At 39.5% G+C, this 144,179-nt stretch overlaps 1 protein-coding gene across 1 annotated transcript; it reads right to left on the bottom strand.

The window, feature by feature from the left end:
* Window positions 1-38,918: 38,918 nt before the first annotated feature.
* LOC136857911 (F-box/WD repeat-containing protein 4) lies at window positions 38,919-103,953 on the bottom strand. The gene is made up of 8 exons (XM_067136976.2): window positions 103,563-103,953; window positions 96,136-96,234; window positions 89,040-89,222; window positions 80,029-80,167; window positions 68,953-69,116; window positions 62,313-62,441; window positions 47,089-47,236; window positions 38,919-39,358 (listed from the first exon to the last, which is right to left on the bottom strand). Exons 1-8 carry the CDS (start codon window positions 103,790-103,792, stop codon window positions 39,218-39,220), a joined length of 1,233 nt encoding a protein of 410 aa, XP_066993077.2. The 5' UTR covers window positions 103,793-103,953; the 3' UTR covers window positions 38,919-39,217.
* Between the last annotated feature and the right edge of the window lie 40,226 nt (window positions 103,954-144,179).

The following is a 144,179-nucleotide window of genomic DNA, read 5'->3' as shown; positions in this document are numbered from 1 at the left end:
TAGAATCGTGTCTGTCCGTTCCAAAATTCTTACAAGCTTTGAGCGTATTTCGAATAGTAACAACCTCAATCGGGAATAACTAACAAAGCCAATGAGGTAACACAAATGTCCAATCTACAAAAGAAAGATTACACCAATACAGGTCAGGAAGTGAACATGAGAAGAAGGAACCCGATGAAAGTAAGTGGAAACAGTGCAGAATTAATTTCGGATAATAATAATAATAATAATAATAATAATAATAATAATAATAATAATAATAATAATAATAATAATTGTTATGGAGTTACCCGTGGACCAGCAGAGGTGAAAGAAGGTGCCGGGGTGAATGGCTCTAACTACAAATTCATGAAGTGATTTAAAACTTTAACAAAAGTTATATTTCTTTGTAATTTCAAAAATCAACAACAAAACTTTAACAGCATTTCACTTAGTGAGATAACAATGACATACCAGGTACCATGACAAAGTTTATACAAAACAAGAACATCCAAAATTTAGTGACTGTTTAGTAATCCGGGCTTCCAGCCCCTCGCTTCAAAATTCGTGAGCACTCAGCTAAAAATTTACAAAGGCACAAATTCAGACAAGGGCAGAAATCCCTCAATACAATGGAGGACTAGCTCCTTACTCACAATATCAAGCCTCCCAGAGGCACTTTTACAACACAAGAAAGACACTTTTTGGCCTTCCATGGCCCAACTTACAAACTGAAACAGGGGTATATCATACCCAACCTATAGGGCCTTCGTGTAAAAGCAATAACAGTTAAATAAATGGCCCGAACACAAAATGAAAGGAGACAAATGCTTGCGCTCCTAGATATGAACACTTAAAACCTAAAGGGCACTAGACCGATGAAACAGGGGCTATTCCAAAACTATGGAGGTGACTCGTATATAAAATAAATTTAAGACATTACGGAAAGGAAGAAAATCAGTTACAAAACGTAGTCACATCAAACACAATATGAAGGGGAGCTCGAGAGGGTAAATCACTCTCTATCCCCGAATTACAGTTAGAGATTTTATGAAATTATTACATTAGCCGGCAGAACTTACATTTTAGAGAAGTTGGTTACATCGTTAAAGTTTCGGACCTATCCCTCGGGTTAAACTGCGGAGCTAGCAAGAAATAAAGATGTTAAACGGCCATTACCTTGCTGAAGAACTGCTGCCTGACGAAAGAGGCGCCTCCCGCCTCCTGCTTGACGCACACACTTATATGACGATCAAATGGCCAAGAGACGTGAAAATCCGCAGTTTATAAACCCTCGGGGGAAGTTCGAGACCTTTCATGAATAATCAAGCCACACCCTCTCAATTTTATTGGACGATTCAAAATTTACACTCAAAGTCGAAGAATAAATCCAGGATTGGTTGGAAATTAATTACAAAAATTAGGGATTGGCTGGATTCAAAACTGGCGGAAAGAAAAGATAAATATTGCCAACCCAAAAATAAATGAATATCAATTAGTAAAAAACTTATGAATACAAAAATTCTTCAAAAAAGTTCTTTCACTTCGCACCAGGGTGCATGATTATAGTTTTCTAGCAGTGACATATATGAGAGAATGTCCAAACTTCTTGAGGAACGGAAAACAAAAACAAGTTGAAATTCACACAGTACTGGAAGCTTCACAATAACCAAATTACCTTCTGAGTAAAGGTTTAAATAGGTCTAGTTCCAAGTTCAGTGTTTCTCCTGCAGAGGGTTTTTTGGCGCAAGATTTAAATGCGCTGCCTAGGGGTGTACCTCCCGGTACAATAATAATAATAATAATAATAATAATAATAATAATAATAATAATAATAATAATAATAATAATAATAATAATAATAATAATCGTATGACCTCAGCTACTGTGTGCAGGTAGTTTGACTTGATACCAGGTAGGCTGCTAGAATGTCAATTTCGGCGTTCAGTTTTCCCCTACCAGATGATAGAGGAACTGATCTCCGTTGGGCGACCAATGGCTAAGTTTTAATTAATTTTGTTGGGTACATATCAAACGTGTCACCACAGATCCTTTACAAACCGACATCGTACGGCATGGACTTCCGAATGGACTTTTATCAGCCCTTGAAAAATCCGACAACTTCTGCCGGGTCTAAACCCGTGATCTTGGAATACGGAAACCGATACTCCACTTCTGATCCAGATCAGTGTGGTCGACATCCACATTCTACAGCAAACGATAGTAAGGCCATGTACCATACTGAGAGAGCGGTGATTATGTTATTCATGATGGTGATTCTCTTATTAGGAAAGCGTGGTCATCGATGCTTGATGCCCAAAAAAAAAAAACTGTAAAATGACCTATAAGTAATCGAAAAATTACTTAAAAACAGATATAAAAATTACCTCAGAATTCGAAAATATTCGTGTATGGTGAATTGTATTTCTATATATGTCTAAAAGAATCTAAATAATAATATTTTTTAAATTTCGTGTGGCTATTTCTAGCCTTGTAAGACAGACCCTTCCATGAGAGTGGACGGCATCTGCCATGTGTACGTAACTGCGTGTTATTGTGGTGGAGGATAGTGTTATGTATGGCGTGTGAGTTGCAGGGATGTTGGGGACAGCACAAACACCCAGCCCCCGGGTCATTGGATTAACCAATGAAGGTTAAAATCCCCGTCCCGGCCGAGATTAGAAACCGGGACCCTCTGAACCGAAGGCGGTTACGCTGACCATTCGGCCAACGAGTCGGACAATAATAATAACATAACATTATTATAAAGTTGGAGATCAAGGAAAGGAAAATACTACGAAAAATTATAGGCCCCAAATTTCATAATAACGAACTTTAACACATCAGCAATGAAACCCTGTATAGGAAAACAGAAAGGATTTCCGACACAATAAGGAAAAGGAGAATTGACTTCTATGGCCATATCCTAAGAATGGGCCCGAAAAGGATAACTACTTCGACTATTTTCGCAATAAGAAAACCAAGCTGAACTGTTTTAAGGAAACTGGGAAGAATCTACGAGAGTTCCTAATTACAGAAGAGATGCTTGTAGAGGGATCCGCGAAGAAAATAACCAAAGATAAAACAGAGACGTTTCAGAACAGGCTGAAGCCCAAACGACTATATAGAATTTATGACGAAGAGAGGAAGGCAACATCTGAAAGGATGAAAAAGTATAGGGAGGAGGGGAAAACACGAGTCACTAACTATTGATTGATCTATCGTACCTCAAAGTGGGTGAAACGGACAAGAAGAAGAAGATATCATTTTCTGTCTTTTAGGTTTCGCGTATGTATTTCATCCAGTAAAAAGTCACTGAATATTTGCATGCTATCTTTATATTCCATAAGAGAAATAGTCTGAAAACAATAACTCTCCACACTGTGCAACTGCAGTATTCAGTACTTAACATTACTCCGCGTTACAATAGATGACAGTTACCATATGCAGGTTTTTGAATATAAAAGACCGTCGACTGTATGCCAGCACGTTATTGTGCATACAGCTTTAGATGGTTCCACTCTTAGCATTCTCGACACAACGAAAAACGAATAAAGAACACACACATACATATTTACTTACATCTCCCTTTTTGTATTTCAAAAACCACGCTGAAATACTATTTTTAAATACTTCACTACACCTGAATCATCCCTAATGCCTACCCCTCGCCTTTCAATTTTTCAGTCACACAGACCACCTCCAGTCAAACCTCCAGCAACTCGTCACTTCAGGAATACGGGTTTTCCAAGAACGCGTAAAGTGTTGTATAAACATATTTTCTCCGTTCCCCAACTAAGTGTTGAGCCTTTCGACTCAGTTTAATTCAAAGCTGCAATGACATTGAAGTGAATCGATTGAAAAATCACTGTGGAAAATTGGAAATAAAGGCAAAATGACCTAAAAGCATCTTGTCAACAAAAAATAACCGAAAAAATAACGACAAAAATCTTTAAAATGACCTAGAAATTATATAAGAGAAAAAAATGACTTTTATAATTAAGCATTACAGTATTGCTTTACGTTGCACCGGTAAGAGGTCTTATGGAGGCGATGGGATAGGATGGGAAGGAAACGATCGTGGCTTTAATTAAGGTGCTGCCCCAGCATTTCTCTGGTGTGAAAATGGGCAACCACTAGAAAAACATATTCAGAGCTGCCGACAGTGGGGCTCGAACCCACTATCTCACGAACGGAAACTCACAGCTACGCGACACAATTAAGCATCTCCATAATCTAGAAATCGTAGCAGAGGTTCTATACAAGGAAGGCACCACACACCACGGAGAGTCACATCACTGTATCGGACTACAATCAACGTCCCCGCATCCCTGCGGTATTTTTTTTCAGCCGGGTGGCCATCATCTATAGCCTGCTACCCAGCCGACCTTCAAAAACAAAGGCTGACGCCTCGTTGGCAGTCGCCATGTACACATGCATAATATCCGACATTGCTCCTACCATCTCTGAAGATGACGTCTGTATCGCCATCCGCCCCGCCGGCTACCGTCTCCACGACGCCTATCGCCCGTTGGACGGCGCCAGCTCCACACCATCGCCAGTGATTCTCTTGTACCTGCTCACGTTAGTGGATCAGCAGCGACTCCTCGACTACGGCATGTCCATCCATGACCGTTTCTACCCCGTGGACCCCACTCCTCCATCTATCCTTACCCAGCTCTCTGCCGACCCCACCATCGTCCCTATGGTCCATATGCCGCTAATCATACCATCGCACCAACCCACATCGACTTCATCTCCCCTCTCCCCTACCACAACTTTCACCACCACAGCCTCTACCTCGACACTTTTGTCATCCACGCACATCCCGGTTACTTTCGTTACAACTTGCCATCCATCGCCCATTGTGACCTCCTCCCTTACACTTGCTACAACGGCTAATCCCTCTCCCCTTCCCAAGAACCCCTTGACATCCGCCGTCACAACGCCTCCGTCGCCTTCAGCATCGCCTCCAGACAACGTCGCAGCAACACCATCGTCGATATCGCCCACGCAGCAATCAACACCTCATCATGGTCTTCCCAGCTGTGTGATCCGCGGACTTGACCCTTCCATCTCCAGCGAGGACATCATCCTGGAACTTCACGCCGCCGGAATCCCAGCCTGTAGTGCGTTTCGCATCCAGACCAGTTCAGGTCCAACATACATGGTTCGTATCTTCCTCCCGACTGACGCCGACGTCCAGCATCTCATTGCCACCGGAGCCATCCAACATCGTCATCGCTATAGAGTGGAGCCTTCCCGTTCACCACATCCACCGGCACGCTCTCCATTCCGCACCACCTGTCGTCGCCCCCGGCCGCTTCCTCCACCTGTTCCACACCCACAAGCCGTTTGTCCGCCCCCTCCTCCAAACAGCTTCTTCCCTCAACCCATCTCAACACTTGAACTTTTCCGACTTCTCACCACCTCCATCTGGAATATCTCCACTACCCTTCATCTCCTCACCCTTCATCTACAACCTGGAACTCTTCACCCCTTATTCACATCCCATCAATAATCCCCTCGCGTAGCCCTCCTATTCTACTTCTACACTTCGCTTATCCTCCTTCGCTTCTTCCTATTTTCCCATTTCGCCCGGCCTGAGAGATGGCGTAACCCTCTGAGAGGCCCGCCCCGCCCTTTAGGCGGGGAATGAAAACTTCGGGGGAAAAAAGGTAAACTTCTAATAACAAGTTAATGTAACAGTCTGTACAAGTTAGCAATGTGGGTGATATATCATTTAAAAGATGATGTCAAAATTCGGGCCCTGATGATGAGGCTTATAATTTCACTGAAATGTAGAGGGGCTAAATCGATCGAATCCCTCAGACCAGGCTACAAGTTCGCGAATATCTCATGTGTTGGAAGTTAGATAAGTCTGTTTCAGCTCAGGATGCCATTTTAACCTTGAGCACTTTCGATAGTAGAATACATTTTCTGAGCTGATCCAATTGCAGTTTGTAACCCCCTACGTTTCAGTGGGTACTACGCCCCGCATTTTCAGGGGTTTACTCTCCTCTTCGTGACCTCCACCATGGAAGTCGAAGTTGCTGTACAGAATATTTCTTTTTACCGAGCAAGTGGCCCTGCGGTTTGGGTCACGTAGCTGTCAGCTTGCATTCGGGATATAGTGGGTTCGAACCCCATTGTCAGCAGCCCTGAAGATGGTTTTTCTTGGTGTCCAATGTCCACACCATGCAAATGCTGGGGGCTGTTTGTACCTTAAATAAGGCCGCGGCCGCTTCCTTCCAACTCCTAGCCCATCGTCGCCGTAAGACCCATCTATCAGAGCGACGTAAAACAAATTGTAATATATATATATAGTTCTTTCTCCAGTATTATTGCGCAATAGTGTCTGTATCTTCAAAAGTATTGTTTATACGTGATTTCTGCTTCTTGTTCAAGGTGCGAAGATGTCCGTCTTTTAAATTCAACATTGTTTAGAGTTTCCTTGCTGGCGTTAAATTACCGCCTTTTGGAACCAAGTGTTCTGTGTTCACATTAGGCTTATTTCACTTTTTATTAATTTTCACTTCGCTCTTAGTCTTTAAAATTTGTTCCCGTTGCATCAATACCAATCGTCCACGAAGTATTGTAAGGACATTCCATCGCACTTCAATCTAAATCGAATCTAGTTACCTCTGGTTCGTATCCGTTGTTTCCCATTTTCCCACCAGGCCCTTAATTAAGGCCACGGCCACTTCCTTCCCAATCCTAATCCTTTCCCATCCTTCCATCACCGAATGCTTTCAATATGTTAGTGCGAAGTTAAACCATTAGCAAAATAGAAAAGCAAATCTGCATATTAACAAATGTTTTCCTGTTTCAGCAACTGCAATCTGGCGTTGATCCGAGTGGCTGCTCAGAATTCGCTGCCCAGTCTTCCTAGACATCCAGCCTTGCGCTTCCTGATTGTCTCCTGGATAATATTCTGTATGCTTCTTGCTACATGTTACGCAGCAGGCTACACTATACTCTTGGTATCGCCACCGTATACACAACCTATAAATACGTTCCAAGATATTCTAAAAACGGAGGTTTACTGGGGTGAGACAGAGGTATTCTTAAACGACGCAATCCTTCAGACAGAGAATCGTGACTTAATAGAGTTTGGAAGGCGGTTTAAACTGGAGACGGATCCAAATGACCGAGAGATCCGGATCCAACGAGGTCACTACGCTGTGTTTGTTAAGGTCATGGACAATTATATAATGGGTGTTGAGCAGCTGTCAGAAGATTCTAGAAGGAGCCTGCGGCTTATGAAGGAGGATATGTTTATTTTCTTCGTCGGATTAGGACTTCAGAAGAGGTCGATTCTGAAAGACAGAGTCGATCGTGTACTGCGATATCTGTCCTATGGAGGGCTTATCCAGATGTGGAAGCGTGCTTTTACAAGCAAGCTGAAGCATAGACACATGGCGACCTTCTTCAATGATCGGGATGATAGTTCTGATGATCCTCAACCTCTCACACTTCAAGTAGTTCAGGGAGCATTCTACGTGTTATTGTTCGGCTTGAGTATAGCCCTAGTTGCTTTAATTATGGAAATGATATGCTACAAACGTTTCTTTCTCTCACGTACTTCAACCCACATTCAAAGAAACATGCACCAAGCAAAAAGATCAAAACATTAGTACAACTCACGGACCACCACACAAAATCATAAAAATAAACAATTTATACATATATATATACTGAACACGTTTTTGTAAACGTAACTGGTGTCATGCTGTCAGACCAGAGCTGTTTACTACTCAAACTGCTTTATTAATTCCTTTAAAATTATAAAGTTCCATTTTTCTCAAAAATTTAAAAAGAAAATTATGATCGTTTCTCTCTGCTGTCAGTCTTTCATAAAGAATCAAGAATCGATAAAATAAACAAAATTACTAGAATATTCAAAACATAAACTTATATTTCGTTGCCAAAAATCCATATGAGTTAGAGTGCACACTTTTCCTTCTCACAGAGTAGTGATGGGCAGTCTGAGACTAGGTCTCGAGATTTCTCGGGATTTCTCGGGATTTCTCGGGATTTCTCGAGACAAGCGCAGGCACTATTTCTCGCGAGAAATTTCGAGAGATCTCGAGAGCGTTGTCCCCGCATTGTGCGGCGAGCAGAGTGTCGTAGGCCTACTGTACAGGTAGTCGGAGCTGAATGTTGTTTGTGCCGAGTATGCCTTCTCCATTTCGTAAATACGTGTCAACAAGCGACTATGGCGTTCATTTTTACCGAGTTCTATTTTGACGCAGTATAACATAATTATAAAGGGTACGCATTCTGGCATTGTACGCAGTGGTAAGTACACGAATGAATAGGCTAAGTACAGAAACTGACGGCTACTGTAGGTACACCTACCTGGATACTAGAGGCGTGCATTATTCGAACTCGAGACGAGGCAAGATGCGCCTTGATACATATGCAACCACCATTACGCATAAGTTGAATGTGTAATCTAAATTGCTTCAGTTTGTTCCAATTCTTTCGACAGATAGGTGTACATCGATATCAGACCCCACATTCAATAACATACGACCACTGCTTGTGTTTACCGATATTTTGGTGACGAAGGATGTAATTCCTTACAATGTTATAGAGTATTCCCGGCATAATTAGGTACTTCGATATATGACGGTGCAATGTGAAATTGTACTAGGTGTACGCGACAACTTGAAGACGATGTCCGAAACGCGACGTAAGTCGTGGATGTCGGTTATTTTGAAGAGATGCCACATAGAACAGCCCGCTGTGTTGTTTATTCAAAAGAAGTAAAATACCGGTACATCGGCAGAAATACTTCTGGGATGATCCGACACTTAAGAACACATAATATAAATGGAGAGGAATAGTCACAGAACACCTCCGGCCCGGTCTGAATCACAAGAAGCTTCCCTGCCAACAACGATTGTGAGGCATCCAGGCAGGTTTACATCCTAATAACAGTTATTAACAAATTATACGGATTATTCAGCTAAGAATTCCACCTAAAGTAACTCGTGAACAGTTTAAGATACTGACATTCTGACTTCACTTTCGTAAATGGTATTAAGGAGCTCATAGTTCAACATGCAGAACTTTCCTAGGCTTTTGACAAAATTTATCGTCACACACGTTCCCATATGAGAACTGCTGATGATAACTGCTGAAAGAATTGGAGCAAAGTCGGGCATTTTAGATTACACGTTCCACTCATATGTAATGGGGGTTGCATATTTAGCAAAGCACAACTTCCCTGTCTCAAGTTCGAATAATGCACGCCTCTAGTATCCAAGTAGGTGTAGCCTACACTCTATCTACAGTTATTCACAAATTATGCAGGGTTATTCAGCTCAGATGTCCACCTCAAACGAGCCGTGAACAGTTTAAGATACTGACATTCCGTTATCTTTTTTTTTTTTTGCTATTTGTTTTACGTCGCACCGACACAGATAGGTCTTATGGCGACGATGGGGTAGGAAAGGCCTAGGAAGTGGAAGGAAGCGGCCGAGGCCTTAAGGTACAGCCCCGGCATTTGCCTGGTGTGAAAATGGAAAACCACGGAAAACCATCTTCAGGGTTGTAGGCAGTGGAGCTCGAACCCACTATCTCCCGATTACTGGATACTGGCCCCACTTAAGCGACAGCAGCTATCGAGCTCGGTCATTCCGTTATCACTTTCGTTAATGGTATTAAGGGGTTCATAGTTAAACATGCAGTACTTTGCCAGGCTTTTGATAAAGTGTATTGGCTCACACGTTTTCATATGAGAACGATAAATTTACAGTCGTAGTTACTGCTACGTCGCACGCTTGCACTACAGGAGGATCGGTCTCGAGATTCTCGCGAGAGTCTTGAGATCTGCGACGTCAGTCAAATAACTATAAATTCAGTAGAATCCCGGAGGAGAGGAGGGGGAAAGTTTGGTAATTGTCTCAACAGACCTATGATACCAATTAACTGTGACTGTCCGCTCCCTTTTAAAATCATTACGGCATTTGATGTTCGTAGGTCATTTCAAAAGTCATTTCAACGGTTTATATCATCCGAGCATGAGTCAGGTTGGTAAGGCTGGTATTACGTTATAAACTCTGCGACACACACGCTGCGGAAGACTACCAACAGATCACGTCTGCGGGTACGGGTGATGTGATATTGTGTTACCTCCGGAGAGGCCTGGTGCAGGTCTTTCTAGCTGACACTCATGAGCGACCGGCGCATCTGGGTGTGTGGTGATGATGATAATGATGATGTACGGAGAGAGTGAAATCCATTATCGGCATGTAGCATACTCCTGTTGAATAACACTAACGGGTCTGCTCAAGGCTTAACGTCCTGTTGGTACGGGTGATACCGTAGTAGGTACCAGCACCCGATATATTCAGAGTGCGTTCCAACCGTGTTCCAAGACGAATTTTTCTTAGAACACTCTCCCTATTATCCATATCTCAGTCCGTACGACAATGATATGATTTCAAAACTGAAGAAGCTGTTGCGTGGGATGCACATTGAAGACACTATGGCCATCGTAATGGAATAACGGTGACAGGTACCACACACTAACGAAACCAACACCACCGACTGTATTTAGTTCATGCATAATAAATACGCAGTAATGTGTTACATGTACATTTCTTTTAATTGCCACTTGCCGTTACCTCCTGTGCCCAAATCCCATTTGATGCTAGCATTAAGACGCACATTGCCTTCGTCCTCTCGTAGATTTCCCGCGCTGTACCGTTAATAGACGAAATAACATAGTTGCCAATATTATGAAACGACTTTCATAATAATACATTTTTACATCTGTAGCGTATGGTTTTCTATGCAGCTGACCATTCACATTTCCCTGTCCCAAACTTCTAATCACCCGCAACCTACCGGTACCGGTACGTCAATTCTAATGTTTGTCGCATTCATGTTTTGGCAGCTTTCTTCTATACATTACAGTTCGAAGCGTCTATAATTCTTTCAGTGCCAGTTGTACGTTTCACTCTGCAACAGAGTCAAGCTTCACAAAAATGCCTTCTGAAAATATATTTTCCTGCATATGCAGGAATGAAAGAATTTTCTTGGAATTCCATATTGTGGGTACATAACCGTAACAAAATATATCAAATACACAATCTCATCAAATGCATCCGGACACCTTCTCCCCTAACGTACTGCTCACTAGTGGACATTATGGGATGTATGTGTGTTCAGTCCGTCAGCGCTTCCGCTGGTGGGATCCTCAACAGCTCTGCCATCAGCTGTCATAGATGGCTTAGGCATCACTGAAGAGGCGTACTAGGGAAATGATGAGTGAGGTTGGTTCCCGTTGCTTTCCTCACCGAGCCAGAGTCGCTATTACATATCAGTCTGCCAAGCCTACTGAAATGCATCAACCGACCCTATGAGCAACATTTTCACACCATTCATAGCAGGGACTGGCTGCATAAGGAATTGGCATTACTACCATCGCTCATACCTCAGTCACTTTCATATTGTCAAAGCCAATGATAAGACAGGGACAGCTCTATGAAAGTAACAAAATTGCTCTAGCCTATACCAGAAGACATAATGCACTGTAAACACTACGTCCTGCCAGCAAAGGCATATTATGGGATGGGCCTAAGAAAAAGGCAGGCCATTCTTCCTGCAGCACTGTAGCAAGCGTAGTTAGCAGCAGCGGCTGCTGATGGGGACTGGTGGAGGGGCACTACTGTTTTACAAATTTACGTTCTTACTAAACACACACAAAAAATGCATACAATGTTAAATACTCGTACTTCATCATTACTCACCTACTTCACTGTCATCTTATTCGTTTTAAGAGAAAATGTGAAATGAAATATTGGTGTCCATTCGAAGGAGACGGCGTTCCAGACTTTTACCACACCCAAGGATCTTGAACTGTTTAAATGTACAGAAACTACTGTCACTAAAGTATCCTGAACTATTTAGATGTAGGTACCTACTGTCACTGAAGTCTATCTGGAATACGTTCACTGCGCTATACACATTATCGAACTACCGTTGGATGGCCGCGTAATCCTTAAGTCCATTCAAATTACTGTACCAACTGATAGGCCTACTACTGAGTCAACAGGACGAATGAAGTACTACTCGCCTGTGGCCATACAAATGAAATGAAATATCGTATGGCTTTTAGTGCCGGGATATCCCAGGACGGGTTCGGCTCGTCAGGTGCAGGTCTTTCTATTTGACGCCTGTAGATGACCTGCGCGTCATGATGAGGATGAAATGATGATGAAGGCAACAAATACACCCAGCCCCCGTGCCATTGGAATTAACCAATTAAGGTTAAAATCCCCGACCCGGCCGGGAATCGAACCCGGGACCCTCTGAACCGAAGGCCAGTACGCTGACCGTTCAGCCAACGAGTCGGACATACAAATGAAGAATATGGTAGGGCCTTGTTCGATGATGGCAGTGTTATTCCTTTAGTTAAACATGAATTCCATTCTTCTATGCTGTAAACCCACTAACTTAGAAATGACTTTATCGTCAAAGTTAGGCATATCGTAAATGAGGTCTTTCTCAATAGAAATCAATGCTAGAGCAGACAGTCGTTCTTCGGTCATTGTGTTGCATAGAAATGTCTTAATACGAGCCAGTGTCGAAAACCAGCGCTCTGTCACAATTATCCTGAGAAGCTTTAGCGTTTACTTGAACGTTGATTTGAGATTACTTTCTGAAATAAAAGCGAGGAGTGGTAGAGCTCCTTTGACTTGTCTGAAATCTGTCTGTTTATAAATCACTTCTAATTCCGTCTTTAGCTTTTCTTTCTGCAACATTGGATAATGTAACACAGTAGAATTTAATACATTTTCTGGAAAGTTTATAAAGAATTTGTCAAATGAATCGGAGTACAGTAGTCTTGCAGTTTTACTATTTCCAGTAAATGCAAACCTATCATGCACCTGGTTCTTTACAACGTCACCGACTTCTTTCGCTGCAATTGTCCTTGTGACACTCTACGTCTTTTATCGGAATTATTGTAGTCCGTGAGATCACATGCAATTGTATCTATTTCTTCACGTTGTTGCGTTACACACTTTGCGAAGTCAGAAATAGACCTAGCCTTTTTTTTTTATTTGGACGGAATCTGTTTCGCATTTTTGTAGCTGATTGTACAGTATGTCAACATGCGGCATTCATTTGTGAAAAACAGACAACAGAACATGAATATGGTATCCTCAAGTGCACGGCGCAGTCCACTGGCTTCATTTACGCTAATAGACGTCTTAACATCTTCTTCTATTTACGAAAGCACTCAGGCAATTTCTCTCTATTCTCGTAAACTTGTTGTAGTTCCAGCGAGTAGTGATTGTCCGAGGGAGTATAGTCTTCATTATTTCATTCAAAATGTCACTTCTGTGAGGCGAGTTGGAAAAAAGTTGGGATTGCGGACAGGTTACAGAAAAATAATTTGACTTGGCGATGGTATGAACAAGCCTTCTGCATTGTCAAATTTAGTTGGTGTCCATAGCAATGAATGAAATGTGCATTAGAGTAGTGTACTTTCAATTTCGCCTGCACGCCCCCTGTCCTTTCGTTCATTACGCTGGTTCCGTCATAACTCTGACAAATAAGTTTATGTAGTGTGTCCCCTTAATATGGGATTAATTTGCTCTAACAGACACTGACTCAATCCATCCGCTGTCCTATCGGCTGGATTCATGAACCCCCAAAACCTTTCATGGACGTGACCCTCTAATGCATATCGAAAAATAAATACCAACTGACATTTGTTTGAAACACGCGATGTTTCATCTGCTTCTATTGCAACTTATTGGGATTCCCCAATTTCTGAAGAAATTTGTTCCCTACACACATTCAACATACAGTCGAGAAGCTCCTCTGAATGGTCTTTGACGTGCCTTTAAACTCTTTGGCCAGGTGTTCTTTCAAAGCAACGTCTATTTCAGACGTAAAATTAATGAGACCTTTGAAAATTACAGGATTTAGAGAATTTTCTCTCATCATGGCTACGGAGTGCCACTTCAAATACGCCACAGAATTTTATGCACTGAATAATTCTGCGTAATGTGTGCCTATTTTTCCTAACTTGATCATTGTGTTTGTTAATGGATTGGCGATCAGCAGAATCCAGTTCAGTCACTATATTAACTTTCCCTAGCACAGCTAATTCCATATATGGATATGTTGGGAGGAACTTCTATGTCTTTTATTTTTTTTCTTTCAAGTGTTTGAGATCTGTTACTCCGGTTTTCGTACAAGTGAGGTCATGTCCGAATAGCATGCACACAGCCACTCGTATTCTGTATACACCCCTGGCTGCAATCTACGTCGATATTCGCGTCCTTTATATTGTCCGACTTGTTCTAGTTGTAAATGAGGTGTTGGTCGACCGAGTGTCTTTATTCCGTCCTTTCCGTTAGGGTCAGTTGAGAAAAAGGTCTCCTTAAAATATTACTCACATAATTCATTGTACGTAGCCTACAGGTTAATTATACCTGTGTGATATAACTTATGCGACTCTACATAGGGATTCTGTAGGCTACATCTGCACACAACACACGATAGATTTACTTTTAACGACACCACACTAAATATTACGAGATAGGATATTGACTAATTTCATTAGCTAGTACAACACGTTTATCATGCCGCAGATGACAGGCTTGGAACACAAATTTGAAACGGATGTTCTACTCGGTGAGATAAGCCTTCGCGTATTTTCGGAATCGTAGCGGGCTGGCTTCGGCAATGACCCAAAATCCCATTTGGTGTATGTTAAAAAATAGTTAGTTCTACGCATGCGCGAACGAAAATTACTAAGAAAGAGTCAACAGCTAAGGGCACAGGGCCATCATGACCAGCCAGCGAAGAGACCGCCTGAGGAAGCAAAGTACGTGTCTGATGAAAACATTTGACGCACTAGCTGCATGCGGCGCCTAATATCAAAACTGAACGTATCAACATTCAAATTGCCAGTACTTGTAAAACCATGCATTAACAGTTACTTAGCTGGAGGGGCACGTGCCCCTCTGCCCTTTAGAACGAGCGGCTACTGGTAGTTAGTGTCGTCATGTGGGTCGTTAGGATCTGGAGCGAAGTTGACGATCCAGTCTATCCCAGAGGTTTCAATAGGTGTGAGATCGGGACTCTGGGCTGGCATGTACCGCTCGCCTGACATTCGTACATCTAAATCCTCACATCTGACTGCCACGCCGATTAACGTTATTAGTCACTTCAAATCACGGGCCTCCACCCGGCTACGGCCCAGTGGTGGGCTTAGCGTTTACTGGCAAAATATGCAGTTTGTGAGCAGGTTCCTGAGGCTTGAATCTATATAGTCGTATATCCTGGTGCACAATCATGGTGCTAATTGCACCATTAGTGGCACTGCGGAAATCACAGGTCATGGCATTACACAATATCATGCGATTTTTGAAGACCACCTTCTTTGGTCCTTGTCAGTCAACGCACGTGGCCTACCTAAGACTCTATAATATGGGCATGTTTAGCCGCCATTTTCGTCATACATGCGCCATGGGCCATGTGATCAAACTCTAGTTTCTCCTACGTTCGTTCGCTTCGTCGCACTGAACGTATTGCTCACCGCATGCAGGGACGAACGAACGAACGAACGAACGAAAATAGTTATTTCATTCCCTCTCCTCATACGAGGAAGGGCGGGCCATCAGCTCAACAAAGGAGTTCTTTGGCCATATATAAAGGAGAAAAGCCAATGAAAAAGATTAAAGTGTAGGGGGTATGTATTGCACATACCAGAGGGTAAGACAGTTAGTGAAGTTGGCGTAAGGGCGCCGTCACAAGAAGCCGGGACCCAGGGAAGACCCGCAAAGCCCCCGCACAAGCAAACCCCCACAAACACCAAAGGGAGAGGGGACAGGAAATTTATTTATTTCGACGTATCTCGGGCGCGCACTTCGGACAAGTAGTTACATAGAGTGACATATAGTGACATAGAGTTACATAAGTGTATTGCATATATTGAGCTGGTATTAAGTTGGAGTAAGGAGTAGGGTAGTGTTGTGATAGAAGGTAGTAAAGGGTTGTGGTAATATTGGTGATAGAAGTGGCAAGTAGGCGAAGAAGGTCTAATGTCGGAAGGGGCGATAGGATGAAGTTCGGTTGTGGAGAGGGTAGGTTGACGGCTTGTGGTGGTGGGGTGGGTGGCGGGGTCGGTGGTGGGCTATGAGAAGGGGTTTGGGGAGGGGAACGGTCGGTACGGGGTGGGGAGCGAGAATGCTCCACTCGGTAGGTTCGCCTGCGGAAACGGACGCCGGTGGTGATGAGACAGTCTACGTCGGCGGCAGATGAGAGTTGTAGGCGAATCACGAAGGTCGGGCCGTTGGAGTTGAAGATACGGTATGCCCGACTGACGGGAACTCCTGCCATTTGCAGTTCATGCAGTATGTCCCGTTCGGTGATGGCAGGGTCAATGCCACGGATGACGCAACTCCGGGATGGAGACTGCTGTTGGGCGGTGGTAGAGGCGTCTTCTTGTCCTGGGGAGAGTGGCTGAGCTGCGATGGTGGCATCCATGAAGTTGGCAGGGAAATGCTGGGGACTGGTTAAAGTGGTAAATAGGGAGGTGATGGGTGCAGACATGATAGGGGAGGGATGGCTAGTCGTGGTAGTAAGGGTAGGAGTAGACGGGGGAGAATTGACAGAAGTGGTGATGGTGGTGGTGGTGGTGGTGGTGGTAGTAGTAGTAGTAGTGGTGATGAGTGAGGATGGGGATGTACTAGATGGAGGAAGGTAGTAAAGGAACAGGTCGCGTAAAGTGTTCTCAGTAGTGGGGACCACATTATAGAACCGGCCGTTGAGAGTTGCGCCTCTGTTGTGGCAAGCTATTTGGTCGGCAGCATCTCGGAAGGTGACTAGGACCACCCGTGCAGGCTCAGATGTGGAGTTGTCCCGGAGGCGGATGACATCGAGTACTGAAGGGCCGGTCTTGCGGAGTTCCGTGAGAATGTAGGATTCTTCGAGCGTAACGTCCACATTGGTGAGATAACTAGTGGGCATGGTGGATGGGGGAGGCGACAGCCAACTAGGCGTCTGCCTGTTTAATTATTCTTGGGCCGACTGAGTTGCAGCAGAGAAGAGGGCCACCCAGCCGAAAAAATCGTGGACATGCGACGTGCCCGTGCAGGAGTAGTGCTATATTTGTGTGAATATTTATTGCATAATGTTGGGTTGTTCTGCACCTAATTGCAGTAGGCTAATGTCTCTACTGCGGGATACAGGTTGTTTAGATTCCCTTCTGGTCTGCATTATGCCTCCACTGCCTCTGCTACACCTTCTACTTCAACTGCTGACTTAAAACTGCTCCCACTGACATTACTACACCCCTTAATTCAGTCATTAATCACTCGATATTCAGTTCTGCCCCCAAAGTCCGGCAACAGGAGTTCAACATCCAAACACCACAGTTAAAATATTTGTCAAAACTAACTTCATAAGACAGAAATAGTACAACAAATGCATTATTGAAAACCAAGATCTGTGGTAGGCCTATATGCAGACAGGTTTTTAACTATGAGCTTTCTGACTTAAGCTCTGAAACATTCGTATTTTCAACAAATTTGGATGGTCTAAAGGAAACAAATTGTGAAGTTATGAGATTAATTTGTAACTGTGAGGTCTTCGATAGGGACTACAAGCATTATACAGGGCTATTCACCTAACAGGTTACACGGAAATAACTTATAAATCATTAAAGATATCGGCATTCTGTTTTCGTATTCGTAAATTGTCCCCGGGGTCTTGTAAAATAACGTGCTACTTAGTTTCATGGGGAGATTAATAACCAAGATACTGATAATACTCCATATTTTTAAATGGAATGGCACAAATTCATACAGTTGGCCTAAAAGTTCAACTGCGTACAAGTTCAAATATGTATTTTCAAAATCGGACAATTACTTTTTGAGATATAAAAAAGAACAGCATGCGCGGTTTTGCATGCCGCATCAGACGACGTGAAGTCGTGCAAGGACATACTGACGCGCAAGCAGTTTCCTGGGAGTGAGTTCAGCCACCGAACGGATACCAGGTATGTACTGTAAACATAATGAGATGTACCGTAACGTACCCTGGGTGTGCAACGTTATTGTATGACTGGCAAACACACAATCGGGAAGGGAGATTAAAGTTGTTTTGTGTTGACATCCATGAGTAATAGGTTGCGCTCAGTTTAGCGTCTTTTCCCACGGATGAGAATGGGAAGAATTTGGAAAGGACGTCGGCCGTGGCCTATCCCAAAGGTACCTATCCGGCATTTGCCTGGTGTTGAACATGGAACACCATGAAAATCACTTTCAGGTGCCCGCTACTACTGTCGCGCTTGAGCTCCGCGGAGATTAATGCGTGTGAAATACATAAATAATAGTATTGCTGACATATCACCACGATCAGCTCTGAATATCCCACATAATAAGTCGAGCTGTTTGTCTCCTAATGTCTAACCTATCCCAACCTACATAATCCAGCATTGTTAACACTGCTCCTTCGCCTGAAATAACCCAGCACAAAACGAGGTGCGCTTTGTACCACACACACACACCCAAGCAAACGGGGCTACATGACCACGCTGTCAAAGTCCCGGAAATGAAATGACAAACAGCCACTCGTCTCCACAGCCTGTCGAGTTTCTTCATGTGTAGCGGCTAGCATTCGTAGCTGTCACCGCGATGGTCCGGGTTAAATTCCCGGCTCTGATAAGCAATTTAGTTCTGGTTGGAGGGCTGGAACGGGGTACACTCAGCCTCGTGAGGCAAAAAGGAAAAGAGATGGGATCGGTACCCATCTCAGCTATCCTAGAAGTGTTTCCGTGGTTTCCCACCGCTACTCCAGGCAAATGCCGGGATGGTTCCTTACTTACGACAACGGCCGCCTCCGTCCCAATTCCTTACCTGAATTACAAGTACAGTACACTACTACAGACGCCACAATAACACAGGTTATCAGACACATTCTAACAGACATACAGCACGCACGCGCGCGCACGCACACACACACACACACACACAAGCACTTGGGGCTACACGACCACGATGTCCAAACCCCGGAAATGAAAGAACAACTATTCTCTGTACCCCTTCGAGTGTCTTAATCACGCACGTCTGAAGAGGAACCCGAACAATAAAATGCATTACTGGAAGTGGGACCGTATAAGCATTACTGTTCTGGAGTAGACTCAGTGTTTGAAAATGTGGATGTTGTCAAGCAATCGCAGTGTGAATGACGCACGTCCTGCAAACAAATGGAAATAGTAAGGTAAGGTAGTGTAGCTGCTATTAGAGGGCGTAGAAGGGGAAGATCTTGTCCGCCCTGTGTCTCACGGGCCTCATGTTACGTACAGTACAGTTTTGGAGTACGTCTGGAGTACTTACGCAATGCCCTACACAAACCAAGAGAAACTGTACATGCTTCTCCTGTACGGAGAGTGTGGAAGGAATTCTAGGAGAGCTTCTCATCTGTATGCTGAGAGGTATCCCGCCCGGGATCATCCGTCACAATTAATATATCTTCGACACTGATTACCGCGTCAAATTCCACGATTTAAGAATGACAGTAGCCTATAGGAATACCACGGTGTCCCTCATTTCATTTGACGGTACCGCGGCGCATAGCTTACGAACAACATATTCTACTTATCAATTATAAACCGATTTATTAGTAAGTTTTTTTTTTATTCTATTATTTCTCCGGTGAGAGTACATGCCCAGTTAGTTTATTTAAAGGCACATTATCAAACCTTGCTTTTACAATCACCGCCTCAAGTAAAAATTACACAATAATGCACGAATATACTAATATTTATGTTGAGTAACCATTCGAGTACTATTGAGTATTTTTACAGTATGTTAGTTTAGCATTACTTTCTAGCGCGGAGAACAGTAAAAAAGAGGGATGTACAAGGCTGGGGCGGTCAACTGCCTTACAAACGCAGTGCAGGAATAAGCCATAATGGCGGGCGAGCATACCTAGTCTTTAGAGAGCCCTAGGTCTACCCAGTCGTGGTTTTGTTGTAGTAGGTGTTCCGTTTCCACTTAACAGTCATGTCCTCGACAGTCGACTTGGACACTTGAGAATGGCGGTAATGGCGCTTACTGATGTGGCAACCGATAACCATTCGACGTTTCAAGTCGTTAAAAGCTCTCTTCTTCCACCCATTCTGCAAGTATCTCGCAGCAACCACCAACATCGAGTATTCAGCAGCAGCGGCGGTCGTAGTTACTCTAGTGCACCTGTACATAGGTGTGTCGGTTACTTTTGGGCAGATAGTGTGTAATACTCATCTATATATATAAAATAAAAGAGTTTTGTCTGTACATTGCTCAGAACTTAAAAAGGATGGTATTTCTGTATCAGTCGTGTACACAGTAACAAGGAAATGCACTTTTTAATTTTCCGTAATTTTTGTCTGTCTGTCTATCTGTATGTACACGCATCGCGAGAAACGGCTGAAGGGAATTTAATGAAAATCGGTATGCAAAGTCGGGGAATAAGTCGCTACAATCTTGGCTATAAATACTTTTATTCGCGCTGAATGAAATGGTAGTTTAGGGGAAGACCTAAAATTTAATTCTCAAATATTTATGGAATTAGCGGTCGCATGTTAATGAAAATTGGTGCCCAAAGTCAGGGAATAGGTCGCTACAATCTAGGCTTTAAATAATTGTATTCACGTTGGGAAAAAATATTAGTTTAGGGGAAGGCCTAAAATTTAATTCTCAATTATTGATGTTATTAGTGGTCCTATCTTAATGAAAATCGGTATTCAAAGTCGAGGAATAAGTCGCTATAATCTAGACTATAAATAATTTTATTCACGCTGAATGATATGGTAGTTTAGGGGAGGCCTAAAATTTAACTCTCAAATACCGTATTTATATTAGTGGTCGTATCAATAAATACTACATAACTAAAGTTACATAGTATAACATTTCCTATCATTTATGTCTTATATATTGTTACCGACTATGATCACAGAGATATCCATGAATTTGGATTTTTGTTACTAAGTCCATACCAGCGCCGAGTCACGAGAACATGGGTAAGCAGAATTTAATGAGAATCGGTATTTAAAGTCGGAGGTTAAGGAGCTACACTCTACGTTATAAATAATTTTGTAAGACGTCCTAATATCACAGAGTCGAAAGAAAACTAAATGTGAAGGCCTACAATATAGAAATCTCATAAAATTGATCAACAATAATATTGCATTGACCATTGTTTGTTGTGATGAGCTTTGTGTCTTCTGTTTGCTTTCATCTCCGATAGATAGGATTACTGCTGCATACCGAGTATATTTTTTTATTCGCTTTACGTCGCACCGACGCAGATAGGTCTTACGGTGACGATGGGATAGGAAAGAGCTAGGAGTGTGAAAGAGGCGGCCTTGGCCTTAAATAAGGTACAGCCCCAGCATTTGCCTGGTGTGAAAATGGGAAACCAAGGAATACCATCTACAGGGCTGCCGACAGTGGAGTTCGAATCCACTACCTCCCGGAGGCAAGCTCACAGCTGCGTGCCCCTAACCATACGGACAACTCGCCCGGTCGTACCGAGTGTAACAGCCTGCCTGAATATTGGCGGGAAGTAGCTGAGGAGTTAGATAACTTTCTTCTTTAGCATGCCATTCCTCTGGTTCATAAATTTTCTTATACTATTGGTACGTAACACACTGGTTCATAATGGAATACGAGTTATTCAATCCCTACTCTGAGACACTGATTGGAATGAGCAGTTTGCATATTTCACGGAACAATAGCACAGGAGTGTTCACGGCAGTCTGCGGCCTGGTCATTCCAGCTCTGGAACGTTGGACTGTTAGATCGGCACCGTAGTAGGCTACTGTTCGTTGAAAGTGAGAACATGTGCTGTTTTTCATTTGATCCAGTATTTTATATGATAACATTGCTTTTAATCCCTACATTCCTACTGACCTTTTTGTAATGACCTAGGTTGACTTTAGTTAGGAAATCCACAAAGTCAGTCTTTCTGAGAATCCCGTAGCGAAGCACGGGTACATCAGCTAGTCAGGAAATAAAATCCTCAATAGCAATGCACCTAAGTATTTTGACAACAACGATGAGTACAGACGAAAATAATTTTGTCAAAAATATGTCTGAAACATAATTGCACTAGTACTTGGTTACTGTACACTCAGAACAACTGCAACAAGTATATCATTATTCAAATCCATCATTTAAGATATCTGTTTGGTGTATTCAATATCTCCTACAATTTAATTGCATCGTTTGTAATGTGAATCTACGTAGACGGCTCTGACACTGCTAAACAATAAAAATAAAAAAATCTGGCCACGTATTCCTACCTCCATGACACATACAAACTGAAATAAAAACAGATCTTCATTAAAGTAATTAAGATGATGGTGGTGATTATTGTTTTAAGAGGAAATACAACTTGGCAACCATCCTGTATATAACACGCACCAGAAAGAAAAAATGGAAGCGATCTGACATTTCGAAAAATGAAGTTATCGGCCAAAGAAAGCCAAGGTCAACGAAGGGCGTGAAAATGAAAGACCCCCTAGGCCTCCGTACGTAATACCGGTACCGTTGGGGTCAGAAAAGAACAAGAGTTGAACAAGGGGAGGTCGGATAGGACAGATGAAAGTGAGGAGCCTGGCACAAGTGGAAGTAATGCCACGACTCAGCTAAGGGCCCCATGGTGTCAACCCACGCTTACAAGAGCCCCTGGGGCCCATTTTAGATGCCTTTTACTGCTTTTCTAGCTTTCATCATTTGTATCTCTTCATAAATATATTTATTATCACCTGTAAATTTCAGTACTTTGCTTGCATTAGTCACAACCTCAACCTGGACATTATCCTCATGTCTACTATCTTAACATACTGCTGACTAAGTACTTCTGCCTTTTGTAAATCCTCACATATAAACTCTCCTTGGTCATTTATGATTCCTGGAATGCCCTTCCTAGAACCTGTTTCTGTCTTAAATTACCTATATACATCTTACATTTCTCACTAAAATTCAGATTACTGCCAACGTGCCAACATCTTCCATCATCAAGATTCTGCTCCCTTTGAAGAAGCAGGTATACGAGACTCCAACCTCTCCAGTCTCAGGTGCTGAGTCTTCTTCTCCTTTGGCAAGGTAAATAAACCTGCCTACCCTCAACGAGCAGGTTGACTTTGCTATAACCCCATGGCACTACAGCCCTTGAAGGGCCTTGGCCTACCAAGCGATCGCTGCTCAGCCCGAAGGCCTGCAGATTACGAGGTGTCGTGTGGTCAGCACGACGAAGCCTCTTGGCCGTTATTCTTGGCTTTCTAGACCGGGGTCGCTATCTCACCGTCAGATAGCTCCTCAATTCTAATCACTTAGGCTGAGTGGACCTCGAACCAGCCCTCAGGTTCAGGTAAAAATTCCTGACCTGGCCGGGAATCGAACCCGGGGCCTCCGGGTAAGGGACAGGCTTGTTACCCCTACACCACAGGGCCGGCTTTGACTTTGCTATATAACTCACAGTTATTTGATACCGCAACCATTCAAGTCTCAACGGCACACTGCTGTATCCCCTTATTTTAAGGCAGCTTAAGTGCAAGGTAATAAAAAATAAAGGATAACAGTAGTACAGTAAACAACAATGGGTCTTTTATAAGTTGGTGGACAGTGAGATAGTTTATTTATTTCAACAGAATCAGTATCAAAGGCTCCCTTGATGCTACGTCACCAGATATAATATTACGCATGCTGCAGATTCAATTCCTAATTTATTATAGACTATTAGCGAAGTTCAACTCAGAGATAATCTACGTTCCACTCAATGAAAAATTTAAAAAAAAATACTACTATGTAAAACAATACTGAAAGGCATTATCTGGGCCAGAGGTTAAATAAGATCAAAATACTGTAATCAAGAAAAAAGTTGCATATTTTTTATAGTTTCATAATAAAGGAGGCCATATACACCCACCCATACCTAGAAAAATGTACACACTTAAGAAAAAGAATTGAGATTTATCCATAGTCAAATGTCAACCATATATAGCAATGGGTTATGAGTAATGGTGTCATAATATTCCATGTTATGATACTGAATGAATCATCTTTAAAGAATACAATATGCTCTATTCTGCACAAAATGTATTTGTATACAAGAAACCTTCTACAGTATTTGGGAATTTTACATAGGGATACAAGACTCACGCAAATTCATTTACTTTGAAAGCAGGCAATATCTGACTTCGCATGCTTAGGATCATAAGGGCGTATCTACATTTCTGCCATTTTGAGAAAATCAGGAATATCACTACACAATTTATTTAAAAGTATATCACCAGTACAAGATAAGTACCAGCACATGATGATGCAATTAAATGGTTTCATTTAGGTTTGAATTAAGCAAAAAAGCAAGTAATTCAAAACAAGTTCGAATAATATTGATCCTAACTTTATTTTAAAATTCTTTTCCCTGACATACGCCCTTTTGTTATTCACAGTTTTCAATGAGTCAAGTGGCGTAAGTACTTGTCTGATACTTTAAAACTTAAAATAACAGCAAGGCATACGTAGAACTGTCCAAGATAAATGAGATAATAATAATAATAATAATAATAATAATAATAATAATAATAATAATAATAATAATAATAATAATAATAATAATAATAATATTTTTATTGTTACGATATAGTAACGTGATCATTACATTATTAACACAACCCTGACTGAAAACTTGCGTTTTACATGAAAAATGCCTAATAAACTCAATATGTTTGTGATACAGAACACCCCAAAGTTACAACAGAACATCCATACAATATTTTATCTAGACTATGCTAAATTCAGACTGATAATAAGACTAATAGTTACTACATTAAACTTTGATAAATATGTAGATCACTGCTGATTTAAAGCATAACACAACTACACTAAAGCAATATGCCTAATAAAGTAGAGCAATTATGATATTTTTCATATTGCTAATAAAAAACGGCACTGACGTAACATTGATGAAATCCGTAAGCAATAATTGCAAGAATCAATAAAGGAAAAGGATACTCATTAATTGCCAACATCATCCAGATCATTGTCACTGTCTTGGCTTGTGGTGATTGACTTCAGGGACATATAAAATTTATGATACTGGGATTTAATAATACCTTGTTTGCAAAGTTCTTGTAAATCTTTTAACTTTCCAACCGAAATTGAAAGAGGTTTTGAATAGATCCTCTCTAAGACTGTTACAGTTCTGTTTCCTCCTAGGTGCTGATCTCTTGTTTGCTACAATATGCATTTTGTTGAATTTTTCATGCATGTTGTACTTGAAGTAAACATGTTTGGGATCCTCTTTCAAGTACCGTACTTCAACCACACAATTTTCATCTATGTTACTTTTGACCACTAACATCTACTGTTGTACTGTTTATAGGGGCCTGCTTTACTTTTCTAAAATCAAAGAAATCATCTTGTGACGTAACTTATACTTCGTAAGGTGATTTTCTTGCTAGGCGGATGACTGTCTTCCAACCAGATGGCTCAAATATGTGAACACTCTTCTTCTTTTTTCGATCATAGAATGTACCGAATCAACCTCCATTTGTGTGTGGCCTGGAGTAAGATATTTGTGGTTGATTTCAGGTATATTTAATTGTTTTACAGCAAAGAGACACATTACACAGATATACGCATTCCTATTTTGGCCACTGCACATATCTGTATAAAAACAATCTGTTTGCCATTTGCATTTTGAGTAAGAATCTTATAAACACATGATACTATTTCAGATGACCCTCTCTTAGCTATAGTCTCATTCCACGTGTAACAGACAGCACTATTTGCAACTGCATTTAACACTGTTAGGTTGTAGAAAGCAAGTCTTCTTTTGTAAAACAATGCTTTGGCATTTGTATGTGGACAGTACAGCACAGCTTGTAAATCGAATTCAATGAGTAGCCACTCACCTTTGCATCATTACATTTTTTTAAATCACCCATATCTTCTTCAGTGCATGACAAAGCATTACGGCATTCCAAATGGGGTAACTTGGAACACAACCAGCCACACACATATGCATATGCATGTTCCTTAATTAAATCAAAACCCACAGATTACACCTACAACAACACATCAGTATTGAAGGTTAACTGCTGCACTAATACAATAAAATAAGCTTATTATAATATTTTTAGCCAGTTAAAATATGGGGCGCGCAGGTCAGAAGTTTAGGAAGTAGGCTTTCTATAAAAATATCTTTGTAACTGGAAGAATATATATGCAAACACAGTATTTACTTACATTTTCTTGTCACGAGGGAAGCGGAAGAAAGACCACGAATCCTTGTGCACTTCATAGTTATTGCAGCCAAACGCAGCACATATCTTTCCACTCATATTGACAGGAGATATAAAGGAATGACACACGCTACTATTTACTTATGTCAACTTAATACAAACGCACAAATAACCCCCAAAACTTCACAAACAAATACACGTGCTCTTATGATAGAATCAGTAACTCTCAGGTCACTCTGCTAGATTGAGACCTAATCGCTGTCCTTCGATATTTCGCAGAGTGTCGCGAATTGTCTCTACTGTATTTGGTAATATACTTTGCTAATTTGTGTGGCTCATATTTTACACTCACCTTCTTCATTGATAGTATCATTCTAGTTTTAAAACACTATCAAGTATTTCATTACTCTTATAGTGCTCGAAAATAGAGAAACTAATTCACCTCACAATACGGTGATATGTTTAACACACGCTAGTCACACAGGTTTCCATAGAGAATAAACGAAATAGTTAGAGTGAAAATGGCGTATCAGGTGTTATGCCATTTTGTTCCTAAAGTATGTGCCTCATATCTTACGTGTTTGTGAGTAACAAATGGGCGTATACTGATACGCCCTTTTGTTATTTACTAAAACAAATCTCTTAATGACTTACGCCATGCAAAATTTAAAAACTAGCATAGTTAGAGATACGCCGTTCTGTTACTCAAATACAGCACTCTTTTCGCATTGCAATTACAGTAGAGTCTCGATTATCCGACCTAAACGGGACCTGGAGTACGTCGGATCACCGAAAATGTCGGATAATACGGAATCACTTTGAAAATGAACTAAGACAAACAGGAAGGCTGTACTGTATTACGTACTATGTCTTACGGGACTCTATTTATTGACTTACTAATTCATTTGTACAGTAGATGTAATACTCTTTTCTTACTACGCCTGTAGCCAGGTGCAGACGTCTCGGCTTGGGCTGCAAGAGTTTTGATGTCAGCATCTTGAAATTCAGCCCAGTCTCATCACAATTAAAAATCTGATCACCGGTTAATTCTTCAGCAAGGATTATTTATTGAAATTGTGTTTTAAATTTCACAACCACATCGAATTTAGCTGACAGTTTTTCTCCACAGATATTAAGCTGCCCAATGCCGTACTGTTTTTCCCACCGATCAAGTCACCCAGCACTGGCAGTAAAATTAGGGTCCCTTTATTAAACTCCTTCCGGATATACACCGCCATTTCTTGCAGAATGGGGCTAGATATTGGCAGGCCCTTTTCCTGGTTTTTAGTGAACCAAAGAAATGGTGCTTCACTTACTTTTTCGTACTCACATTTTTCATTGTTTTTCTCTGCTCTGGTAGAGCACCACTTTTCAATTTATTCCCTCGTATGCTTCCAGTCTTCCACTGTAACACGTCCAACGCCATAATCTGCAGCCATTTTTTGAAGAGTTTCCCCTTTATCCAGTTTCCCCTTTATCCAGTCTCTTTAACCCACTCTACTTGTCTTCCACAGAAACAATCACTTTCTTACGTTTACTCGCCATACTCCAGAGGATATGAAAACTATGACATCCGCACCCAACCAATACTACATTGAACAATCCTACCGCATGACTGCCACAGTCGCACCCTCCACACCCCGCGTCCCAGAATTGCATCCACCTAAAGTTCAAATTAAGCCTACCAGTGTCGGATAACACGGAGTGTCGGATAAGCGAAGGTCGGTTGAGCGAGACTCTACTGTATATCATAACCTCAAAATGTCAAAAATTGTAGATACGCCCTTATGATCCTAAGCATGCGACTTGATCTTTGTCTGCCTCCCTGTTTTTTTACAATAATTTGCTTTTACGTTGCACTGACCACACAGCTAACTTGCCTGAAAGCCTCCCTGACTTCAAATCATTGTAAATATAGTCCGTCTCCATGGCTAAACAGTTAGCATGCTGTCCTTTGGTCATAGGGGTCCCGGGTTTGATTCCCGGCAGGTTCGTGAATTTTAACCATAACTGGTTAATTCCCCTGGCATGGGGACTGGGTGTATGTGTCGTCTTCGCCATAATTTCATCCTCATCACAACGCGCAGGTCGCCTACGGGATCAAATCAAAAGACTTGTACCTGGCGAGCTGAAGTCCTCGTACACATCCTGGCACTAAAAGCCATACACCATTTCATTGTAGATATAAGGAATACATATGACAACCCAGAAGCAAAAAGAGGATTAAATAAGGTATGTCACAACAAAACACTTATATCTAGCAAAAAAGGTTAGAAAAACTCTAAAACACAGTTTGACAGTTTCTTTTCCCCCTATGTCAAGTATTCTTTTCACAAAGTTTATATTAAATTAATAATAACAACAACAATAACAATAATAATAGTTTTATATCCACTAACTACTTTTACAGTTTTTGGAGATTCCGAGGCACCAGAATTTTATCATGCAAGAGTTATTTCATATGCCATTAAGTCTAACTACACAACACTGGCATATTTGAGCACCTGCAAATAGCAATGGACTGAGTCAGGATCGAACCTGCCAACTTGAACTCATATGGCCAGTGTTCTGTCATCTGAGCTACTCAGCCCAGTTTACACTACATTCACTATCCACGTAAATTTCGAACAACTTCCATTTTGAAAATTAGAATAAGCTGTTCGATAAGAATTTCCCTAGGGATGTTATAAATCCATGAGCTGTGTGGCCCGCATTTTGCTCATCACTCCAGATTATATTTTTACTCGACCATACAGAATCAAAATTTGCACATCCCTTAATAATAAAAATAATATTGCAAATTATTGTGCAGTCATACTTGCAAAAATGCAAGTCCTTGCCACAAGGCAACTTGTGTGTCAAGACACTCCATTCTTGCTAATATCACATCATCAGTGACACCAAACGCTCTTAGTACAGTGCAGACAGGTTTTACAGAGCTCTCAAAGCTGCGGTACTGCCTATGGCAATGCTGCCAACTATAGAACAAAAGATTTCACTGGAGAGAATTCATATTTCTACCTAGCAATGGAAACAAAACTAAGAAAACTAACTGGTGGAGAACAATTAAATTGAGCATTATCATTATGACTGTACCTGGCAAAATTATGGTGTGAAAAAAAATAAAAAAATTAAAACCTCACATTCCAGAACTTTATTTGCTAGCATCTGTAAGAGGCAAAACAATCTTCAGAATTGGAGGAATCAATCGTACAGACAATCAGATTATCAACTGCTACTTCCATGACTGAGATTTATCAAAGATGACACTGACTGTAGGTAACTATCTTCTTACGAGTCAAATTGAGTCGTGACTGATTATGGGATACCAATAATGTTTTGATGTCATTCTCCTTCTTTCAGCATGCTACAATTGCCTATTCACATTAATCTTTCTCTTATCCTTATAGAATACAAGGCCATTTCCTTTAGTTGTTGTTTTGGGGTCTTTGAAATGTCCTAGAACAGCCTGTGCCATTTCAGTATCAGTCTAATCAATGCAGTGAACAAACCTAAATTCTTGCAGGAATATCGTACTCAGTCATATTACACATGTGTGCACCAAGAAAGCAATAAAAGATTGAGTGTTGTGGAAGATGGATTGTCAGCACTGCTGTTGATCATGCTTTTTCAAGTTCCCTGATCAATCTCTTGTGAGTTGTACCAAGGACAGAACTATGGGGTGGAAAGCTTTTAGCAATGCGCATGTAAAGTTAAACCAGGAACTCAATGGAGATGGATTACAATGCCAAGAGATGTACTTTTGCTGAATGAACACCCATGTGTTCACCAGGACTCTTTTACATGCCATCATGAACGGAATGGTTCCCAATGATTTAGCCTGTGTTCAGCTGCGATCGCAACATAATCTTTTGTATAGTCACTTACACTTTGGACTTAAGAGTAATTCTAATTATTATCAAAATGTAATTGAATTCCCATGAAGAAATAAGCTCTGCAGATATCAGTAACAAACATTATATCTGTAGGTTCTGAGAAAAGTGAACATGTGACAAACTTACACAATACCATGCACTTCTTTCTTGTTTGAGCGACTGTACAAGAAGGTACCATTCTAACCATTTGGCAAATAATATTGGGCAATATTAAATTATACATTGTTATTTTCCCTTCAGATGAGGCTCACCATATTCTTCACATTGGAAAGCTGCATACATAAATAAAAAGCATAAGTTAGATCAATTTTAAACAGGAAAGAGTTTAACATTTTGGATGAAACAGAGACTTGAACACAAATTCTTAATGTTTCTAGATGGCAGCAATAATCATTTTATTAAAGCATCAAATGCACAACAGTTTTAAGCTTTCAACTCATAGTTAGATTTCTAATTAGGAAAAGTTAAGTAAACTATTCTTTTAACATAATTTCAAACATATCTACAATATTATAAATTCTTATTTGGCGTATATTCACCTCTGATACTGTTATGTAATGAGTAGTAAGAAATTTACCAACAGTCAATAATAATTCTGCTCATCACTTTGTCAGTTAATCATACCTTCTATGGTTTTGCCTGGAATGTTACCTTTTTTCCTCATTTTTTATTTTTTTTTCTATGTATGGCGCACCCTTTAAACCATACGCTGAATGTCCTGTTCATTTAAACATTCTCGATCAAACAAAGAGTGGAAAAGAGCGTGGTTATGTTCAAGAACAAAGTATTCTGTATTTTGAATATTGAATTTTTCACGACGACATTGTAATTCAAACCAACTTTCAACCTATTAGGTTGTGTTACATACATTTAGTACGTGTAGAAGAGATGTTAAGTACAGAACAAAAATGGTCAACCAATCATCAATGGGATCTGAACCCACAACCTCCCGATTTTCCAACCGACGCAAAATTTTGTTCCATTTTTGTTCTGTACTTAACATCTCTTCTACACATACTAAATGTATGTAACATGACCTAACAGGTTGAAAGTCGGTTTTGATTATTCTGTATTTTGTCCAAAGATTAGTCATCACAGTTGAGAACAGCACCACTGGCTGTGTGCTAATGGTACTAGTGCACATGCAGACCATGTAAAGAATGGGATAATCAGTATTTTGGTCACAAAGTAACTCGCACATTAAGTAAATTGAATGATTTGTTTACTTTGTTTACTGGAGAAGTTAAGGACTGTGAAAAAGATTTTCAACATGTCAATGAGGTTTGTGTTAATTATGTAAGTAAATGGCTTGATTTTAATGATTCTAGAACACTCACCTCAGTTCAGCTAATCTTTATGAACTGTTTGTATACTTCAACTATGACGAAAATTGTAAGGAATTTCACAACAAAGTTTTGTTGCATAAGAAATTGTTGTAAATTGCATCTTCAAATGATGAGTACTCGTGAAATAAAGACTAATGCATAGATAGTTTGTAATGAATTAATTATTTGACGCTGGTATATTATCACCGGTATTATTTAGTTAATATATATATCCCTGGTCTCTTCACTCATTTATTACACAGCTATGGTGTTTTATTTAAGCGCTAAATGACAAAGAAATTGAAGTGTTCCACATTTACCATCTGGCAACCCTACTTCTATGAGAGTTTCTCATTATGATTATTTAAATGCTTTAAGTGCTGCGAGAATGTTCTCAGACATGCTCGGCTCACCTGGCACAGTAAAATGAAAAAGTTTCTAACTTTCACCTGGCACAGGTCTTTCTATCTGACGCCCATGGGAGAATTGTACGTTTGGATGTGGGGATGATGATAAGGTAGGAAGAGTGTGAAACCTAGTGTCAACACACAGCCTACTGCTGTCAAATAACACCAAGGTGTGTGGACAAGACTCAACAGCCCCATCCAATGGACAAATCACTATCAACAGTGTCATATGCCCTCACTCCATATAAAAACTGTGGAGAAGTTTGGAACTGAACCTATGGAGTCTAGTGACATGCAATCTAGTGATTGGAAACTGTATACGACCACCTCCTACCTTAATATATAATACCAATATAAATGGTCCGTTATTGAACATTATAAATTTTCCAGCTAACTCATTCCTGGTTGCCAGCGTTTCGCCCTCGTGTGCTAGGCCAGGCTCATCACTTGGTACCTAGCACACCTACCAAGACGTTGGCTAGTGCATGCCGTGGAGGCCACTGCGTAAGCTAATTGTAGCCACCAGCAGTGCCAATGCACTATGAGACACTTTGTCCCATTATCAAAAATTGATGCCTGCTTGGCCATCAGATGATATAGATGTTGATTCCCATAGGGAATCTGAAATTGGTATTATAAATTTACTCATTCGGAACAAATATTTCAGATTCCCTATGGGAATCAACATCTATATCACCTCCTACCTTGCCGGCCAACATTCTAATGATGAAAGTTTTTTCCACCAACGGGACTCGAACTAGCAAACTACGGTGAAAGACCACAATAGACTTGACCACTTAATGATTGTGGGCACCAGGTTGTATACTGTATTTTGAACACAGTATACTCCAGACTTGAAAAGAGCAAGCCTTGTTACAATAGACAGTAAAATTTCAAATCAGCTCACTAATATCTTAAGACAATTCATGAATAAATTAAAGCAAAAAGCAAATAGTCTTCAAACATGCTAGTGAGTTAAGTACCAAGCGAGTTGCCCATGCAGTTAGGTTGTATACCTGTGAACTTGCATGTGGGACATGGTGGGTTCGAATTCTGTCATCAGCCCTGAAGATGGTTTTCCATGGATTCCCATTTCCACACCAGGCTGTGACTAAAAATTTAGAGGGTTATGAACGCACTTCTTGTGCGAATATTCTGTTTCATTCTTGGGTAGTGTTTTGTTTTCTTTCACAGTACCATAGGAGTCTCAGTTATTATTTCGTAGTAGGTCTGATAGCAGCGATCGAAAAAATAGAAGATTGATGGTATGAGATTAAAAGGAAAAGAGGTCACACAGGAAGAAAGTACAGGGGGAATTTAATAACACTGCCCACATGACAGTGCTAACCAACAAGAAATTTAAACAGTACTAGCTGCAGACACTTTTCAGAGATAATTCTGCCGATGACAGTGCTGGTACTCTATCCTACCATTATATGAAACATCCCTATGGCATAAAATCTTAATGCAATCAGTACCTCCAGTCTAGGTGAGAGATGCTTGTTTCTGTCTGTTGTGTATTCCAACCAGTCCAACCTTACTGACGACAGTTTCAGAAATGGTTCCTCGGATAGATTTTGAAAATAGTTCCTCCATATAGGCCTGTTACTGTTAGAAACACCATTTAACATATTTCAATAAAGCAACTCTGCATCCAACAGTTGATTTACAATGGCCATTTTGCTTTCAGCCTCAAGATAACAGTTTAACCCAGGTTAAAGTAGGGGTTAACTCCAACCTTAATCTAGACTTAAAACTAACCCTCCTTAATGAAATAGAATGAATAGTCGAGTTAAAACTGTGTATTACAGGTTAAGGTTAAATCCATGTTGACAAAACTGGGCCTAAGTGTCATCTGGTGTCATCTTGTTATTTTACTTCTTCCAATTCATAGTTTAATTCATAAGAGACAGGTGCCAAATTGATATTTACAGAAAAACAACTATTAATGTCCCACTCTTCTATTTCAAGACCCCCTCATTATTTAGGCACATTACCTACATTATTTTATGAAAATGGCTAGATATATGTATCCAACATCCTAAAGCATAGCTTTAAATATTGATTTAAATGAAAGCCTATTTTTTGATAGCTAAGCAGCCAACATGAAAGAAATTACTTTCTTTCTTTTACAAGATGCTTGGCTGGGTATTTTACATAAAATCTAGAACTCCATTCCTACCCTCACTAATACTTCCCAACATTCCTATAAATTCAAAATACAGTATAACATATTCCAAATGCACTTGATAGTTACCATTCAAAAATTGGTGGCAATACTTTTCCATGTGCCACATCCTTTTTTCTTTACCCTGCTTCACCTCCCTTGGTCAATTAGGTTCTCTTCTATACTCAATGATGTTAGATTTATGAGTCTTTTAATTTTCCTCTAGCATGGCCTTGCCTTTCCTCTATAAACACTGTTTCTTTCATGAAATAACTCCTAATCTTCAGTTAATGTTATAGTACACAGATAATCTTGTTATTTTACTTCTTAAGGGGGGACCAACACCTTTGACCGACCAAAAATGTGATTTTTCAATTTTTTCTTCACTTAAAATTGAACTTTTCTCTTTATAACAGTGCAAAATTTTTGTCAGTATTTCCAATACTTTTGGAGTTATGACTAGAAACGCGAAGCCCTCTCACCCAAGCAAGCCGCTTATTGGTAAGTTTGTTGCTCATTTTTGTTTTTCAGAACCGTTTCCCTGATAACTCTGAAAGGTTTTGAGATATTAAGATGAAATTTTGCATGCATGTACCTATATTTCATAGAGAAAAAGAAGATATACTGGAATCATTGAGCTATCTTCAATGGTTAAGTTTAAATAAATATATTTCCAAATGAAAATTACTGAAAAACTGACTACTTGTACCTCTATGAGAAAAACATTTATACTTTATGTACTTCACTGATTAGTATATGTTGTAGCTATAACATTACTAATCAAAATAAAAAGAGAATTATAGAAAAGTATTCATGTGTTTGGAAATTATCAGGGAAATGGAAAAATAGTGACCATGTTACACCTCCATTTTGAATAATTATATATAATGGTATTGTCTACAAGTCATAAAAGGAAAGAAAAATTCCACCTAATCAATACATTTATTTTCTTGTAAAGTATTACAGTAGAACCTCGATAATTCGAAATCGGTTAATTCAAAATCCCACGTAATACGAAGAAGTTCTCGTTCCCAGAAACATGAGATACAGTTTTGCATGTTATTTAAATTGTTTAATTCGAAATACGGATAATTCGTAATTCGAAGTACAATGTCGGCCCCATTACCGAAATTCAGACTTTTAATTCAAAACTGCCTTTACATTTTAAAACAATAGTATGTTACAGAGTAATTTCAACTCAAAATTTATCCGCGTCATAATAGAACGTGTGTTCCGGAACGTGGAGTGGTAGCTTTCCGCACTTACACTCACTTCGGTGGGTCTACAGTGCGCTTCATGGTTGCCAAGTTGAATGAAATCGGAATTCTTTTGTATTCAACCTTTTTAATGGAACACCGTAATATCACGCAACAGGCATTCTGCGAGAAAATAGAATGCGCGAACGCTGGCGATGCCGACAGTTGACGAAAAAGCATGGCTCATATAATAAATTCGTAGGCACCGAACAATACTGTAATTGCCGATGAAACTGCATTGCTTTATGTTAATGCGAGCCCAAATGGTCTTATGGTTTTGCAATTGCAATGCACATGGAAGCGAGAAACTTTATCCCCTCGTCATAGAAAAGTTCGATAAGCTACAATGTCTTAATGGCGTCGGGCACTTTCCATGCCAGTACAAAGCATCTAAAAATGCAAACAGTACAGATATCAAAAAAATAATGCATTTGCACAGGGGAACCAGCATAATTTATCATCGTCTTTGAATTGTGTGATTTTTTTTTCTTTCGTTGCGTGAGGTTATGTTCGTTAGTGATGTATCCAAGTGCATTATTTGAACATTGTAAATGCACCTTGTTGGATACATTTCGGAAATAGTTTTTCCATGGCATTGGAAAGGTTTAAACTGTGAATCGAGGTGATTGCATGTATTAATGGGTCTTAGAATACTTTGTGACGCGGCAAGTATTTACATTTCTGAAGTACGATAGAAGTGCCATGGCGGGAAATTGTACAAGGATAGTCTCATAGGAAAGTTTGATTTTAAGGGCATTGGGTACTTTCTGTGTAAATACAAGGCATCTAAAATGCATACAGTATAGTACTCCAATGAATAAAGCACTTGCACATGGGAGCCAGCATAGATTTCTCCTCGTCTTTGAATCGTGTTTCTTTTTTTTTTTTTTTTCTTTCGTTGCGTGAGGTTATATTTGCCTGTGAGATATGCAAGTGCATTATTTGAATACTGTAAATGCACCTTTTTGGATACATTTTGGAAAAAGTTCTTTTTTCATGGCATTTGAAAGGTATAAACTGTGAATCAAGGTTAACTGCATGCAGTAATGGGCCTTAGAATATTTCGTAACGTGGCAAGGGTTGGTACTTCTGAATTGCGAATTGGCGGTTAATTCGAAATCACGTAATTCGAAGTCCGATTTTTGAGTCCCAACGACTTTGAATTAACGAGGTTTTACTGTACAATCTAGGACCGGTTTCGACCCTTCATAGGTCGTCCTCAGCTATATCAGAATCACATTTGCATTTCTATCTTATACCTCTGAAAGACCTTCATGATATATTGTTTCATAATTTTCAGTGAAAACTTATCTTAAAAACTTACAAATTTACAAGCGTTGTGATAAGAATTAAAATTAAAATTACAAAACTTTGTCTATTATATACATGCACTTTGGCTGACAGAATGCATCCTTGGGTTGATTAAGCATCTATCATAGGTATTGTTGCTTATTCTGTTGAATCGATTCCTTTTATAGTTATTTACAATCAGTAAAATTTGATAAATAAAACTTACATGATAATTACAATAAAATATCATGTTACATCTTTACACCATATTGCTGGAGTGATATTATTTTAGGTAGAATATAAATGCGTGTTGAACTCTATAAAATATTTTTACATAAACACACTAATATATTTTAAAGTGTAATTATTGTACTTTAAAGTATAAAATACTTATTGCCTATTAAATATATTGTCTATTAATTATATTAAATATATTGTCTATTAATTATATTTAATAGACATTTATGTTTCACACAATACATAATCAACATAATATGAAACTTGTAATTTTATGCAAGAAGGAACTGACACTTAATCATTAGACTTAAAAGCCAACCATACACGGCATATTTAAATATTATCAATATCTGATGTTATATAAAGACAAACTGTTACAATATTATACCACATAACAATGCAAGATCCAAAGCAATAAGTATTTTAGACTTTAAAGTACAATAATTACACTTTAAAATATATTAGTGTGTTTATGTAAAAATATTTTATAGAGTTCAACATGCATTTATATTCTACCTAAAATAATATCACTCCAGCAATATGGTGTAAAGATGTAACATGATATTTTATTGTAATTATCACGCAAGTTTTATTTATCAAATTTTACTGATTGTAAATAACTATAAAAGGAATCGATCAACAGAATAAGCAACAATACCTATGATAGATGCTTAATCAACCCAAGGATGCATTCTGACAGCCAAAGTGCATGTATATAATAGACAAAGTTTTGTAATTTTAATTTTAATTCTTATCACAACACTTGTAAATTTGTAAGTTTTTAAGATAAGTTTTCACTGAAAATTATGAAACAATATATCAGAGGTATAAGATAGAAATGCAAATGTGATTCTGATATAGCTGAGGATGACCTATGAAGGGTCGAAACCAGTCCTAGATTGTAATACTTTACAAGAAAATAAATGTATTGATTAGGTGGAATTTTTCTTTCCTTTTATGACGATTGGTAAATGTCAATACGGAAAATGAAATTCATAAATCAAGAAATTCATAAATGAAGATTGTCTACAAGATTGAAAGGAAATACAAAACATACAAAACAGGGATTTGAGGAACAAGAAAGGAAACCCACAAGAACGGCATGTTCGGAGGACTGGAGACATGCACAATCATTGAAGATGAACTACTGAGCAAAAAGGAAGGCCGAAAAATGTTGATTCCGCGTGGTCCTAGGTGACCCATTCGCGAGGAAGAAGAAGAAGAAGAAGAAGAAGAAGAGAAAAAATTGGTTTATATGATTTCTAAATATGTAGGCATATTACTAGGGAATAATGTGTTTGACATGCTGCAAAGTTTCCTTTTAGTACTGTATTCATTTCCATTACTGCAGGAAAAAAATACACCCCATGTTTCTATGTTCAAAGGTGTAGGTCCCCCCTTAAAACAATTATTACCACCTCCACTATACACCATCTTTAAGACATCTAAGTGCAAGAGTTGGCTATGTAACACACAGAAAAGTAAGATTTAACTGCATTCCTAGGAGACTTTGCCTTTCAGCAAATTACAGCTGATACTTACTATGTGCATGGCCCACCTGGTGGCCATGTTCGTGAAGGTATGAAGTCTATATGGTCGGACACCGTGGTGAGCCAGTTCAAGTCCTAATGGTCAAAAATACTTTCACCATCAGAATATTGACCAGCAGAGTAGGAGAGGAGATGGAATACAAATTTTAATCACTACACTGTGAGCCAAAAGCCTGGATTCAATTCCAGACAGTGTTTATATGGAGTAAGGGCATATGGTGCTGTTGATGGTAATTCATCCATCAGATTGGGATGTTAAGCCTTGAATAGACCCCTTGGTGCTATTTGACAGGAGTAGGCTATGTGCGAGCACTGGGTTTCACCTTCTCTCTTCCTACTATCATGTATCACATCAATAATTTCATCTCATTAACTCCTCTGGCAAGGTGTACATCAGGAAGGGCATCCAGTCGTAAAAGTTTGCTGCAAAGATTCACCTCACTTCAAAAACAACCCAGTTGAGAAATGGGACAAGGGTTAAAGCAACAACTCTTAATATGTGCATGATGCTGAAAATATCAAAATTAAACAAATTTAAAAACCTTGAACTGGCAATATTTATTCTAGATATGAACATAACTTAAATCTCTGATACATGTCATAACAAATCAAACTTAAAATATTTCAGGAGTGGCAGTCACTGAAACATTATCGCACCCAGGAATTCATGATCCGTTCTTATAATGTTTCCACAAAGGGACACCAACTAGTCTTAAACACTTCATTTATACTGTAATAACAGAGGTAAAACAATATGGTGTTTATATGGTCAAAAACAACCATATGTCGATCAATTTCAGAATAACAAAGTGAGGGGGAAAAAATAGAGTTTAATGTATCACATGTAGCTAATGGCAGCATTTTTATATCCAGAGAAGTCCATGACATTCAAAGACTGGTCCAAAGCAGCAAACAGCTGACAAGGATCAAATGCCAGACTATAGACAGGACTGCTGTGGTTGGCAGACATGAAGTACATCTGTGAAAGGAAAAACAATAATGGATATAATAAATATAAATGGTAAGAAATTCACACTTTACACAACGATCAGAGAAACTATTAAAAGAGGGATAATAAAAATTGCTGATTTATACATATACAGAATCATCCAATTAATGCAGAACCTCAGCTGAGGTGAGGCTGAGGCCAGCAAGCCATTGCTACCTGCTGGCTGGACAATTAAAGAGCAAGTTAAGAGTGTCTGCCTGATAAATTCTAATGCATTTTCGATGTACTCACCCGTAACTTCACACCATGAAGAGGTTCCTCATGGAAGAGATTACGATTTTCAGCACATCAATATCGGCTGTTTTGAGAATTTATGTACTCAGGTAAGTGAAACCATGTTTCGTCTGAGAAGAGAATAAGATTGGGATAAATTTCTCCACCATCCAGTTTATTCAAAATCCATTCACTAAATCTAATCCTACACAAAGTATCATCCAGTTTAAGTTCTTGCATCACAGTACATTTACAGGGTTTCATAGCCCTTTGTATGGAACCATAAGAAATTCCCATTTACTGAAAAAGATGGCTAAGAGATTTCTAAGGAGAATTTTTCAGGCACTGTCCACTGTCTTCAAGATTATTTCTGTTAGCACTGTAGGTCGCCTTCTTCGCTTCTTATCATTAATATTTCCCGTTTCATGAAACTATGCTATGAACCATCCCATGATTTGGAACTGGAAAACCTAGGAATTTCTCTTGAAATAACCAAACAGTACAAGGGGATTCATACAGATCTTAAATAACACTCGATATGTAATAGAATAATTCGGTCCATTTTTATTATTTTACATTTATTCTCACTTCACTTCACTTCACGGGTACTGCTCTCAATGGAACACAAAACGAACAAGTGTTACAAGACAAAGCAAGAACTGGTAGACCTCGCAGGTTCCCCTCCGTCTTGCACAACTGTCGGCTTATCCACTCCCAGCTGCCGTTCTGTTTCCAAGATAACTGGATGACCCAGTAGTAACAGACTAAGTCTAATTACTTCTTTCATTCTTTGTTTCTTCACACTGATACTGATATTCCTTTTGAGTATTTAATTAATAGTTGTTCTGCATTACACTTAGTCAGAACAATACACTTACATTTGAAAACTTCCCCTGGTGACTGCTATCCACATTACACAGCTAAGTATAATCTTTCAAGTTCAATTTCTTAAAAACATGATAAATAAATCTTCCTTCTCCTCACTCTGCCCCTCTACAGCTATGAGGCATTATTCATGGCAGTAACGTGGCCATGGCTTGAAAAACATGCAAGGTTCTGTTCATAAGGAACAAGAAGACTAAAAATGACTGAGAACGTCTTCTACAACTTTTATTATTATTTGGGTCTACCTTATCTAAATATTTAAAAAATTTATGAAAACTAAAGTCAGTCAGTCCAGCCATTCTATCCGGTCGATTCCCTTCATTCTTTTTTTTTTTAACTTAAAGGTATTCATGCACAGATTTGTCATCGGGTACTATAAATCACTTAACTTCCACCTTCCTCAAATTATTTGATTTTTTCAATTTTTTTGTCTTTTTGAAGCAATCATATCTTTGGTTCTAATTGAGGTGTGGAGTTTGTTTTGGCCTAAGTACACTCACTGCATCAAACTCTTTCATTTTAGCTCTTAACTATTCAAATTGGTTGATTCTGAGGAAAGTGATGAGTGCACATTCAATTTAACAGCTCATTTCTTCAACATTTTTTTCACATGTAAGCAATCATATATTTCATTATATTTGAGGTACACAGTTTGTTTTGGTCTAAAAACACTCAGTGGATCAAGCAATTTCATTTGAGGTAATAACTACTTAGAGTGGTCGATTCTGAGAAAAGTTATGTGTACATTTGTCTCCATGATGAAAATCTTTGAAGGACTTTTTAACAGTTCAGCGCGTAGTGTTGTTCCAAGGAACGTTTAATTCAATTTCTTTGTATGATGTATTTTCAAGTGTTTCGTTGACATAATATTACATTCTATTACCACAACAGATCATGTGCTTTATTTCATTAACTCGAAACTTTGCAAATACATCCATGAGGATAGTAACGAACACCACCATACTTTGTACATTGCGGGTGGAGCCAGCAGGAAACTGCTAGTCTATATATTAAAACAATTTATGAAAACTAAAGTCAGTCAGTCCAGCCATTCTAACCAGTCGATTTCCTTCATTTTTTTTAACAGATTTGTCATCGAGTACTATAATTCACTTAACTTCCGCCTTCCTAAAATTATTTGATTTTTTCAATTTTTTCTCTTTTTGAAGCAATCATATCTTTGGTTCTAATCGAGGTACAGAGTTTGTTTTGGCCTAAGAACACTCAGTGGATCAAGCTCTTTCATTTCAGCTCTTAACTATTCAAATTGATTGATTCTGAGGAAAGTTATGAGTGCACATTCAATTTGACGTCTCATTTCTTCAACATTTTTTCTCTTTGAAGCAATCGTATCTTTCATTCTAATTGAGGTAAGTAGTTCGTTTTGGTCTGAAAACACTCAGTGGATCAAGCGATTTATTTTGAGGAAATAACTACTTAAATTGGTAGATTCTTAGAAAAGTTATGAGTACATTTGTCTCCATGACGATGATCTTTGAAATACTTTTTAACAGTTCGACGCATAGTGTTGTTCCAAGGAACGTTTAATTCAATTTCTTTGTGTGATGTACACTGACTGACAGAGCAAATGCAACACCAAGAAGGAGTGGTCAGAACTTTATGCCAATTGCAGGGTAGACTGACGTCACTGAGGTATGCTCATGATGTGAAATGCGCCGCTGTGCTGCGCACGTAGCGAATGATAAATGAGACACGGCGTTGGCGAATGGCCCACTTCGTACCGTGATTTCTCAGCCGACAGTCATTGTAGAACGTGTTGTCGTGTGCCACAGGACACGTGTATAGCTAAGAATGCCAGGCCGCCATCAACGGAGGCATTTCCAGCAGACAGACGACTTTACGAGGAGTATGGTGATCGGGCTGAGAAGGGCAGGTTGATCGCTTCGTCAAATCGCAGCCGATACCCATAGGGATGTGTCCACGGTGCAGCGCCTGTGGCGAAGATGGTTGGCGCAGGGACATGTGGCACGTGCGAGGGGTCCAGGCGCAGCCCGAGTGACGTCAGCACGCGAGGATCGGCGCATCCGCCGCCAAGCGGTGGCAGCCCCGCACTCCACGTCAACTGCCATTCTTCAGCATGTGCAAGACACCCTGGCTGTTCCAATATCGACCAGAACAATTTCCCGTCGATTGGTTGAAGGAGGCCTGCACTCCCGGCGTCCGCTCAGAAGACTACCATTGACTCCACAGCATAGACGTACACGCCTGGCATGGTGCCGGGCTAGAGCGACTTGGATGAGGGAATGGCGGAACGTTGTGTTCTCCGATGAGTCACGCTTCTGTTCTGTCAGTGATAGTCACCGCAGATGAGTGTGGCGTCGGCGTGGAGAAAGGTCAAATCCGGCAGTAACTGTGGAGCGCCCTACCGCTAGACAACGCGGCATCATGGTTTGGGGCGCTATTGTGTATGATTCCACGTCACCTCTAGTGCGTATTCAAGGCACGTTAAATGCCCACCACTACGTGCAGCATGTGCTGCGGCCGGTGGCACTCCCGTACCTTCAGGGGCTGCCCAATGCTCTGTTTCAGCAGGATAATGCCCGCCCACACACTGCTCGCATCTCCCAACAGGCTCTACGAGGTGTACAGATGCTTCCGTAGCCAGCGTACTCTCCGGATCTCTCACCAATAAAACACGTGTGGGATCTCATTGGACGCCGTTTGCAAACTCTGCCCCAGCCTCGTACGGACGACCAACTGTGGCAAATGGTTGACAGAGAATGGAGAACCATCCCTCAGGACACCATCCGCACTCTTATTGACTCTGTACCTCGACGTGTTTCTGCGTGCATCGCCGCTCGCGGTGGTCCTACATCCTACTGAGTCGATGCCGTGCGCATTGTGTAACCTGCATATCGGTTTGAAATAAACATCAATTATTCGTCCGTGCCGTCTCTGTTTTTTCCCCAACTTTCATCCCTTTCGAACCACTCCTTCTTGGTGTTGCATTTGCTCTGTCAGTCAGTGTATTTTCAAGTGTTTCATTGACATAATATTACATTCTGTTACCACAGCAGATCATGTGCTTTATTTCATTAACTCGAAACTTTGCAAATACATCCGACAGGACAGTAACGAACACCACCATACTTTGTACATTGCGGGCGGAGCCAGCAGGAAACTGCTAGTTCAATACATAAAAATTGTTGCGTAGATGTAATTACAACACATATTTCAATCAGTACTAGTTTCAACGCCTCACTGCATCACCATCAGCTGATAGAAGTTTGTAGAAAAATTGACAATCATATAAGTTTATCAACGTCAAATTCATCACAATTTAAAACCATAATAACAACATGAAAATGTGTTAAAAATATACTGTCTCTAAGTTCATATTTTCTACAAGTCCAAGACTTGCGCGAGTCTTATGCCTTTACCTGGTAAAAACATATGCAAACAGGTTTGTTCACTTATGATATAAAGTGGATTTAAAAGAACAACGAATTAAAAATAGAATAGTCTTGAAGCGTGTTAAATTTATTGCACTTCTTAAAACTTGATGCAGTATCGTAGTAGAAATAATTCAATAAAAACTACAGTGTCCCTTTAATGGAGCAATCCTAATGAGGTGGAAACGAGGAATAAGTCCTTTGAGATGTTATCAAGAACAACGTTCCCAGTTCAATGCTGACCTGTAGATGCGAATTTATGCTTTAGATCGTGCATATGCTGGCCCACCGTGGAAAACCTGTTATATTTTATGGCATTAGTATGTTCTGTATATCTAATTTTAAAGTTTCGTCCTGTTTGACCTAGATATGTGCACCCACAGTCGTTACATTTAAATCTATACACACCTGATTTGGAATATGGGTTCAATCTATTGACTGAGGCTGAATTATGCAATACATCTGTATTATTATTATCGGTACAAAATGAAACCCTGACATTATGCTTCTTGAAAACATTAGTAAACTTATATATATCCTTATGAAGTAAATATTGCGAACGATCTAAAGCATAAATTCATATCTATAGAACAGGACATTGAGGTCTTGGAGAACTTAGGAAAAGGAAGTTTGCTGGATGTTACGGAGTGTTGCTGTATACACCTGGAACAGTATTTTAATCCAAACCTTAACTTAAATGGGATTTCTGAAAAATCAAATATTCTATTTGATTTCCTTATTGTGTTTTTTAAAAACAACACTGCTTGCTGTGCTTCATGGCGCTTCGCATGGACAGCGACCTTTTGAGGTGAGTCATGTAAAAATAATTACCCCACAATTCCATATTTTGCCTCTTCGGTGAAGTGATAGTTTATTACATTCTTGTCATTACAGGTCCACATTGAGCTGGGAACGTTGTTCTTGATAACATCTCAAACGACTTATTCCTCGTTTCCACCTCATTAGGATTGCTCCATTACAGGGACACTGTAGTTTTTATTGAATTATTTCTACTACGATACTACATCAAGTTTTAAGAAGTGCGATAAATTAAGCACATACTGCTCAAGACTATTCTACTTTTAATTTGTTGTTCTTTTAAATCTACTTTATATCATGTGAGCAAACCGGTTTGCATATGTTTTTATCAGTTTAAGGCATAAGACTCGCGCAAGTCTTGGACTTGTAGAAAATATAAACTTATTTTTAACACAAATTCATGTTATTCTTATGGTTTTAAACTGTGATGAATTTGACGTTGATAAACTTCCGTGACTGTCATTTTTTCTACAAACTTTTATCAGTTGATGATGATGCAGTGGGGCGTCGAAACTAGTACTGATTGAAATATATGTTGTAATTACATTTATGCAACAATTTTTATGTATTGAAAAAGGTGGACCCAAATTATAATAAAAGTTGTAATCTTGGTTCAATACGGACAAACAAGGAAGTTTATTAATTTAATGTCTTCTAGGCAGACTACATTATTGCGAGTTTGTAGGTACCTATTTTTACTTGTGATATTTCTTTACTCCAGAATATTTTTGTAGTGGAAATGGAAATCTAATTTCATAAACACTAGGGCAGTTGATTTGTTTCTTTGTTTGCTATTTTGCTTTACGTCGCACCGACTTCATATGTCTTACGGCGACGATGGGATAGGAAAGGCCCCAGGAATTGGAAGGAAGCAGCCATGGCCTTAATTAAGGTACAGCCCCGGCATTTGCCTGGTGTGAAAATGGGAAACCACGGAAAACCATCTTCAGGGCTGCCGACAGTGGGGCTCGAACCCACTATCTCCCGATTACTGGATACTGGCCGCACTTAAGCGACTGCAATCTGTCTTATCAAAATCAGAGTATCTATCTGAAAATTAATAAGCACACATCAATGACTTCATCAAGCCCATCAATTCAAAAGGCAGGCACATATGAGGTATGTTAAAAAAATTTGAAATAGCATGTACTGTGGGTGCAAGAACTTAAACTGGATGATACTGTGTGTAGGATTAGATTTAGTGAATGGATTTTGAATAAACTGGATGGTGGAGAAATTTATCCCAATCTCATTCTCTTCTCAGACAAAACGTGGTTTCACTTACATGAGTACGTAAATTCTCAAAACAGCCAATATTGATGAGCTGAAAATCCTAATCTGTTCCATGAGGAATCTCTTCATGGTGTGAAGTTAGGAGCGAGTACTTTGAAAATGCATTAGAATGCATTTAGTTCAGTTTCTTTTTGAAGAACCTGTGGCTACAGAGCACACATAGTGGCAGGTTTAGAGTACAAATTGCAATTTGCCGCACTTCGCTCTGACCATTAGTTGACAAGCTACAGCAGCTGAACTGAGCACGTGCAGAAGCTGTTCGTCGGATTAAAGTCAAGATGACAATGAAAGAGCTTGAAGAATAATGTGTGTGTGAAATTTTGCTACAAACTTGGCAAAACTTTCATGGAGACATGATACCAAAACAAAGGTGCAGTCGTTGCACTCATGAGCTGGTCAAAGATCAAGGTGATGTTGATTGTGTTTGATGACTGCAAAGGCGTTCTCAATAAGGAATTTGTACCACATGGTCAGATGGTAAACAAGGAAGTCTACCAGAAATTTTAGCCCATTTGAGGGATGCTGTGCGCAGGAAGAGAATTGCGGGAAAACCAGAGTTGGATGTTGCATCGTGACAATGCGCCGGCTCACGCACGGCTCCTTGTCCGCAGCTATCTACTGAAACATCAGACTCCTGCTGTTCCCCATCCACCGTACTCTCCGAACTTAACCCTTGCAGACTTTTTCCTATTTTCAAAAATTAAAACCATGTTGAAAGGATTTCATTTCCAAACCAAAGATGAGATTCAAGACAATGCAACAAGAGACCTGTGTGGCTTCCCAGAAAGTGCATTCCAGGAGGCTTTCCAAAAATGGAAGAAAAATGGGAATGGCATATTACCAGTAGAGGGGCCTACTTCAAAGGGAACAGTGCTTAAAATGTTGTACAATAAGCGATAAAGACGTTATAGCAAAAGTTCGGTTTCTTTTTGAACAACCTTCACATGCACAGTATATTGTTCAAATTAGTCAACCAAAATACTAAACAAATTTGTAAAATCAAGTTAAGAATGCAATTATATATTATTACTGCCCATACAACAAGAAACAATTTCACACTCAGAAGAAAATACACACCTGCAGGCTATTGTGCTGCCGTTTGTCCCACAACTGTACCCGGCCATGCTGAGCCATTCCACAGAGAATTGTATGGAGATTATCTGAATCTATACAGTATATAGCTGAATCAAAAGGATCTTCCCATGAGTTAACATTTGATCCTGTTCTGTAATGAAGAGAAAAATGGCAGAAGTTTCAATGGTAGAAATTATATACTGGTAAAAAAGAAATAATAAAGTAGAAAAGTGGACCACTTTCAAGTCCTTTACAAAATCTCATCTTCCCATGCAAAACTAAATCTAAAGTAAAAGGAGTCCAGGAAGTGAAAGTACAGGCAAAAGTCAATCTTCCAATCTCCTCCAAATCTTATCACACCCACATGGAGACCTAAGGGAGAAACAACTCTAATCTGTTAGGACTGCTCTACAGTATTGTACCTATTGTAAAGCAGTATCAACAAACTGGGGTCACTGAAGTTGGGCCTATCGATCTTCTTGAAAACAGATTCCATGATTGTCCTTTCGCTAACACTTGCATTCATCACAGTTTCAAGGTGATGCTGGACCACAAGGAAGGTGACCACATGCCTGAACCTGTCTTGCTGGCCAACATAGACCTATACCTTGAACTGGGTCCCCTGTCACAATTTCTACTTTTATAATAATGTTTCACAATGACATGCTGGATACTTCTGTAAGAAGCTACAATAGCATTCGCCATACAATTAAAACTGTTCCCCTTCTCCACTAATGCAACTACTCTCATACCTTCTATGCAGCTTAAAGACACAAGAGATGAATTTTGTCATGATATTATGATTCTTTCGTAGTGATCCACATATCTTTTCGGTTAGTATATATGAGTCATGTAATTTCAAATTTCACAATTTTGACGAAAATGGAGCTTTCCACGCAACTCATTTATTCTCTAAAGAGCCATTACTGTTCACCTTAAATGTGTTCCAAAACCCCCTCTAACCACTTAAAAGGAGTAAATTTTGGGTTATATTTATATTCCACCACCTCCAGTGCCTTAGGCTCAGAAATGAGTTACAGAACCCGCCATCTACACCGTCCAATACAGAGACTGTATTAGAGTCAAACGATTGCCAAACAAGAGGACTGTCCTCACCTGTGTTTATTTAAGTGATACAATATTTGTTTTGGATGAGTAGTAGTTGTTGTCTGCTAAGCATGCAACTTGAAATGCAGTGGAACCTCAATTCTCCATTTTTGCAGGGACCATGAAAAAAAACATACAACACGGGAAAGCGGAAAATCTGGGAACGAATGAAACATCAACAATTTGGCTAAACATCACAAAAATGAAATATGTACAGTATAATTGTAATCTTACAAACACTCCTAAACCAAACCAAATTACAGCCCTAACGGACCTTCCACCTACCAAGCAACCGCTGCTCAGCCCGAAGGCCTGCATTACGAGGTGATGCATGGTCAGTGTGACGGATCCTCTCGGCCATTAATCCTGGCTCTCTAGATCGGGGTCCCCTTCTTACCACTCGATAGCTCCTCAATTAAAGGTAATCGTAGAATGAATGAACCTGGAACCAGCCCTCATATCCAGGTAAAAATGCCTGTCTCGGCCAGGAACTGAACCCGGGCCCTCCGGGTGAGAGGCAGGCAAGTTAGACCGCAGGGCTGGCTTCAAATATTAATTACCAGTACACGACCTAAAAATCTTGAAACTTAACAGTCAGTTTTACCAGGGAAACTTTGTCAGTTTCCCGTGAAAACTTCCTTCAGTTCAGCAACTTCGATCACCCAAACTCTTCAAAAAATTGAATACCAGTAACGCCAAGCCAAACAACAATCGACCACAAGTAGTTTTAATTCTCTAATCTAATAAATTAAAACACATTAGATACATAAGCAACCAACAAGATGGCAAAATCCCCCTTTTTTAATCTTCCATCATAATTTGGTCACCGGTATATTGTTTGTAGTCAGTTTATGGAAATCTAGTACAGCGCAAATTACGCCTAGGCCCACATCAACTTTTAAAGGTTATCTTGAATTCAAGAATATGGTTTTGAATGCAAGTATTGATTCTCAAAAGTTCTTTAATGCATTATATTCAATTCTGCTCATCACTAATCACAATCAAATTGGAAAAAGAAAAAATATCATCAAATCTTCAGAAATTATGGTTATTCACAACCTTGAGCTCAGCTGGAAAGCGTGCTTGCTGTACGAGTCGGTACAAGTGCGAAATGAAACAAACCTTTTAAATATAACGTATGCACATAAAACGACTGCGGTTTTTATAACACTTTAACAGAAAAACTTGAAATTTCCAGCCTTATATTAGGACCAAAACAGGAATAGGCAATCCCAAAACCTCCCATGGCGTTATGTATGTAAGATGCAAAATCTGTTCTGGTCTCGATAACATAATCGCATTATAGACTATGAATCTCATGTTAGATCTGTATTGACGGTTGAACTTCTTCCAAAATTGTATATAATTTTGCTATCCTCCTAGTCAATACTACAGGGTGCGCACAAATAGTTGACACATTTCATTTCAGAATAACAACTTTATTTTTCACAGAACACTAATGAAATTTTAGACACAGGCAGCTTGGACCCTGAAAATACATTTCACTATATCGCATGTTCAATGTGGCCTCCACTTCAGCAGATAACCTCTTCGAGACAAGTAGGCACGTTTCTGACGACCTTGCAGCACAGGTCTTCATGAATTTCACTGGGGAGCTGCACAAACCAAGCACGCATTTCCATGCGGCTTTGAAATCTTGAAGCGAAGAGCTTTTTGCAAATAGCCCCATAAAAAGAAATCACATGCATTTAAATCTGGGCTTTGAGGAGGCCATAAGAATCCACCACTGTGGGTAACGATGAGACATTACAGGATCAACACATACTCCCCTCAAAAACTCAAGAACATCGTTAGCTGTGTGAGGTGTTGCACCATCTTGCATAAACCACTGCGTATGAATAGGTATGTATGTTCAGTCCGTCAGCGGTTCCGTGGGTGGGATCCTCAACAGCTCTGCCATCAGATGTCATAGATGGCCTAGGCATCACTGGAGAGGCGTACTAGGGAAATGAGGAGTGGGGTAGTTTCCCGTTGCTTTCCTCACTGAGCCAGAGTTATTACATATCAGTCTGCCAAGCCCACTGAAATGCATGCACCAACCGACCCTATGAGCAACATTTTCACACCATTCATAGCAGGGACTGGCTGCATAAGCATTGGCATTACTAGCATCGCTCATACCTCAGTCACTTTCATATTGTCAAAGCCAAGGATAAGACAGAGACAGATCTATGAAAGTAACAAAATTACTCTAGCCTATACCAGAAGACATAGTGCACTGTAAGCACTAGGTCCTGCCAGCAAAGGATGTATGAATAGGTACAGCGAGAATATGAGGCATGAATTCATTCTCTAGCATGTCCTTGTATCACTGTGCATTAACTTTCAGACTGAAGAAAAATTGTCCAATTAACCCATGATTGACCGAGCTACCCACAGACTCACTTTTTCCCCATACGTGTTTTTTCCGTGAATAATGTCTGGTTTTCTGTAGCCCAAAACTGCTAATTTTTTTGTTTATTAACTGCCTTTTTGAGATGAAAATAGGCTTCCTCAGAGAACCAAGTGTTAAACAGTGCTTCATCTTTATCTTGACTCCATAAGGCGTACTGCAAACTTCTCTGCCTGTGAAGATCCTGTTAGCTTGTGTAGCACAGACATTTTGTACGGGTACAATTGAAAGTCACCGTGTAACATTTCTTGACCTGAATGGTGCGGTATTCCACTGTTTCTTGAAGCACCCCGTGTTGACTTGTGTGGGCTGCGCTGCATGGTGACCCTCAGGAGATTGAACTTCTGGTGCATGTGGTCGGTTTTCTTCTTTCACACTGCCTTGTCCTTCAAACTTTTTGTATAAGCAAAGGGTGGTGTTCCTTGCTGATGCCCACCTAGTATGAAATACAGCTCGAAATTTCTTTTGTGTCGCTGTAACACTTTTTGATTCACAATAAAAGATAACTGTTTTCGCCTGGTGGCCATGATCGTTAAGGCGCTGAAGTCTAAAAACGGTCTAACACCGAGGTTAGCCGGTTCGAGTCCCGTTGGTCGAAAAAATTTTCACCATCAGAATGTTGGCCGGCAGGGTAGGGGAGGTGGTGGTATACAATTTCTAATCACTAGATTGCGTGCCAAAAGCCTGGATTAAATTCCAAACCTCTCCGCAGTGCTCATATGGAGTGAGGGCATATGACGCTGTTGATGGTGATTCGTCCGTCGGATGGGGACGTTAAGCCTTGAGCAGACCCCTTGGTGCTATTCGACAGGAGTAGGCTATGTGCCGGCACCGGGTTTCACCCTCTCCCTACTATCATATATCACGTCATTCATTTCATCTCTCATTAACTCCTCTGATGAGGTTGACGTCAGGAAGGGCATCCGGTCATAAAAAAACCGCCAAGACAAATTCATCTCACCTCATACCCGACCCCGTAGGGAAACGGGACAAGGGTTGGACAAACAAACAATAAAAGATAACTGTTTTGGCGCGCTGCTGAATGGGGAGTTGGCGGTGGTGGGCCATGGCAGAAAGCTCACTGGAATGCAGGCATTTGGAGACAAAGGAGCAGTGTCACCCATACAGACATTTCCATGAAACAGGGAAGGTGTGCGCGAAATTTTAACAACGTAGTACATAAGTTGCATTTTATATTTGCTTTTCAAACGTGTCAACTATTTGTGCGCCACCCTGTATGATATTTTACGTCCAATTAAGACAAAACTTTACACAGACATACACATGTTATGACCCGGCATTTCAGTTGGAGATCTTTTTGTTACAATGTTTTTGTTGTCCCTTGGTGTGGTTCAACTAGTATCTGTAAACTGTTGGCTTAACTGTTATGTTCTGACATAGGCTGATATACATAAGCCTTACTGAAGTTGAACCGTCTGATTTTTAGTCTGTAAAAGAGATAATGCAAATCGAATTAAGAGTTGAAAAATGGTGACTATCAGGAAAACACTTAAAGTAAGTTATGAATAACGAAAATTAACTTAAGTTACGTGGCCCACTTGTATCACCCGTGTTCTCTGACTACGAGTCCAGCTCTCGACTGACTTGTTCCCACAATCGAGACGCAAGACATTTTGCTAGGAGGAGGTGGTGTGGGGACATGGGGCAGACTTGCGGGAGAGTGGGAGTATGCAGAATAATAGGGGCAGTGACTGAAACTGAGTGTAATAGTTGTGAGTTCTTCTGTTTCTGTTTTTTATTACAAATAATAGGAATGAAAGTTTTCCATATTACATTTTTATTTATTTATCTCTTATATTGATCAATAATAATGTAAAAGTTCTCTAAGCTGTTGAGTAGTGGACCTTTTCGTTAACGCTGTAGAATTTTTTGAACTTGATCTATTGCAGTATGATTATGATTCTAGTCTTTGTGATGGTTACTCATGGTACAGAAATAATTATTTTTAAGCATTGCAGTGTCTTGTATACCTAATGAGGAAATTCCTACTAGTTTGTTTGACATAACTTGACCTGCATCCCTGGCATTCCAGTTTATATATCCCAGAATTTATGTATTTTTTGCTAGTATTTACTGTGTGAGAGTTAAATACTATTCTTTCACTAGAGTTTCTGGTTTTGAAAGCAATTTTTAGGTTCTGCTTTCTTACAATGTTAGTGATTATATGTATATTATTATTGCTAAATGTGAATGTGGCATACTTTTCTTTGGTTTTTGACACATTCATCAAAGTAGTTGTGGGCTTGTTAGTATGTTTATTGATTAGCTTATTTCTAAATTTTGTGCTGGATCCGTTCTTCAAGGCTATTTTGAGGATGGTCCTGATTTCTTTCTTGAAATTTTTTTTGAGAGCGGGATATTTAAAGCTCTTTCCAACATGCTATTGTAGGCAGTTTTTTTATGAGCTTCAGGATGTATTGAACTTTGTTTAATGGTGTTAGCAGTATGCCACTGTATGGTTTATGACAGTGATACCACTAATGGTTCTTGTGGTAGAGTGTCGGCCTCCAGATCCCAAGATAGCGGGTTCAAATCCGGCAGAGGTAGTCGGATTTTTAAAGGGCGGAAAAAAGTCCATTCGACACTCCATGTCGTACGATGTCGGCATGTAAAAGATCTCTGGTGATACATTTGGTATTTACCCAACAAAATTAATTAAATCTCAGCCATAGACGCCCAAGAGAGATCCGGTTTACTCTAGGTCCGCTAGATGGCAGACAGAGTAAACCGGAACGTCAAAATTGACGAGCAGACAGCCAGATGGCGTCAAATCGAAATGTCTGTAAATGGTAGCTGAGGCCATACGATTATTATTATCATTATTATTATTATTATTTAATATGGCTACTGTATTTACTCATGTATTAGACCCCTATTTTCTCCCACTTTTAAAGCCAAAAAAAGTAAAGGGGTGTCCAATATGTGATAACCTCAAGTTTTGTGCAGAGAAGACATGACTTCTAGGCTATAAAGAGTTTTAAATTGTACATTCTACACGCTCTTTAATAAACTTATGAATTGTATGAATGTATTTGAGTAATACTGACTATTTTCATTGGAAGGCAGTATTTCTAAATGTAAAAAGTCAATAAATGGTGAACACGACTTTTAGGCCTACATATAAAGTAAATATAATCTGTTTCAGTTACTCATATCACGTCATTCATTTAATCTCATTAATTCCTCTGATGAGGTCAACGTGGGCTTACGGTCGTAAAAACTCGCTACAAAAATTTGTCTCACTTCATACTCGACCCCATAGAGAAAAAGGATCATACTATGCAATATTGATACAAAATAACTCGATGGCCGGCCATTTGTCAGTTAAGCAGTGCTGATCACTGCTTTCATTTTAATTGTTTCGCGTCATTCCAAGTGACGTCATCGTCATTGCCATCTCGTCAGCCATGCACTGCAATTGAGACTGAGAGCATTCAGGGTCCCGTCTTTCTTGTACCTTTTAAAAATAGTTTTGTTCCCAACTATGGAGTCCAAACTGTGTGAAGCTATTCCAAAAATGGTTTCTGGAGATGGTCTCTGATATTCCCAGCTGGTGTATGTGTAGCAGAAGCCACTCCTGAATAAAGCCATGTTGTTGAAAGCGTGCCAAACCACCAGTTGATAACTAGCATATGTTTCGAGTTGCATATCCGAATGTACCTGTAATACATAGTGACTGGAAGCATTCTTTTGATAACTGCAGCTTTTGAAAGCCAGACCTTTATTTTTAAGTATATTTCATGCTTGTTCTCTGCATTAATCACATAAGGATTGACCAAAACAGCTGTACATGAGATAAGAGAGACCACATTGTTTAGGTTAGGTATGCTATCACCCGGATAGTTCCAAGAGTTCCACAACGGAAAGAATAAAAATAAACAAATGATAATGTTTAATTTTGTACATTCGTTGACTCTCATTTTTTATTAATGCATACCCTAACATGCTTTGTTTGGCATCTCCGAGAATCGTTGAAAGTAAGTGGGGACATTAAAAAAAAAAATCAGTATTATTATTATTGTTATTATTATTATTTGTTAGGTACGTTGGCGAGTAAAACAATTGTGATTGGATGGTTTTTATCATGTTTTAAAGCTACTTCTCTCCCAAAAAATCCTATATTGGCCCAAGTTACGAGATATTAAACAACATTAAACTTTGTTAATGATCTCGCCTGCCTATATTAATAGGCCTAGCAACAACTGTGAATATTTCTTGTTTACTCATCCCGTGGTGGTGCAGCTCTTTATTAGACAGGCCCCCAGTGGAAGGTATTTGCATGTACCATTTTTACCACAAGTCAACCTTCCTGCCATTCGTAAATCTCTGACAATACAGTACCAGGAATCGAACTCAAGCTCCCGAGAATGGCAGCTAATTGTGTTAAGCATTACACTGGCGAACATTCTTAACTACAAAACACAGACATATATACATGAATGATGTGTGCTTGCAACGCGCAGGTCGGACACGAAACTATTTACCTATTTGTGCGACATCATCAGACATTAGAGCTGCAGTACGCCTATGCTACGGAGGCGGACTTTTCTTAACTATGACACTTAGATGAACTGCATAACTTCGATGTGTGTTTTCACTGTGTGGATTGTACGGACGAAACTATTCACAAATTTGTGTGATGTCATCAGAGCTGCATAAGGCTTGTACCCGCTTCGAAGTAGAATCATTGTTCTTCTCTAACTAATTACGTTGAGGGGTCTTGTATGCAAGATTTATTTTTTCATTTTCTTCGTGTTGAAAAGCTAAGGAGGGTCTAATACATGAGTAAATACAGTATTAAAGCCTGATGCAGCCCTTAGAAGGCAGACCCCCACTCTCATGAATATATGTGTCATCTGACATAAACTGGAAACTGTGTGATAGTGCGGCAGAGAGCACGTTGCATGTAGTGTGTGAGTTGCAGGAACATTGGAGACAGCACAAACACCCAGTTCCTAAGTCAAAGGAATTAAGTGTTAAATATTAAAATCCCAAGACCCAGCTGGGAATCAAACCCAGGGCACCATGCTCCAAAGACAAAGGTAACAGCAGTAACTAAGAAGCCCTATTAAAAGTGACAACAGAAGTATCCATGAGGCGAGAAAAGAACAGCCTTCCAATGCAATAATTTATTAAGCAGTAAGTACATAAAAACAAGTACAAGTACACAGAAACAAAAAAGACATCTGTGAAGAGGTATGTGCCTGGAACGTACTTATGTATGGATGTGAATGTGGAGAAGGACGACCCGTACAAGTTGGACAAAGAAGAAAAGTAATACCAACCTTCACCAAGAAATACATAATAAAGAGATTGACTGAATGAAGGAAAAAAATGTGTGTCACATTTTTAGACATGATTTCCTTTGCAACATCTTCAAAGGAAAAGTTGTTGGCAAGAGGAGAAGAGGACAATCAAGAGAGTCCTATTCCAAAATCTTGGTCACCAGAATGATCTGCAGCTCTTGTTTAGACCTAAAACTGCTCATGACAGTGTGATTACCATAGAACAGACTCTCTGGTTATACTGATTTCAACATATGAAAAAATCTTGAAATACAGTATAAGTCCGCTATAGAAAGTACGGCATACAACGAAAACTGCACTATTATGACAGTTTTTGTCTGTCCTGACGCATTCGTTATTACGAGCGATTAAGCGTGTGCGATTTTTTCATTACCGACATTTATGCACCCAGCGATTATGTGCATGCGATCAATCATCTTCGGTATATTTTCCTTACTATGTGCACTAGCGAGCTCTCTTGTCGACATTCGAAGGCAATGATGGAGTCGATTATTAATGCTCGTCGACTACTGTTCCGTAAAACAAAATTGAAATGAAAGAGAATGTGTTTTCGTAATAAGTGCGTAAATAATATGGTCAATAGCAGTTGTTGGTTCGGTCAGCTTCCGCTTCGAACACTAGCGTTGTGCCACGTCCTGGGAGCCATCTGGTAGCAAATGAGCGTACCATTTCCACTTCTATTATAACGTCTAAATTCAAAGAGTCATTGTTTCAGAAGCCTTTCTCGTCGACAGTCGAGATTTCTTCTGAGGACGCAGAGCACAGTTCTCTGCGCAACATAAAGAATTTCACCTTATTTTCTTGACACAGCATAAGCCCAAAAAGCCTATAGAGTATCATGTTGTTAAATTGTTAGAAATAATGGCTAAAGTAAATGATTGCATACTTTTAATACTGAAATTAAGTACGAATGAGATATACCTCAAGTATGGCAGAGCACATCACTGATTTCAGAGATCTGATTGTATTTTCTCGCGTCTGGTTACATTTTGGTAAGGCTATTCCCATGTAAATTTATAGTGAGAAGACTATCATTTCTCTCGAATAAGAAAACTGAAATGCTTGCCACAGAAGTCTCTGGAGTGATACAATAATTTTTTCAGAACGAAATTAAACATACACTTTCACGTAGTATCGGATTTTGAAAAATAACAAACCAGTAAACCGTAGCGTGGATATCATCCGCAAAAATGCAAATTTTGAACAAACTGATTGTCATTTCATACCGATTTTAATGTGTATGCTTTTTCCCTGACTTTAACAAAAAACCAGATACAATGACAATCAGCTATAGTGAGTAAATTTTTCACCGTTATGAATTCTCGCTAAAACGGACTTCTACTGTACTTTACTGTAATTGGTAATGGGCACCAGCTATTAACAAAAGTAACAATTACATCGAACAAGACTCGTATCTTTCTAAAAGGTGTGAGTAATGAACTTACTTTACAAGCATACTATCGATAGGTTTTGGAAAAGGATAGGGTGGTTTGATTCCAATCTTGAAAGAGCTATTACATGGACTTTACTTTCTGAAATAATTAAATTACTGTATTGGAAAAACAAACAAAATTCTATTCTTTAACTTCAAATCAGAGATTGTGAGATTTGCTGTTGATCTGTACCTGATTACAATTTAACTATGAACTCAAAAATAAAAGGAAGCTATTGACATTTATGTTAAACCCTTCCCGATGTTTCACATCTTGAAGTATGGTTGATTTGCACAGATTCAAAACATCTTGGACTGCTGGGAATGCTGTTTTGTACTTCCTTCCAGCTGATGTTATCAGCTATCTCCCTGGTCCCACACAAACAGTTGTTTCGCTTATGTGAGCTAGTCTGGGTGAATTCTGTCCTGGTGACCCACATTCATATTGGCAACTAACTACCATGAACGAAAAACTTTCCTATATTGCCTGGTACATTTAGGCGCTCTGTTCCTAGAAATAGTTTGTAGAATACTCGACGCTTAGACGACTAGATTAGCTTCTAGACATTAAACGTAAGACATAAGACATCAGACTCTTGAGAACAGACATAAAACCTAGACCAGCTACTAGAATCAGACCCAAAGTTAGTATTAAGACAGTTCTCCAAGGGATGCAAGCCCTATTAACACTTTACATGGTCACGTGGCTTCTCCTTCCCTCAATGATTAATAATAACAATGATTACGGTGTGGAAATTTTGACCCAAAGCAGCTTTTCATATCCTCTTCAGGCCCAATGCCCTCTTCAGACCCAATACCCGTATCTGGGGAGAAATACAAATATCATTGGCCATTTTAACCATCTATAGTATTAGCTCTCCCCTGCGAACCATGTGACCTTGTCGCGGTGGGGAGGCTTGCGTGTCCCAATGAAGCAGACAGCCGAGCCACAAGGTGCAACCATATCGGATGGGTATCTGTTGAGGGATCAGACTTTTTTTTTTTTTTTTGCTATTTTGCTTTACGTCGCACCAACACAGATAGGTCTTATGGCGACAATGGGATAGGAAAGGCCTAGGAACGGGAAGGAAGCGGCCGTGGCCGTAATTAAGATACAGCCCCAGCATTTGCCTGGTATAAAAATGGGAAACCACGGAAAACCATCTTCAGGGCTGTCGACAGTGGGATTCGAACCCACTATCTCCCGAATGCAAGCTCACAGCTGCGCACTCCTAACCGCACGGCCAACTCGCCTGGTAGAGCAGACTAAGGAATGGTTCATCGAAAGGGGGGTAGCAGCCTTTCGGAAGTTGCAAGGGCGGCAGTCTACATGATTGACTGATATGGCCTTGTAATAATACTCAACAGTAATAATACTCAACATTGCTTAGTTGTGTTGATACTGCTACATGGCTGAAAGCAATGGGAAACTACAGTCGTAATCAACTCCCGAGGACATGCAGCTCTCTCTGTATGAATGATGTACTGATGATGGCTTCCTCCAGGGTAAAATATTCCGGAGGTAAACTACTCCCCCGTTCGGATCTCCGGGTGGGGACTACACAAGAAAGGCAATCATCAGGAAGATGGATACTGACATTCTGCGAGTCGGAGCATGGAATGTTAGAAGTTTGAATCGTTGTGGTAGGTTAGAGAATCTGAAAAGGGAGATGGATAGACTAAAGTTAGATGTAGTTGGTATAAGTGAAGTACGTTAGCAGGAAGAAAAGGATTTTTAGTCAGGCGATTACAGAATTATCAACACAAAATCAAACAGGGGAAATGCAGGATTTGGTTTAATAATGAATAAGAAAATAGGGCAGCGGGTAAGCTACTACGACCAGCACAGTGAAAGAATTATTGTCGTCAAGATAGACACAAAACCAATGCCCACCACAATAGTGTAGGTCTATATGCCTACTAGTTCAGCGGATGATGAGGAAATCAAAAGAATATATGAAGAGATAGAAGATTTAATACAATATGTAAAAGGTGATGAGAATCTAACTGTGATGGGAGACTGGAATGTAGTGGTAGGCCAAGGAAGAAAAGGTAATACAGCAGGAGAATTCAGATTGGGACAAAGGAACGAAAGAGGAAGTCGGCTGGTTGAATTCTGCACTGATCATAATTTAGTCCTTGCCAATACTTGGTTCAAACACCACAAATGACGGCTTTATACGTGGACGAGACCTGGAGACACTGGAAGGTATCAAATAGACTTCATTATGATTAGGCAGAGATTCAGAAAACAGGTATTGGAATGCAAAACTATCCCAGGAGCAGACGTGGGCTTTGACCGCAACTTGTTGGTCATGAAATGCCATCTGAAATTGAAAAAACTGAAGAAAGGAAAGAATGCAAAAAGACGGGATTTAGACAAGTTAAAAGAAAAGAGTGTGAGGGATTGTTTCAAGGAACATGTTGCACAAGGGCTAAATGAAAAGGCTGAAGGAAACACAAAAGAGGAAGAGTTGATAGTCATGAAAAATAAAGTCAGTAGGGCTGCTGAAGAGATGTTAGGAAGGAAGAAAAGAGCAACTAAGAATCGTGGATAACTCAGGAGATACTAGACCTGATTGATGAATGACAAAAATACAAGAATGCTACAAATGAAGAGGGCAGAAAAGAATACAGGTGATTAAAGAATCAAGTGGATAGAAAGTGCAAGGTAGCTAAGGAAGATTGGCTGAAGGAGAAGTGCAAGGATGTCGAAGGTTGTATGGTCCTGGGAAAGGTAGATGCTGCATACAGGAAAATCAAGGAAACCTTTGGAGAAAGGAAATCTAGGTGTATGAATATTAAGAGCTCAGATGGAAAGCCACTTCTAGGGAAAGAAGGCAAAGCAGAAAGATGGCAAGAACATATCCAACAGTTGTATCAAGGTAAAGATGTAGATAATTTGGTTGAGGAACAAGAAGAGGCAGTTGATGCTGATGAAATGGGAGACTCAATTTTGATGTCAGGCTTTGACAGAGCTGTGAGAGACCTAAATAGGAACAAGGCACCTGGAATTGATGACATTTCCTCTGATATTACTGACTGCTTTAGGAGAAACCAGCATGGCATGGTTATTCCATTTAGTGTGTAAGATGTATGAGACAGGAGAAGTCCCATCCGATTTTCGGCAGAATGTTGTTATACCTATTCCCAAGAAAGCCGGTGCTGACAGGTGTGAAAACTACTGCACCTTTAGTTTAGTATCTCATGCCTGCAAAATTTTAACACGTATTATTTACAGAATGGAAAAACAAGTTGAAGCTGAGCTGAGAAAAGATCAATTTGGCTTCAGAAGAAATGTAGGAACACGTAACCTGACTTTACGTCAGATCTTAGAAGATCGAATCAAGAAGGACAAGCCCACATACATGGCATTTGTAGATCTAGAAAAGGCATTCGATAATGTTGACTGGACCAAGCTATTTATGATTATGAAGGTGATTGGCATCAGATACCAAGAACAAAGAATTATCAACAATCTGTATAAAAATCAGTCTGCAGTGATAAGAATCGAGGGCTTTGAAAAAGAAGCAGCAATCCAGAAAGGAGTGAGGCAAGACTGCAGTTTGTCCCCCCTCCTTTTTAATGTTTACATCGAACAGGCAGTAAAGGAAATCAAAGAGGAATTTGGAAAGGGAATCAAAATCCAAAGAGAGGAAATCAAAACCTTGAGATTTGCCGATGATATTGTTATTTTATCTGAGACTGCAGAAGAACTCGAGAAGCTGCTGAATGGTACGGACAAAGTCTTGGGTAAGGAGCACAAGATGAAAATAAATAAGTCCAAAACAAAAGTAATGGAGTGCAGTCGAACGAAGGCAGGTAATGCAGGAAATATTAGATTAGGAAATGAAGTCCTAAATGAAGTACATGAATATTGTTACTTGGGTAGTAAAATAACTAACGATGGCAGAAGTAAGGAGGACATAAAATGCAGACTAGCACAAGCAAGGAAGAGCTTTCTTAAGAAAAGAAATTTGCTCACTTCAAACATTGATATAGGAATTAGAAAGATGTTTTTGAAGACTTTCATGTGGAGCGTGGCATTGTATGAAAGTGAAACATGGACGATAACTAAAACAGAAAGAAAATAGAAGCTTTTGAAATGTGGTGTTACAAAAGTACGCTGAAGGTGAGATGGATAGATCGAATCACAAATGAAGAGATACTGAATCGAATTGGTGATAGATGGATTTGGCTGAATTTAATGAGAAGAAGAAATAGAATGATAGGACACATCTTAAGACACCCAGGACTTGTGCAGTTGGTATTTGAAGGAAATGTGGGTGGTAAGAACGATAGGGGTAGACCAAGGTATGAATATGACAAGCAGATTTGAACAGATGTAGGATGCAGTAGTTACGTAGAAATGAAAAGGTTAGCACAGGATAGGGGCATGGAGAGCTGCATCAAACCAGTCTATGGACTGATGACTCAAACAACAACATAGTATTAGCTTGCTTTTCTGAAACCAGAAGTGACAGGTATAAAATTTGTTCATATACATAGTCCTCAGGTTTGTGCTATTCCTGACCCAATGTCCACTTATACAAAGAGAGTAATAACTATATTCAGAATTATGCTCAGAGAGTTGTTGATCTTCCTCATCAGCAGATTCCAGGCCTGACCCTGAGTCTGATATAGCTTCAAACACAAACTCTACAGGACAGTGTTCCTCCTCTACCATCAACCCAGTTAAAAGGAGCTACAGAATATTCAGTCAGTGAGGTTATAAGAACAAGCTTTGGGAACACAGCCTAAATAAAATTATTGGAAAATTCAAATCTCTTTTATATTCAGAGATTAAAACATTTATGCTCACATGTGCACATTGAGTTTCAGGAGAATATGCCAGTAAATCTACTGACACAAGCCTGACGTAATTGAGCACCTTTAAAAATGCCAAATACAAGTGTTATGTATCTATCAAAATACAGAATACCATTACCGTATATCCCACAGACGTATGAATGCGTCATAGCCAGTAGACAGAAAAGTGTGTGGAGATTCCCAGTGGATATCAAGAATGCCTGCTCCTGGTCTGAAACTGCCATTGAGACCCACTATTTCCTTACCTCTGCAACAAGCCACAAGACAAGCATTTTTATTACTGCAAGAAGTTCATAAAAACAGAATACTTGTAACACAACAGGTTATAGGTCATAATAGTTCCCTATCTCTCACATGTAATCAATATCCAAAGCAATTGAATCTGAGTGTAGATTTAATATAATATATAATATTACTGTTTTTACGTCGCACTAACTACTTTTACAATTTTCGGAGATGCCAAGGTACCAGAATTTTGTCCTTTTATTTGCCAGTAAATTTACCGAATGAGCACCTTCAAATACCACCAGACTGAGCCAGGATTGAATCTGCCAACTTGGGCTCAGAAAGGCAGCGCCTTAACCATCCGAGCCACTCAGCCTGGCTGTAAATTTAAGAATCAGGAATATCTAAAATCCTTTTATGGTCTTAAATCTAAACTTCAATCAATACACTACAAAAGCAGCTTCCATGTAAACAATCATACATCCAAATAACAGCTACCTGGTGAGGAACATCCAAACTGATCATCATTTCAAATGGCTATACTCCATTTGATCATCTTTAATTTATTATTCATTATTTCAGGATTACAATGTTTCAGTTTCTGCTGAATATGCAAGGGGTATTTTATCTGCAAAAAAATCCACAAGTTTGTGTTTATTTTGGTTTAAAGAAAGGAGACTTAATAGATAGCAAAGAAAAAGACCTCTAAATATGCCAAATAAAACTTGTGATACTAGTGTTTAGATTCTAAATTCTCTACGTCTCTACGTCTAACACCCCTCTCATAATCCCCACTCCATCTCTAGCAGATCATTTCACCCTACCCAGCCAAACTAATTCCCAGTCTTCTCGAACATCTTCCACAATGGCCACTCATACAACCCTCAACATAAATCAGGTCTGATTCTGCAACCCATATTGTTTGAATCTCTCATACGACACTCTCACTGATCATCAATCATCAGTCTGTCCAGAGACCTATGTTTCTGCCCCTCTAAAAAATGTGCCCACCATTTCAAATTCTGGCCAATGCTTCAAGAGCCCATCTAGTATTAAACCTACACCCCTACCACCTGAACATCCCCTCCAAAAAGGCTCTAATATTCTAGCAAGTCTTTCTTCCTTTTTTTTTTTTTTTTTTTTTTTCAAGTTGCTTTACGATGCACCGATACAGATAGTTCTTATGGCAACGATGGGATTATGAAATGGTTAAGAGTGTGAATGAAATGGCTATGGCCTTAATTAACGTACAGCCCCAGCATCTGGCTGATGTGAAAATGGAAAACCACGGAAAACCATCTTCAGGGCTGCCAACAACAGTGGGGTTCGAACCCAGTATCTCCCAAATACAAGCTCACAGCTGCACACCCCTAACCCCATAGACAACTCACATGGTTCTAATAAGTCTATCTGACCCCAAAAACCTAACTTCTCTTCCTACCAAACACAACCTGACAAAGCATGAATTCCGTACTCTCAGGGGACTATGAGATAACTTGAACAACATAACGTTTACGTTTTATGTGCCAATGATAATGCGTCAATACTAACAATATGTAAAAAAAAAAAAAAAAAAAAAAACCTGCAGTGACTTAGCGAAAATGAACTCTCCTGGCATTCGCTCCTCACTCATGTATCTAAATGCTATGGTGACATTACACTATAAACTGAGGATAATTATGTCCACCTTCTCAATACAAATACAATGTGACGTCATTAACACATCATGAATTTATTACCTTTCAAGAAAAAGGGACCGGTTTCGGCATTATTTGTATGCCATCATCAGCCATAGGAAACTTTGTGACAAGGCTTAAGTACAATATTAACATGACATGCAACATAAATATATATAAAAATTGACCATATTCTTACATAACTATTAAAACTTTTTGGTGTACTCCTTAAAACTTAAGGTTAAAATTGGTAGCATATTATATGCAACATATTATGACTTATTACTTCTATACAATTTTTGACTAAAGTTAAAGCTTTTGTCAAGTTCTTTGAATATTACAAAATGCTGATTTAGCATCCAGTTAAAAAAAATATCAATCTTTGACATTTTTTTATAACTACTAGGCGTTTAAAGGCAATTGTGCATTTTGGTCAAAAATACCTAAAACTGACATGTATTAAAATGAGTTCACCTATTATCAAATTAGAAACAGTAACCTATTTGTACTATGTGTAGAGATATGTTACAGTATAAGTCTTTGGTAACTCAATGTCTTGCGTTAATGCAGTTTGGTTATTTAACAACAAATCGAGTAAAATTATAAGTTCGGCTGATATTATTTTAGACTTTAAAACATTATTTGTCCATTATAGAGGTCCCTTGCAGTAAAGATTTTTAGTGAGCAAAACAGTTCCTTTTAGAATTGATTACAGGTTCACTCTGTTTTGGGGTTTGAATAGAATGAAATTGCTGGCCCCGTGGTGTAGGGGTAGCGTCCCTGCCTCTTACCCGGAGGCCCCGGGTTCGATTCCCGGCCAGGTCAGGGATTTTTACCTGGACCTGAGGGCTGGTTCGAGGTCCACTCAGCCTACGTGATTAGAATTGAGAAGCTATCTGACGGTGAGATAGCGGCCCCGGTCTCGAAAACCAAGAATAACGGCCGAGAGGATTCGTCGTGTTGACCACACGACACCTCGTAATCTGCAGGCCTTCGGGCTGAGCAGCAGTCGCTTGGTAGGCCAAGGCCCTTCAAGGGCTGTAGTGCCATGGGGTTTCAATAGAATGAAATTCTTATTTCATTATATAATGTTGTTGAGAAATATTCATATACATAATGCTCCGTCTTTGCTAGTGTTCTTAAAATATAGATCGACTTAATAGGACTGGTCTGGTGAACCGGAATTTCTTGGAGCATTACATTCAAAGTCTTTGAGGTTCTAGAAATATCTCGATCCAAGACGGATCCCAGAACTTAAACACAATACAGTGGAACCTCGATTCGCCATTTTTGGAGGTACCACGGGAAAAAAAGTGCAACATGGGAAAACGGAAAATCCGGGAATGAATGAAACATCAACAATTTGGCTAAACATCACAAAAATGAAATATATATACTTATAATCTTACAAACTCCCCTAAACCAAACCAAACTACCGCCCTAATGTGCCTTCCACCTACCAAGCGACCGCCCTCGGTCCGAAGGTCTGCAGATTACGAGGTGACGCATGGGCAGTGTGACGAATCCTCTAGGCCGTTATTCCTGGCTCTCTAGACCGGGGTCGCCTTATCACCATTAAATAGCTCCTCAATTAAAGGTAATCGTAGAATGAGAGAACCTGGAACCAGCCCTCATATCCGGTAAAGATGCCTGACCTGGCCAGTAATCAAACCCAGGCCCTCCGGGTGAGAGGCAGGCAAGTTAGACCGCAGGGCTGGCTTCAAACGTTAATTACCAGTATGCGACTTTTAAAACAACGAAACTTTACATTCAGTTTTACTGGGGAAACTTCGTCAGTTTCCTCTGAAAATTTCGTCATATTCATTTGAAAACTTCTTTCAGTTCAGCAACTTTGATCAACCAAACTCTTCGAAAAATCTAATACCGTACCCGTAATGCCAAGCCAAACAATCAACCACAAGTAGTTTTTCATTCTCTAATCTAATAAAATAAAGCACATTAGATACAAAAGCATCCAACATAATGGCAAAATCCTTTTTTGTAATCTTCCATTGTAATTTGGTCACCGGTATAGTACGCGAACCTTTTCTTGAGCCCTGAGCTCCATAGTACTGAATGAGGTTCGCGTATTATATACTGTTCCTAGTCAGTTTATAAACGTCTTGTACTGCGTAAATTAGGCCTACATCGACTTTTAAAGGTTATGCTGAACTCGAGAACATGGTTTCGAAAGTATCAATCCTCAAGTTCTCAAATGCATTATATTTAGTTCTGTCCGTCACTAATCACAATCAAATTGGAAAGAGAAAAATATCATTAACACTTCCGAAATTACGATTATTCACGACCTTGAGCTCAACTGGAAAGCGCGCTTGTTGTACAAGTCGGTATGAGTGCGAAATTATGCAAAGTCTTTAAATGTAACATGCGCAAATAAAACGACTGTGGCTTTTATAACATTTAAACACAAAAACGTGAAATTCCCAGTTTTATATTAGGATGAAAACAGAAATAGGCAATCCCAAAACCTACCATGGCTTTTTATATGTAAGGTGCAACATCTGTTCTGGTCTCGATAACGTATCGTACACAATAATATTAAAATACTAAATTTGTGTTACTTAAGAAGGAGCAGAAGAAAAGAGAAGAGGATTTTGAAGAACAAACTAAAAACAGTTGAACGGAAACAATATACTATATCGGACATACAAAGGGCTTCCAGGTCGGAGAGGTTGAGAAAGTTCTGGGAGAAGAAAAAGAAGAAATTAACTCAAATGTATTGATTTAAGTGCTCCAATGTGGACGTAAAATATGTAAATAAATAAATAATAAGAAGGAGCAGTTTCGATTCTTGCCTGAAAGCCCAGTGACTATACAGTGCCCCCAGGGAAATGCCAAAATCCTATTCGGCAATACACTCGAAAAAAGTAAAAAAAAAAAAAAAAAAAAAATTAAACATCTAACCCTGGACATAATGTAGACGTTTTGCAAGTACGAACATTTGATGAAACTTGTTCCGTCTTCAAAATAGGGCTGTCGAAATATTCTCTATCTCCTCCCAATTGTCGTGGGCACTGTCTGCTTTATGATTTCCGAGGATTCTCTAAACAATACTACCCAAATACGATGCTAAGATCATCCCTTATGCAAGTTCACCGCCAATTGCTTTTCCAATACAGTACTTCAAATTACCGCAGTGAAGGGATGCCAACACCAAGATCCGTAAGTAGCCTATGCCGTAGCCGTCCTTTCGTAAGATACAGTTTCTTAAAAAACGCGTGATCGAGGATTTAGCGTTGAGGGGACAAATTTCTGGACGGTTCATCCGGGAAATCGTTTCTTCGAGGAACGGATAATGCGGGATTTTTACAACTTGATTTAACTAGGATGCTCAGGACCACGTAATTTGAACGAATAATACGGGAAAACGTAGTTTCTGGGAGCGTATAATCGAGGTTCTACTGTATACAAGCAGAACACAAAAATAAAAATTGTGGGATGCTTAAGTTAGAAATGTCTTGACATTGTGCCAGTTGAAGATCCCTTTGCAGGCAAAATAGAAGAACACAAATTGCATTTTATTCTAGTAAAAAGAAAAAGTCCTAAACAGAACTCCGATGTGACATTATGCAAAGTTTACCGTCTTTTGTACGGTTATATTACTGGGCTTCAATGAAAATACTCTTGCAAAACAGCTGAAAACGAAACAGAACACATTACATTATTCGCATGTACCGAAGGCCAGTTGCCGGTGCAATGGAACTCACAGAACAAAGAGGATATGACAGAACACAGAACACTCCAGCAAGTGGTGGCACACAGTTGGTGTCGACAGTCAGCTAGTAGGAGAAGGTCAGTGCATAGTGGCACTTCTGACAGGACAGCTAGTCACTGTCTCAGTCTCGCTTGAGAATGTTTCAGAACAATTGACACTCAGGCTTCTGGAACAGCGCAACATAATCATGCACTGGCAGTGTGTGCCAAAACAGGGACATAGTGCCCAGCCCAACTAGCCACATTGAACTCTGCGATACTGATGAAGCGCCAATTAAGGCTATAGACAGTATGTAGCAGTTCATTGTTAGTGTTTAGAAAACAAAAATATATACTGTACATTTCAAAGATGATGACCTGAAAATGATTGACTGAAATGGTCTAATGAGGCTGTACAAGAAGAAGAAGAAGAAGAAGAAGAAGAAGAAGAAGAAGAAGATCTCTCTTGTTCATTATTTTTTTTAAAGCAATAAGCCTAATATGTGACAAAAAGAACTACTGGACCATTAAACATATGCCTTTTTTTTAGTTACTGTATGAAGATATTTATTATTCTTGGTATTTCTGTTAAATATGTGTCTGGGTTTTTTAAGTTTGTTTTGTTATGCCATGTGTTTCTGATTGGACAGTGTTGTTGGCTCCCCTACACAACAGCTTTATTCATTAGATTACTCTACTTGTAGTGCATCATGCACAGATTTCTCCTTGTCCTTGAATTATGTTCTGTTTTCTTTCCTGGTCTGAGATTATGTTTGCCAGTGTATGGTGTTGTCTTCTGAGTTATCCAAGAGCATTATTTGAATAAATGCACCTTGTTGGAATTATTTTGGAAATAGCTTTTCCATCACATCTGGAAAGTTTAAACTGTGAGTCAATGTGATTGCATGCATTAATGGGTCTTAGAATATTTTGTGAGATGGTAAGTGTTGGTTGACATCTCTGAATTACGAGTTGGTGGTCGTTAAAACGAAATCACATACTTCGAAGTTTGATTTTTTGCATCCCAACGACTTCAAATTAACGAGGTTTTCCTGTATATCAAAACAACAACAAGTAATTATGTTTAAACACACAATGACATAGTATGAAAATAATGTGCCAAGAAACAAATGTTAAACTTACTGCTGTAAATCGTAAATATGAAGAGGTGGTATGTGATGATATCCTGCTGACCCAACAGCACACATTTCCCCTTGTGGTCTGCAGGACACTGACCAAACTCTATCATGCACATCCACTGTTTTTAGTAGATTACAACGATGTTCCGCATCAATGTACCACCATATCTAAAAGAAGAATACAATAAGCTTTTTATCTCACTGAATTCCAGATCAGCTTAAGTCTGTTGTTAATTCACTGCATGCAGAATCGCACTGGTTCAATGAAAGAATTAATTCATTAAATTCACAGCTCAATACAGAACAAACAAAGTGCTGCAAAGATAACAGGTAATTTCAAAGGGGAAAGAAGCTTTCATTTCATTCTTTAAAATGATGAGCTATGGAAAACAGTAATGTGAGCCAATGTTATTGAATTCACACCTTCTTGATAACAATTTTTGAAGAAAATCGATCCAAGATTTTGAGCAATGTGGTTGCGAGTATGAAGGGCAAATTGTACAGCTCTCCTCCTTGTTTATGTAAGCGACTGTGCATTTCTGAATGCACCCACACATGAACACAAGGAGAACAACCCAGTTACGACAACATGACTGTGTATGAAGAAATGACATTATGACTTTATGTAATAGAAGAATGGTTAAAGAAAACCAGTGTTTACTGGAGATTGTCAACCAGTGGAAGTATTAAAATATGAGAATACAGCAAAAAATAAAATCGTACATTTCCTGAATAAATATTACCTGAAAAATGTACATAACATTAATTGCAAGTTCCTGTTTCGTTGTTGATTTTGCCTGAAAGAAACAATTTCAAATGTATTTTCCTCAAAACATGCATTTTCTGAGATTATATTTACAACACCTCAAATTAACTATCACTACTTGCATGTCAAATGTGTTCCAACATAACGATCTTCGGATGTACTCACTTGTCAGATATCGTCTGATATCTGTTTACTAAGAATAGCATGTGTTAAATTAATGGTCATTGGAATATACCCCTAGAACAAATGGTGCAAGAACAGTGAAAAATAGCAGGCTATATCAACACATATGCTTGTATAGTTGATTACATTTTGGTGATAACTGATTGCATAGAGCAGTGGTTCCCAACTTGGAGGCGATTTGGGTTATCAGGGGGGCAATAAATAAGTGGAAGGCCATTTGGGGGATTTGAGTATTCAAAGGGGGGGAAAATTAAAATAATACTGTACAGTAGAAGTTGCCGGGTAGCACGAGTCACTGGCTATTCTCAGCCAGTGTGTTCACTGCACTCACCCCTCTCCACAGTCCCCATCTGTTGTTGCTCAGTGCGGCCAACTGGTGACTCAACCGCCTACTGCCATAACAACACACTTGCCATTGACTTACATTCGTCTTCAGTCTTAGCTAGCCTTTGTGTGCCTCACCATCAGTTTTTGTGCGTGCCTTTTCTGTTTTTGTGTATTTGTTTTCAAGTGTATAAGTTCATGCACAAGGATTCAAAAAAGAAGAAGTGTCGTCAATACCCAGCTGAGTATTTAAAATTTGGTTCTATCACATCCCCACAAAATGTGCAGTTTCCACATTGTCTTTTGTGTGATAAAACATTTACTAATTATGAAGCCATGAAGCCTTCGTGAATGAAAAATCATTTATCAGGAGTGCACAGTGATAAAGTGAGTAAAGAACTTACCTCAAAGCTAAAGCTGATGAACGGCCTAATGTGAGTGAATTATTTAAAAAATGAGCAACCAATCTTGACAAAGTGTCTTCTTGCTTCTTACGAGGTGTCTTTATCGCTAAATGTGGTGAACCTCACACAATTGGCAAAACTCTTTTTTACCGACTACCACAAAAGGGGTTGAAATCACGCTAGGCAAGGGTCCTAGTAATAAGATAAGTCAATCGGTTCCTTTGAGCAACAATACTGGTTCCAGGTGAACTGGCAAAATGGCCACGGACGTTGAATCCAAACTTGCCAATTTGTTGGAAAAAATTTGCATTGCAGATTGATAACTGTGAGTGATAACAGCGCAATTGTATCAGAATTCTCCCCATAAATTTTCGTCAGCTGGGTGGCAGGAATGAGTAGCCAAGAGGGGAATACTGACTTATGTAAAAAGAAAAGGTTAATAAGAAAAAAATTAATTTAGTTTGAATTTAATGCCAAAATTGAATGATTTTTTGTTGTCACAAACAAGACATAACAGAGTATTTTGAATGACTAGTGTTCTTCTCCTCGTTCACAATTGTGCACCGGGCCTTACCATTCGGTCGCTGTGGAGTGCCATACGGGTTAGTGACGTCGAGCGGAATCGAGTCCTCACATGCGATTCCACGCTAATATTGACAACTCTCGTGCATGATACTACGTGATAATCAAGGTAAACATTGAAACTTCGATGAAACTGATGCAATTATGCAAAGATTTATAATATAAATAAACAGTTTTACAGTATTTACATTTTAAAACCTAGCGACTCAAATATGTATTAATATTTTGTAACCAACACACAGGTTATGTTAGCTGGGTGGTCTGTAAAAACAGCAGGGCGGTGCACCCATTGAAAAGGTCCTAGGGAGGACACTGTATTATCTTACATGAGGTTTATCGAGGATCAAAAGGAAATTACCGAGGAAATGATGTTTGCTAGAACTCTGATCACTGATAAGAAGGGATCGTCGATTTTTAAAGTGGTGCAAGATTATTTGGAGGAAAAAGAGATTCCCCTAACAAACATGAGCGCTTGCACAACAGACGGTGCTCCTGCCATATCAGGTCATCATGCTGGGTTTCTAGCCCACCTTAAGAAAGAAGTGCCAGAGGTCATCACTATTCACTGTGTCATTCATCGTCAACACTTACCTGCGAAAAAATTGAGTGATGCCCTACATGAAACCCTACAACTGATTATTACTGGTGTCAACAATATCAAAGCTAGGCCTAATTCCCTCATCGACCGCCTGTTCCGACAACTTTGCCATGAAAATTACGAGGAATTCAAATGCTTTCTTCTACATATGGCTGTGAGGTGGCTTTCCAAAGGAAAGTGTTTGTGCCATTTCTTCGAATTATTTGACATGGTTACTGAGTTTCTTGACACGCCTGATCCTGTTTTAAGTGAGTCGATATAAGGCTTCAAGGAAACCAAGATGAACCTTATCAAGGCCAAAGGAATTATTTCATCTTTCATCGCCAAGTTTGATATTCACAAGGTAAATATTGGCCTAAAGAGCTGATTCAGTTTCTGACCCTTAAAAAGTGTTCAGTGTCAGATAACGAGACTCCAGAACTCCCAACAGACAAAATTCTAATTTTTACTGATCACCTTGACCAGTTAAAAACTGACATGGAATCAAGATTTGAAGATTTGACCAAGTTACAAATTCTGGATTGGATTCTAGATCCATTCTCGTTTGAAGCTTTGGATAAGCTTGATAAATCTTTTCAGACAGAGTTTCTAGTTCTGAAGTATGACTATGAGGCGAAAATCATTTTCAAGCAGACTGGTTACAAGTTAGATTGGGTGTAGTTTATGGATACTGAACCATTTCTCATCTCGTTCCTGTCAACATCTTTAGTTGAAAAAAGATTTAGTTCTGTTGTTCAGCTGCTCACAAAACAAAGAAATAAGTCGGACATTTGCCTCAAAGGAGACTTGCACCTGAACTTGGAAAACACAAAGCCAGATATTCAAGCTTTAACTGAAATCCACCAAGCACAAGGCAGCCATTAAAAAGGTAAAATAAAACAATAACAAAGTTTTCAAACTTCATTTACTTTTTCAACTTTCTCAATTTTACCAGATTCCAATTTAAAAATGAAAACATGTACCCCTGTTTTTTAAATGTGCACCAATGATCTTAGTAAATTATTTCACTTCTTTGTTCTTAAAAAAATCTGTAAAAAATGTACATTTTAATTGTTTCTATTAAAGAGGGACCAGATAAAACTGCTTTGGTTGTTTTTATATATGGTAGTAAAATTGTTTAAAATAATAAAACTGCTTTATTATTTTCACTTTACTTCAAATTAAAATTAGGCATGCAATGAAAATGAAAAGCGGGTGATAGGTGTTAGTCAACCTCCAGAAAGGGAAGATGGGCCACAAAAGGTTGGGAACCACGGCACAGCGACATTAGTGTTCTTCCACCATGAGTTATTAAAGCGACTGTGAGACATCACAGAAGGTGCTTGCTTGTTGTTTAAAGGGGCCTGTAACATCAAAGGTCATCAGCCCTTCACAGAAGGTAGTCGTATCAGTGTAATCATAAAGAGTGAAGAAGGGTAAGTATAAAACATGCCACAGAAGTGCATTCAAGAATGTTTTCAACAACTACTGGGGTTTGAAAGCGGCTGCATTTATCCATCTAAGGGAGGAAAGATGAACATTTCAATTAACTGGCCACCATTCAGGTCACTCTGTCTAAACTCCGCAACAGTGTTGAGAGCAGCAGGATCATAACAGAACATACGTGCACTGGGAAGGTTCTGGAAGACACCTGAAGACTACCAAATGAGAGAAAATGACCTCATCATCCAACGAGCAGTAACCAATCCAAGACATCATCAACAACATCCAGAGACAAGTCACACCATGTTGGAATCCTACGGTGACTGGTAAGATATTAAGTCGTCTTGCAGGACAGGACATCTTCTTAGCATTCCTTACATCATCTTCCATTATCACCTCAACAACGAAAGGTTAATTTATGCTCTGTTATGGGTGGGTGGCAGGCCATTAGCAAAATGGCAACAAGTGGTGTCTTGTAACAAATCCAGGTATTGTCTGGATATGGATGATGATTTAATCTAAGTATAGACGCATTCTGAGCAGTACACAAACCCGAATTTCATTGTGGAATGTTACACCATCAGAACAGGTGATGTCGTGGAGTGAGCTGCCAACATTTATGATTCCTGGACCCCTCATGTGGTGTCCATAAAACACTGACAATACAGTGGTCGTCTCGTCCTTCAATATCTGCGGAAATCTGCAACCATCTAAGCTTACCTTTTGGAAGAGCTCTACAAAATATTTTGACAAAATAATGCTTGTCCACCTACAGTATGACAAACCAAACCAAACCCTCTGGCACTACAGCCCTTGAAGGGCCTTGGCCTACCAAGCGACCGCTGCTCAGCCCGAAGGCCTACAGATTACGAGTGGCGTGTGGTCAGCATGACAAATCCTCTCAGCAGCTATTCTTGGCTTTCTAGACTGGGGCCGCTATCTTACCGTCAGACAGCTCCTCAATTTTAATCACGTAGGCTGAGTGGACCTTGAACCAGCCCTCAGGTCCAGGTAAAAATCCCTGACCTGGCCGGGAATCGAACCCGGGGCCTCCGGCTATGAGGCAGGCACGCTACCCCTACACCACAAGGCCAGCACCTACAACATGGAAGTCTCCCAAATCCCTTTGTGATGCCAAAGTGCTTCATTTTCTTTTAAATGAAAACTAATACAGATCTGGATGTCCAAATCTGGCTGACAGCAAGTTTGAGTCTTATGGTAGTGATCGCAATGATTCAATCAGATGCTGCCCTGGCAAAGAGAGCAGTAACCTGTGAACAAAGATAGTGCATGAGCTAGCATTGCCCACATGTGAGGAGCAGCAAAGTGAAGTGTGATTCTTGTGGGCAAAAGGTAAAACACCAAGTGAATCCACAGAGAAACATCAAAGTGTGTGGCGCTGATTGTCTGGATCACAGCAACATCTCCAGATGGTGCAGATTCTTTGAAGAGGGCCAAGTAACCCTTGTTGATGAACCATGCTCCTGCAACTGTTTCAATGCAACCCACTATAAGAAGCACCCTGGCACAGCACTTCAACATTTCATACAGTACAGTACAGGATACGAGGGGCTGCCTGGCCGAGGCGGTAAAGGCGTGCTCGGTTCGCCCGGAAGGACGTGGGTTCGAATCCCCATCAGGAAGTCGTAAAATTTAAGAAACGAGATTTCCACTTCTGGAGGTGTGTATGGCCCTGAGGTTCACTCAGCCTACACCAGAAATGAGTACCAGGTTAATTCCTGGGGGCAAAGGCGGCCGGGCGTAGAGCTAACCACTCTACCCCATCACGTGCCGAGGTTAACAATGGTGGAAGCCCTTACCTTCCACTCCTCCAAGGGCCTTCATGGCCTGTACGGAGGTGACTTTGCTTTTACAGTACAGGATACGGTGCAGAAACAAATTGGGATTTCAGAAAGTCAGAGCGTACATAGTGCCCCAGGACCTGTCAGAAGAGCCGGAGAATGCTAGAAGCACCTGATGTGTTACACTGAAGGAGTGGAACGTTTGATGACCGAAAATGAAACTTGGGTATACCCACATCACGTCCAAAATAAAGCAGGCCAGTATGGTATTGAAACATTCAGACTCCCAGCCACCAAGGAAATTCAAGGTCATCCGACTCGTAAGAAAGGTCCTAGTGATCATATTATCGCTCAAGCATAACATCTCTTCTAAATGGGACCACTGTGAATGCTGAAACCTTGCTACAACATTTGCAAAGTTGTATCGTACTCTTACAGATAAACACCCCAACAGAGATGCTAAGAATATCAAACTTCATGACAAAGTTCACCCCCATGCAGCAGCTTCTGTTCATGCAAAAACAGTGAAGTATAGCTGGGAGGTACTCAATCATTCACATACCATCCAGACTCCTATCTCTTTGGACCAGTGAAAAAATTCCTAGAAGGTCAATGCTTTGGTTCAGATGAAGGGAAATGCACAGGTGGCTGTACTCCCATGGAATGGAGTTCAATGAACTAGGCATATTCAACTTGGTGTCATGGTGGAAGAAATGTATCAAGAGACTTGGGTTCATATGATGGAAAAAAAAAAAAGTTAAAACCTGCAGTTTTCTGTGCATAACTTTTTGTATTTCTGACTCATTAAATATTGTGTTTTAAAAAAGTTGTGCATTTATGTTTAATCCATCATCGTACGTTGTACATTCAGCAAATTTGGGACCAGTTGAGAAGGAAAATTGGCAAGCAATGAATATGGATCTGTTGTGTCAATTCTAACAGCTGTGGCATGATCTTCATTATAAACACATCAAATGTCTCCACACGTTCTTGCCTGACCATGACACTGCATATCTATATAGCCTACTAGGGACAGTATGACACCTTACTAAGACCATCCTTAAATTATATATTTTCCTATAATACAGTATTACCCCTCTTTTACACTTTTCAAGGGACCAAGGAATACTGGTGTAAAAGGGGGGGGGGAAATATAAAAGGGGGGAAAGTGTAAATCATGGGAAACAACTTGTACAGATATATATAAAAATGCTCTAGAAAAGGAGGTAAATGTTACACAAATGCATATTATTAATTTATACATCCAAGCTTTATGGTTGGCATCGTAGGCCGTAGGTAATAATCGCACATTCTTGAAGCAACGAGGCTTTTTAGATTTCCCTATGACATAGGGGTGGAGCTTCTCACAGCCATCAGCAATGGCTCCCAACATCACTGTGAGCCTCATCTTGCTGTGTTTCCCAGCAAGGCATTTATCTCCTTTGAATGCCAAAGTCTTGCTGGGCCACACACTGAAAAACAGTCCAGTTTCATCTAGGTTAAAAATGCTCCTGGTTTCATAACCCTTAGTCAGCTCCTGCAATCTTCTATCAACCCATTCTTCCACAGTTTCATCACTAACTGCATTAGATTTCCCAAAAACAGTTTTATAGGTTACGTTATACATCTTCCTAAATCGGTCGATCCAACCAATGGACGTGCTGAAATTTTCAATGCCAAGAATGTTTGCCACTTTAGGCGCCTTTTCCCTTAGGAGCACACCATCAATTGGAATGCCTGCAGCTCTTGAAGTTTCAAACCAACTTTTTACAATTTTTTCCATTTTCTTGTATCTGCAGTATGACGCATACTTTCTTTTCTTGGAGTTTGGTTCGCATTCTGAAGCACTTGATGTAATGCTTCCTCTGTTTTTCACAATTGTACTCAGTGTAGAAACAGGAAGCTGCAATCTGCGTGCCAATGAAACGTGTTCCGCGGTACGAATCAACCTTTTCTAATATTCGAACTTTCTCATCCATAGTTAAAGTTTTTCTTTCCTTCTTTTTTTCGATTATTAGCAGGAAAACAATAAAGCCATAACAAAGGATTAACAAATACATATGACGGGAAAGGAAGATCGCGGCTATTCATATGAAATATTTTTTCAGAATGACATTATGATTATTATTATTCTTGACCACTTGACTCACATAACAAGAATAAAAAATGTAACAAATAACAAAAATACAGTAAATGTGACAAATCAGTGACAATAACTTTAACAACTCCAAATACAAAAGCAAGTGTACAAGGTTTATACGCCGTTTATGTGAAATTCATTACTAATAAACCGTGCAAGCCTCCGGTGCATTCATCTGTTAACAGTAGCGGAAAAAGAAATGAGTGAGCAGTTTATTTTCGTGGTATTTACTGTCTGCAGTAATACAATCGTGGTGAAATATTCGACTTATCCATTTAACATTGAACACGCACTCAAAGAATGGACGATAATGTTGATGATCTTCACGATATTTTAAACATAGAAGACATACACCATTTAGAGGTTATGGAGGCTAGACATCTTCATAAAGTAAAACACTTTAAAGAGACGGAATGACAATGAAAAACTATAAAAAGGAATGATGGTCGGGCGTATTTTCATGTAATAATGTGTTACTGCTTAAATGGACTTTTGAAATTGCAAGTTCATTGTACATTATCAGCATCTACAAAGATCTTTCTCAAATTTGAGTATAAAAAGGGACATACTCCTTCACATAAAAAATGGTATAACTTGAAAACCGTATGTGATATGATTTCCATACTTTGTAGCTGAATACACAGATATATGCTGGATAAATGCCTAATAGAAACTTTTTTGATCAAACTTTTCTTTTACCTACAAAACAGTTCTTCTTTTCTCCTGAAAAATAAGGATTTTGGAATGTGTACACTTTTCAACTCACCGATTCAATTACAATTGCTTACGTTTTCTGTACTATCCCAGTTAGGAGCTCTTGATCTTTTCTTAAGCTTTTCCATTTCTTTAGTGGCGTTCATTACACAAGTAAGCTGGAATTCAGGAGGATAAATTGGGGCAAATATTCCTTTATAGGTAGGATAGTTAGCAATTGGAATAACTTACCAAGGCAGATGTTCAATAAATTTCCAATTTCTTTGCAATCACTTATGAAAAGGCTAGGAAAACAACAGATAGAGAATCTGCCATCTGGGCGATTGCATTAAATGCAGATCAGGACTGATTGATTGATTGATTGATTGATTGAAATGTTAATATCAATATAAGCCAATTTCCAGCAGTCTCACTTTGTGTTGCCACTGCCTTTTCGATACGCCATGCTACTCCATGACTTTCCATAATGTTTTGCTCGTAGATAACCAGCAGAAGTGATCATGAAGGCAGTGAACGTGCAAAATACATCAGTGAACTGCAGGAAGAGATTTGTATGACTTGGAACGAGTGTATACGTGCTGTACAGTAATACAATGTGTATACGACGTTTATTAGTAGGGCCTAAGAAAAATATACAATGCTTATACAGGGTTTATTCACTGTACAACTATACATTAATTGAAAGTTCAATACTGACAGTTCTAATAGTTATTATAGACCATGGTTTTTTGATTTGGTCGTCATGCCATGGTTACTCAAAATGTTTTAGGTTAGTTGTGATTACATTTTACCTCAAATTTTTTTTCCTGTCGAACGGCATGTCGTCGCGTAAATGGCGGGAAGCATAAAATGTCACAAATGTAAATTTGAGGATTTTAATATATTGTGAGCATAGGAAATCTAAGGGGACCAACAAAAAATGTTGTAAAAGACGGGAAAACATAAAAGCCGGGAAAGTAAATGCGAGGTAATACTGTAACTGGCTGAACGAAGGAAGCACACCATTACTGACAACCATAGGGCAGCCAGGTCCAAGAGGATGAAAAAGTTTTGGGAGTGGAAGACGAAGCTGAAAAGCTAACTGAATTTAATAATATTAGACTTTAATGTATATGATCAATTAAAATGCTCCAATGGGGGGGGGGGGTAATCTATGTAAAAAAAAACTGGCTGTTGAGGTCTAACATTGTTCTTTATGTTATCATGCCACTGTGACACTTGCTTTAGAATGTACAATTTTCTTTGCAAGTGAGTGTACAATGAAGAAGCCATACAGTAAGAAAAATAGGAGGGAAAGATCATGAAAGTGACTATGAAATATCAATAATGAAGTGGAAGATTTGAGATTTTCTAGATCAAAGCAAAATAGAAAGAGGTTTTCAAGTAGCAATAAATGATGCTGAATATTTACCAAGAAGGAGAAAAAAAAAAACCTGTGATTAATACAGCAAGATATAAATCCTAAGGAAGAAAATACCAATAAAATGTAAGAGAGTCATATTATGAAACCTATTACAAACAGATCCTGACATATGGTTGCAAAACATGAACTATGAGAAGAAGTCAGCAAAATTCAGGCAACAGAAATGAGATTTGTCTGTAGCACGATCAGTAAGAAACAGAGGGATAGAGTCAGTAATGAAGAAATCTGAAAGCAGGCTCAAGATGTAAGATTACAAGACAGAATAACATCATAGTGGCTGTGAAGGTATCGACATATGCGATGCATGGATGTTAAGAGATAACCGGGGAAAAAAAAAAAAACATGTATGATTTAAAACTTGAAGACAAAGGACTAAGAGGGCGACCAAGACTCAGGTACAAGGACATGTTGAAAACTTACACTAAACAGTGAGGACATACCTTGGAAAGCATCGAAGATGAAGAGAGGTTCTCAGTGACCGGAAATGGTGGAGAAGCCTGATTCTCTGACCCATTGCTTAAGATGGTACAATATGGGATATGTATGTATGTATGTATGTATGTATGTATGTATGTATGTATGTATGTATGTATGTATGTACTAAGAAATGACCAGCCTCTGATAACCAATCAATAATGATGAACAATGAAATTCAAATACAAACAATAATTCTACAATTTCAAGTAATGTCTTAACTAAATAATTGACAGAAGGGTGTTTACCTTTACAGTTTTATCTCGTGATCCAGACACGAAGATATTTCCACTCACACTAACAGAATTAATGTCAGAAGAATGACTTGTACGACGACAAAACAGGAACTGTCCTGTTGCTTGACACCAACCGCAGAGAGTGCCATCCCTAGAGGCATAGAGTTGAGAAAAAATACAAGATAAATTATTTTCATCCACAATTATACTTTCTCAAAGTTATAATAATAATAATAATAATAATAATAATAATAATAATAATATTGATTTTAAGTCCCACTACCTACTTTTAGGGGTTTTCAGAGATGCCGAGGTGCTGAAATTTCATCCTGCATGAATTCTTTTACATTCCAATAAATATTCATTTATAGGACGAGGAGTAAGGGATTGGAATAAATTAACGGAAATGTTTGACAAATTTCAAAGTTCTTTGAAAATGTTAAAAGAAAGCTAGATAAACAACTGATAGGGAATCTGCCACCTGGGCAACAGCCCTAAATGCAGATCACTGATGACCGACTGATCTGCCAACACAATGCTGATGTAAGTGAGCACCTTCAAATACCACCGGAACTCAGCCAGGATCGAACTTGCCAAGCTGGACTTAAGTCAGCGCCCTATTATCTGAACTACTCAGCCTAGCAAATAGAATAGAAAAGTGAGCCCTACACCCACTATTTGGAATGCATCTATCAGCAATGAACTTCAAGAAAGCATTTAATTAGTAAAATTACTGACTAGCATTACTAATAAGAGCAAAAATGGTCGTTGGTGACACAGGTTAATTGAATAACATGATCTAGCTGCCTGGGTGAACTGTAGTCGAGTTTGACTTATCCGAAGTTCATGGGTTTGATCCCATCAAGTTTGCAGAGTTTTAAAGAGCAGGCAAAGGAAAGCCATCTCACCACAGGCCATGAAGACCTTCAGAAGACTGGAAGGTAAAGACTTTCACTATCCGTAACTTGGGCACTAAGTGGGTTAGAGTGTTTAGATCTATGACCAGGGACCTTCGATCCCAGAAATTAACTTGGTACTCGTTTTTGGTATAGGCTTAGAGAACCTCAGGGCCATATGCACCTCCAGAACTGAAAATCTTATTTCTTAAATTTTTTTACCTCCTGAGGGTGAATCAAACCCATGTCCTTCCAGTAGTATGAGCGCATACCTTTACCGCCTTAGCTAGGCAGCCCCACATGCGCTCCATGTTATTATTATTCCTATTATTATTATAATTATGACACTGTCCGCCATTTTAATGTGCGGCCTTGGGTGGAGAAAGTCAGTCTGGCTCCAACGGAGGACAACATCACCGAGTTAGGGCCCTGCCCTCTTGTTACTGCAGGCAACCAATCAGAGACAAATCAATCATGCGTACTGGTTGGCCCTTTGTCCCTATTACTGATGTTGCTACGTTATCTCAGCGCAGGACTCCCTCATACAGTGAGAGGAACCCATCATTATAACCAAATACAACGTCATCTCTGCTACAACCATTAAATATTTGAAGAACTCAGGTCTTTCTGATTCCAGAGATTTCTAGGGTTTTCTATTCTCACAAAATATGTGGAAGGGCTGGCCTCGCTATATAAGGCAGACCAAATGAGCTTGAGATGGTTCAGTTTGGGCTCAGTTCTGCTAGTGATCCAGCCAGCAAACCAGCATGTGAAGTGTGTGTACTGCTGTGAAATATTAGATCAGCGTGCTACAGTGTCGCCGGAGAGCTGTCTGTGAACTGGCTGTATAGGTGGAATAGTGCACCTGAGTGACATGGGACCATGAAGAATGAAAACTGCCATCTGTGTGAATGTAAGACTGAAATTGCACACGTACAAACTGCGTCAGCATTACACAATCTGGCTAGAAGGTCACAAATCTGCTTTACCAGTGGGCGTCACGGGAAAGAGGTATCAATAAACTGCAGAGAACTTAATGAGTTGGTACACATGAGAAAGTGGTCTCTTTTGTAACCCAACACAAATTGGAGAGCTTCTAAAATGGTGAAAGCCCTGCAATATAAATGCTACAGAGACTAGGAAGCAAAAACTTCACGCTAATATTATCGAAGACGAAAGAGCATCCCACATTTTCTGTGATCTTTGAACCATCCATAAAGACATGTCGTGCGGTTGGACATTGGTGAACGAAGTTTTGGAAATACTTCCGATGAACAGAGGCATCCTTGTTCACCTTGGATCCACGAAGTAGATCTAGTCGCATATCCGGTCACAGTGGAACCTCGCTAGGAGTCCAGTCAAGACAACCACCAATAGCCACATCTAACTCATGACACAAGCTATCAATCCGAATCCCAACCGGCCGTGTAGCATTCAGCTGGTTTTGATACTTCTAGAGGGAGACTAAGGTGACGATGGTTAGACTCAGCTTCTAACGATTTAAAGATAAGATGTATGGAACTAAATGAGGCCAAGAGCTTATTAGAAATGGAGAACTGTGGAGGTATTTAGTTAATTCACAGAGGCTTGGCAGACTAAATGCTGAAAAGTATAATAGCCTATAATGAATATGTATGTCTATGTAAGCAAATGCAATACAAACACTTCTCTGGGTGTGAGTGTGAGATTCTTTGTGGAGATGTTCCCAGCTTATTGACAATAATACTGACTATCAACAAGGATGAGATGGTCCACCTATTCAATAATGTATATAATGTGTTAATATTATTTATTACATATCGGGACTAGTTTCAGCCCTTGTATTGGGTCATCTTCAGCCATAAAATATAAATGGAAAAGAACATTACATGTAACTTACAAACACCAACACTTAATATAATACTATTGGCATGTCTTGAAACATAGATAAAATGTGTTATGGTTACATTTTAGTCCATAATTTATGTCTCTTGTACATGCGTCCAACACTTGTGTGTCACTTTTTCTTTTAAGAAAATCATAGTCTTAATATAAAACAGAACATTATGATGTAAATAACACACATCCAAAATAGCGGTTAAAATATATTGAAACGGGAATGCCCTGCGAGCATTCACGTTCATGTATTTCTTGAGAAGAACACGCTAACACCCGGCTGTGTGGATTCAAAACGAGCACTGAGCACGCAGGCATTATGGGGGACAGCATGCAAGCAAGTGCTGCTACAGAGTGCCAGCCAAGGCCAAGTGACGTCACACCGAAAGTTCCATTCGATTCTATGTCATTTCATCACGAACGGAAGGTTCTGAGAACGTCACCTTGTAGGCCTGGGCATCAAATGCTACTACCCAAAATTTCATTAAAATCGGAGGAAGGATGGCTGAGACATGAATTTTTTTGAAGCTCATATTTCCAGTCTCGCCGCCCGACCTTGAGCGATATAAGGGGGTCGCCAGCCTCGAAGAGATGAGTGTGCGTCAGTGTGTCACAGTACTTCGCCATGAACCAGTCGTCTCGCTGATGTGATACAATTCGTTACTCTGTCCGGCTAAGGACCGGGGTTTGAAAGTACGTAATACGAGTGTTGAAAGCCTTCTCTGTGGAATCTAACTATGCGTGTAAGTGAAAGCTTATTCACTGATAATATCAGTCTGTCGAGCCGAATAACATTATTTTGTTTCGTGAATTGTGCAATCGAAGAGACTGTAGGCTACAGTAATCACTTGATATTTCAAAACTGTGCTTAAAGGACTTAGGGCATAAAGCCTGTGCTTTAGTTGTTTCCTCTACAAGAAACTGTGTTAGACTATTTCGTAAAATTGTGCCCTAGTGAAAGTACAATTCTTTTTATGGACAGTGTCAATTTGTTTCATAAAGGACAGTGCCTATTTTTCTTTCAAAGACTGTGTCAATTACTCCTTGAGGAAACAGTGTTGACATTTTCTTTTCATAAAACTGTGCCAACCTTCATTTTTTTGAAAATGTCAATCCATTTCACAGAACTCTGCTAACATTTACTTTCATAAAACTGTGCCGATATTTCCTTTCAAGGACTGTGCTGATACGTGAAATACGGTACCTTTATCTCTTCTCAAGGGACTATGTTAAATCCCCTCATAAAGACTGTGTCTACATTTACGTGTAATACTGTGCCTCAGTGGAAAGTTTACCTCTGAGAAATTACGTGATTTTTGTTAAGACTGAGTCGTAACAGAACTTGGTTCTTTTTTACGAGACTGTGTCATAAACTATTTCTTTTCTGTCTTAACAGAAACTTTAATTTATTTCTACGTGTGTGTGTGTGTGTGTGTGTGTGTGTGTGTGTGTGTGTGTGTGTGTGCGTGCGCGCATGTGTGTGAGCATTGCATGTACTCATTACAAACAGTGCAGACTGTGTCCGAAGGACTTAATTTATTTTCTTTTGCACTGAGGTTAAGTGAAGTGGTAATCCGTCATATCTCAGAAAGTTCCAGATTATTTTCACTGCCTATCATTTCAAGTTCAATAGTGACTACTGCATGAACAATACTAATCATTCTCACAGAACTGTGATTTTGAATTCATCTCTTTTTCTTCAAATGTGCGTCCAACACCATTTATAGTGGAACTTATTCGGCCAATAAACAGTGTCTCGCCATAATTTGCAGTGCAGTGCAGTAGAGAAGAGTCGTATCAGATTCCATTGACATTCTGTGCGAAAGTTTTACATTTCTCTGCTCCTTTCATGGGACTTATTGGAATACAAAACTCAACAACTATTCCACGCTGCACTATCATCAGACGATCGCCCCAGGTTCAAGTCTTCTTCGACATCAAAGGCTAACAACCGCCGTGGGACGATGCCGACGACGTGGGACGACGCCGACATCGCAGAACGATGCCTTCTCCACATCTTCAAGGACATTCAAACTATTCGTCTGTAAAAGGTGATATAATTTCTATGCATTTTTTGAATAAACTGCAAATTCCACTTTAAATATGAACTCATTTCACTACCCTTCTCTCGTACTCTCTAAAGCATGAGCCGTACATGCCTTGGCGTTATCCATGCTCTCCACAAGACAGAAGTACGGGCGTTCCTGTTTCAATATACAGTATTGAATAGCTGATAGTGAAAAATCAATACGGACCAAAATGAAATTCATTTCATATGAACAATACTGACTTAAGTGTGTACGGAAGAGAATGGAAAAGGAAAGGAAATATTTCTTAGCCTTGACTGATGAGGAAGAAAGAGTCATTATTGATGTTGCGGATGACAAGGATTGCCATTATGATGTTAAATTAGTATTTATTACTGGTGTCATTCATGTCAAGGTTACAAGAGTTTTAAAGGGCAGACATGGAGCAGACCAATATGTGGTAAAACCTTGCTTAATGAAACTTTCTTAATGAAAGAATAAAAGGACTGTTACCAGTCACTTTGAAGATTTATTAAATAATTACCTTCACGACACATTTCGAAGACTGTGCTCCATCGTCAGGTGGTGAAATGGTGATAGACATTGTTATTCTACTCTATACACAATTGTGTCCAAAAAATATTATATATTATACTAGCTGATGTACCTGTGCTTCGCTAGCGAATTGTACATTGCATATAGAATTGTAGGTTAGGTAGAGTACATGTTGTGAGCAAGACTGTATTAAAGTCCACAGCTCTTAACATTACCCTAGAAATGCGACGGAGAAATCACCCAAGGTCTTTTCTCATATGAAGACTGCGTTAGGGAATTTTCATTGTAATGGTAGGCCTGCTTGCCTACCATCAGTCACAACTAGGTTGGGAAACTGCATTATAATGGCAGATACTCACTCTCGACCTGCCTTTTTATATCCTCAGAAAGACTGTCTTAGTGGTTTTCCCAACTGAAATGAACATAGGTCATTACAATGATGTCAGTGGGAACGGGGCAAGTAAAAGCAATGATTTCACATGAAATACTTGATCAAATGAAAAACCACACATTTTCTCACTTTTAATGAACAGTACTATGCTGCTGATCTAACAGTTCAAAGTTCCAGAGCTGGAATGACCAGGCCGCAGGCAGCCATTCACTACAATGGCGGTGGAAAAATCTATCTGACATGGAGCAATTTTTTCCTCCAAGCCAGAGGAGAAATCCCCTCTTCACTGCTAATTTTGAATAAAATGAATGTAGAATTTAATAAAAGTGAGGAGGAAGAAGCTCTTTTTAAGAAACGGCTCTTTTCAGGGTTGAATTTTGAGTTATTTAATGAATTGTGGTGCTATAATTTGGAATATGCCTAAATTGCAATTCTAGACCAAGTCATACTACTACGTGAGCCTCTGCCTTAAGAGTGCACACTGCTCATTCAAAACAGCACATCAGAGTAGGGATCGAATAGCTAGAATGCTATGATGAACCAGTAAGTTACGTACCAGCAGTACGGTATCAGAAAGTGTATGAACCAGAGGAATGACATGCTAAAGAAGAAAACTTTCTAACTCCCCAGCTATTTTCCGCCAATATTCAGTCAGGCTGTTATACTTGGTATGCATCAGTAATCTCATCTATCGGAGTTGTGCGGCAACATAAGACACAAAGAACATCACCACAAACAATGGTCAACGTAATGTTATTGTTGATCACTGTTAGGCGCTTTCAATATTGTAGGCCTTCACATACATTTAGTTTTCTTCCGACTCTGAAATACCACTCTCATCATAGTCGGTACGGTAAAATTGAATAAAACATGAAATTGTATTCTCTGTAACTTTTGTTATGTAGTACTTTTCGATAGGACCAATAACATAGGTACTTAAAAATTAAATTTTAGGCACCTTCCCCTAAACTACAATTTCATACAGGGCGAATAAAATTGTTTATAACTTAGACTGTAGTTTCTTACTCGCCAACTCTATATGCTGACTTTCAGCATTGATATGGACTTGGTAATAAAAATACAAATTCATGAATATCTGTGTTATCAAAGCCAGTACAGTAACAATGTACGACATAAATGATCGGAAATTTAATTATATATTACTTTAGATATGTAGTATATATCGATAGGACCACTAATAATATAAATATTTGAGGATTTAATTTTAGGCCTTCCCCTAAACTAACATTTCACTCAGCGTGAGTAAAATGATTTATAACTTAGATTGTAGTGGCTCATCCCCCAACTTCACAGACCGATTTTCATTAAATTCTCTTCAGCTGTTTTCTCGTGATGCATGTACATACATACAAACAGACAAACAAAAATTACGGAAAAGTAAAAGTGCATTTCCTTGTTACTATGGACATGACCGATACAGATATACCACTCTTTTCAAATTTTAAGCAATGTACAGACAAAACTCTTATTTTATATACCGCAACCTAACTTTAGGGAGACTCATTTTGAAAAAATTAAATGCCAACATTGACGCAAATAAAACCCGCACACCAATTTCGTGCCTGATATTTCTTTTAAAACTATGCCGGTATTATTCACGTAAATACGGTATATACAAGATTTAAGAATACATTTTAAATGTACTACATCTTTGCTGGAAAATAACTGGAAACAAGTAATTATCAGTTTTTGCATTTTTTAACATGTTTGTTTCAGACATTTTGCTTCAGACATCATGATCTAGAAGGACAGATTTATTGTAAGCTTCTGAATACTTTATACAGGGTGGTCGGAAAAAACGTGAACCGGGTATATGAACGTTAGAAGCGTAGTCACACTGATAAATAATTTGGTATCTCGTGCCGTTATAATTTTAATAATAATGTTATTTGCTTTATGTCCCACTAACTACTTTTTTAAGGTCTTCAGAGACGCCGAAGTGCCGGAATTTAGTCCCGCAGGAGTTCTTTTACGTGTCAGTAAATCTACCGACACGGGGCTGTCGTATTTGAGCACTTTCAAATACCAACATGACTGAGCCAGGATCGAACCTGCCAAGTTGGGGTTAGAAGGCCAGCACCTTAACCGTCTGAGCCACTCAGCCTGGCGCGTTATAATTTTATCAGCTGTTAAAGTTAGACAGTCAGAGCTCTTCGCTGGTAAATTCAAATGGGCATTGCGAGGCGGTGTTGCTAAATCTGCATGTGAATTATGACTGGCTTGAGAGCCATAACAAGAAATCAACATCAAACATAAACACACCATGTGTTTCAGCCAATGCCACCATAGCGTATTTGCTAAGGCGCGATCCTGTCAACTCTGAGATTCCTCAAATCTCTTTCCTGGCAAAGTTGCTTTTCTCTGATTGGAGCTCTCAAGCCGGTTTAAGTTATGTGCAGATTTAGCAACACCGCCTGGCAAAACAGATTTGAATTTGACAGTGTAGCAATCTTATTGGCAAACTTCAGCAGCTGATAAAATGACAAGGGCATGAGATGCCGAATTATTTCTTTAAAATTATTTATCAGCATGACCAACCCTCTAAACTCATTTACCCGGTTCATGTTGTTTCTGACCACCCAGTATAGAGCTCCTCTATTCAACTGCACATCATCACACTACCTTTACTGGTTTATGGAAGCTTATGGACCAGACATTTCTCCCACAGAAGTTCTTTTACATGTCAAAAAAATGTACCAAAATGATCCTGACCACATTTAAGCACCTTCAAATACCACCGGACAGAGCTGGGGTCGAATCTACCAACTGTGCTTCAGAAAACCAGAGTTTTACTGTCTCAGCTGCTCAGCCTGGTTCAATATTAAAAAATATTTTTTTTAAATTTAATATAGTTTTTCATCATTACTATTTAGCTACAATTACCCTGGGAATGAAACTCCTCTATATTCAAAACTATTCAAATGCACATTTTAGTGTTTACCAGTTCACACATCTTACTTCTAACTAACCTAACTCCATGGTACTACAGCCCTCAAGGGCCTTGGCCTACCAAGCGACCGCTGCTCAGCCCGAAAGCGTGCATCTTATTTCTGCTGTACACTATTTGATTTTTCACCACACTAACATAAACAGATTGTAATAATTACCACCAAATATCAAAAAACGTCTGAGTACAGACCATCATCATCTTTACTATCCAGCTGCAATCACCTGGGGCTGATACTAGTCCCAAGTATGTCAACTATGATTTTAATGAGTTCTCTCACTTGACAATGCATCAAAAGGAGCTCTTCTTACCTTCCACCACTGATAATCATGTCATTAGTTGCAACAAAGCGGCACACATCATCAGAATGCCCTTTCAGAGTGAAATGTGGTGCTTGTGCATAGAGGCCATCATGTCTTCGCCGATATCCAAGGATACAGGTTCCCTTGCTGAGCCACAGAATACCACTGCCAAGTGACAGCCAGGGCATATACCTGTCAAACAGTTGAAAATTCTTAATATCAGATTTAAGTGAACACCAACGCATACCAATGTTCAAGTAAATAAGTAGAGGGAGGTCAGTGCAATTAACAGTATATTATTACCCTCATTAGATAGTGAACAAGTCAAGAACAACATGCTAGTGTAGTGATAGTTGATACTAATCTGCCCACAGGAACATATAAATCTATTACTAGTTAATAATTCAAACTTTAGAAACATTAATACAACTGAATATCCAAATAAAATAAAAAGGATGTTATGTTCTTTGAATTATGAAATGCAAGCTTACTAAGAAACTATGAACCTATTCTTAATTATGAAGTGAATGATGTGATCAGGTAATTTCAGAACAAGGATTTCAGATAGATTTAAATTTCTTACATAAGAAAGTTTCACAAAGCAACAATAATCTCAATTCAACTGATATACTGTATATGCAAGGGTGCAATTCTTCACATGTGAATTTACGAAAGTGTGCGACTTTCTTAACCATAATCCGTACGGATTTGAAGGCATCCTAAGGTCTCTATGCCATGATTAGCACACTCCCTATGTACCTACTATCAATTTTATGTAGCTCCAATTCTCAGAAAGCCAGTTATTCACACTATAACAGAAAGCAAATATGCCTCACTTTACAAATAAAAAGTATTTATATGATCCTCAATACAAAACAAGTGATAAACATCAATACGGAATGAGATTTATAATACGCAATGTGAATATGATAAGCAGGTATCACTTCCTTTTCAGTCTGCCCTAGTCCTGCTTTGGAAGCAGTCAGCAAGTAGACAAGCCAACTAATAATGTATGACTACTTGCATGTACAGGTGCTGTAAGAAACATAAAACTATTAGCTATGATGAGATTGAAGAGTTTGTGCATGTAAGAAAATTAAAATATCTGTGAAACTCTGTACAACTTCAAATATGGGGATTAGTCTTCCGTAAAAGTTACATAATATGTACAACCTGTGACAATAAAGTTCAGTGAATGAAGTCAGAATGATCGATCCAGCAACACTGGCGACACACAAAGCTGCACCTGTATAGCAGCAGGTTTTGACCACCTGCTCCCAACGTTGTTCAGTTGAGCATCATGTGTGTAATATATAAGTAATAATAATAATAACGTAAATGTTTCCACCTTTTCAATACTACAATATATTCACAAAATTACAAAATTATACGGTACTAGTTTCGACCCATCTAGGGGTCATCATCAGCCGTATTGGAGCAAAGATCATTTGTGGCGAAATCCTAAGACAATATTGTCAATGTACAGTTTTGTTTTAAGCTTGGCAAGACACCGAAAGAAACGCACGTGATGCTGGTACATGTTTATGAAGATCAAGCACTGTCCTTGAAGTGTGTGTACGAGTAGTTTGCCCATTTTCGAGGAGGCCGGGAAAGTGTTTCTGACAACCTCCGTAGCGGAAGACCGCCGACAGCCGTCAGTGACGAAAACACTGAGAAGGTGAGGACATTAATCATGAATGACCGGCGATTAACTGTGCGCATGATAGTGGATGAAATGTAGATTAACCGTGAATCCATGCGACAAATCATTACCCAGAAGTTAGGGAAGAGGAAAACGTGTTCTCATCTTGTGCCACATCACTTGACAGACGATCAGAAGGAGGCACCTTTAGATGCTTCACAGGATTTTGTCGAAACGGCGGATGCGACACCAAATTTCTTGAACTGTATTGTCACTGAGGACGAAACCTGGTGTCTTAGGTATGACCCTGAAACGAAACTGCAAAGCATGGAATGGCGTTCTTCAGGATCCCCTCATCGGAAAAAGGTCAGAACCGAAAAGTCACACATCAAAACGATGCTCATCACCTTTTTCGATAGTCAAGGAATTATCCATAAGAATTTCTACCTGAGGGAACAATGTTGAATGCTGCACGGTACATTGAAATTTTGACCCACTTCATGCAACGTCTACGCAGGGTACGATCCCAGTATGCACAACAAGGTTCATGGTTTTTTTCTCCATGACAACGCTCGCCCACACACAGCCAATATCATCAAAAGGTTCATGGCCAAAAAAAAAGGGGTGGTGCAACTTGAACATCCCCCATACTCGCGAGATCTCGATCCTCCAGACTTCTTCCTATTCCCATGACTCAGACTTGCTTTGAAAAGAAAGAGATTTCATGATATTCCTGACATCCAATGAAACGTGACAAGGCTTTTGAACACCATCCCAAAGGAAGCCTTCTTGCCAAGTTTCCAGGACATATATCGCCAATCTCAGCAGTGCATAGTTATGGGAGGAGACTATTTCGAAGGACAGTAAGGTCACTGTCATGTATTGTTCATTTATGTTGATAGTACAGGACTATTCATCGAACTTTATTGTCACAGGTTGTAATATTGTTTTAGAAACAGAAGAACATAACTCTATTTCCCCTCCTTTTCCAGAGAGCCAAAAGAAGCTAAAATAAAACTTTTTTTATAGGTTTTAGATTTGACAAGATGCCTTCAAAGATGTTCAGCGATACGTCTCCAACACTAAATGGAACATGACATGTGAAGTAGTTACATCCAAAAAGAGCAAAAACTAATTTTTGGAGTTATGTTCCTTTGTCTCTAAACCGATGATATAGTCTATTAAATTGAGGTCTTTACCGAAAGTAACATTTACAACAAGCATACAACCAAATGTTCTATCAATCTCCAGAATATCCATGCATACAAATCTTGCTTCGGCATATTGATGAATAATGTAGAGGAAATACACCATTACATAGAAGCATCAATGTTGAGTGAGAGGTAATGTACATTGGTAAATCTAGTTATATCCTTCTTATAAACCATACAGGTACCAAATAACATGCCCCCTCAAGATAAACACATTCAATTTTCAACACCAGCTACCTAAATAGAAACCAAAATGCCATGAGGCTCTCACTTGTAGAACCATATCCTTTTCTTGTATCTTCCTAAAAACATGTCCAGTAAGTCAATACACAGATGACATTACTCTTTTAATAGAGTACTAAAGGGCTTGAAATTATATCAAAGAGAGACAAATGTTAAGAAAAATTTATGGTGTGGTTGTAAGATAATAAATAAAATAGTGGGTCAGTGCATAAGTTTGAAGCGTTTGTTTAATGGTTAGAAACAACGTGTTGCCAAGGGTTCTTAACCTCAACCAGTATTTTATCACCTTTATAGCTATATCTGCTTTTATACTTATATCTTCACATATTAGTTTGACTCCACTATTAGCTGTATATTCTGGTAAACCCATTATTATTATTATTATTATTATTATTATTATGCAGAATTTATTACGAATTACATCTAGTTCTTTTTTTATCTACTTCAATACCCCATATTTCTGATGAACAGAAAGCATCACAAGAGCATTTAAAATATTTTTATGTAGCTTATATTCAGTATTTGGCATCTTCCTTTCCAGATATACTGTGCTAGATAGAGCAGCCAAACCTTTAATTATAGCTCGTCTTTTCATCCGCTTTTTAGCCCAAACGTATTTTTTAACTTAATGCTACCTGACTTTTCTTATCTTTTTTTCCTGAGATGTCCTCCCTCTGGGAAAGTGCCCCTTCTTCATGTTTAATTTGCCTGGAGTGGCATTGTCTCAAGCTCTTCGGCGAGTCATAAATGCCTCTAGTTCTGCCTTGCTCAGCTGCTGCTGCTGCTGCTGTTGAATCAGCGCTCCCATGGTCGCCCATGGTGACACTGATCTTTCACATTGCTGACTTCTTTGGTCAATGTTCCATCTCCCTCAGCTGGTTAGCAGACCACTTTCTGGACAATGAATCGCCTAACACCACAAGACTGTTTCCGGTAATACCGTAAATGCTTCCAGTTCTGAATTCCACGCTCTGCCTAAATGGAAGCATGGTATATTCATATTTTTCATTTCTTCTGGATCGAGGTCTTTCCTAATACAAATTTTGATGCTTTCAATTATTTTGTGTTATCCAAAAAGTCTGTGTCTTTGTGCTTGATTACAAGACACCGTACATATTTTAACAGGTCTTCTTCCTGCATTTTCTCCTATTCTAAAAGCACTATCAGTGTCAACCTCACTACACTCAACTTTAACTTTTTCCTGTATTAAGTAAATTAAATAATTAAGATTCTCCTTCTCCAAATCAGCCAGTCCTTATATAATTTTATTTCTCCTCCTATCTTCTCCCTCTCGTGTCGGTTCCTTTAGCTCAAGCTTCCTCACCCTTTCTTCTAGAGTAAATACAGAACTTTATTCTTAATTTTATTCAACTCAAGGTTATTTTGAACCAAGCTCTCCTTGATGTCACTTAGTTTTGTTTTTAAGTAAGTCTTCAGGTGTTGGAATTCCTTATTTTGGTCCATCAATAATTCCCTTGTCTTCTCGACTTGAAATACGTCCTTCATAATCTCCTTCAGCTTCTCAACATACTTCCAAGACAGTCCAGAACCCGGGTTCAACTCAACACCACCGATCACCAATAGCACAATCACAACAAATTATGTTAACACCATTGCAAAGACTGTTGACATTTTGAATGGATTATACTTTCATCCTACAATGCCACCTCCCTATAGCACACCGATATGCTCGACTGACAATCCCTTTCTTATATGTAAGCCGTCTTGTCACACACTCAGCACTATACGGCCGTTACCCGTTCACCTCACTGGTTGGATTAAAACTGATATAATAAATTTTTAATGGTGATGATGATGATGCTTGTTGTTTAAAGGGGCCTAACATCTAGGTCATTGGCCCCTAATTGTACGAAATGTAATAACAAATTAAAAGTTCAAAATCTTCCACTGACCAAAATAAAAATGTCATGAAGAATGGTTGGATAAGAATTTAAAACAATCAGTGGATCCAACCCAAAAACTATCATAAAAAATAGTATTACTGACCAAGGGACCACTTCCAATGCACGATCCTGAATCGATGATACCTGTTGTCCGAAGGGGTCCAAAATCCATGTCAACGGCCCCTCATAATGGTACTTATCGCTAGTAAAATAGAACCATGGTATTTGTCATGTTGAGGTACCAATCAAAAGTAGCGTAGACTCAAGGTATTCCACACATGATGGTACTAATCACAAGTATTGTACGTCGCACAGGTAACGCAGACCTATGGTGTTTCTCACACAATGGTGCCACTCGTAGGCAACGCAAACCAATCGTGTTCCTCACCTATGTGTACTAATCATGGACGCCGGTATTCCCATGATGTTCCTCATATAGTGGGTATTAATCACAGGCAATACAGATCAACGGTGTCGCTCATATAGTGGTACTAATCACAGGCAATGCCCAGACCCGAGGTGTTTCTCACAATCATACTAATCACGGGTACTGGAAACCCACAGTGAACCACTCTCTGTTGCTACTAATCACAAACCTCTGGTGTACCTAATATAGTGGTACTACTTGCAAGTAAAGGCGACCCATGGTGTTTCCCGCGAGATGGTACTAATCGAAAGTAGTTTCATGGTTCTAAGACAATCATCCCTTGGTCGCCCCTATTAGTCACCTCTCACGACAGGCAGAGGATATCGTGGGTGTATTGTTCATCTGCATCCCCCACCCACATGGGGAAAACAGACAGAAAAAAGAAGAAAAAGAGAAAGGGTCCGTCACTTTGAAAAATGAAGTAACGAACGAAGAAAAGCAAGGGCCACGAAGGGCGTGAAAATGAAAGACCCCTAGGCCTCGAATGCTCTAATACCGTTGGGGTCAGAAAAGAACACGAGTTGACCAAGGGAGGTCGCACAGGATAGATGAAAGTGAAGAGCCTGGCACAAGTAAGTGGAAGCAATGCCAGAACTCAGCTAAAGGCCCCGTGGTCGCCAACCCACGCTCCCAAGTTGAGACCCCCTTGGGCCTCTTTTAGTTGTCTCTTACGACAGCCAGGGGATACCGTGGATGTATTCTTCGTCTGCATCCCCACCCACAGGGGGTTGTGTGTTTGGTCCACGAGAGGTATCTTATTTCCCTCAAGTCCGCCGGCAAGCCGGTTAGGATCCCCCTATCTGCCACCTGGGACACGCCACGTGGGAGTATCACCTCTCCCCCTGCTACGCCAGTGTAGTAGTTTCGTAGAATTTTTAATGGTCTACATATATCTGAAATAAAATCTCACCCTGACTTCTCAACTTATTTACTTTCCACAAAAACTCACCTGCAACCTGACTCCTCTCTTTATTTACTTTCCACCAATGGCTCCAAATACAATCTTGTACCTCACTGCTAAAGTACCTCAATGGGTAAAGTTCTTGTATAATTGAGAAAAGCCATCTCTGCACAGACCATGAATGCCCTTGGGAAAGTGGCTTCCACTTTTCTGTAGAGTGGTTAGCCTAAGCCCAGTCACCTTTGCTCCAAGGAATTAACCTGGTACTCACTTTTGGTGCAAGCTGAGTAGTGACCTCAGGGCTGTGTGCAACTCCAGAAGTGAAATTCATTAAATTTTTTGACTTCCTGGTGGATATGATATAAATGTTGATTCCCATAAGGAACCTGAAATGTCCAACTCCAGAAGTGAAATTCATTAAATTTTTTGACTTCCTGGTGGATATGATATAAATGTTGATTCCCATAAGGAACCTGAAATGTCCAATAATGGACCAACCATATTGGTATTATTTCCTGACGGGTAATCAAACCCACATCCTTCCAGGTGACTGAGCACACATTTACCACCTCAGCTAAGCAGCCCCCTCTTACATCATACAACACACAAATTAAAAGATGCACATCTGTAGTTTTTAAATTACTGTATTACAAAAGATCTGTATCTTAAGGAAACATTAACAGTGACATTAATGCATGTTGTAAAACATCTCAATACTACTGTATTACTGGAGTTAATCAACAATAAAAACAACAACAATTAAGAAACGCTTCTTACCTTGTCTTGTGAGAGAAATATATTTTCTCCTTGAATCGTCCCCGCTTCCAATTGGCAGATATTCTACACTTATCCCGCAATGATAAACTACAGAAAGACCTGAAAAATAAAGGGTAAACTCATCATCACCACCAATCTTCATTTAGGGTTGCTGCTCAGGTGGCAGAATCGATCAGGTAAAAGTACCCAACTCAATTTCACGGTTCATAAGCTTTTGATTCAAGGCTTTTGTTCTTAAACTACCAAAAATATTTTTGGTGACTTTTTACCTTCCTGAAGAAGAAAATGTTGAATCTCAATATGCAATTCATATATGGTATTTCATTAATAAACAATGTTCAATCAAATTAATGAATTTTCAAGCAATGCATCAATTACAATAATACTAAGTGATAGCAACCAATAAACTCTGAAGAACTATATAAATTATAACAGATGCATTTGTTCATTAGCATTACCTCATAAAAGAAATATCATATTACTTCATATTATGTATCATGGTGGTGATGGTTATTTATGTTTTAAAGGGAAGTACAAATAGGCAGCCTCTTATTAATCAAAAGTGAAAAAAGGAGAGTTCCAACCAGTATGTACGTTGATGTTTACTATTGTTTTCCTTTATACGCATATCATTGGGACTTCCTGGTCAAAACTGTGTGGTATTGCATAGAAGAAAGTTGTGCCAAAAATTCTAGAGATGATAGTGTTTAAAAATGCTACAAAACTAATATGAACATGTAGAATGAATATCACAGGCCTACTTTCCTGCAATGTGTATGCTGAGAGATATCCAGACAAAAATTTTTTTTTTTTTTTGCTAGGGGCTTTACGTCGCACCGACACAGATAGGTCTTATGGCGACGATGGGATAGGAAAGGCCTAGGAGTTGGAAGGAAGCGGCCGTGGCCTTAATTAAGGTACAGCCCCAGCATTTGCCTGGTGTGAAAATGGGAAACCACGGAAAACCATCTTCAGGGCTGCCGATAGTGGGATTCGAACCTACTATCTCCCGGATGCAAGCTCACAGCCGCGCGCCTCTACGCGCACGGCCAACTCGCCCGGTCAGACAAAAATCAACCTTCTCAACAACTATTTACAAACCTCTTTAAGCAACTAAGGTAAACAACAAATAACAAAGAGAGAGAGAGAGAGAGAGTAAAATTTATGTTCTAGCAGCTTTTGCTGTACATCCACATACCAGCTCCCACATACGAACTTAAGTACATAAGCCAGGCAAGTGGAAAAAATATTCTGCATCTTCATAAGTTACATCCATATCAGGTCTCTCTCCATGAATAGCTACAAGGAATCAATGTTCAGAATCATGTCAATTTTTATGCATGAATATTAAGATATGATACACTAGATTTGTCATGTATCTTGTTTACAAATCAAGTCAAACTTTTAAACATGCACTATTGGTCTTCCCCATCTATAACTGTGACCCTCTCTGCACTTTCACTGGAAATATTTATGATGATGCTTGCTGTTTAAAGGGGCCTAACATCTACGTCATCGGCCACTAACAGTACAAGATGAAACGAAATGTAATAATCATAATTAAAATTTTAAAATATATTCCCTGACTGGGTGGTGGTGATTATTGTTTTAAGAGGAAGTACAACTAGGCAACCATCCTCCACCAATATAATGGTCCGTTACTGGACATTATAAATTTTCCAGCTAACTAATTCTTGGTTGCCTGCGTTTCACCCTCATGTGCTAAGTTGGGCTCAACAGTTGGTACTTTGCACACCTACCAAGACGCAAGGCTAGTGCATACCGTGGAGGCCACTGCATAGGCTACTTGAAGCCAATAACGGACCATTATATTGGTATTATAAATTTTCTCATTCGGGACAGATATTTCAGAAATTTTGCAGAAATTTTCTCACAGAACTGGAGTGTGTATCGTAGAGATAGGATAGGAATGGTGGGAGGTAGAGTATTCATTCTGGTGAAAGAAGAATTTGTAAGCTACGAAAAAGTTAAAGATAAGACACATGAAATTCTAGGTGTAAGGCTCATTTCTAAAGATAATAGGCAACTTGATATATTTGGAGTGTACAGACCGGGAAAGGGTAGCACTGACACGGATTCAGAATTATTTGATAAGATAATCAGCTATGTAGGAAACGACAAAGAAAGAAATGTGATAGTAGCGGGAGATCTGAATTTACCAGATGTCAATTGGGAAGGAAATGCGAACGACAGGAAGCATGACCAACAAATGGCAAATAAGTTAATATGGAAAGGACACCCGATTCAGAAAGTGATGGAACCAACCAGAGGGAAAAATATCCTGGATGTGGTGCTGATTAAACCAGATGAGCTCTATAGAGAAACTGAAGTAATAGATGGTATTAGTGATCATGAAGCTGTTTTTGTTGTACTTAAAAATAAATGTCATAGAAAGGAAGGTCCTAAAAGTAGGACTATTTGGTAGTACCATATGGCTGATAAAGCAGGCATGAGGCAGTTTCTAAAAAGTAACTATGATCGGTGGAAAACGGTAAATAAAAATGTAAACAGACTCTGGGATGGGTTTAAAGAAATTGTTGAGGAATGCGAAAACAGGTTTGTACCTTTAAGGGAGGTAAGGAATGGTAAAGACCCACCTTATTATAATAGAGAAATAAAGAGACTAAGAAGGAGGTACAGACTGGAAAGAAATAGAGTTAGAAATGGCTGTGGAAGTAAGGAGAAATTGAAGGAACTTACTAGAAAATTGAATCTAGCAAAAAAAGCAGCTAAGGATAACATGATGGCAAGCATAATTGGCAGTCATACAAATTTTAGTGAAAAATGGAAGGTTATGTATAGGTATTTTAAGGCAGAAACAGGTTCAAAGAAGGACATTCCAGGAATAATTAATGAACAAGGGGAGTGTGTATGTGCGGATCTTCAAAAGGCAGAAGTATTCAGTCAGCAGTATGTAAAGATTGTTGGTTACAAGGATAATATCCAGATAGAGGAGGAGACTAAGCCTGAAGAAGTATTAAAATTTACATATGATAACAATGACATCTACAATAAGATACAAAAGTTGAAAACTAGAAAAGCGGCTGGAATTGATAAGATTTCTGGAGATATACTGAAGACAATGGGTTGGGATATAGTACCATATCTGAATTACTTATTTGATTATTGTTTGATCGGAGGAGCTATACCAGATGAATGCAGAGTTGCTATAGTAGCCCCTGTGTATAAAGGAAAGGGTGATAGACATAAAGCTGAAAATTATATTAGACATGTTTGTGAAATTAATAACTGGTTCGATAGAAGGCAGTTCGGTTCTAGGAAAGGTTATTCCACTGAAGCTCAACTTGTAGGATTCCAGCAAGATATAGCAGATATCTTGGATTCAGGAGGTCAAATGGACTGTATCGTGATTGAACTGTCTAAAGCATGTGATAGGGTGGATCATGGGAGACTACTGGCAAAAATGAGTCCAACTGGACTAGACAAAGGAGTGACTGAATGAGTTGCTCTATTTCTAGAAAATAGATCTCAGAGAATTAGAGTAGGTGAAGCTTTATCTGACCCTGTAATAATTAAGAGGGGAATTCCTCAAGGCAGTATTATCGGACCTTTATGTTTTCTTATATATATAAATGATATGAGTAAAGGAGTGGAATCAGAGGTAAGGCTTTTTGCGGATGTTGTTATTCTCTATAGAGTAATAAATAAGTTACAAGATTGTGAGCAACTGCAACGTGACCTCGAAAATGTTGTGGGATGGACAGCAGGCAATGGTATGTTGATAAACAGGGTTAAAAGTCAGATTGTGAGTTTCACAAATACGAAAAGTTCTCTCAGTTTTAATTACTGCGTTGATAGGGTGAAAGTTCCTTTTGGGGATCATTGTAAGTATCTAGGTGTTAATATAAGGAAAGATCTTCATTGGGGTAATCACATAAATGGGATTATAAATAAAGGGTACAGATCTCTGCACATGGTTATGAGGGTGTTTAGGGGTTGTAGTAAGGATGTAAAAGAGAGGGCATGTAGGGTAAGTCAGGGTAATTATGAGACAGACAAAAAAAAAAGGGAAAAAATGAGACACTCAGTTTTTTCTGCTCTGATTAATAATCTCAACACTTTGCATGAATGATATTATATATTAGTCTTATATCCATTATGGTTAAATAATTGGAAAGTGACAGAACTATATATTTAGCAGTAGACAAGTTTTTCCTGAGTGGTGTTTTTTCTAACCAAAAAAACTTTCACACATTGAACTTTGTATTTTGTTACTCTGGTTCAACCCGAATATCCAGGAAAGTGTTTCTGGTTTTATTTGGTAGTGTAAGGGAGAATCATCTTTTTAAGCTTGAGAACACAATTTTAAGTTTTTGATTTGAGAAGAAAATTCATTTTTAAAAAAGGGGGTAAATATGAGACATCATTAGGGTAAAAGTGAGACACTTTTAGGAGGAAAATGAGACAGTTGGTACACTTGTTTCTGTACCTAAATACACTGACTGACAGAGCAAATGCAACACCAAGAAGGAGTGGTCAGAACTTTATGCCAATTGCAGGGTAGACTGACGTCACTGAGGTATGCTCATGATGTGAAATGCGCCGCTGTGCTGCGCACGTACCGAACGATAAATGGGACACGGCGTTGGCGAATGGCCCACTTCGTACCGTGATTTCTCAGCCGACAGTCATTGTAGAACGTGTTGTGTGCCACAGGACACATGTATAGCTAAGAATGCCAGGCCGCCGTCAACGGAGGCATTTCCAGCAGACAGACGACTTTACGAGGGGTATGGTGATCGGGCTGAGAAGGGCAGGTTGGTCGCTTCGTCAAATCGCAGCCGATACCCATAGGGATGTGTCCACGGTGCGACGCCTGTGGCGAAGATGGTTGGCGCAGGGACATGTGGCACGTGCGAGGGGTCCAGGCGCAGCCCGAGTGACATCAGCACGCGAGGATCGGCGCATCTGCCGCCAAGCGGTGGCAGCCCCGCACGCCACGTCAACCGCCATTCTTCAGCATGTGCAAGACACCCTGGCTGTTCCAATATCGACCAGAACAATTTCAATTTCCCGTCGATTGGTTGAAGGAGGCCTGCACTCCCGGCGTCCGCTCAGAAGATTACCATTGACTCCACAGCATAGACGTGCACGCCTGGCATGGTGCCGGGCTAGAGCGACTTGGATGAGGGAATGGCGGAACGTCGTGTTCTCCGATGAGTCACGCTTCTGTTCTGTCAGTGATAGTCACCGCAGACGAGTGTGGCGTCGGCGTGGAGAAAGGTCAAATCCGGCAGTAACTGTGGAGCGCCCTACCGCTAGACAACGCGGCATCATGGTTTGGGGCGCTATTGCGTATGATTCCACGTCACCTCTAGTGCGTATTCAAGGCACGTTAAATGCCCACCGCTACGTGTAGCATGTGCTGCGGCCGGTGGCACTCCTGTACCTTCAGGGGCTGCCCAATGCTCTGTTTCAGCAGGATAATGCCCGCCCACACACTGCTCGCATCTCCCAACAGGCTCTACGAGGTGTACAGATGCTTCCGTGGCCAGCGTACTCTCCGCATCTCTCACCAATCGAACACGTGTGGGATCTCATTGGACGCCGTTTGCAAACTCTGCCCCAGCCTCGTACGGACGACCAACTGTGGCAAATGGTTGACAGAGAATGGAGAACCATCCCTCAGGACACCATCCACACTCTTATTGACTCTGTACCTCGACGTGTTTCGGCGTGCATCGCCGCTCGCGGTGGTCCTACATCCTACTGAGTCGATGCCGTGCGCATTGTGTAACCTGCATATCGGTTTGAAATAAACATCAATTATTCGTCCGTGCCGTCTCTGTTTTTTCCCCAACTTTCATCCCTTTCGAACCACTCCTTCTTGGTGTTGCATTTGCTCTGTCAGTCAGTGTACTTATGTTTGTCATTCCTATAGACTCCTTTCCTGATACACTTCCTGAAAATCCTTTTGAGAATACCCTACTTTCAAAAATCAAACACTGACAAAACCATGCTGAAGCGAAGAAGAGTGGACCCAACAGCAAAGGTGATAACATCTGAAGAGTAATCCCAGCTTGTGAGGGAAAAGCAGAAACCACTTCATAAGAAGGATAGAAAGGGTACAGGTATTCAAAAGGCAACAGTTCCAATAGTTAAACCTCCATCTAAGACAAGAGCAGAAGTTCATTCTTCTGACTCAGCTACAAGTGAAGATGAAGATTGGCAAGGTAGCGGTGACAGTCTTGATGAAGTTGATCTGCTCGACAAAGATGCTGAGGAAATGACCATGGCAGATGAAGTAAATCCGGGTGACTTTGTACTTTTACTTTTTGAAAGTTCTGGAAAACGGCATTCTTTTCAATATAAACATGTTTCCACTGTTCAGAAAGTTCTGGAAGGTGGAGACATGCAAATTATGTGTCTCAATTGTGTGGAAAATAATAAAACTGTGTTCAGGCTTAATGAAAATGATGTATCCGCTGTGGAAAAGTTAAAATTATTAGGGAAATTGCCTGTTCCAATAATAACAGGGAAAGGTAGAGGCATTACATTTGCATTCCCAGGAACAGTTGATGTTTTTGAAAAAAAACTAGAACTCCTACAATTTCTGTTAAGCCAGTTTTAACCAAGTGATATGTCTCATTTTTTCACCATTCTGTTTACAATGGGCACTATGTATTTATTTAGTATAATTAAAATGTAACATACATTCAGACATAAAGCTCAAGTAACATTTAATTAGATGGTATAATGTCAACAATCTAGTATACCAAGTAATTTTTGTCAGAAATAAGTATAAAAATGTATCTCAAGCATAAATTCGGTGGTATCAAAACATGGCCATTTTGTTCCTATAATAAAACTGAGGAAAGTGTTGTAAACTATTACACCCAGATTTTTTCCTGTCTTCCTTTGACCCCAAGCTGTCTCACAATTACCCTATTAACTATCCAACATGATTTTACAGTCTGCTCCAATACTGTCTCAATTTTCCCCTGGGTTGTCTCATAATTCCCCCTTTGGCAGGTTAAAAATGAGACACACATAACTGTCACTGTTGTAGTTTATAATTTATGAACAAAGTTGTAGAAAATGTCTCATATTTACCCACATACATTACTGTGGCTGTCATTACAAACCATGATTCTGCTTTAATGGCCTCTATCGCGTACAAATGTATGCAAAGTATTTTAAGACATTGGGTTGACAAATAGCCCATAGGACTCTACAGACACTGCCAAGAGACATATGTGTCTTTTCGGATGAGATTTTAAAAACAATTAACGTGACCATCGATCATTATTTTTCAAACATGGGAATTTCGATTCCTACTACAATGGTTCTGACAAGCACGGGGAATGTGTAAAATATATACGACTGGTATTGTTACAACTTAATAGCAAAATGATCAAACAAGCTATTATGACGTGTCCACTAACCTTGATTGGACTTCGTTTGTAATTTGATTTGTGACAATAGCGTCTCGACTTCTTTTAGCCCAAAGGAAATCGTCACTAATTATATCATTGAACCGCTTACACTGTTGACTTAAGCGACCAAGAGATACATCATCACAATACCAAAAAATCAACAACAACACATCAGTCGGGAGATTCTCGAGAAGTAAGTTTTCTCCGGCGTTTTCGGCACATGCTCTCTGATCGCTCATGCCTTGTTAGGCTTTGGTATGAGAGGGTACCAGGAAAATTATTTTCACACGCTATTTGACGAAATCTTGGCATTTTGTGCTTACACCAACTCAATTAACCATCCTTTAAAAAGTTGGGACTCCATTTTTGTTATTGATCAGCTGAAGGAAGTAATCAGCAGAGCCAACTTTGTGATTTTGCCACTACAAATGTCGCCAACTACGAATATGCACTGCCTGCTCGATCTGCATCCGATGGCTACTTATACTGCCTGCTCATTCCATATTCAAACGTGTAACACGACTTACAAACAATCTGCCGCTAGATCGCAGCACCAGACGTACCTAGTTATCGCGTGAATAAAACTAGATAAGCCTACCAACAAAATTTAAAATCTGAAAGTAAGAGAAAAAATAAAGAATTTTACGTATAAAGTGGTGCTGTAGAGTGTTATAGCTTCACCACTTTTCGAGAAAGAGGCTTCGACGAACAAGAAAACCTGGAAATTTTATCTTTATGGTACTTCCCTACATTACTAAGTACCGTACCGTAGAGGTTTCACGAATTTGGCCAGCACAACTTCTGACACATGTTCCTGGTTCTTACTGTTACTAAAACACTTTAAAATCTTACATTGGCACAAAGAAGGTACCGTAGAACATAGTTTTTTATAGTCTGGAGCAGACTTGCAGAGTTCTTGCAGTACGATAGAACCGCCTCAATAAATTTCTGTAGCCCTATAATTAGGCAAATAAATCGTTGCTGGGGATAGCGCAGGCCTCCTCAATCCGACTGTCTGATTAAGTTCATCAATGGGGATGCATTAAATGAGGTGGAAACGTTATTCAAGCACGTGCTGCATTCTGTTTTGTCTTCGATTACACGCACTATAAATAACCACACACTAATGCCTGGTAAGCAGTTTCCAAAGTGACACACAGACTCAGGGGGCTCACGAAAATCTTCCAGTAAATCAAGTACATACTCAGGAAATGATAATAATAGACGGCCTATTAGGCGACTTGCATGTCTATGAAGATGAAGGCCCTACCTAGAATGATTTCTAATGCTGAAGACGCCACACACACCCAGCCCCCGAGCTACTGGAATTAACCAATTAACGTTAAAATCCCCGACCCGGCCGGAAATCGAACCCGGGACCCTCTGAACCGAAGGCCAGTACGCTGACCATTCAGCCAACGAGTCGGACATACTCAGGGAGCAACACTGGTTCTGTTTCGTCAGGTCCGGGAAAGAATACTGAGGCAGAAAATTTTGAATTTTGCTTGTGGATAACGTTAGCGCCATCGGTGGAGAGAACCTGACATTAGCTTAGCTATAACTGTAAAACCGAAACAACTAAATAGGCCCTACTTGCGTAAATGATAATAGTAATAAAAAGAGCAGGATATTGACACGATTTTATACCGCTAGCAAACGACTCGTAATGGAATCTTAATCTGCTTACCCTCCAGGGTTGGCTTTTCCCTCGGACTCAGCGAGGGATCCCACCTCTACCGCCTCAAGGGCAGTGTCCTGGAGTTTCAGACTCTGGATTTGAGGGATACAACTGGGGAGGATGACCAGTACCTCGCCCAGGCGGCCTCACCTGCTATGCTGAACAGGAGCCTTGCGGGGGATGGGAAGATTGGAAGGGATAGACAAGGAAGAGGGAAGGAAGCGGCCGTGGCCTTAAGTTAGGTACCATCCCGGCATTTGCCTGGAGGAGAAGTGGGAAACCACGGAAAACCACTTCCAGGATGGCTGAGGTGGGAATCGAACCCACCTCTACTCAGTTGACCTCCCGAGGCTGAGTGGTCCCCGTTCCAGCCCTCGTACCACTTTTAAAAATTTCGTGGCAGAGCCGCGAATCAAACCCGGGCCTCCGGGGGTGGCAGCTAATCACACTAACCACTACCGGTACACCACAGAGGCGGACAATGGAATCTATGACAGCATATTATTCTGTTTTGTACCTTCACATTAACAGTACAATTGTCCCCAGAAATTATATTACTTAGTATGTAATACTTCAATCCTTATATAACGCTTACCATTTTCTGCAATGATGTTTGAAGTGCTCTTCAAAGACGTCTCTGAGCTTGAATCCTTTCTCTTAATCATCGCTGAAATTAGCGGTTGTTTATAAGCTGGATAATCAGGGAAAGGGCTGGGTACAGATCCTGTTTTTAATTTTCGCGTTTTGCTGGTCACTTTGAAATCGTCTTTTACGAAATGTAGACTGCAAACCACGGAATAATCAGAAGGAATCCATTTACTTCCAATGCTGTTTCCTTCTCTGGATATAATACTTTCGACGCAATTGTGTACTTGAAGGTGTTTCATGGAATGAAATAACACGGCATTCTGGTTTCCCTTTCTTTGATTTGCAGAAACCCACGCTACAGTACACCATTTTCACTGAAAACAAGTATCCTATTTCCCGCTATTTCATTCCGACAGATCTGGAGCCGGTTGGTGCTGCCACCTGCTGCGGGTATTTGTAAACGGGGTGTTTCATTTAGTGCAATGTTAAAATGTTGTAATGAGCAGGCAGTATAAGCAGCCATCGGATGCAGATCGAGCAGGCAGTGCGAATATGTTATCATACGCAAACTTTTGCCGCTAGATGGCATGAGTGTACTACTCGGTATAGAATGAGATTGTTCTCAACACACGTAAGCAGTCGCCACAGTACAGTGAGTTTCTCTCATCGGTTGACTGGCAGGCGCGTCGAGCTTAACTGCTTCCCGTTGACTCATCACTCCCCGCTCAGCAACATAGCAACAAGGACAGCACTTCGCTCAATTTATGCGTGCATGACATGAGATAACACCAACGAGCTACAATAATATAGAGAGGCGGAAGCGCTGCCGGGGTGAAGCTAACAGAACGAACGTCCGCCATGTTTCCTGCGGTCACACAAACAAGGGAGCATGGTCCTTGAACGACGAAAAGTGTAGAAAACATGCGCATTTTAGAAAAACTGGAGGAGACTTAAAGACCGTTGCCGAAAGCTGAAAGCTTTAAAAATCATAGACTGCGAATACCGCCACTTCATCATATTGCGGCACGAAGCCAACATCACGATCAGTTGATTGTAGGGCAGTTCGAAATCATCGCACAGTGACATACGAATAGGCCTCGAAATCGGAACAAGAGCGTTACCCTGCTTGGCTGTTGTGGTTAAACGTAAATTACAAAAAACAGCGTGGGCATAAATATTTCTGAGAGAAAACCTTAAAATTCTAGGGACCTACAACAGGTTGCAACCTCATTCTGTCCATATTTTTAAAGTTATTGCATCCCCATGAGTACTGACTTCCTTTCTTAAACTTTTTATCCCCAGGGTTGGTTTTCCCACGAACTCAGCGAGGTATCCCACCTCTACCACCTCAAGGGCAGTGTTCTGGAGCGTGAGACTTTGGGTCGGGGTATATAACTGGGAAGGAGGGTCAGTACCTCGCCCAGGCGCCCGCACCTGCTATGCTGAACAGGGGTATTGTGGGGGGATGGGAAGAGTTGAAGGGATAGACAAGGAAGAGGGAAGGAAGCGACCGTGGCCTTAAGTTAGATACCATCGCGGCACTTGCCTGGAGGAGAAGTGGGAAACCACGGAAAATCACTTCGAGGATGGTTGAGGTGGGAGTCGAACCCACCTCTACTCAGTTGACCTCCCGAGGCTGAGTGGACCCCGTTCCAGCCCTCGTACCCCTAATTTGTGGCAGAGCCGGGAATCGAATCCGGGTTTCCGGGTCCACGGTTTTCATTGTAATTTACGTTTAACTACAACAGCCAAGCAGGGTAACGCTCTTGTTGCGATTTCGAGGCCTATTCGTGGCAGCTATTTACGTCAACCACAATACCGCAGAGGCGGCCCATGAGTACTGTACCACTATAATTGTTTAATATAATTTTCTTTTTGTAATATAGGGAGCATATCATGTTTTACCCATTACCATATCATACTGGGATTACTAGTTAAAAGGTATCCTTGAAAGTTGTCCATTATGAAGTGTGGCCTAGTTTTAAATACCAAGGCAACTGATATCTACAATAAAGGCTGCATGTATTTCAAGAATAGCAGTAAAATAGTGTATTTACCATACTTGGTGTACGTTTGACCGAAATAGGTGACTTTTCGTGGTTACGTTTCCTTGGTGGTGGGCGCTCCATTTTCTTTATTTGTAAATGTGAATGAAAATGAAATAGCGTTGGAACGGCATTTGCCAGTAATCGCCGTTGGTGATTTGTTTCATACATCCACTTATCTTCGAAATGTACGGAGCATAAGCGACTGTATTCAGTGGGGTACCATTTATCTCTTTTCGTCCTCACAACGCACTCTTCCGTTAATTCCTTGTTCTTTAAAAACATCTGAAACATAATCCAACAAATAATTACCGTGGCTGTCCGTACTTTCACTGTGTAAACAATAAAATGGGTTCAATTACAAACATAAATTACAAAAAGGAATCTCGGCTGTAATTCAGTGATACTTACTTAAAATACGATATATCCTTCGTTTTATTACTCCGATTAGTTCAACCATATGCTGAGCTTACGGCTGGCTTTCTTGAAAGCGAGAATCTATGTTTCCAATTCTTAAAACTTAGGAAATTAAATTGGCATCCACGATCTCTCAGTCACCTCAACATATGCTCCCGCGCCAATTCGCTTTGTTTTGACAACCGTTAACATGGCTGCCCCTTATCAACTTGCTTCCACAGGGAGTGTTGATGTCAGGCATACAGCCCCTCTATGTTATTCTAGCTCGTTGGATAACACCAAATACACTATAGAGAATACGTGACACTTTGCGAGATATCGCAAGACATTGCTTGCCAGGGCACCTAGCGGGACGGCCTTAAAACTGAGTGCAGTAGTAATACCGATCAGCTGATGTAGTGTGAAATTTTGTTCTTGGATTTGCGTTAAAAAAGATTTTCTTGAACATTTAATTTTTCTGGTGACGAAAGCTTTTGGAATTACAATCATACAAGTACTGAACCATGTTTTGTAAGGTTTGTGCTGTTTTGGCTGCAATAATTTTGAACTTGTTCAGCTATCGAAACCTTCCTTCCGCTTTGGTCGAGACTAAGCAGTGTTAGTAAATTCCAACATTGTAAAATATTAGTGTACACATCACATTAGGTTTAACATTTAGTTGTCAACAAGTATTCTTATCTCAGATTAATTACATGAAGAAAATTAAAACAAAATACATAAAACAAGAAACATCTTCTTCTACTTCTACGGCTTTTGCCTAATCTGTGGGGTCACAAGTGAGAACTCTGTCGCACACCTGGAGTTGTCTCTATTTTACGGTTGGATGCCCTTCCTGATGCCAACCCTATATGGAGGAACGTAATCACTAGAACTCGGATTTTAGGTAAAGACCTATTTTGTCCTTGGAGAGATAACTTAAAATGAAGTTCTGTTTACACATTTCATGTACCTACTTATAAGGTTAGAAACGGTGGTCCTGTAGTGCTTAAAAATGCCTGAATTGGCGTTAGAAACTTTATTGCCTACATTCCTACAATTCTTATTTCTATCCCTAAATCGGTTAAAATGCTTTTCATATATTCCGGTAAAATATTTGCTGACTCGTTTTCAGTATCTCAAACAAAATATTAAAACAGGAAAGCAGTAAAAACCGCACCCCCCTGTGCCGCACCAAGTTTGCATTGGTGTCGCACTTCTTAGAACATACCACATGCTTTGACCGCTATCGACATTTCTGTCGATCTATTCCCTGGACGTGACGTATGACTTGTTTTCTCCTTGACAGAGAGCGCTTCCAGCCATCAGCCGAAGTGTCTCCCGGCAGTCTTGTGCTCATTTTCTTTGGAATAAGATCGTTAGACGGTGAAGCCAACATGGCGATCTATAAAACAATGAGCATCTTAAGATGTGAAATATTTTACCTGTGCCGTGTACTTTTCCTGCCGTGGATTTATCCACTCAATTACCCGACTCTTCCCTTGAGTCGCTATTTTGTGACTACCTAAAGGCACTGCACTCCGCCCGATTATTCAGGTAATTTTCATTTCTTGGCTTGCTATGATTGCGTGGGCATATTAGTTATACATTTTTCTGCTATTTTCACGTTTCATTTTACTGTAGGTTTCCATTGATTTTTGTGTTCTCTATTTTTCGTGCCATATAAACCTGTGAGGATGGAGGATGATATTAGTCTGTTGTGTGATTGTTTTGCGTGCATGTGATATGATGCTTGAGACCTACTACTTTTTATCTTTCGTCGATTTTTTTCATGGCCGAGCTCTGGATGTGTGATGCTGTGTTTTGACGCTATGACTGGTATTCATGTTCGTCCATGGCAAGGCGATATGGATACGTTGTGGGCGTGCTGGTTATGATGATGTTGCGGTGATTTAAGTTGGGATATGCCTTGCCTCGATGCGGCGATCCTTTATCATTCTTACGCATCTTGTAATGAGCTCATGAGTCCATGAAAGCACATGTCTTGCTATGCGGATTACTGTATATTCGTTTTGTGTCTGGACATACTGATTATTCTGATTTACGTATACTTCTCTTGAGTCTCTATGGTGCGTGTGTGTGTGGTTGTGCTGTCTGTCTGCCTGATTAATAGTATTCTCCGTTTCTCACAGTGTCATTTTTATTTTTATTTACATTTTTCTTTATTTTCATTCTTTGGGCTATTTGCTGGCCTACTTATTTAGTAACGTTTGTTGTGTTCTTTTGACTGTGTCTTCTTTCATTGTTAGATTTGTTTACTCGCCTCGTAACTATGGCAACCATCTTTTATCTTTCCTTTGTTCTTTGAGATGCTGCGTATTCGAGATGGGGGATTGTTGTGATGAATCGCGTCTCTGGTGATGCTCGTTCTAATACGCGGAGCATACTTGAGTTGTGGTCTGGATATATCCAATGTTTTGATGTGTGTGAAGTTCCTTTCACTGTGGGGAGTGACGCGTCATATGTCACGCATACGAAATAAGGTGGGGGCAATCCAACCGTACGTTGGGAGATGTTTGGCATTGTAAGAGGCGAATGTGGCCATGTTTGATTTGTGTTTGATGAGCCTCTTGGTATTAACTGGATGTGTGAGATAGACACCTGACGTAAACGTCTGTGAGTAACATTTGTTCCTATTCATTTACTTTTCATCTATCTTGTTTTTGCCTTATGTTTATCAATAAACCCCCATATTTTTGACCTCATTCTTTCATTTACTGGGAAGGGTTCTGGGTTCTTTCCATTCCCTTCCTCTCCTTACTCTAATTAGTCTCGAGTTCAGCTCCAGGCTGTTTTAGTCTGTTCCAGCCCGTCCACGGTCTATTACAGAGATAAGTAGGTAAGTATCCACAGACCTGTCGGTGTATGTACGTGAGAGAGTATGTGCGTATGTGCGTGTGTGTCTTCAGTAGCAGAGTGTGTGTGTGTGCGTGTGTGCGTGAATGTCCTCGGTAGCAGAGAGTGTGTGTACCCCCTGTATGTGTGGGTGTGTGCGTTTGACCCCGGAAAGCCTTAAGAACCTTCCGCAGCGAACACTCCCGTAGTCTGTCACTAGGCAAAAGACAGTATCCATGACCCGCTGGAAAAATCTTCATTTCATAAGAGGTGAGTGAAACCTTATTTTTATTTACCCCTGAGTCATTATCAATTTAGTCAAATAAATTGATGCCTATTAAAATACGTAAAACTGAAGCTACCTGAACTTATTTCTGAACCTATTTGAGAGTCTATTTTAGGCAGCTAAATAACATTTTTAACACCAAAAAATCCGAGTTCTAGTAATCACTATTGCATGTTTCTGTGGTGGTTGGAAGTGCATTGTTTTGTCTGAATATGAAGGGAAAAGTGTTGAAACAAAGGCAGACACCCAGTCCCCGAGCCGAAAGAATTAGACGCAATTAAAATCCCGATCCCACCAGGATTCGGATGCAGAACCTTCTGAACTGAAGGCCTCAACGCTGACTATTCAGCCAAGTATTCGGAAAACATGAAATCATTATTGAGTTTAATTATTTCTATCAGTATAAACATCAACTTTCGTAGTAGAACAAAGCAGAAATAATTATTTAGTTAAATTTTTTCAACATGCAACAGTTGTATGTCAGTCTTGCCTCTTGATGTTTGAGGTAAGGCTGCCAGGTGCGCCACTGTCAATATTTTTCCCAGTTTAGTAAGGGAGAATACGGAAGTGTCCAGTATTGTCTATAGTGTATTTGATAACAATTAAAATTAAGAAAATAATAATTAAGAATCAGGAAAGTAAACTCGTACCTTATGACAGGAGATGTTGGAAATGTTCTCCTCCTGCATCCACACATTCCTGGCATCGTCTTAGTAAACTCCGATTCACACGCATAAGTTCATCTTCCATAACTGAAGCTATTTCCGGTTTCAATTTTAACATTTCCGTAGCCTGCCATGCTGAGCTCTTCGAAACCCCGGCTTATTTTCCAAGTCGCCTTAAGGATTTTGTAGACGTATATTCTAAATTTTCTGTGCTTTCATTAACTTTTACCTCGTTAAGTACACGTGTTTTAATTACTTCGCTTCTTATTGATTAAAGAACCAGTTCCTCTCAATATGTTTACGAGTTTCCACATGGTCTCTCTATGTGGAGGGCGTACACCTGGAAATAATGTTACAAATCGCCTAATGACCTCGCTACAAGACTCTGTTTTCACATAATTAACGTACATAAATACCCTTTCCTCCACTGTGTACACATGTGGAGGCAGTATGATAATTATACCCCGAAGTAACACTTAAGAAATGGAGCGACAGAACAACACTTAATACACATTCGAAGTACGGACCTGAACTGCGAAGTGTGGGCTGTCGCTGCGCTATGTAATGGGAAGTGATAAGTCAACGGAAGGCAGATAAGCTGGGCGCGCGTGCCGGCCAACCGATTAGAGAAACCCACTGCAGTACGTAACTAGGACCTAGGTTATGCATAATAATAAAATTATGAATGAGAATATGAATTATTGCAATAGTGCTGCATTTAATATTTCTTCGAACATGGATAAAATTAATATGATCATTTTGAAAGAGGAGTTGAGAAAGCGAGGTGGGAGAGTTGGTGGTAATAAACAAGAGCTTTGCCGAAGGTACGGTAAATATCTTCTACACGTTGTCTGCGCGCAAGTATTTAAATAATAAATATAGGGATATAATCAATACTGCACATACTACTCCAATTATCTAGAAATATTTGTTCATTGTGGATTGCGGGTTTATATGAAAATGGGAATACATCTAACGGAGACAACAACGGAAAATAGTGCTACCAATACCGTCATATTTCCAAGTGACATGAACTTTAAAGATTTATCAATATCCTTTCTGCCTCATGTGAAATTATCACATATTGACTTGATGGACTACGTTTTCAGAAAATCCGAGATCCATGGAGCTCCTATGAAGAATTTCAAGTCGTTACATAATTTACTTCATGAAAGGTTCATTAAAATAATTATGTGTGTGTGTTTTTAGAGTGATAGGGTATTTGTATTGTCTACTGTGATATTACAATTCACAAGAAACAAATAGAACACTGTTAAATTGATACTAGATCGCAGTGATTCTGACATTCCACCAGCAAGTTGTGAGTGTAGCAGGTGCTGGACCCAAAACCTGTTGTAAGCATACAGCTGCCCTTTGTTATACCCTTGGATACTTCAGCAAAAGTGGTTTGATAAAATGTTTAGAAATACCAACTGACGTTTTACAAACATTCCACCAACCTGCACGAAAAATGAAAGTACATGGAAGTACCGTAAAAGTGGCAAATCTGCCCATAGAAACAGGTTCAAGGTTATGTTTTGATCCAATACCAGCCCCACTAAGAAACGAGGACGTTTATAAGTCATATGTGAAACATTTAATTGAACGCTCAGAGATGAAACTGTCTTATTTATCACCACTTCCAAAATCAAAAGTAAACATCTTGTCTGTTGCACATGATCATTTCTAAGGAACAGGCACAAACTCAAATTATTTATCTGACAAGGGTATTATCAATAAGATCATCTCGAAACCGACAATGCAATTTCGCTGAGAGGAAGAGAAGACCATAAAACAGCGGTGTATATCTTGCATTTTGCTGGGGTGGCTCGGTGCACAGTGGAGTGGAGTTGCATTAATGCTGGAGGAGAAACGAACTGGGAGGTTATAGTGTGCCACGTTCTCCTTAATGTTAGGAACGAATGTGAAACATAAATGAGGTGCGTTGAACGCAAGATAAAAACACGAATATTTTTGGCACCACGCATAATTAATATGCACCTCAATGCCACATTGTTCTTCAAAATGTTTTGTTGCTTGTTAGAAGGGAATATTTGCAAGAATATGCTGTTTGTGACGAAAAATGTGAAGGGACATTTCATTTACCGTGTTTGCCGATGTCTAAACAAGTACCGTACATAAGGCGATGACAACTGGTAATGCTGATTTGATGTGGATTTGCCGTACCGTAAATCGGGGTGAGATTTGTTCGTAATCTGTGTTCGATCATGTTTCGATTGTGTTGAAACTGATATCTAAAATTGCAAAAATTTAGACATATTCTGTTATATGAAATGAACTAATAAAGAAATAACCTCATATTTAATAATCAAAGAATGTATCATAAGCTTCGATATGAAAGATAAAAAGAATGTGAAACAATCTCACTCGATATGGGGTGACTATAGTCCATATTGTGAATACTGCATTTACAGACGGATATTCCGCTCTGGAATAATGTTACCCCTTCACCAGGTAAGGTTGAATTCATTTTATGATAAAATAACCCTACCCAAAAATTAGTTTTATTCTACAAACCGTAGACAATCAAGAGGAAAATGTCGTAAAACCTAATTTCAGAAAGACAAAATGTTAAGCAATTTTCAAATACCATTATTTAACGGTTATAACCCTTTCGTGGCCAGTGGGTGATATAATTCATACTAACTTTTTTTCCGCTATTGGGCCATTGGGTGACCTGATTCCCACATTTGATTTGTGCTGCTACCTGGTGTGGACATCAGAAAATCTAGGAAAAACTTCTGCTCGGGTATATCTGCAGCTTCTAGGTTGGTGGACGTGTTTGTTTACATGTGTGTAGTGTAATGACTGCAAGAGCGCTCATTTTTCGGAAGTGAAGTGATTTTCTGCACCAGAAAGATGGATATTAGTAATTCTAAACTATTTACGCTATCGTAAATTATTCTGTAGTGCTTCAGACATTCTAGATTGAGCATATTTTTGTCTCAGTATGTGTAAATAAATAGGATTTATGTAAAGGTGAAACACAGGACCTTAAGTTCTTCATATTGCCATGATTACTCATCTTCAGTTCATGACGAATAAATGTGTTCAGATTACCTTTTCAATATATAATTGTGGATCTATTATTCGCTTGGATTTCACTTTGTACATCCCTTATTCTACCTGAAATTATGGTTACAGTTGCATTCAGTGTAAAATAGTTATACTTCTGTGTGGTATAAGGCAAATGCACATACATTCTATGTGGTGATTTTTGTGTGGTAGAATTTGGCTATTGGGAAGTATAATTCCCACATTTGTGTCAGTTAGGCATACTGACAGCCATTGGGATATATAGTTCCCACATTTTTCATAGTTCCAGTGCTTGAAAAACTTTTAAAAATAGCCTCTCATTCTTTGACATTCCATCACTACAAAAATATGTTTAGTTCCCAAAAATTCATTTCTTAAATAATTTGGGCACGAAGGGGATGATGAATAAAAACTAAAGATATTTAACACAGTTCAAAGTACTAGTAAGACCTTGTTAAAGTACTGAACCAATCAAAATCCTACTTCAAGAAAATAATTTAATTCTGGCATAATGAAGAATCCCCTTTTACTGAATAGTATTCGTATTCTAGGGAATCTTCTTTCTTAGGCCATTTACAACTTTTAACAGACTTTTCCGTACAGTTGACAGTAGGTCGTTTCTCATCATCAGTAGGTAGCTTCTGAATAAATCCTGGATACTCTTCCCCGTTGTAATGAACAATTAACAATAATAAAATCACATTTCTTCAACTCTAGAGATGGGACAGATTAAGCGCAACATCTCTTTTTTGAAACTGTTTCAGTATCGAAACCGTTTCGAAATATAGCTGTTTCACAAAAAACCCTATTACAACCACTGCTTCTGAAACTGTTCCGTTGCTTCCCCGCTAATCGAAATATTTGTCGCTCGCTCTACGTGACCCGGTATCGAAACCGTTTCGGAATATAGCGGTTTCACAAAAACCCTGTTACGACCACTGAATCCAAAACTGTTATGATGCTACTTCGCTAATAGCTATAACTATTGGTCGCTTTGCATGCTCAACGAGATTGTCAGTGCCATCTGTCCGAACACCAATGAAACAGATGCACAAGCGCGGCGCCGAGGTCGATTTAAAAGGCTCACAATACTTAAACCACGAATTTTAAATACTCGAAGTTAATACGATTTAATTAACGCCTGAGCGTAGTAAAGAACAAAAATGAAACAATCCACTGGTTAAGATAATAGCAATTGTATACGCTTAATCCTTACCTTCCTTTTAGTATCAACGAATTTTGTATTGAAATACAATAATAGAGAGAAATAATATTGTGATACCAAATCGTGCGGGATATCGCCATATAGTTCACAATCGGCTGAAATTGCAAAATCATGATATTCAATTCCCGTGAATTCTGTATGCAACACGCGCAGGTGGACGTTTCTGTAGTTTTGAGTTATACAGAGTGAAAATCAGGATATGTCTGACTTGTGAGTGCAGTGTAAATTTTAAGTGTTTTATTTTGGTTAATTAATTTATTTGTGAACGCAATTTGTTTAACAATAATAAATTCTAGTATTAGGGGACCAGGAGAAATAAAACCAACCCATTATGGTCATTTTTACAGAGGTAAGGAACAGTGACCATGTGGCATTATGTGATATCTCTAGCCACAAGCTGTAGTATAAATCATCAATAACAAACTTAAAAACACATCTAAGGAGAAAACACCCTGCAGTGACAATATCAAAAACAGGTGAAAATTTTCACAATGAAAAAGTACTGCTTCAGGGCCTCCTTTCCACTTACCTGAAAAATCAGGAAATCAAAGTAATCTTCAGCAACCTCCTCTGTCTTCTTTCCTATCTTATAATCAAGATCTTCACATTCCTTCAACTTCAGTACCCACTTCAATTGTCAACTCTTGTTCAGGGCTTAATACTACAGCAACAAACACCAGTAGTTCATCCCACCAGTCACATATATATCAAGATTTTTGACAAAGAAAATCAATCATACTGTTCAGAAAAGGCTCAATCACCACTTGATGAAGTTGTTTGTGCTGGATTTTCAACCTTTCTCTGTAGTGGAAGACCGTGGGTTTACAGAATTTGTGATGACATTAAATTCTTCTATGTGAACTCCCCAACAGGAAACTCATATCTTCTAGTTACGTATCAGCAGCGTATGAGCAATATTTCAATGCTGTTTCTGAACAGCTGTTATCTACTGAAAGTGTCTGCCTTACTACGGATTGTCGAACTTCTTAAAACAATGATTCTTACATAGCTGTCACTGCCCACTACTTGGATGAAGACTTCAAGTTTATTACAACATTACTGGAGTGTACACCAGTAGATGGGCCACATACTAGCAGTTATTTGACTACACATGTACGAAACATGACAGATAAATTAAATTTAGTTCAAGTAAAGTTCAATTGGTTGTCACAGGTAATACAGGCAACATAAAAAATGCTGTGAAGAATAACCTAGGGTGGAAGCATTTTGGTTTTTATGCCCATACACTGAACCTGGTTGTTCAGGAAGCTTTAGATAAAGTACAACCACTGCAAGAAAAGGTCAAATCTATTGTTGCCTTCCTCAAAAGAAGTGCAACTTCAACAAGAAAGCTATTGGACTACCAGAAAGCTCGAAGTGATGTTCTCCGTAACACATTAATTCAGAGTGTAAAAATAGGTGGAACTCAACAGTTTACATGCTGAGTTGCTTTGTAGAGCTCAAAGATGCAATAAAGGAAACAACAGCATTGACCAGCAACAACTTACCTGTACTCTCTGAGGAAGAATGGGAAATTTTTAAAGATCTCTGCACAGTGCTGAAACCATTTGAAGATATCATAAAGCAGCTTAGTGGAGAAAAGTTTATCACAGGTAGCGATGCTATTCCACTGACACGTGTTTATCATTAGTATGAAAGTCCATGCTAAAACAGAAAATCTATGCCCTGTGAAGTCGGGACTGGAAATGTTAAACCAGAAAATTGGCACAACATACCATAATATTGAGCATTCCGGAGCTCTAGCTCTGTGTACATTCCTGGATCCCAGATACAGGAAACCTGGATTTACAGATACAACTGCTGCGGAAGCAGTGAGAAACATGCACTAGAATTGGCTACAAAAGTATTCAAACAAGAAAAACTGCCAGAAACACAGCCATCTGCATCACAAGAAGCAACTTCCAGCTGTGACTCGTCAGTCTGGGAGGAGTTTGACGGAATGATTGGCAACACTCAACGACAAGGTAAGGAAAAAGTTCAATAAACTAATAATAAACTATTAATTTACACTTCATGAAAATTATTTTAAAAATTTTTATTCCAGGTACAGGCACATCTGGGGCTATAGTAGAAGTACAACGGTTTCTGCAGGAGGCATACTATCCCAGGACTGCGGATTCTTTGCTGTGGTGGCAAAAACACCGCCATAATTATCCACTGCATCCAAAAGTTGTGCGAGAGAGTTTTGGCATGGTTGCATCATCAGTTCCTTGCGAACGTATTTTCTCGAAGGCCTTGCGCTTGTCAACGAGAAACGCAGTTCACAACACGTGCGGCAGTTATTTTTCCTCAACGCTAATTATAGCCAGAGGAATGCATCAAAGCTTCTGGACATCATATTACAGTATTAAAGGCAGAGCAATTAGAGTATGTAAGATACTGAAGACAGTGAGATACAGTGCAATTACTAAGCCTGTGATTTTAATTTGTGTATAAAATTTTAGATGCAATGTTGCTGTAAGTGTGCAACTTTGTTCTTAAATTCATGTACATTCCTGGCATGCTTGTCTATATTTGTAAATATCTTCTCAGATTATCAACTTACAATTTAAGTTTCTTATGTTCTACTCTAGTGAGGCTATCACTATTGTTTTTACATTAATTCAGTTTATTGTGTCTGCCAGTAAAATCTATGTAGATCATTTAACAAGGATATATTCTGTTCATACATTAAATCATATTAACTAAGTCGAGTGCCCCGGTTTTCGGATAATTAGTTTTCTATTATTTAATCTTAATTTGTACATACAATGTTAGCAGCAATGTTGCTGTAAGATAATGTAAACCTGCTCTTAAATCCATGTACATTATTAGCATGTTTTATATTTGTAAGTATCTCCCCAGATCATCGACTTACAATTTAAGTTACTTATATTTCACGCTAGTGAGGCTATATCGATATTATTTTTACGTTTATTCAGTTTATTGTGTTTACCAGTTAAAGCTATGTAGATAATTTAACAAGGATAGCTTCTATCCATACAATGAATCATATTAAGTCAAGTACGGTGTTCTGGTAATTAGTTTTATATTATTTAATCTCAGTTTGAAATGAAATATCAGATGTAATGATGCTTACTCTTTAAGAACTCATGTAGGCCTAACCTATATTCTCAGCATGCTCATATATATTTACAACTACCTCTGCAGATTATGCATGCATAATTTAAGTTGGTATAAATCTGTTACTTATCTCCCACTCTAGTGAGGCGATGTAACCATCATTGTTTTTTCTTTAATTCAGTTTATTGTGTGTCTGTCATTTAACTCTGTGTACATTGCTAAACTAGGATATCTTCTATTCATACACTGTATGTGCCCCAATTTTCTGATAATTCTATTATGAATGATTATGTTACTTTTGTAGGCATACCTAATCCACAAATGTATTTAAATTTCATCTTGTTATTAGTACTGGTACCGGTACCTCTTAATTCACTGGCCTCAATTTGTAAAGGCACACCCCAAATTTATGTGTACAGTTCTTCTGTACGAGTCTATGGCTTTTTTGCTATTAATGGATATAATCAATTTTAGTGGCACTGGGAATAGTTATTCTGTATAAACTGTAAAAACACAACAGTGCTAATAACAAGTCATTGGACCCACAGGCACAGTCCCAGTTACGCAGGTTCCCCTTTAAAATATCATAACTTACGACCGAAAATTTTCTAATAGCTGTTTGGAAAGGTTGTGTCGGAGGAGAGTGTCGACGCCATCGACTCCGAGCACCGGACTCGGTTCGCATGAAGCCTCGCGACTCCAAGTTAACCTGATGTGCATTGCGGGGCCGCACGGTCACTTCGCATGAAGCCTCGCTACTCCAAGCTAACTTGACTCACGTTGAGGGGCCGCTAGCACGTCGAACCACAGAAAATAACATGAAATATTGTACATATTTCTGCTAATTTTCCCATTGAGATTTTTAAGAGTATTGTAGGATGAAGTACGGTATCGTTAACGAAGATAACGAGCGTAATAGTGTAGCAGAAATAAAATAAAACGTGTCAAGTCAGAAATTATCGGCATAGTAGACCACGGGCATTTCATTTCACGTTTTTATTTGTCGTGATCAAGAAATTGATAAACAAATATCGATGGGAAATCATTATGAATTGGACATGAAAGATGAAAACAAATCTAATATAGGTAAAGCCACTAACATATTTCGAACATAGATGAAACCATTAAAAATAAACACTGTGAACGAAGCCTTAATATACAACGCCATTGTTATCTCCCACAAAAGTTGAAGGCTATACAGTACGATAATGGACACTGAATAATATTCGACCCACAAAAGACGTTTCACGAATGAACTATACCAATGACGCCCATATATAATTCGCGCATATTTCACCATCATCACGAGAACTGAGATACAGGTAAAAATCCCTGGCCTGGCCGGAATCGATCCCGGGGCCTCCATAGACTGCGGTGGCGGCTTATACGATGCGCAATAATTGGTAAAATATTTGTTGTAAAGTCATATTCTAATCACTCGCCTTTTTTCTGTTTTACGCCATTGAAGTTAATATTGACATTTATTGAAAGTACACTTTCATATTATTCTTACAACTACTATTATCGTCACCATCATCATCATCGTCGCCAAAATAGACCTACAAAATCAACAATAACGATGATCATAACCCAAAACAATATTTAATGTTTGCTGGCTAATAACCATCTTGTATTCACCGTATCACAAGTTACCAAGGGAGGAACGTGGAACCATAGCGTATCGAAGAGGAAGTGCGACATCTTATCCGTTCGCCCATAAGAGAGCTCAAGAGGTTGGTGGGACACACGCTTGATGGCAGCATAGGCGATTGTGATGTCAACAGAGACTCTTGGCCATTAGCCCCCGTTATATTCGCCTTCAGTTGTAGTATATTGCTCATTATTGTCGCTGTCAGAGATGTTTCGACAGTTTGCGTTATTAGTGTATTCACGATTGAGTGGTGTGAGAAGTATGATGTTTCAAGTACCTGGGTCTTTGTCGCTATTGTGCTATAAGGCAACATATATCAGTGCGGGAGGAAACTTACCACATCATGCCCACGTGTTTTGTACCCGACTGCATATCTAGATATGACCGATCGTCTTCAGGTAGGCATGTCCTTAGGCCCCCTAAAGAGAGTGGTGTTTTACTGAAATGGGAGAAGGCTATTAATAGAAAAGACCGAAAATTAACTCATAACTGTTTCGTGTGTGACATTAATTTTTGGGATGACTTTCTAGTAAAAGTAGACTCGTTTACGTTGAATGGTGAAAGAGAAGAGATATCAAGACAGCACTGGAATTAAAACCAGAAGCATTTCCTCACCCTAATCTACCCAGGTATATTTCTAAGTCAGTTAAGAAACGCAACTCCTCCACGAATAGGTAATCCTCACGAAGAGATTTCTCTAACAAAAGTCCTGAACAGATCGTAAATATCAGTGATAGTGATCAACCTGTATGCTCAGCAGTTGAAGATAGCTCTAATGTCGCAGATGCTAGGAAAACAATTGCGCTATTAAAGAGGAGATTGAAGAATCAGAAACGTAACGTTATTAGAACGCAGAATCAACTCAATGTCGCTAAAGCTAAGATACATTTGCATGAAAAAGACATTTCAGATATATAATCAAAGATAAATTTCACTCAGTCTAAACAATTCGGTTCTCTCAGCAAAAAACAGAAAATTATAGTCGATACGATGTTAAAGAAATGTCAAGCGAAAAGTAAAAAAGGAATGAAATATAGTGATGGATTTCTTCTTGATGCACTTCTTTTAAAAATATAGACTCCCAAGAGTTAACGGCACTGTTTAAATCAAGACTTGCTGCCTTTGCCTTGTGAATCCCACTTGAGAAATTTGGTGAAGGGCCTAAAATGTTCCTACGGCATAAATGAGCATGCTACCCCGCTGCCATAGAAGATTATTTTGATGGAAAGGAGGAAATGAACGCTTAGGGATGTTCATATTTGACGAGGCAAAGTTAGGAGAAAAAATCGCCTTAACTCGGAATCGTTGCAAGTGAATGGCTTTGTTGATTTGGGGAAATTTACTGAAGATAAAAGCAAGGGTCAGTTGGCAAATCATGCTCTAGTTTTTATGTTTGTTCTTTTTCTATATAACTGGATACAACCCATAGCGATATATGCTAGCCGGAACGCGACCCCTGGTGATATAATTGCAAACATTCTCATTCAAGTCATCATACAATTAGAGCAAGTAGGTGTCCGAATCATTAGTTTCACATCGGGTGGTAGCCAGTCGAATAAAAGGATGTGGAAATGCTTAGGAATCTCTGGTAACATAAAGAATCCGAAGTGTTATATTTCCAATCCAGCTGACTCCAACAGAAAATTTTGGGCATTTTCATACTCGCCACATATATTTAAATGTGTAAGAAATCATTTTCATGACAAAGGACAGGTTAATTATAATGGCAATATTGTTGATTATTCATTCTGAGGAAAGTTGACGAATGTGACTCGACTCCTGAATTTTCCGGATTGAAAGTTTGCTACAAACTGACCTCTGCCTTCTTGAATCCTAATTCGTTTCAGCGAATGAATGTAAGACTGGCATTTCAACTATTTAGTAGATCAGTCCCTAATGGTATAGCATTCTATCTGGATATTAAAACAAGGGTGTATGAGACAGTAAACAAAGGGAAATTTTCACAAGCGATTTAAACTGTCTGATTGACGCATTAAATTCGGCTATTCCCACTCAAGTACTGTATAAAGGATCACAGGCATATGAAACTTTAATTAAATGGCAGGATGTTCTCAGAAATACTCAAAATTCATTCGCTTCATAAAGGACACTGAAGTCTTTAAGATTGACCGTGGAAAGTATCTTAGAAGTGTCTGAATATTTGTGGGAACACAATTATAGCTACGTTTTGACAGGAGAATTTAATCAAAATCCCCTAGAACGTCATTTCGGTATCCTGCGATCACTAAGTTGTGATGATCATCCGTCCACTATTGACTTTCTACATTTACACACGTTGCAGTCTATTTACGTACCGACTAAACTTGCCTTATCGTCTGGCGGAAACTGTGAGTATAGAGCTGAATTCCCATTGACGTTTCTTGTTAATCAAATGCGTATTCTTGCAAAAGAAATTGAAAGTAAAAATCGTGCAGTGAAGACACAAGCTGTAAATGAAATCAGGGAAAAAATTGTGAACATCGAAAATGACATTCAATACCAGACTGGGAAAACAGTTTACCTGAGTTAATTGGGCGGAATTGTAGCAAAGAGTACTTAGTGTACCATTTAGGCTGATACACAGTGCGGAATATTTCAAAAGTGATTCAGAGTGATTTATGCCGTCCTTTCCTTTTCGGCGAACCGACTGTTAATGTGCCTGCTTCCCTATCACTAATTAAAGATTACGGCTCAATGAGTCGGAAAATTTTTATAATGTGTTGTTGCGAGTGGAAAATGTTTTTTCGGAAAAGCTATCGTGTATGGACAGTTTAAGGGGTGATACTTTCTTCGAGTGCTTGAATAAATTAGATGTAATTAAAGTGAAGTCATCGCAGTTGGGGTGCTGTGAAGATCATGTGCTGTGTTTGCTATCAAAACTCGTATTTCACTACTTGAAATGTCGATTCTTCTTCCGCACGAAGGAGATTAGAAGGGAGCTGGTTACTTCGAAGGGAGCGAAATCATCCAGAAAATATTCCAAAGCGTCCAGAAGATGAAATCATTGTCAAGCGTAAGTGGCATGCTTGAGTTTCGTAGTAGATTTTGAAGTAGTAGTCCCGATAATGCCTCTGTTATCCTCAAGCTCAGTCATCACTGTGGATGGCAGTGCCATCTGTGTGGCAGTCCACAGTAACTGGTGAAAATGTCGCACTTCCTCTTCGATACGCTATGGTGGGACTATAGTTCCAAAAAGTTCCAAAAACAGTTGTTGGATGGCGTTAGTGCATCAGTGGAGTCTACTCTGGAATCGGGAGTGTCGGTTCCAGAGGCAGCAGTCTCGACTTTTCGCGACTCCGTTCGCAGCCCATCCCTAATTACCAGTATAATCTAATCTCAGTGTTTAATTAATTATGTAAAAGCATTAATGAGAGCATTTAAACAAGATATAAAAAGTAACCATGTTTAATTGTTAGTTGCAGCTCCCGAAGCACCACTTCACTGGCAAAAAATAGTTTAGTTTAATTTATTTTTATGTTAATTATTTCTGTACAGCAGCTTTTAACTCACTATTAGAATAGCTGTGTGCAACAACACTGTAGTAATCGTGTCACAACACTATTTGGAAGGAGAAGCAAAACTGCTGCACTTTTCTCAGCAACTGTAGCATTAGGTGACGTCACAAGCTGCATAGGTTTACGAAGCAGATTTTCATCAGCAACACGTCTTAGTTCAGGTTTGTTTTGACGATAAGCAATGTCATGTTCTTTGCAGGCAGAATTTAACGTATTAATACCAGGATCACCGCGTGCCAAGCGGACGCCAAGTCGAGTTTCAGGGCAACAGTACTGGTAACTAGGAAGATGAAGCTCAAAAGGAAGAAGATCAATCACCTTATTGATGAGTCCATGTCCAGCATGCTTCCTCACCTCTCTCCCAGCACTATTCTCAAACTTTTTCTGCGACAGCTTGCTTACTTTTTCGTAGTTGTGGTAAGTGTCTAAAAGTGAAGTCAACTCGTTAGTTTTAGGTCCATGATACAGTTTAATGAGTTGAAATATACGGCACTGTCTCACTGAAGGTCTCCTAGCTAAACTTATCTTGTTCATGATGTAAACTACACGTTTGAAGCTCTGACAAAGTAGGATCTTGAGTTCACTCACGAGGCACCTTATCCCAGATCTTCTTTAGAGCTTTTGCTGCTACATTGACCATAAATGCCTTTTGTAATACATTCAATTCTTCTTCAGTCAATGTGCTTAATTACTTTTTGCAAGCATAAATCTTTACGATTGCCTTTTCAACTGCGTTACACATAGTATCAGATAGAAATGACATGCTGTCTTTATTCTACAAATGTTTCTTTTACCCTGTCGTCATTTTGACACTGCAATTTACATATGTTTTTCACCTACCGGCGTGCACTGTGACAGAACTAATCAAAGAGCATGCACACATGGCGTGAAGACTGTTTCGTTTTTTTCTCCAATATGCTCCTTGCGAATAGTTTTATATGACGGATATCCTAATTCTTGAATGTTGATAGTTTCACATTTTGTTGGTAGATACTCTCGAAATCATTTCTTCTTTTCACAACCGTTTAAGGAAACAAGACTTGCTCTTGACAAATTAACGTTCATGATCATAGCCAGAAAGCGATATTGTATTACTTTTCTTTCCCACTACAGACCTACATTTTTCTAACCGTTGTGTCTGCTTTTTGTCTTCATCTGTTTGCATACAGTAACGAAAAGGCGGGCTAAGTACTGAATACTAAACTTACGTAATGAACGTAGTTTGTCGTGGCTCATAGTATTAGCATAAATAAATAAATGAATACTGAATTAAGGCCACTATATTTATTTAATGAGCCCAGCTTTCAGCCAAATTGCATTGCCTTCATCAGGGCATGTTAAGTTCTGCTTCCGACAGTGAGCAAAGAAATTACAAGAAACGTGGAAGTCATAACCATACTATCCACGGCCTACCCCACTAATTGGACTCAAGGATCGTCGTGTCGTGATTCACCGCCCTCTGTCGATGGTTTCGTGAGTGCGTCCCGCTGTTCCATGGTGGTGTTATGCATGTATTTCTGCAGTACAAGTCTCCCCTCAATGTATTTGGTAATTTGAAGCCGTCTTCCCTGTTGATGTTATTTGGGCGCAGCTCTATCTGTATGGTTTCTCTCACTAGTCGAGCATAGAAGTCTTTTACAGGAGCGATGACCTTCTCCTGGTCAAAAAGTATTTCATGGTCTGTACTGTAGAAATATTCTCCTATGGCAGACTGGCTTATGGCATTCTTCGTGGAGGATGAAAGAGCGACATTCTTTACCGACTTAATGTGTTCTTTCACCCTGGTGCTGACAAGCCCTTTCGTCATGCCATTTTATGAGGAACCACAGCCACATGGAACTTCATACACGCCCGGTGTTTCAAGATATGGTTTTTCTCTGAATGGTCGAAACAGGGATTTGAGTTTTTGCTCTGTGGTGAAAACTGGAATAATTATATTGTGTTTCCTAAGAATGCGTCCTATTCTGTCAGTTATACCTGCCACGTAAGGAAGGAATACTTTCTTCTTTTTACTGCAGTCTTTGTTGGTACTATCCCTGTTAGGCTCCTTGATCTTACAGCTCGTGATATGTCTCCTGACGTATAGCCGGTTTTCCTCATGGATGTTGTCAGTTCTCTTAATGCATTTGAGCGGTTATCTGCGTCTGCAACGGCATTCACCCTAGTAAGTAACGTTCGAAGGAGAGCGGCTTTTTGGCACTGGCGGTGATATGCGGACTTATGAAGGTATCTTTCAGAATGTGTAGGTTTCTTGTACATTGCATAGCGTAGTGTACCATCATTCTTCTTGTATACTAACACATGATGGTACGCTGGGCTATGCAATATATATTGGTGTTCTGTGCGGTCATGACTTCCATATTTCTTGTAATTTCTTTGCTCACTATCGGAAGCAGAACTTAACATGCCCTGATGAAGCCCTATGCAATTTGGCTGAAAACTCGGCTTAATTAAATAAATATAGTGGCTTTAATCCAGAATGCATTTATTTATTTACACTAAACTTACGTGTTTTGGCACCTACAACACAGTACAATCCAACACAGCCACCTCCTTGAACACAAATTTGTTGCCACTCACTTTAAAGCCTTGTACATCAACTGTTAATGTTCTTGTCATGATGAAATAAAGCGTTCTACTTTCTATCACAGTATCTTATAGACTAAGGAAAATATTCTCACTTATAGCATATATAATGGCTTGGGTTTACTAGAGAATGAACTTGATAACGAAGTCTAAATATGCATAACCATGTCTACGTGATCACTGCATGTTAAAACAGCGTGATCCTAGTATAACACATGCTCCGTCCCGCTTTTGTTATTATAGAACTATACATAAATTATGTACAATGTGTTTGATTCGCAGCTCTGTTACGAGATCTGAAAAGCGGTACAAGGCATGAAACGGAGCCCATTCCAAAACAGGTGCTCGACTAGGTAGAGATGCTTTTTAAAAGGAGGAGGAGGACAAGGATCGCACCGGTACATTCCTCAGGGCACCCGAACAACCCTTCGGACGATGGGCTTTTAACCATACACACCTAGAGGTGATGGTCTCAGGTGAGAAGTTTTATAGCGTATTCGCCCCAAAGAGGGAGTTAAAGCGAACACGAGAGAGAAAGAGACCAAACACAGTCAGGTAAAAACAAACCTCACAACAACATTAAATCCACCAAATAGGAAAACAACACACACTTACCATAGAAGGTGGGAGGAAGCGGCTTAAGGCCGTGGTCAAAAATCGAAAAAGGAACAGTGACAGTGCTCCATAATTTCAGTGAAATGAAAATCAACATCTTTAGTAACATAAGGTAACTTTAATTCATAAGAAAAAATGGTTGCAACAACTCAAAGAAGAAATAAAATTCTAACGGAAATTAAAATCTTGAAAGCATCAATTAAAAATTTCTGAATAATCTTTAGGAACCGTAAAACGTCGATTAGCTTGGAATGTTTTTAAAAGGAGCAATACGTGGAAAAGCAATTCAAGTTCGGTAAAATAAATTAAAATATTGATTGGTTTAAAGTAGATTTGAGAGTCAATAAAATACAAATCAATTCAAACTGGTCTTAAAATAAAATAAAATGTTGATTAATTTAAAATAGTTTTGAGAGTCAATAAAATACAAATCAATTTAAACTGGTTTTCAAAGAAAATAACATGTTGACCTCTAAGCAACAGAAATTGAATATAAGACTTCAAAAAGAAAAACTAAAACTCATAGTTGTGACCGGTCACCTGTCTTAAAGTTAATTAAATGAACCATTCTCTCAGATTAAAATTAGATACACTTTGTACCAGTGGGTGAAATCCCATCAAATTCCCTTAAAATAATATAGAATTAAAACCCATTTCCCGGCAAGGGGCTGCCGCAAGGATATGTTCTTCACAAGTATACCGGTACTCGAAAACAAACCGCTTTCAAAAAATAAACATACAAGTTTCACAGACGGCGAAAAAGAATGAAGAGAATCAGATCACAATTAATAGACCCGGAAATAAATAATCATCACCACAATTGAAAGCCAAAACAAGAAGCACGTGCCAAATCAAGCCCAAAAACACAACAACATTTATGAATACATCCACAATACCATTGCTAGGGGATACCAGAAAAAAAAGGTAACACGTCCGACCAAAGCCCAATAGAACTGGTCCGGCACAAGTTAAATGGCAAAATCAACGAACAGGAAATAATTAAAATAAAGTGGAACAAACACACGAGAAAAAACTTAAGGTGAACGAAATATGAATACAACCTTGCGAGGGCCTCCTTGTTTAACATAGAAAATATTACATTTTCAGGGTAAAATTTAGAATAAAACCTAAAATTAAATTTTGAAGAACAGTTCACGACGTGTTGTTTTATACGAAAAAATGTAGCTTCATTAATCGAACCCGTCGTAATGTAATGGACACTCCATCCTTATCCAAAACAGAAATAAACATTTCAGATGTCGAAGTTCGATTTCAACATGCGTAACCAAAATAATTCCTTTTAGTTTCTTCACGTGGATTTTTATGGATGAATAAAATTTATGGCAAGACTTACAGTTTTATCCATCGCCCACGAGGCAACCAGTGCACAGGATACTACCTTTCACAGGAAGATCCTTTAATTTAAGAGAAAGCAAAACGATAACTTGTAGTATGCACCATAAGAGGCCACATCACAGGATAACGGTCTCCAGAGTCCGCAGTAAGTTAGTCTCATTCAGGCTCCATTCTGTAGAGCCACGCCACAGCGCCGGAAAGGAACAAACGGATTCTCTTCATGACTGCTTGTCTCATACTGATCGCGTGCCCAAACAGAGAAGCTTGGCTACTCTACTGCAGCCAGCGCTCAGACGATACCAGAGGCGGTCTCGAAAGTGCAAAGACTCGGCACGAGAGCTCAGTACCTCATAGACCGATAAAATAAGCTAAACAAATTGAAAAGAAGATGGCAAGACATTGCGCATTAAATATGATACGACAGTGTTTATCGCCAAAGTCCGTTGATATTAATTTCGATGTTAAAATACCAGTCTAAAAGGTTTACTGGGGAGGTTGTACACACTTCATACCTTTACAGTCCTCCCTCCCAGAAGCACAACATATTCTTATGCATATTTCAATAATGATTCAGTTGTCCACAAGTAAACAAGATTTAGCTGAAGTAGTCCAATTGAGAATGACCACGGGATAAAATTCGTTCATTTTAAAGGTCCACATGTCCAAATTTGTAACACAAATCACTATTCCACATAATGTTGTTTTTCAATATTGTAGACGGTGTGCGATCAAGTTAGTTTGCAGTCACATAATCGAACAATCAAGAAATTGCAGTAGTAAAATTTCACACCAAATCAAGAGCTTTTTCACCGGAGTTTTCTGAATTACCGATTGCACACGGTATACTTTCAACCAAAGTGTCGCACCGTAATAGTTTTCAAACATCATACCAGGTTCACTTTTGAGGTTGAAAAACCTTACATAAGTTTCGAAGTTTCCAACATAGAACCAAAATGAAGTCTTTTTCCTTTTAAGTTCATGCATCCAGATTTTTTAAAAGCACGGTGGTTACCTTATCCTATATCATATAACACAAATTTATCTTTTACCATCCTTTTAAGGTTTAAGTACCCCTATAAATACCTAACGCTATTAGTATTTCTACAAATGTGTTTGATTTTTAAGCATGTGCATCATCTTATGTCGATAATTAGTGATAGCAGGCAAATCTAACTTACAAATGGGACCAGTGGAGGGCAAAAATCGCAAGGAGGGCAGGTCAGAAAGAACAGGAATAAATAAAGCTGGTGAGTATATGGTTACAAAGATCAATGGATCCATAAATGTACTTTACATGACATTAGCTAACGATAAACTAACCGAGGCTCAGAGCGTTCCACAGACCCGGTTAGGTACAGAAGGAAAAACGGGACAATACAACAACAATTAAGAAACAATGGAAGGTGACCACAACTAATACACTAGATTAATCCACAACAATACGTACCACACAAGGGTGCACAGAAACTAGTAAACAAGAACATACTAGGGCCTATGATATACACATAGTACTACACAAGAGAACCAGAATAGAGAGCACAAAGGGGCAGTGAAACAACAGAATAAGAAGCAGTAGAATTGCTTCAATGATCACCGTTTACAATACTGAGAATCCCACAATTAAAAGTACAGGGACATACAAGAGTAACAACGCACATGGAACATATGGTACCACAAATTCTCAAAGGACAAACCGAAAATTATAGGGCAAGTCAACAAGATTAGCTAGTAGTACACAGAATAATTGGAGTAAGGTAAGCATGGCTAAAAACATCAAATTGCATATATATACATGGGTAATGCAACATAACTACAGAGTGGTGAACTCTTCAACTTGCGCAGATCAGAAATTAACAGTGAACAAACATACTCAATAGGATAAGATCACCAACTTACACATATAGTTACCCGCTTAACCGAGGAAAAGGATCAAGGAGATTAAACTTATACTTACAAACGGACCCTCAAAAGAGAAATACAAACAGAAACTTCCAGAAACCTTCAAAATAACTCATGGTAAAAGGTTAGCATAAATTGATCAATGGTAGGTTTGACGGACACATTAGGAGACACCTATAAATTACAAGATGTAGGGTTCGCGAACAGTAGGTCATCCACAACAGCCACATCAAAGGTACCACACCAGAAACCACGCCCAGATAGAAGAAACTAACTTCTACACCATTCACCTTAAACACCATGAGAAACACAGGGTAGACATGGTCCAAAGAAGAATCCCTGGAGGGATAGACCGAAAGATATAGATAGTAGATAATGAAGCCGCTCAATAAGAAACACTCGGTAAAAGAAAGATGAAGGAAGGAACGCGACCTAAAGATCTTATGGATCATCGGTAGGATGATAATGGTACCAATTGGGAGATCCTAGATGATCCCATACTCACCTAGAAAAACCACAGAATGGTAAGATGACTAGTATACAGAATCAATCAATACAAGGGATCCACAAAGAAAAATGCCATAGGGACTGGCAGGATATATTAGATGAACCTAAAATTACAAAATATAGAATGATGACGTCGGACCAAAGACCAAGCGGGGAAGCATAAGTTGAAGAAACCAGTGCCCGCTAAGAATCGAGAAATATTTCCATCAAGGAAGGTAATTCAACCAGAGTTGTAGATCCGCTAACAAATGGCCTAATCTTCTACAACACAGAGGTAAATTAAAGGATAATTTATATCCCTACCAAAGTGTCCAGACAACCAAACACCAGACGCATAAACACCATTCTCATAATGACTAGCCAGATACACGAGTCAACTCATAAGAGATTAAAGGATACTCATCCTTAACACATGCTTACCAGCCACTACACAATCTCAAAGCAATACCAAATAGAATTTCACCACAGAAGCAAAGCTCACCCGAGGACTAGAATCAATACCATACAGGCTTAAAGGGGTTACACCCCTCAGGTAAGAAGTTCCACATTGCACCATCAAGCAGCACTTACAGCAATTAGTACAGAAAGTAAATTACACTTCATCACTAACAATCCACAACTCAAAGGGTGAAAACTAACCACTAAGACATAACCAAGTTACAAGACAGGAGATTCAACCACAATGTTCGCAGTAGTGCACAAACTAAACGCCATTAGATAAGGAATTGAGGAACAGAATTTTTTTTGCTAGGGGCTTTACGTCGGCCAACACAGATAGGTCTTATGGCGACGATGGGATAGGATAGGCCTAGGAGTTGGAACGAAGCGGCCGTGGCCTTAATTAAGGTACAGCCCCAGCATTTGCCTGGTGTGAAAATGGGAAACCACGGAAAACCATTTTCAGGGCTGCCGATAGTGGGATTCGAACCTACTATCTCCCGGATGCAAGCTCACAGCCGCGCGCCTCTACGCGCACGGCCAACTTGCCCGGTGAACAGAAATTTTACACAGCTTCAAATCGAAAGGTTAGGATAATAAATTCCATACAAAAACATTTACAGGAAAAATAGGTTAGCAATGGTTTACATATAAAGCACCAGAAATAGTTGACTAAAATAACGAAAAAGGAGAGTGTTAGATCACTAGTCATTGATGAACATACGACATAAGTAGTCAGAAAATGAACCACCTTTAAGACGGATTGTCCATGCACTAGACAAGCAGACAACCATTTCCGATACCAACCAATCATAATACACCATAACCAGTAATCGATCAATACCGAAATGACAGAGTGCAACTCAAATCATTCTAAGTGCCTCACACAACCACACACATACAATGAAAGGATGATAAAATGGTAAACATTCAAGTAGCAACCACACTCCCATTCACTCCATCACAAACGCACTATAGCCCAGCAATGATTGAGCCACTCGATGATAGATGGATCTAGCACAAGGAATTCCATGTAGAGCCAAGTCAGATAAAACTCCGTTAATTTACATCAGAACACTCAGCCGATAGGGAATCGATCTAAAAACACAATTTAAAGGTAGATAAGTTTAAACACCCAAAAATGGTAATCTAGTTGTTCTGCACACAAGCACAAGGTTCAAATACACAGAGATAATATTTTAAAGAACTAATAGCATTTCCACAAGACAGGCAAGGTTAAACAGAATTCAGGTTGCAAGAAATAACACAGCGTAATTATACCAAAGGTGGACTAATATCAAAGCTACAAACACTCGACATAATAACGAGCAAATTGATTCGCTCACCAACCCGCAGTATGCGTACCAACATTAACTAAAGGTACGGATACGTTATCAAAGGTGCACCCAACCAACGGAGGATTTAGTGCAATATTACCCGTTAACGAAATTTAATTTGGGAAACATGAACACGCCTAATCCGTTTTACGACTGGATCGCTTACCAAAACAGAAACCGGAGATAGAACTTCAACACAGTACAAGGGCCTCGATATCTAGGGGCAAGTTTGCCGAAAACTTATTCACGGCCTTACTGATGGGATAACATTTAACATATACCAGATCTCCAACATTCAATTTAGATGGTTTTTCTACCCTTATCATACTTCTTTTTGACCTCATATGACACATACATTCTTCTTGGCTTCATTTCAGACCCTTCGATCGTCAGTAGGCTTTGACAATTCAGGTAGAAGACCTTCAATACACAGAACATTAGACTTGGGGGAGTACGGGGTATAGCTGAACTGAGATACATAGGTGCCTTACCATGTGATTCATGAATAGCGGAGTTAAAGGCATGGACCAACCAGTGCAGACAAGAATCGCATTTGGATTGATTGTCATGATGATACGCAATCAATGCAGACTTTAGGTTCCTATTCAACCTCTCAGCATATGAAGGATTTGGATAGTACGGGGTGAACGTGCGAGATGCACAACTCAAAGAGATACCTTTTGAAGGAATTATTAGTGAAGAACTAGCGTTGTCAATTACTAGGAACTTGGGAGGACCAAAGGATGCGAAAATGGAATTTAGACAGGAGATGGAAGTACTGGAGTTAGAGGACCTGGTGGTAAAATCCAACAGAACCGGGAGAATGCATCTATACAGACAAAGATGTAAGTGTTTCCTAGAGAAGACCGCGGGAGGGGACCTACGAAATCGGTTAACAGCCTTTCCAGCGGACGGGAGGCTTGTGAGGATGACAACAATCCCACATGGTTGTTAAAATTATGTTTCCTGATAGCATCAAGGTTTACAGGATTTGATAATGTTTGGATGTCACTGTCCATTTTCTTCCAAACAAAGAACTGCCTAATTTTCTGTCTGGTTTTGAAGTTACCTAAATGATCTCCAATGGGAGAGCAGAGATAATATCTAAAGGTGACTGGTACCAGAACTTTTGGGAAAACAATTTTGAAGTTTTGGTCCTTGCGACCCTTACAACACCGAACGCCCTTAGATAAGGAGTAAGGTTTTACTTTGATCCCACTATTAATAGTGTCGATGATGCTTTTCAATTCTGGATCCGTTTTTTTGATGACCCCCAAATTCGTGGTACAACAGAGGAAGGTCAGTAAGGATGGCACTGACACCAACGGCATTGACTGGAAGTTCATCGACATCCGGGTTCACGTCAGCACTACAATTACCGTCAAACATCCTGCTCAAACTATCGGCAATGCCATTCTCGGAACCACGGATATGCCGAACATTGAAATTAAAAGACGAGATTCGAAGTGCCCATCGAGTTATCCTTCCGGTCCTTTTTGAGCCGATTTAACACCCAAGAAAGAGCCTGATTTTCGGTCTCCAGGTCGAAGTTCACATGTTCGATAAAGGGCCTAAACTTTGCTAATGCAAATAGCATAGCTAGACATTCCAGCTCATAGATGGAGAATTTACTCTCCAGATTGTTGAGGACCCTGGGTATATAAGCTACCGGCCTACGTCAATCTTCATGTTCCTGTAGGAGGACGCCAGCGATAGCTCGCCGAAGAGGCATCAGTTTGAACTATGAAACGCTTCTCAAAGTCTGGAATTGCTGACACTGGGGCATTGGTAAGGACAACTTTCAACGAAGTGAATGCTTCCTGCTGGGCACTATCCCAAGTGAACTTAACATCTTTCCGCCTAAGATGGTTCAACGGACCAGCAATCTCTGCCAAGTTGCGGATAAATTTTCTGAAAAAGTTCACCACACCGATGAAGCTGGCGACACCTTTAACATCCCTGGGTGGTGGGAAATCACTGATGACCTGAGTTCTGGAATGATTAATAGAACACCATCAGAGGAAGCTATATACCCTAGGAAGGACATGCTAGATCTGGCGAATGCAACATATGATAACTTCACCGTAAGTCCGGCCTTCTTTAGCCATTGCAACACTTCCCTAACATGGTCCATATGTTCCTCAAATGTATTGGAGAAAATAATCAAATCATCCATATAATTGAATACAAACTTAAATTTTATGTCAGAGAGGATGGAATTTAACAGTTTAGTCAACACTGCGGCACTGCAAGACGGCACAAAGGGAGTCTTAGAAACTCATACAGATTCCAATCCGTTATGAAAACAGTAAGGGGAACGGATTTCTTGGATAAGGGTACTTGGTAGTACGCTTAGTTCAAGTCTAGCACAGTGAAACATTTTGCTCCCGAAAACCATCCAACGCAAGAATGCAGATCCGGCAACGGTATAGATTGAAGCACAATCTTGCTGTTCAGGACTCGATAATCCATAACAGCTCGAAAGCCACCAGAAGGCTTGGGTACCAAGAAGACTGGGGACTCGTAAGGTAAAGTAGAAGGTCTAATTACATCATCTCTCTCCATTTTCTCAATAATCTTTTTCAATTCAAGCATGCGAGGTGGGGAAAGCCGGTAAGGAGGAGATCGAACTGGCTGATGGTCCGACAACACAATATCGTACTCCAGAACCTCGGTCAAGCCTAATTTGCTAGAGAAAACGTCCAGAAACTCCTTGCATAGAGCGCGGACTTGACTAGTTTCGGCATCAGCTAAATGGTTCAGGTCAAGGCGGCCAGTGTCGCTAGGATCATCAGACTGAGTATAACCCACACAAGAAGCAATAGGGACCTTCAATCGAACATTAATAAGGTCAGATTTTACACTAGGGGATGTAACGGTTCAAATCCCGTTACAAGATAATATCTGTATTATTATTATTATTATTATTATTTTATCTGTGAGATTACTATTATTTTGTTATAATTCTTATTCAATTCAATTTTACAATGCTTGTCGCTTGCAGGATTGTACTTAGATGTATGCATATATACGTGTGTGTAAAATAACACTCAATAGATGTACAGTGAGAATTGTTATATATCAGATGTTGGATATGGCATCGTTACATTGTGCAATAATGCTGGCGTTTCTGCCAAGTCATCGCCTCGTCATGGCTACGTCATCGTGCTCACTTAGCACTGAGCTCTGTTCCTTTGATTTTCTTAGGGAGCCCCAGGGCATTTCACCATTACATGCAACAGTTTGAGGCGTTGTGGGAGTATGTCATTGTTATTTCTGGAGATTGCGTAGGTGTGCCATGCACGTCTATAAAAGGAGGCTCCATATTGTAGCGTCAGTCATTATTTAAGCGGAAGCAGTACGGTGAGGAAGTAAAAATGGATAAGTGAACAGTCATTATTTAAACGGAAGCTGAACAGTGAAGAAGTCTACTAGATGAAGAGGCCTCAGTCGGTCAGGCAACGAGTGTGAACGAGAGATGGAGAAGACTCAGTGAGCCATTAATTATTGGTCATTGAGAGAGTGAGGCCAAAGGTTGGTCGGTCACTTAGTTGAAGACACGGACGCAAGGGCTAACCATGGAGTCAGAGGGGGATACCACCTGCTATGAGGTAATACCATATTGACTTACAAGGAAGTCAGATGATATGGAGAAGAAGCAGTCACAAGGATGTATCACCAAGTTAGGCGTGACACATCTACAGTAAACACCAGATCAAAGGATTACGTCGTAATTACACTCAAAGTGTTGAAGGCACAGTCAAGTGAATCAGTGAGGGAAATATTTCGTATAAATTGTTAAATGTCCTGTCAAGAAGAATTCAAATTTATGCCTAGTTTCTTTCAGTTGCAATGTCATAATTTCATATTCTCATCTGTTTTATCGCAACAAGACTCACTATTTTTTATATATTATTTAAAGAATATATTTTGTTCTATCAAACGAATTCATAGTTTTATTTCAATGACAGTAAAATATCTTAACCTAAAAATTAATAGGGAAACCGAACACCAATCTCCTTTTCCCAGAACTTATATGGTATGTTGTCAAAAGTCAGCTTATTACCCCACACCCTAGAGATAGTCAAGATTCTCATTCTATTATTGCTGCACTGAGTGGTAGCTGGCGCCCTTCAAATAACGTATGTGTAAGTAAGCAGGTAAGAAGTAAGTGTGAGTCCAGGATTCGACGATTGTGTATTTTATTTAATGAATGTTAATTTTCATAATTTTCATGTTAAATGCAGATATTCAGATTTTCAAGTTAAATGCAGATTTATATACTTCAAAAGTTAATTTAGTATCAAAAAAGTCTCAGGGAAAACTTAAAAAAGAAATTTCGACTTTGTAAACCCAAACCAAGTCCAGCCCTAGACAGAAATTTGGTGCCTAAAATCAAATTACAGGGAAGGTTAGGTGTTACCAAGCACTTGATTTTCCAAGTAAAATTAACTATTTTTAACTTGACCTTCACCGAACCCAATATTTCCAAGAACTGACATTGGCGGGAAAACATTTTACGTTAGTAGGTTCCAATTCAGGTAACTTACATGAGGTTCTCATCTGATGGTACCAAGCAGAATTAATTAAACATACCACACTACGAGTATCAAGCAGAGCATCCACCGGTTCATCATTAACCTCAACAAAAGCGCAAGTACCAGTGGAGGGGACATGAGCTGAAATCTTATTGCACAGGGGCGTATAGACAGACTTTTCAGAATATTCAGAATTTACAAGTTTATGATGGTCAACCACCCACTTTTTGGCATTTAGTCATTTACAACTACTTTCCATTGACAAGGGGCATTTCTTTTTAAGGTCCTGTTTCGAGCCACAGTTATAACAACCACCAAAATTACGTTTTGAAGTCGGCAGTTGTTTTTCAAATGATTCTTGGACCCACAATTGAAGCATTTACGTCCATTCGCCTCTTTAGAAGTTGGAGAAACTACAGGGTAGGCGGGCATAGTTGGAGGGGGAACATTGGTAGGGCTCGAAGCATCCCCTTGTTTCACATTTTCCGAAAACAAGCACGCTTCTTCTAATTCTTGGAAGTTGCTTGGACAACGGGATAATGAAAGGTGGGTGCGGTACGCAGGAGAGGTACCCTTTAGGATTCTAGCTACCATTTCTCCTTCGGGAACAGAGATTTTAAGAACTTTACAGTAAAACCTTAAGTCCAGAACATAAGCAAGCAAGTTTTCAATGAGAAACTGCGTCCTAAACAGTACTGCTGAACTTTGAAGAGCAAGAGAGGGGATGAATTTGGTTAAGGCAAGCTCATGAAATGCATTTATAGTCTAGTTTCTAGATATGGCTTCCGAAATTTCCTTTTTTTAAATCCCTTCACAGTGAGGGAAGAGGGCACGGAAAATCCCCAAGACATCTACTGAATAGACGTTTCCAGTGTCGGTTAATTATACAAGGAATCGTAGGAACCTAATGATTTTGTCAATTGAATTCACCGAAAAGGTTCTCACTCCACGGAAAACTTCCTTTAAACAGTTTGGAGAAGAAACAGAATTTAACGTAGACACTAAACTTTCTGAGGGAGCAGTCACACAGCATGAACTTTGACTCTGGGAAGAGGACACAACATGGTTTGAAGGAATATTGGAGGTAGGTACAACACAATTATGAGCAACAGAAATAGAACAATTCTCCATATCCCTGCTGACTAACAACAGGTCCAGATCAGCAGTAATACCTAGCGCATTCTGAGATTAATTCAGCATCGGGCTTGATCGATAGTAAATCTTGAATTCTGCCCGAGTAGGGTTCGTTCTGGCCCTCAGCCGGTTTACCTGGGCTTTCGATGGAGGCAGCTCAATAAATTCTTCGCGTACAATGTTTCATTTAAATTCTCACATATTGAATTCAGATACTCACCAACTTGGTTCCTATCAATTACCGATGGATTAATGGGGACATGGGAGTTAGCAGATTCAAGGCAGCACACTGGGTAGCAGTACGGGTAGGTTCAAGGCCGCGAATGGATAATTCATACTCCAACTCAGCACGACGGAGATAAGATGGGAAAGAAGCTGCACGCGACATTGTAGTCATGAAACAAAATTAAGGAAAGAATTACACAAGATAATTGCACTTCCTTTCACAAATATCGTTTACACTTAGTTTAGCTTTGATTGTTGTTGATTTACATTCACCTCCAAATGAACACAGCACTGCACTGTACATATCAAGGGGAAAGTGGAGGGAAATTTCGCTGCACACAGCGGAAACAACTACAAGAAGTGCAGAACAACAGTGAAACAAAAAGCAGCCACGCTCTGCTACCACTCACACCGGCACCGGCCTCCGGGTACCCGAACAACCCTTCGGACGATGAGCTCTTAACCTTACACGCCTAGAGGTGATGCCCCCAGGTGAGAAGTTTGGTTGCGTATTCGCCCCAAAGAGGGAGTTAAAGCGAACACGAGAGAGAAAGAGACCAAACACTGTCAGGTGAAAACAAACCTCAACACAACATTAAATCCACCAAATAGGAAAACAACACACACTTACCATAGAAGGTGGGAGGAAGCGGCTTAACCCATTAACGCCTAGCATTACCATATGGTAACACATGTAACACATTATTAAAGCTGTTACTGTACTTCCAACAGTTGTGCTGGAGGATTGGTACCTCTGCTTATCGCTCTATAATGGAACCGCGCTTACGACAATGTAGCGCCCATTGACGTGTTTGTTACAATAATAACATACAGACAGTTCAAAAATTGCTATCGCTGAATGTGCAGCAAAAATGGACATCCGCTTCGAGTAAGTGCATTTTTATAAGCTTATAATTATTACATGGATTATTTTTTGGTGTTATACTTATTTGTATAGTGTAATATACATTCTATGACCATAACGAATGATTTTACTCAAAACATGTGGAAGTTATGGCTTCCGAATTTCAAGTTTACCATATGGTAACGCTAGGCGTTTATACTCAGTAAAAGGTATGTTTTGCTTTATTGTTTTAGGAGCAGGTTTTCACTTGCTGAAGCACTGGACATCATTTACAATGATGATATTGACGGTGATGTGTTTATTGAACCACCAATACCAAATATAGACACAGATGAGGATTCTGGAAATGAGGATGAAGGTGGATTAGCTGACAACCTGATGTCTCGTCAATTACTGGCTAATGCTGAAATAAAGTTATCCAACGAAGAAAGAATAGGTGTGGACAAAACCGAGTACAGCCCATCGGTACAGCCACCCACACTAGCGGAAGCTTCACCTGAAATTATATCCACCCCAATATCTGAAAATGTTATCAAATGGGTCGCTGAGAGGGAAACATCCAACACGCGATGGGAGAAAGGAGCTGATTTTGACATTGAAAAACCTACTGCATTCCCCCTTCCAGATTATTCAGGATATGAACACTTGTCAGTAATTGAAATTTTTGAATTGTTTATAGACGAATTCATAGAACATTTAGTGGAGGAAACCAGACGCTATGCATTATTTTTGAATCATCAGGACCCAAAGATAACAGCAGAAGAAATACGCTGCTTCATTGCCATTCTATATGTTAGTGGCTACAACAACATGCCTTCTAAAAGGCACTTCTGGGATTCGAATGATGACTTGAAGAACCTGGCAGTTTCTCGGTCAATGAGAAGAGACCGATTTCTTCAAATCTGTAGGTTTCTGCACTTTGCAGACAACTCTAGAATTGACCCTTATGATAAGGCATGGAAAATAAGGCCTATAATGGAAAAGTTAAAGAAGAGATGTATTGATAATTTCATACCCAAGGAACATCTATCATTTGATGAATGTATGGTGAAATATTTTGGCCGCCATGGGTGCAAGCAATTCATTCGTGGTTAGCCCATTAGATTTGGATACAAGATCTGGAGCCTGAACACCAAGGACAGATATTTAGTGAATTTTGAGTTGTACCAGGGTAAAGGACCAAAATCTAATGCTGACTATGACAAGTTATTTGGTAGGGCTGCAAGTCCCCTATTTGTTTTCCTTGAGGAAGTTCCAGATGAGAAAAGGGAACTAAGCTACACCTTCTTCATGGACAATTTATTTTCTAGTGCACGACTTTTCTCATTTCTCAAGTATTGTGGCTATTCTGCCATTGGTACTGTTCGAAAAAATTGAATTCCTAAAGGATGTCCTCTGGAAACAAGCAAATATTTTCCAAAAAAGATCGTGGGACTAATGAGACAGCATTAGAGAAGAATGATGGACTGTTTTATGTCTGGTGGATGGATAGCTCCCTGGTAACAATGATCTCTTCTTCATGTGGTGCACAAGAAGTCAGTCAAGTAAAGAGAGACTCACAGCAGCAGAAGTGAACTATAATGATTCCAAGGCCAAGGCTGGTCGCCAAATACAACACCTTTATGGGAGGCACTGACCAGATGGATCAGAATGTTGCCTGCTATCGCACTGGGATATAAGGCAAAAAATGGTACTGGCCTTTGTTCACATGGATGCTAGATGTGGCTGTTCAAAACAGCTGGATTTTATACAATAAAGGGAGAAAACAAAAAATTGCTCAGCTGTATTTCAAAAGAGAAATAGCTACAATCTATCTCCAGCGATACCAGAATGTACCAAAAGGAGCTGGAAGACCAGCAGTTTCACGGACCTCTCTTAGCGGCCGCATATCAGATTCTGTAAGACTTGATAAAACTGACCACCTTGTCCAGCACACAGAAGGAAAGAAGAGGAAAAGGTGCGCTAATGAAAACTGTAAATCCAGTGTGAGGACAATGTGCTTGAAGTGTGGAGTGGGATTGTGCATCGACTGTTTTGTTCCTTTTGTTTTACAAACACAGAAAGAAGTGATGTGTGTAATATATCAAATGTGAAGTTCTAATTGTTATTGAATTTTAGTAGTATTACATTTAATAATAATCATAATGTAGAATAGTAGCCTGCTGATGATTCAGAGTGTAAATTTTTAATCAAAGTGACACCCAATATAAGTAGATAGTAGAAGCGCCTAGCGCTGCCATATGGTAACGGCAAATATTTTCAAAACTGAGTGATGAATAACATTAAAAATTTCTTTTTCAGTGTGTTTGTGTTACTTAGTCATAATAATGTAAAAAACAAATAAAATTTAGAAAAAAATAATTCAAGCGTTAATGGGTTAAGGCCGTGGTCAAAAATAAAAAAGAAACAGTGGCAGTGCTCCATAATTTCAGCGAAATGAAAACCAACAGCTTTAGTAACATAAGGTAACTTTAATTCATAAGAATGGTTGCAACAACTCAAGAGGAAATAAAATTATAATGGAAATTAAAATCTTGAAAAGATCAATTAAAATTTTCTGAATAATCTTTAGGAACCGTAAAACGTCGATTAGCTTGGAATGTTTTAAAAAGAACAATAAGTGGAAAAGAAATTCAAGTTCGGTGAAAGAAACTAAGATATTGATTGATATAAAATAGTCTTGAGTGTCAATAAAATACAAATCAATTCAAACTGGTCTTAAAGGAAAACAAAATGTTGATTAATTTAAAATAGTTTTGAGAGTAAATAAAATACAAATCAATTAAAAATTGGTTGTCAAAGAAAATAAAATGTTGACCTCTAAGCAACAGAAATTGAATATAAGACTTCAAAAAGAAAAACTAAAACTCATAGTCGTGACCGGTCACCTGTCTTAAAGTTAATTAAATGAACCATTCTCTCAGATTAAAATTAGGCACACTTTGTACCAGTGGGTGAAATCCCATCAAATTCCCTTAAAATAATATAGAATTAAAACCCATTTCCCGGCAAGGGGCTGCCGCAAGGATATGTTCTTCACAAGTATACCGGTACTCGAAAACAATCCGCTTTCAAAAAATAAACATACAAGTTTCACAGACGGCGAAAAAAGAATGAAGAGAATCAGATCACAATTAATAGACCCGGAAATAAATAATCATGACCACCATTGAAAGCCAAAACAAGAAGCACGTGCCAAATCAAGCCCAAAAACACAACAACATTTATGAATACATCCACAATACCATTGCTAGGGGATACCAGAAAATCAAAGGTAACACGTCCGACCAAAGCCCAATAGAACTGGTCCGGCACAAATTAAATGGCAAAATCAACGAACAGGAAATAATTAAAATAAAGTGGAACAACACACGAGAAAAAACTTAAGTTGAACGAAATATGAATACAACCTTGCGAGGGCCTCCTTGTTTAACATAGAAAATATTACATTTTCAGGGTAAAATTTAGAATAAAACCTAAAATTAAATTTTGAAGAACAGTTCACGACGCGTTGTTTTATACGAAAAAATGTAGCTTCATTAATCGAACCCGTCGTAATGTAATGGACACTCCATCCTTATCCAAAACAGAAATAAACATTTCAGATGTCGAAGTTCGATTTCAACATGCGTAACCAAAATAATTCCTTTTAGTTTCTTCACGTGGATTTTTATGGATGAATAAAATTTATGGCAAGACAGTTTTTATCCATCGCCCACGAGGCAACCAGTGCACAGGATACTACCTTTCACAGGAAGATCCTTTAATTTAAGAGAAAGCAAAACGATAACTTGTAGTATGCACCATAAGAGGCCACATCACAGGATAACGGTCTCCAGAGTCCGCAGTAAGTTAGTCTCATTCAGGCTCCATTCTGTAGAGCCACGCCACAGCGCCGGAGAGGAACAAACAGATTCTCTTCATGGCTGCCTGACTCATACTGATCGCGTGCCCAAACAGAGAAGCTTGGCTACTCTACTGCAGCCAGCGCGCAGACGATGCCAGAGGCGGTCTCGAAAGTGCAAAGACTCGGCACGAGAGCGCAGCACCCCATTGACCGATAAAATAAGCTAAACAAATTGA

Source organism: Anabrus simplex, chromosome 1 (assembly GCF_040414725.1).
Source record: "Anabrus simplex isolate iqAnaSimp1 chromosome 1, ASM4041472v1, whole genome shotgun sequence".
Lineage (NCBI taxonomy): Eukaryota > Metazoa > Arthropoda > Insecta > Orthoptera > Tettigoniidae > Anabrus > Anabrus simplex.
Note: the sequence above shows the minus strand (reverse complement) of the source record. Positions and strands in the feature narration are given on the sequence as shown.

Coding starts and splice junctions, on each gene's coding strand:
- LOC136857911 (XM_067136976.2), bottom strand. CDS start 103,792: ATGAGCGATCAGAGAGCATGTGCCGAAAACGCCGGAGAAAACTTACTT. Junction 69,117..80,028: donor CACGAGATAAAACTGTAAAG/GTAAACACCCTT, acceptor TTCTTCTTTTAG/ATATGGTGGTACATTGATGC. Junction 47,237..62,312: donor ATACGTCTGTGGGATATACG/GTAATGGTATTC, acceptor TCTTCATTACAG/AACAGGATCAAATGTTAACT.